Source organism: Falco biarmicus, chromosome 7 (genome assembly GCF_023638135.1).
Source record: "Falco biarmicus isolate bFalBia1 chromosome 7, bFalBia1.pri, whole genome shotgun sequence".
NCBI lineage: Eukaryota > Metazoa > Chordata > Aves > Falconiformes > Falconidae > Falco > Falco biarmicus.
In genome coordinates this window covers 50,516,925-50,640,135 of record NC_079294.1, presented here as the reverse complement: position 1 = coordinate 50,640,135, position 123,211 = coordinate 50,516,925, and the positions used below count along the sequence as shown (strand labels likewise).

Sequence of the window (123,211 nt, the reverse complement as noted above, 5' to 3'; positions counted from 1 at the left end):
CCACCCCGCGGGCAGGGCGCCCCCCGGCGGCGCTGCGAGCTGCCCCGCACCGCGCGGCCATGGGCAGCCGCGGAGGGCGCCCCCCCCCCCGCAGCACCCCCAGCTGTGCGGGGGCCCCCAGCCGACTCTGGTACCTGCCACCAGCCCTGGCTATCAAGGGTGGGAGGTGGCTAGCGGGGGTACCAGCCCCCCGGTGGCCCGGTGAACGCGAGCGTGCCTGCCCACGGCAAACACACAGCGGGCAGGTCACAGCGGCTCAGGGACGCGGGTCTGCGCCTCGGGCTCCAGCAGGCGCAGCTGGAGGGGACAAAAGAGTTGGCACAGCCTAAAGCAAAGGTGGCAGGTACCACCGGAGGGCTCACCCTGCATCTGAAAGTGCTACCGCCCTACCGCCGGGGGGAAATAATAAAAAGGAAAGCATGCAAGAGATGCAGACAGACAAAATGAATAAACTCAAACAAAATCACGTTATCTAACAACTGCAGAAGGATGAGCTCTCCTAAAACTGTAGGAAGAAGGCTGGGTGCGAAAGGATGGAAACAGGGAGGGAAGACCCGTTGTAAGCTACTCGGGACTGCTCACTTCCCATCTGTGCGCATAGGAGTGGGAGAGGGTCAAATTCCCACTTTCTCTGTGTACAGCTCTGCCAACGGTCACTGTTTCCTTAGCAAGTGAGTGTGTTTAATAAAAACACCCGGAGAATTATCATGTGCTTTTTCCTATGGAATCTAATGATCCTGACCTGGCAACAGCATGGGATAATAGGAGTTCCATTTACCTTGGCATATACCAACAAGTAACAAACATCTAACAATGATACTGGAAGCAAATACACTGTATACATAGTAAAAATATCCTATGAAGTGAGTTGGATATGTAGTAAAATCATACTATGAAGTGCCAAACTGCAGACTGTTCTGAGACAACTTATTTAGATCATAACATTTAGAAATGCAGATTTGATTAGCTGCAAACCAGCACTGTTCTGAGCTACAAACCCACCAGGCATTACCCTCTATGCAAAATAAATGGCCTGGGATGAGAATGTACTCCACAAGGCTTATTAGTGATAAGCAAACATCAGAGCTTTAACAGTGAAAGAAATGGCTCCTACCATTTGAACATACTGTAACCCAGTTTCAGAATAAGAAGGAAGAAGCTAAGTAGTGAGGAGAACACAGGCTCTGAGTGACCCACCAGCAGCCCAAGGGAGCAGCAAGCTCCTGTTCAGACCGCAGCCAGGTCAATCTGCTCGGTGCATGGCCAGTGTGACCTCTGGTTCCTACCACTAGTGTTCTAGGATTTTTTCTTTTCCCCAAGGTACAGTGGCATTGGGTTCTCATTATGTTCCAAAAGACTCTCCACAAGTAAGTCAGAATGTGAAGAAAAAAACCCCTCAAATCTGTAAAATACAATATTTCTATTTATTAAAAGTGCTCTTTTAACACTTTTTTTGAATTCTTTTTTTGAATCAGAAAACAACAACCCATAAGGGCCCCTTGAGATGGAGAATTTTCACAGTTCTGAAAGTTCTTACACATCCTCAACTCTGAATGAGCTTCATAGTTCGCTTTAGTGATCACGCACGTAGTTAAGCTCATTTCGTACCTCTGATCTGGTGCTACTGAGATGCAAGAGCTAGCAGCTGTTCCCAGTTGGGCCACACCAATGTTTAAATCAAGTGATTTGCATGAAAGAGTACTCCATTCACAGACACCTCCTAATTCAAACTGCCTGTCTATGCAAATCAGATTAAATATAAATGGCCAAATTATCTTTAATGACATTATACAGAAGTGAATTTGCACCAGAGGTGGATTGCCCTCCAAACTTTTAATCTTGTGATTCGGTATACCGAATGTTATTCTTACAGTGAAAAGACTGACATCTAATTTCTTCTTTTTTCACCTGCTTTTATATTCCTGGCTGCCTGGTCCTGCTGTATCCTAGATGTCACGCTTACCAGCTAGTATCTATCTTTAGAATCAGAATAACAGCAACCAAAAGCAGAAGGGCTGCACGGGAAGCACCAGCCAGGTAGGACTGAGGTGTGGTGACTGAGCAGGCCAGAGACTCCGAGGTTCACAGACATGGTCCCGTTTATTCCTCTGGGCCTGGCTTCCCACTCTGCCACCTCTGCTTCTCGCTTGTGTATTAGAAATCCAGCGGGTTTTTTCTAATGTAGAGAAATGATGCAGGAAAACTGGTATGGTTAAAAGAGTTGATTGCTTTAAAAGAATTACAAATTCTTGCTTTAAAAAGAAAGACTCAGCTTACCAAATGAACAGAATTCACCAAGCGTATGGACAGAAAACAAATTGTTTCTTCAATCCTTCTTTCCATGCTCTGAAGAGTATTTTTATTAGTAAATAAAATTGAAGTGCACAGATTTTTAAAAAGAGGATTCAAATACTGATTATTGGGGCTTTCACTATACTAGCTAGCTCTTCTCAAGCACACTGTAGTGGCAATTATACTTCGCTGCACAATTATCTTGCTATACTAACTGGGTAGAATTTAAAGGTGGTATAACGCATAAAGTCTTGTTCACTCCCATCTGTTTGTACGTATCAAAGATCAGATAATTCCCCAGTTTGCTCTTTTTCACTTCTTTTATCTGTTTGTATTTATCTTTATTTGCCGGTGGCTGTGAAGCAATACTTACTCCCAGCACGTTACTGCAGCAGATCGATGCTGTTCTGTGTGCACAGCAGGAGCTGACCCTCACGCTATCAGTACCAGCCTTCTGTCACACCTCACTGTGTTTCCATTTCTCTAAACTGTTTGCTAAAGCAAGTGATTTTAAGCTATTAGCAACACATAGCACACCCCTTGCAATCAGCTGCAGGTCAGGTTTACCAAGGAGAGCAGTATATATACTACGGGCTTGCCGTTACACTGTCCATTGTATCAGAGAACATGGTGAGGGAGCCACTGTTCACCCACTCTAAAAGTTCAATTCATGGAGCAGAAAATACACTATCAACCGCGTACACCAGAATTGATGTGTTATAGCCAGGTGGCTGTCAGCTGCGACTGCCTCACACCCACCTACGGTTGCACTCAGCCCTGGCCGCCGGGACCTGCTCAGGGAGCAGGACAGACCATGCGGCGCTCCGAGCGCCTTCAGTGCGACACCTCCTGCTCGCAGCTCTTGCTAGCCACAGCTACCACGCCAGGCGACTGCTCTGATTAGTAGAGGTGGAAGTTTAACAACCTCCAACAGGTCATACGACCTTAAATTGCCTCTGTGAGAAGTTGACAAGGTTTAGGTATGAAAGCACTTATCCTCATCAAGGGAAGATCAGGCTACTGCAAACAGAGATCACTTTACCTGTTAACGAGAGGATCCACTATACAGTTGTAACACTCACGTTGCATGTCTGCTGCCTTCACCACTCAAGTTGGTTTGCTACAGCTTTTAGTTGGGGAAAAAAGAACCTGCAAGGCTTTATGCCCATTACACCAAGTATTCCAACAATTTCTCCCCCATGTACATGTTTCCTTGCAGATTAGCTCTTCATAAAGATTCATTGTGTTAGCAACAAAAAACCAGTTTTGATCTAGCAGGGCTGCCTGTATATTTATTCTGGTGCTACTTTCTATAAGTCATTAGGGCCCCTGCCTACTGCAACTGTACGCCAAGAACAATGACTACTGGCAATGACCACAAGGGAGAAGTTCTATCCTCCACTGACGCTGTTGAAATTCCCCCAAAGTCTTTGGGGCTTGTTTTATTTACTCAAAAGCTATTCACAATTTTGTCTGCTCACAGGTAAATGACAAATAATGTTCACCTCTTCTGTGGCACTAAGATAATTAAAACACTTGTGAGTTCCTCAAATAAAGATGCTACAGAGCTACAAAAGTTACTGTTGTAATATGCTACACCAACTGTTCCAGCTTGCCTCTGATAGTTACTTATTACTGCAAACTATAAATAAAAAATTAACCATAACAAAACAGAAAACCTGAAATAAGGGAAAATGACAGTTTGATGCTACTGCTGTGGATAGAAAAGTTGCTTTTCTGCACACAGACAAGAGGAGGATGCTTAGGCCCCACTCAATGCATCTGGAAACGCTAGCCTGTAAAAGAGCACTTCATGGGACTGAACAAACAGAAATTAAGAAAGATGCAAAGCTCACAGCCTCAAACTGATGAAAGATGCTGACTATCTAAGTTGCATTTGTTACAATGAGCAGGGACTTTCTGTAGAGTTTTTAATGCTAAAGAAGACAAACAGAAAGGAAAACCTTGTGCCAAATTTGTTTTTTATGATCTTATCTATCTAGCTTAATAAAATACGCTATCTTGGAAGATGGAGATTTCTGACTACATTTCATTAAGCCTAATTTATCCACAATAAATCAAGTAAAAACCCTTTTTTTTAAAGATGCTTTACACAAGACAACACTTTGCCTCAGAGGCAAAATAACAAAAAAAAAATAATAATGATTTCCTAAGCAGATTAAATGTAATATAATGAATTTCATAATAGGGAGTCTCAATACAGTGACCACCAGTGGAAAGAAACTACTGCTCTCTCTCTATAGGCATCTTTTTTCTAGGCAAAATAATGTTGAAAATATATGGGGAAAAAAATCATTTCTCCCTCCACTCAACCTACAATCAAAGTGTAAACCCAGAAATTACATAAGATACAGTCAAAAAACATAAGAAAACAGCATGAATCAACATAGTATAGCACATAATCAACACTAAGTGTCCTTTGGTAAGCATCATGGCAAAAGAAACAAATATAAATAAACAGGTAGAATAGAAGTATACATCTCATGGGAAGCAGTACAGTAAAAACATTAAACATTCAGCCAGTGTGTGCTGGAAACATCATAGGTCAATGTGAGATGGGAGCAAGACTCAATTTACAAAAGGGGAGGGGGTGTGCGGGGGAAGGCAAAGAACAGGACATGTAAGGTATGGAAACTAAAGATGGCACAAAAGAAGAGCCAATATGTGCAAACTATGATCAAGCTTTGAACCTAAACAACTATTTTATATAAACATTTTAAATAGATATCTGCAGGGTCAATTTGGATTTTAAAGACTAAAATGAAAAACCAGCAAAAGTTACTAGAAGAAAATCAGAACCAAAAGGATTCTGCACAGTTGCCATTAAAGACAACATCTAAGCAACTATTCTCAATTCAAAGCATTATCAAAAATAGAACAAAACATACACACAGTAGGCTGTTTCAAGAGGAAAAATTGTGAGTACCTCTGATGCCCCATCATAAAAAAGAAAAAGAGCAAGCGACCACCAGAAAATAGGGTCTACTAATGCTATATATTGTTGAATGTCAATTCTGAGGACTTCTATTCACACTTTCAAGTCAAGAGCAAATTGAACACACAGTATTAGTCCTTAGTTTTCCAGCACATACAGGACAAAGGTAAGTAAATGGAAAGGCTGCAAGTAAGCTGAGAACCCTATCGCCAAAAACTGACACCAAATTATACCAAGACAGAACCCAAATTTTTATGTTGCTGAAGGGTGAAACTAAATGTAGGTTTGGTTTTCTTTTGACTTTTGATTTCAAAGTTTCAGGATATATGACCCGTATTTTATACCACTCTGCAACCACTGAGTTTAGAAATTCAGTCTTAATTTTGTATTGGCGCCTGGAAAGTTCTGAATAAATGACTCAATAGCCGAAGTGACTGTTAAGCAGGTATTTGTTTATTCAGCACTGGGTGCGTGGGGGATCGCTCCTCCTAACACACACGCTTTGTCTCTTCACTGATTTCCACTTTATATACTTATACATACTCATTACATGTCTTTACATATTCACAAACTATCTGAGAGTGGGTGGTGCTTTGTTCAAAATAAGGGAACACCTTGGCGCTTGCACCCTGTCTCCTGGTGGTCTTCCTTGAGGGTCTTAAAGATGAAGGATCAGTCTTCCTCTATGTTGGACTTTTTACCTTGTTCCTCGAAGCACGTGCAGTGCTTCAAGGCCGTCATTCAAACCAAAAAGCAGTTCTGGACAAAAACCCAGTATACTTCCTTACCTGAACTGCAGCACTAATTGCTATTGGCTATGTCTGGTCAAGCAAGGACAAGCGTATCAAGATACATAATTTCATGAATCTGCTGCTGATGTATTGTTTCCCTCTTAACTCGTTACTTGACTTTTTCAGTATCAGTATCAAAGCTGAGGTTCTAAGCTATTGTGCAATTGTTTGACGGGAGAACAGAACAGCTGAGATAAACCGAGCGAAGAACACGGCAGGCCACGGCAGCACCGGCACTGACCACTGACGAGGCAGAGCCTGCCACGCGGTGAGAGGGCCCCGCACCGCCGCCGGCTGAGCGGGCCCTAGGGAAGGTGGTGGAGCGTCACCACCACGGGTGGGAAAAGCTGATGAAGGTCAGGGGCAGCGGTTACGCCCAGGGGCCTGAGCTCGAAGCGCCCTGGTGCCAGCTCACCACTGCCTCGTCCTGCCGACAGCGCTGAGGCAAGTACCTCAGAAATTCAGGCAAACACGAATTTTAAAGTGCCCCTAATCCAACGCCTGTGGGGGTTGGTACGTGGGGCACTGTTTTTCCCTGCTGCAAACACCGCTCACGCTTCTCCAAGGCCAACCGGTTTCTTCCTGCAAAGGGCCCGATTCTCGGAGCCGAGGCTTCATCAAACCACCAAACGCCTCGGAACCGGAGGCCGCTCCCGCCACTCCCCACTGGCACCTCCCGGGGCCTGCTGCTGGGCTCGTCGGCCCCGGCCCGCGGCGCCCCCCGCCCGCGCTCCTCGGCGCCTCAGGCCCTGCTGGGGCGGCAGCGCCTCCGCCGCCTCGCCCGGGGCGGCCGGGCCGGGCCGGGTGCACGGCGGCGCCGCGGTACCTCAGCGAGGCGGGGGCCGAGCGCGGGAGGAGGGGGCGGCCCTGCTACGGGCGGCGAGCGGCGGGAGGGGCCCGGGCACGCGGCGGCCCCTCAGCGCTGCCGCAGCCGCTGCCGCAGCGCCGGGCCCCCGGGGCGGGGCGGGGGCGGGGCCGGGGCGGGGCGTGCCGCTCCCCGCGCGCCGGTTCCGGTCTCGAGGCGGGCGCGGGCGTTCCGGGCCTGAGGGAGCCGCGGTGCCCGCGCGCATCATGGCCGCAGCTGCGTGGATGCCGACGGTAACGGAGGGGGAGGGGCGGGGGGAGCCCCTTCCCGCAGCGCTCGGCGCGGGCGGTCGCCGGGGTGACCTTGGCCGTGGCGGCGGCTCGGAGCCGCCCGCAAGGTCGCGGTGCCGCCGGGCCCGGGCAGCGCTGCCGGGCGGGCGCAGGGCCGCAGGCGGGCGGCGGGGTCTCAACCCCCGGGGGCGCTGCAGCCCGCGGCGGGGCCCGGCGGCGGCCCGGGGGGCGGCGCGGCCCGGCAGTCACCGGGCCCGCTGGGGCGCGCAGCCGGGGCCCCGGGCCCGCCGCGGGTACGTGACGGCCCGCCGGGGGGGCGCCGCTGCCACGCGAGTGCGGCGGGAGCCGCGAAGGTTAATGGATCCCGGCAGGGTCCGAAGGGGCGGGTTCGGCCGGGCCCGGCCGCTGCGGGGTGCGGGGGTGCGGGCCGGGCCCTTCCCGGGACTGTCGCACGCGGAGCCGTTACGCGGCTGGCGGCGGCAGGCCTTGCTCGCCCGATGCGGTGACCTTGTGTGGCTCACGTTGGGTCAGAAGGAACCTCACCTCCTGGCGTAAGTGCCTTGTAAACGCCTAGTAAGCCCACCTCCTGCCCGAAGTGCCCTGGCCCCCGGCACGCCTCGCCACCCGTTCGTGGCTGCGGTGCCCGGGAGCCCGGCTGGCCCCGCTGCTGCGCGGGTGGGGGCGGGGCGGGGGGCGCGGGTGCCCCGCACGCGCCCGCGGTGCCGTTGCAGCGGGGCGGGGCTGCGGGCTGAAGCCACAGAGGGCTGAGACCCCCGAGGGAGGGGAGCCGGGGGGCGGCTGCGCTCCTGCTGCCCTTTCGTGTCCGTACTGACCTCGCGGGGGTCTGCCCGTGGCGGCACGAGCGCGGGGGGAGGGGTCCCGGCTTTGGGAGCCGCAGATAGCTGGGAATATCCTCTAAGTACGCTGTGGGGACCGGTCGCTGTGACGAATTTTGTCTTTAATGTGCATTCCGTTTGGGCGTTTAAAAAACCGTCGGGCATGCAGGAGGCAACGCTGCAAAAGCTACAGAGGTGGAAGAACAAAATGCACCAGAGTTGGAGTGGAAGAAGTGGCACCAATGCAAAGAAGTTTTGGAAACATTAGCTAAAAACATGTAAAGATGCTGTCCACCCAACCCTTGGTGAAAGTGTTCGATTTTTCCCTTTGCTTTCCACGAATCTTAATCCTTTGCATATAGTCTACTTAGGAGTTACTGCATCCTTACGTCCCGTGTGCGGTGTGTAAGGACTGGGGTCACTGTGCAGTGCCTTCCCCACACCCCCGGGCAAGGCGGGGAGCGTGTGGCACGCTGCAGGGCACAGGTGGCTGGCCTGGGCTGACCTCGTGCTAAGAATATCCACATGAGGTGTCAGTACCCAGAATGTTAGAGAGCAACTTGGCAAAGCGTTACTTACTCGTTTCATTACTAGTCTAAGATAGGAAGCTTAAAGTGATATGATTTTAAAATGCAGGTTTGCTTCAATATTACTAACTTTTTTAAATCCCACTTGCATAGTAAAATAGCATCTTTTTGTTTTATATTCTTGCAGGTTTCTCGATTGTTAGGTGCTTTCAAAAACCAAAAACAGGTGACCAGAAGTTTTGGTAGTGCTGTGAGTATAATAGTACCATCTTTTTCTTTTAAGAAGTTTCTCAAGAAAGGGGTTCCAAAATTGGCTTTTGTAAGGTTGCTGTTGTTTTTACATTCTCAAAAAATAAGGCCTAAATAAGTGAACATACATGCCTTTAATGCCATGCTGCTTTTATATTGGTTTAATTGCTGTCTTCGGCAATTGCATATTAAAGCGTAAGCGATAACACAAAGGGCTGTAGCAAAAGGTAGAAGTGGCATGAATGCTTTTCACAAAATACGGACATAAGCCAGTCTTCTGCAACTCAGCTGGAAATGGGCAAATATTGGGCAAAGTTGTTGAGAACCTTCTCATTTTCTTTATTTTGCAGGCTTGCTGCCAAGATTGCACTAGATTTATTTTACTGCTGCTTTTAGAATACCTTGCATCTAAAGTTCTGCCTTTTCAATGCCCTCTTTAAAGTATTTTAGACACTGATTGTGTATTTCCTTTGTGGATGTTTTACCTTCCTTAGGTGTGTGTGTTTGCAGCGCCCACGGGCCTTTTGTTTTCTTCACTGAAGGCGGCTTTAAAAACTGCTTGGGCAGAAGCAGGGCTCAGCACCGCTGCATGCACCCTTAAGCAGGACTTAATTTTAAAGTGGAACTGTGGCTTTTAATTATAAGGTTTGTAGAACAGCAGGTAGAACAGCTAGAAAAGAAACTGAAGAGTCACTCATACAGCATAAAAAGATTTAGGTGAGGTGCGTCGGGGTCTGTTTACACCACATTACTGTTCCAGATGAAACATTCTGTGTCTCAGGTGGGGTCCTGCCATGCTGTGAAGCAACAAGAGAGCACAGAACTAACCTTGAGGCATTCCACTGGTTCTGTGCTTGCTTAACAGCAGTGTTCTGTCATCTGAAGCTCTGCCTCTTTTGTTGTGCACAGTGAATTTGCTTGGCTCAAAGTAGTTAAAAAATCAGTCAATACATATTGAAATTCTGAATATTTTGTATGGGGAAGGATAGCAGCGTATCTTGTGAGTTGCTTCTAATTGAGGTTTTGCAAATAATGCTGTATCTGAGCTGCCTTTTGTGTAGGTAATAATGAGCGCTTGCAGAACTATTTGAAATCCTTAAGTAAAACAAAAAGAGCTGGGGCATGTACGATTAGAATAGTGATCATAATTATTTTTTTTTTAACCAAAGCAGCACACTTTCTTCCCTTGTTATTCAGTGAGCCTGGGCTATGCAATTTATTTCATCTGTTTGGTGATGATAAAAGAAAACAAGACTGAGAACATTATGGGAAGAAAAGAACTTGGTATTGTTAAAAATCAGCCTGAGATTTTTAGGAAGTCACCTGGGACGTTTAGATATGCATGAGATCTTTTTTTCTAAGGTGAATGTAGCTTTTCATAAGTTTAATCTTTTCTACCATGTGTCAGTATTACGCAGCATGTCGATACATATTGGAGACATATGGGTAACCAAGCCATAACTAGGTAATATTAGCTCCTCACCACATTTTAAGAAGAAAGCATACTGAGATCATTCATTTCAAAGAGCGCTGGGCAGGAACCTGCCTTTCAGGTTAAACCTCTGTGTTTTGAAATCTGAATGCAGGCAGATTTTTAAACAATTCTCTCAAAGTATTTGCACGCTCCCTTGGAAAGCAAGCTCGTCATTCTCACTTCTGTCCAGTACTGCTATTCTTTATAGTGAATATTTGGCAACTGAAACTTTCCGCTCTTTTCTAGTAGTTACTTGGTTCCTACAACACAAGAAAATGTTTTCTATGTAGAAAACAAACATTCATTTGTAGCAGTACTGGTATTTTTTTACCTAGGTACAAACAGTAACTTTAATCCCAGGAGATGGCATAGGACCTGAGATTTCTGCTGCTGTCATGAAGATCTTTGATGCTGCCAAAGTAAGTCATATTTGTCTTGCTGTAAGCGTTGTAAATTTAACTATAACAACAACAAGTATTAATAAATGTTTTCTCTTTAACTTCCAAAAGAGCAAGTCATGTTTAAGCTATTGAAACTTCTTAACAACAGACAGAGTCTGAAGCTTCAGCTAATAAAAGATCGGACTGTGATATCGAGGCAGGACTTGAAACTGTCAGCTGGCAGAGGAGCAGAGTTGAGAGCAAATGCCGTGTTTAATTTTTGGCAGTAGGAACTCAATATATCATGTGTAATCATCTTGTTGATGTAGCAACCCTGAGCAACTGGTAGAGGATGTTCTTTCATTCTTTATGACTTCCAGTGCAGATGAAAGTGTGTGTGAAAGGACTGGCTTATTCTTAGAAATCAAACTGCCGCACTGCCAAACACGTTCACTTAAGTGATACGAAAACTGAATATATCCAAGAACTGTTTTACTACCTGTCTGAGGAACTTCACCAGAATTTGTCAAGTTTCCTTGAAAGGAAATACAGCTCTTCAGGAAAGATGCGTGTTAAATTGTTCCATGTTAGTAACAGCACCGAGGCACGTTCCTTTTCTATGACAACTGTCTGACTTAGACGTTCTCTTTACCTATGTATGAAAATCTTACAGTAGTTTTGGTTGTTTCTGGGGAGTCAAGCAGGAGGTGTGGACGAATAAAACCTACGTTTGCGAGTGAGTGCATGTTTGCAATGCTTAATCAGATTGGTTTGTTTTAAAGGGGATTGTCTAGTATGTTATGCTTTGATTGGTTCTGTTTGCTTGTGAAAAGCCGTGTGTCTTTGCCTTTATCGTCCTTGCTGTGAGATGAGTGGGTGGCAGCCTGCCTCCACTTACAAGATGCCCATAGTGAATGCGAATTCAGAAGGCACTGTGGAACACTTGCAGGTTTTCAGTTAGATAACAGATATATTATCTGTGTTATGTACTGTCTCCCAGGCAGTACAGATGATGGGTTCTCGGCGAGTTCAGTTTTCAAATATCTTGTCTCTTGTGTACGAGGAACTCAACAGCTCTGAAGTGCTTGAAAGAAGTAGCATGTATATTGCAATTCTCACAAATTCTGTGTGTACGTTGCCTAGGGAGGCATTGTGGTATTCAAGTTTATGACGGTATGTTGCTCATAGTATTTCATTTTCACTTACCTAATCACATTTTTAAAAAATTGTTTATTTCTGAGTTCAAATATCTCATGCTTGCTTGCAGTCACCAGAGAAAAATTGTTTGGGAAAGCTTGGAAAAAAATTCCTTATGCATCTTTTTGTGAAAGGGAAGTTAAAACTTGAAGCAAAAGTCATGATGTTTAAGTTAACATAGAGTAAATGTGTTCAGGCTCCTATTCAGTGGGAAGAGAGGAATGTTACGGCTATCCAAGGACCAGGAGGGAAGTGGATGATACCTCCAGATGCCAAAGAATCCATGGATAAAAACAAAATGGGATTAAAAGGTACTTTAAGGGTTAATACAAAGATACTAAATACTGTTGGGTTTATTGTCAGTCTAATTTAAAGTCCTTCATCTGTAGCACAATAAAATGGCTAATTACAGGGGACAGCCTGTCAGGCAGTCTTCTGTGATCTTAAAACAGCCTTTCATTTCAAAGCCGTAACTCATAGATCTAGGAAATGCATTAAAGGCAGGTATTACGCCATACCGACCTTTGGGCTGTGCAGAATGCATTTCTAATACTGTCGCTACACAATAGTATGCGATAACTAGGTTCCTAATGAATAGTATCTCTGTAAGAGTTGTAGTTTGGCCTTTTAACAGCTGATCAGCATCACTTAATAGCACAGAGAATTCCCGTGGCGTTTCAGCATAAGGGTTGAATAGGAATTTGGAGAGTCGCTGTCAGGAGTACCACTTTACCTAGGGTTGCAACTCTAAAATTCATGGTGGGGGTTATCTTCTTACTCATTCTTAACAATTTTCTTTCTTTTTTTTTTTTTTTCTTCAGGGCCTCTAAAGACCCCAATTGCTGCAGGGCATCCATCAATGAATCTGCTTCTGCGTAAAACCTTTGACCTTTATGCAAACGTACGTCCCTGCGTTTCAATTGAAGGGTACAAAACCCCATATACAGACGTGAACATCGTCACAATCAGAGAGAACACAGAAGGCGAATACAGTGGAATTGAGCATGTGGTATGTTGCTGGAACTGTTGGGTTTCTGGCAGGTTTTCTGTGTTTCATGAATGGTAACTTTGCCCGTCTCAGTGGCGTAGTACTAAGAGGTTGGGTGGTGTTTTTTGTTTGCTACCCATAAAATAGTTATTTTATTGTGAAATGCATTGTTGAGACTGCCTCACTCAGAATTCTACTACTTTGTCCCAAACATTCGTACTACCGACTTGAAAAACAAGCTTAGGTTTTACTAATAATGCAACTACTGTCTTTCAGATTGTTGAAGGTGTTGTGCAAAGTATCAAGCTGATCACAGAAGCAGCTAGCAAGCGTATTGCAGAATTTGCTTTTGAGTACGCCAGAAATAATCAGAGAAGCCATGTTACTGCTGTGCACAAGGCAAATATTATGTACGTTGACGCTTTTGAGGAGAACAACAAATTTAATTATAAATAACTTTTTAAATATTCCTTAAGTGTATAACTTCTGTTGATGCTACTGGGAGTAAGTAAAATGGGAGATTAGTAAAGTAGACTCCTCCTAAGTAAAATGGACAATACTGACCCAGTATTGATAGGGATATAATAATTACATACTAATGTTTTTATTACTAAGTTTGTAGTAATCCTTTGACTTTCCTTGCAAAGCTCTTATTATAAACGTAGTCTTAAACTAGGAAAATGTATTTAAAAACTGAGGGTGAAAATGGCTAGTGTCTTTTCCAGCTTCCAAGCCACTTTATATTGAACTGAGTCATAACATGTGTGATATTACCTGACATCACCTGTAAGCCTTTAGTAAATGAATACGAGTCATTCTGAGAATTAATATATGTCTGTTAAACTACTGATACAAAAATATTTTAGGAGGAAATGTAAAAGGCATAACTTCTCTGATTGTAATATATTTTAAATATTGTTTGTATTTAACATAAGGGATGATGAGTCACAAATTAAGTTTCTGCACTCTTCATATTTTTATTTAATCTTGTGTTGCGTGCAGTTTTCTTTATCTTCAGTACTGCTTGCTTACAGTAACTGCAGTATTCTTTCGCTTATTTAATTGCAGGAGAATGTCTGATGGGCTTTTCTTGAGAAAATGCAGGGAGGCAGCAGAAAACTGTAAAGATATTAAATTTAATGAAATGTATCTGGATACTGTGTGCCTGAATGTGAGTATTTATATGTTTTAATTGTGGTTATTTTTTAGTTTAAATTCTTAACCTTAATGAGAATATACTTCTTTCTAGATGGTTCAAGATCCGTCACAATTTGATGTGCTTGTTATGCCGAACTTGTATGGTGACATCCTCAGGTATGGAGGTTTTAATTTAAACTAACCCAACATGTAAAATACTGTTAACATTCCAGACAGTTATTCAGGTTATACACAGCCAGATGGGTGATGATTTTCTGCATTCAGAATTTAAAACTTTATAAATTAGACTTTAAATGGGAAGAAAGGATGACATTGTTACCCTGCAATTATTAGTACATTGTTGGGAGGGGCTATATGATGAGAATGTGCTTCTTATTTTAAAAAAAAAAAAGTTTCTGCTTATGGAGGCTATGAATATTGTTCAGGTGGGGCAGAAGAGCTATTTCTCCAAATATGTGAAGAATTTAATGGCTTAAATTGTAATAAAGAATGCTTAGTTAGATATTGGAGAAAAAAAAATCTAATCTTAGCAGTGAAATGATTGTGCAAGATAACTGTAGGACCATGATGTTTACAGCAAGCTAGCCTTACAGTTAAATGGGTCTGCAGAGTCACTGAAGAATGACACAGGTGGCCTCTTAGTATCCTACCAGTGCTTGTTTTATGTATTGTATTTTTTCCCTCATCTTCAAATTAAATTTCATATTTGAGTAACATTAATACTAGAGGTTCTTGATGGCAAAATCCATCAGCACACATTTTCCATTCTGTAAAATGTTTAGGTAGAGTAAATTTAATTTTACACGCAGTATTTAGTTATCTTAATGCGAACCTGTAAGTGTGAAAAAAACACTGCTTCTCCTTGCACTTCTAAGGAGAGGTTGAGAAAACAGCCTGAATCAGAATATATTTCGAAGTTCAATGACTGTTTAAATCTTAGAATCCATCTCCTGGCTTTGTACAGATAATAAATGTAAAGGTAGCGCATGTGTAAGAAGAAATGCTTGTTGAGCTTCTCTTAAAATTGCACCGTCTATGGTGAGGCTCTTGGTCTCTAAGAAAAACTAGACTCCAGCTAATGCTTCTTGCTTTCAGAGTTGGTAGAGGAGTCTGTAGGGCCCTCGCAGCAGCTGTTAGGTTGTTAACTAAAAGAGATTTTTGAAGTGTGAACATAATGCCTACCAGGTCTCTTGGACTGAATAGGCACAGAAGGAAATCCCTTACCTTGAACCATTGAATACCTACAGCGACAAATGTAGACTGTATCCACTTTCCCCCCCCCAGACTCTATACAACCAAAGCTAATCAGTTTATTTTAGCTTAAACCTAAATACTGTTCTGCAAGGTCATCCAAACTTTTCTACTTGTTAGTCCTTGATTAGCTAAGTTGTAGCAACGAAACAGTACACTAAAATATCAGAGTTTTAAGAGCCTTGTTTATCGGTACGTTCAGCTTTGAGGGTACAGCGATGACGATAGGCACAGTTGGTTTGTCCTTCCCCGTGTTAATTTTGGGGGAAAACAAATGCAAATTGTTTATGTTTGATGATCTGCTAATGTCAGACTTGTGACTTGTGGGCTGTTCAGTAGAGAGGGGGAAAGCTAGTCTAGTGTCACTTGGAACATGTTCCTTAAGCTACATGCAATAAACATTACAACTACTAGTCATGTACCTGAGCAAAATCTTCCATGCTTTTTAGAAGGACTTCACATAAGAAAAGTAGTTCTGTGGCCTCTTTGGAGGAAATTAAGACTTGGGAATAGTTACAGGGAACTGTACATTACAGTTTTTGCTAGTTTTTGAGACTTTTGACAATACACATACTCTGTGCTTTGAGTACTTTTTGTCTTAATCTTAAAGACAACCTTTTGTCTTTGAGTGCCTGTGTCTTAATCAGCTTTATTGTAGTATTTGGAATTTCCTTTTGATTTTCCTTTATTAAATTGTCTTCTACTAGTAGTTCTACAAAGTTTCAATTGTTCTAGTGGAGTACAAGTGGCTAACAGCACCTGCTCTTTCCCAATATTATTCTCAGACTGTATGGGTATATAAAATAAGTTACTGTTGCCATAAAATGAGAAACAAAAATATTGTATACCTTGCAGAGAGGCAACTGTATATGGAAAAACTTGTGGGTTTTTCTGTTTGATGGTGTTCATTTTTTTTCCAGTGACTTGTGTGCTGGCCTAATTGGGGGTCTTGGAGTAACGCCAAGTGGAAATATTGGTGCTAACGGAGTTGCAATTTTTGAATCGGTATGTCGTCTTATGTGAGGTATAGTAGTAATAACTACTTTGCCTGAACCTGAGAATGTAAGACTTTCCCATGACATATGATGTGGCTGTCATTTAACGAAGTTCTCCGTAAAACTGTTGTGGTTTGTTTTTTTTTACTGTGAAGACACTGAAGCTTTACCCAGAGAGACTAGTTGAACATAGTTTTTCGCATGTCCTTTTACTGACGCTTTTATTCCCCTCATTTTCATAAGAGAAATACCCTCTGTGAAATAGAACTTGAGGTGCATAACGGAGATACTAGGTGACCTAGTTCCCACTTTCTGATGCCTTTGAACTGAACTGGTCTGGCATTTCCCGTCTCCTTTCCACTAACTGTATTACAGTAGTGCAGGAACTCCTATTTTAACATGCTTGTGCGTGAGGAGTACGTTTCAAGTTACTTACGTGCACTTGAATTGCCTAGGACATTTTAGTCAGCATATTGACATGGTAACAGGTAGATTCTCTTTCATTTCTAGGTTCATGGAACGGCACCAGACATTGCAGGAAAAGACTTGGCAAATCCAACTGCCCTTCTTCTGAGTGCTGTAATGATGTTGCGTCACATGGGACTACACAAACATGCCACAAAAATTGAGACCGCTTGCTTTGATACAATCAAAGATGGAAAGGTAATATGAGGGTGTGCAAATAAACGCAGTGAGTTAAAATCATGTCCTATCGCAGCAAAAATTAACTTAGAACATTAACACCAGAACAGTGGATGACCTGCTGTGCTGGCCTGACGCATGAGCAGTGCCACTGTCCTCTGATAGCAATTACATTATCTTTGGTGGTATTAGATCTGCCCAGCTCAGTACTAAGGACAGCCTGTGGCATTTGTTGTGTCTCAGTAATGCTCGTCTTACATTTCCACAGCTTTGTTAATTCTAAAAGCTAGAACCGGACGTCTTTTTCATGAAGGGGATTAGAGGATACAAAGCATATGTATTTACATCTGGATCCTGAAGTGAAGGACGCTTACTTGCCTTTCACAGGCTTAATCATCCACTTTGTTTATAGCATTTCAGTCCTAACTTTAATACTTCTGCTCCTGTTTTTTCAGGTTGGTTATTTTCTTTTTTTCCTCCTAACTACTTTCACTCCTTTTTGGACTACAAAAGAATTGGTTTTATCCAGCGTTTACTTTTTTCCTCTAAGATTTTATGTGATTTCTCCTTGGCAGTAAGCGGTTCCAGATTCAAGACCCAAATGGGATATTCTCGGGGGCTTACACTCTGAAGCCTGACTTGAATTTCTGCTCCTAATGTTACTGGTTCACTCAGCTCCTTTGACATCCACCTTTTCAAAACATAACTGGAAAGGTCCTGAAGATTGCATAGCAGTTAGCTGTACTGGTTCAGTTATCTTGAGCAGGAGCGTAAGAAGCTGCTTTGTAATTAAAAGTAACAAGCATGCTTAAACAAAAAGCTGTCATCATTTCATAAGTGGTCTGTTTGCAGCTATCTTACTGTGTGTAGGAGCCAGTTAAAAATAATCTAAACTTACAAGTGAATAAAGAGGTGCTCCTGTAAAGTTTTCCTGGAATTGAAATCCTCCATCTTCAGGTCAGTAATTTTATGAAGATAACATAGTGCAAGTTTTGTGACACGGCTACTTGTTTACTAGTTACTTACAGCGTTGTGATTGTATGCTGATAATGGAGAGAATATTTCTCAATTCAAAAAAGCATAATGCAGTTAAAATTACAAGATCCTAAAATAGTAACCTTGATTGCCTCTCCTGCTTGCTCTTTCTCCCTTTCCTCGCTTCCCCCACCCCTGCCATTTAATTAAGATCTCTCTATGTGTCATGAAAGGGAAAAACTAATGTTTTTTTTAAAATTACCTCCTAGACTGCTTTATTTTAGCTAGGCTGGACAAGCAGTGTTGCCCACTTACTTTTTTTATTTTACTGTCTTCATGCTGCCAAACAGGACTTGTATCTGATGAAAAAGTTTTAACTCTGCATTTTTCCATCTCTTAACTAAACTAAGCAAACTTAAAGAACTGTTAACATGCAGCATTAAGAGCTATGCGTGCTTTTCCTGTGTGGGTTTCCTTTTAAAAAAAACAAAACCAAACCCCCAAAACCTTACGGAATTACTCTCAATTAGTTGCCTCTGCGTGCATCATACATGGATTTTACTTCCAAAGCACAGACTTCTTATTGAAAACTTATACTTCACAGGTAGTTACACCATCAAGTGGCCAAGGGAATTTGCAGAGCTTTGGCCAAACATGCCTTCCTGTAGTTAAGATAAAATCATGTTGAAATCTGCTAACACAATACTTAATGTTCATACTCGGATTTTCTCTACCTGTTCAGTCTGCATAGACCTTACTGAGGAGGGCTCTATGGGAAGTGGAAAAACTCAAACCCGATGTATTCCTTCTCACCCCTATTTAGTTTCCATACACAACATGTAAGAAGAATATACAGAATTGTTCAGAAACGAGACTAGCCCTGTAAAGCATTTTAGTAATACTATTTTTTTTTTTCTTTTAGGTCTTGACCAAAGATTTGGGAGGTAGCGCCAAGTGTTCGGAATTCACAGAGGAGATCTGCCGCAGAGTACAGGACACAGACTAAACTTTTCTTGTGCTACTTGTAAGAACTCCGAAAGGATGGATCACACAAAGTACACTGTATGTAACCTGACATCCATATGCATATAGTTTGCTTGTCTCTTCAGAGAGCAAACTTTTTAGTTAGGGCCTCTCCATTAATAAATTTAGTCCAAATGGCTACAAATGATGCTTGTGCCTGCTCTCAGTGGACTTTTAAAGTGCTTATTTATTTTTTTTTTCTATCTGGTGAATATTTTTATGTAAGTGAATTCTTCTATTGCCACTGTAACTGTCTACCATTTTCCATTTCAACTAGAGGTTTTTACTTTCCACAAAGAAAAATTATGCAAATAAACCAGTAACAGAGTTGGTGAAATGTAAAAGCACCTTAATGGTTAAAACCTACTTTATTGATCTCACTGAAATTCAAAAGATAGGTTTTCAGCCTAACAATAGCACAAGATGACCTTCATAAACAGAAACGGGTATAAAATAACTTAAAATAGCAATTTCATGTTAAAAACTATGAAAAAACCACTTTCGATACTCTGGTGATTCATGAAATACATCCTTGCCCTCCAAGGGCATGAATAAAGAAATAAAAAATTCTAGATATTTATCTATTTGTGTATTTTTAAAAAGTCCACAAAGAATTAACCAGCAAGGGGGTGAGAGTTAATGTTGAAAGTAATTTTCCAAACCTGTATACCAAAATAATTCTTACAAGTTTTCCTTTCTGAAACACACTTTACAACAGAGTTCTAATGAGAGTAAATCACACAAAATTAATTCTGCCGTATATTGAGGGGAAAGTATTAACTTTGCAAATTTATACTAAATATTTCATGACTTCTGCTAGAATGCTTTTTGTGCTGTACTTTTATGCACAGTGTTCAGTGTGTCTTACTGTATCGACTAGTAATTTTATTCTAGAAACTCTGAATGTAAGGGACTAGTCCTGAACGGATTAAGACAGATTGAAGGTTTGGCTCTGGTGCCGACGTTCCAGAAATACATTTCATCCCTATTCAAGGGGATCTGAGACTAATTTTTCCCTGCTTGCTAAGCTCAATGGGTGTAAAAGCAGGTCTCTTTCCTTCCCTTCATCGCATACAGATCATGTGAGCCATTCTGATCTGTGTGTCTTAAGGTATGCTTCCATCAGCATACCCTACAAGAGAATGTGTATTTTAAAACTCATGACTGTAGCACAGGATTATGCCTCCTGCCAGAACCAGGCTTCTTAATGCTCCATTCTATTAATAGATACTACTCCTCTTCGTGACTTTCTATTAAGATTGTTGAGGCTGGTTGTTTCAGAAGTAAAATCAATTTTGAGTAACAGCTTCCAGTGCCACTCTAAAGTAAGCATCCCAGCTTTTTTATACGGTCTAACAACATGTTGGAGGAGGGACAGTGAGCTTTACTCCTCACGCACTCTGCTTTTGGTAAATAGGGCAACGTTTCTTTCCGTGTTTTACAAGCTGCTGCTTCCTTGTTTCTTAGATTAATATTGTTGAAGAACTTCTGAATTACCATTGCGCACAAAATGGGGAAAAATAAACTTTTCAAAGTCCTGTTGCTTGTTTTGTTTTTTTTTAATCCTAGGCTGCTGTCATCTTTTGTGTATTGAGCTGATTTTTGGTACTTGCAACAAATCTTAAGTCTGTAAAATGCGTTAAGACTGGTAATGGAAATTTTCATGGAAACAACATCCAGTCCTGCATGAGTTTTTTGATAGAGAACAGTGGCTGGAGCCTGCCTGGCTATTGTAACTCGCCAACCACAAACACTTTAGACCACTTTCTGTCACGTATGTCCTTCACATAATGATTAATTTTTCCATATGGGGAAGACCTGCAGCTCACGTCGGTCAGAACTGGTACAACCTGAATACTGAAACATGCAAACAAACGTTACTTCTAAACTCTTTTGCTTAAAAGTGCTGTAAACAATTTTAAAGATGTTTCTGTTCTGAGAGCGCTTTAATGTGAGAGCTACATTATGTCTTCCAGTCTTAATGAACTATTCCCCCACCTTTTTTGATTATTTGTTTTTAGGAGCAATCAACATGGATTTAAGAAATTATGAGCTGCTGTTTTCACAAAAGTCTGAATTCTAGCCACTGTAAAAACAGAAGAGGAGTGTCTTTAGATTGTGAAATTTGTTAGTGAACAAGAAGAAACTCTTCCCTGGGAGAGGAAGAAAACCAGCCCTTTTGTGTTAGTTTTTTTTTTTTAAATAATTATTATTGGAGTGGTGTCAGTTTCACTAAGCAGTACTGCTAACTACTGATCTACCAAAATATATCATGAGCTACAGGCACCGTCCTGTAGAAGAAACAACAACAAAAAAGATAGCTATACAAAAAAATTTTCTGTGTTTCAGTTTAGAAGAATTAATTTGTTATACCTGCTTTATGCAACACAAAAGAATGTTTTTAATCTTAATCATGAAGGTCATAAAGTAAAAACAGTATTAGAAAATGGACACGCTGCATAGATGCTTCTGTAAAAAGGACAAACCATCAGGTGAGTATCAGGAACAACTAAATTGACACAGCAGTTTTCTAGTGGTTCAGTTCAATAGACTACACAATCAAAACGAGCATAAATCTTCATTAATGCTTTGATTAGGAAATAGGTTTTTTAGCTCACAGGTCTTAATACTTGAACAAAAGACTTCTTACTCTTCATAGAAGGAGTCTACTTCACTTCTGTATTTCTCAAGCACAGTGAGCCGTTTTAGCTTCATTGTTGGACCTTAAAAGAGAGAGGGAGTCACAAAAACAGAAATAGGAACAAAAATTCCTACTCGGTTTGAGCTTTGATTCTTAAGATTTTCTATTGAAGAGCTTGTTTGGAAGAACTTCTCTCACTCAGTGTAGAAACCTGCTAAAAGTGAGAAGCAAGCATGGTATGTAAAGTTGCCTCCACATAAGCAAGAGGACTTCAAAGGGAGCTGCAGGTAAGAGGGTGATGACCTACTACTACTTGTATTTTCATTAAAAATAATTAAAAGGATGATGGTTTTGAAAGCTTTTAAACAATTCCCAGTTTATTCAAAGAGCCTGGTAATGTGCTTGGGGCTCTGTGGGCAGGCTTTCACTTTCACTCACTGTCTTGCAGCTTTTTTTTTTTTTAAAACAAGAAATTTTCAATATTGTAGTCAACCAGCTCAGTATTAGATCAAACTCGAAATTTAGACAAAGTATGTGTGTATATATATATATATATATATATAAATAACAGAAAAACAAGAAAGAATTTGAAAAATAGATGTCACAAATAGTTAACAAAACATGGCCTTGGGAAAGGAATGGATACCATAGATATGTCAGGGTGGGTCATTAGAAGATAAGTTCGGGAGAGACAAATGGTTTATGAGACCAAACAGAAAATTGCTTGAGCTATATGTGAACTACCCTAATCGGCACACTAAAAGATCCACCCTCAAGCAAAGAGAGCCTCCTACTTGTTCAAAGCCCCCTCCCCACAGAAAGGTGAGAAAAAAAAAAAAAAAAGTACATTGTGGTGAGAAAAAAAAAAGTACATTGTACCTTTAAATGGAGACCAGGCCGGTAAGAACCAGCGAGAACTAGCTGTGAGGGAACCTAATTGTGAGCAGTTTTACCAGGCTGAAGAGGCGTGCTGCCTGGGTGGGCTGCCACCTAGCACCCATCTCCGCGCCGCCATGCAATAAAGGCTGTCTTGGCTCTGTGCGTGAGACTGGCTCTCTGCACCTGGGGTAATGAGCCCCATTTGTAAGACAGCGTTATTACTGGAGATAACCAATACCATAATGCACAAGGAATTAACCAGAATTGATTATTTAATTGCCCAAACAATCTGAAATTTAACCAGAGCTGTACTTGTAAATGAACACAGACTGATACATACATACACAGCAAACCCTCTGATTTTTCTGTGCGTTAACATATACTGCCTAACGGGTTTTTTCCTTCCCCTCCAGCAGTGGTACCCAGCATTTGACATACAAAACTGTATTTGAATACTCTTAGATCAGCAGCCTCTTTACTCTCTGTATACCTCAATATAAATAGTAAATCTTACCTAGTTCTCCCCCAGAAATGGAAAAATCTCTCGGCAGGACTATCCATTTTTGAATACAATGCACCCTGTTGGTAGCGTTCATGTTGACTTTGTTGATTCCCTCCTGAATGGCCTGGTAGATCGCCTGGTCTCTTGTAGCTACAATCTCCGATACTTTGGTGGCTTTACTCCCAGTCTTCTGGCAGAAGTCTCTAGCTTGCTCAGTGAGAATGTCAGTAGGATCGGATGTATCTGGGTCCAGCACACTCTAAAATACCAGATGAAGTGAATCATCAATTGCTCGCTCTTACAAGGCAGGGAATGTTTTTCTGATCAGGTCGTCCCTGACTAGTAAGAATCAAGAAGGCTCAGCATCAACACCCAAACATTTTATAAGCCTTAAAAAGCAGAAGCACCTGCGGATGACAGTGCTTTTCTTCCCACTTGGCTACCAAATGCAAATGCTTTTGGCTTATATACAAATGACGTGAACAGACTTAAAATACGTCAATGAATTAGGCACTGAAGTCCATCTATAGACCCTGAATTTCTACCATAACTACTCCAATGTTACAGGGGAACATTTAGCTCATCATTACATTGAATCACTGTGGTGTAACTTAAACCAACTTGAGATAAAAACATTCTTTGAAGTTAAGAGTTCTTAAATTAGCGTTTCTATCATATCCCTAGATAGGGAGTATCAGTCACAGAGGGAAACAACTTGAGAAAAACAAAAGGGTTGTTCATTACGTATGTGCCCAGAACATAAATTACAAATGTTTTAGAAAAAAGTGATTTCTCAATTGTAGTGTATTCCACACCAAAGTATTCATTATTTTGTTCTACAGTCATCATTCTTGTGTCATACGAAGAGAACAAATTGTAGAGAAATGCTTCGGTTGGAAAGCCTGTTTCTGTTGGAAAGTTTCTGTTAGAAACTGGTTTTGCCCATAACAAAACCATTTGCTGACTTTGCTCATCTGTAAGAATAAAAGCTATTATTGTGCTCCTTTACAAAGACTTCTCAGTCTTTCAACATTTCTTAATTTAAAAATTGCATTTAAAAAATAATAGGTCTTATTATATGCATAGGAAAAACAGCAGTAAACATGTAGATGTTTAGCAGATCATCTAACCATAACAATTTTAGACCCATCAGGATTCAGTCTGTAGTTGCTACACATTTTTTGCCCACTAACATCCTCCTAGCTAATTTTGCGTCTTTTTAAAAACAGCTCAAAATTCTTGTGTTAGGTTTGGGCGTCTGATTTCACTGCAGTCGATATTAAAACTGGTTTACCTTTAGGGTCAGCAACATTGACAAAAACTTCTTTTTATCTCCAATCACCATAGCATTACTAACAATTGGGAGCTCTTTTTTAACGGCATCTTCAATTGGAATTGGAGGCACGTTTTCACCTCCAGCTGTAATAATCAAATCTAGGCACAAAAAACCAAAGGCTGTTAGTTGAATTCAAATAAATTCTGAAGATCAGGTTAATGTCTGGATCAACACGCTTTTTATTCTGACATAAAGAATGAGGGATTTTTTTTCAAAGATGTGTTCAAAGAGAACAAAACCCCTATACATTAATTCAAAAAAAGAAATGCTAATATTCTTCGAATACGTGCTCAGGCTCTCAGCTCTCCCTCGGTATAACACACTCGCTCCAGGTAATTTTTACATAATCCAGTAGCAGGTCAGTTGTTCTCAAGACACTGTTGCATTATCTGGAAATTCCCTGTGAGCATTCGTCTCTTCCAAACTAGCCTAGGATTCACTCTACTTCACTGGTACCTCGCCAAGAAGCAAGTTCATTGTTATCATGATTAAAATCGATTCTTAACGCCACCAAGAGGGGTCAGACAAAAGTAAGTTACTGCTGCAGGAAGGCACCGTAACAGCAACATGGAAAGAAAGGAGAGGCGAGTGCAGGAGAGCTCAGGAGAGGAGGTTTGCAGTGGAGCAGTGATTCCTGCCCTGTTTCCACACCAGGGGAACGACCAGCTGGAATCTTTGTTCTTTTTAACAAACTACAGAAGTGATACCTTATTCTGTTGAAAAAGGCAAGTGCATTTTTATTTGAATGTATTCGTTCTAAAGTACAATACATATATTCATTGGAATTATTACAAATTTGAGTGTTATCTAAGTAAATTCCAACTCTTTGCTTTCATTACAGTGGTGACTTCTCACTGTCCTTGCAGCATGTCAGAACATGCTTCAACAAATGATGCACACAATCACACCGTCCTTTGTGCACTAACAGCTAACGGCATGTGTTAAGGATCGGGTTGGTACCCAGTTCCCCGTCAGTGATAAACTTCAAGAATTTAGATGCAATCAAGGGAATACAGCGCCCTTTCGGTGTTCACAGGTTTGGGAAATATGATAAGATATAACTTCCAGTCTATATTCAACCTTCTGGTATGGAATAGGCATTGATCTCGTAACTATAGAAGTTATTTATCTCCCTAGTCAACGCACTGCACACATCTGAGGAAGAACAAGTGGTGTTTATAGAATGAAAGGCTTCTGTCAAACCCAAGATAAATACCAAAGTTAGTTGTATATCCAGACTTGCCTGGGTCTATTTTCTCTTTTCATTCCACCTTCCTTTTGCCTTAGTCCTGTCTTTGTCTTCGATCCTCTACCAATCTCTCTGGTACTTAGGTGGTCTTTTTTGTTGTTGTTGGTTTTGGTTTTTTGAGATGTCAGCTTTTTCCCAGCTGATCCAGACAACTAATAACGGTAACAACTTTTTCCACACCTCTATATACTCCCTTGTATGGACTTCTCTAGCTCCGTCTTTGTGCTTTGCAGCTAATCCACCCTAAAACTCCTAAGAGCACAAACCAACGGACGAAGTCCTGCTTCGGTCACTAAAAGCAAAGCTTCTTTACTATGTTCTGTTAGGTGTTACCTTATTTGGACTTGGAATTAAAACTTTAATGAAAGAGGATTTGCAGGTATTTTATCCCAGACGGTCTACCTATTCTGTAATTTAGAGTAATTGTTATTAGTTCAGCAGTCAAGGAAGATGTAAGTGAAGCACAAACGTTATGATGGAATGAGACGGAGTTGCTAACTGCTGTGCTAAAGGAAAATGAATCAGATAAGAGAGCAAGTTAAATATCAAGGTATCTGCGTTTGGTGCAGCCTATTAATAGTATCTGCTTAAGTCCTGATTCCTGACAGGACACTGTGCCATCCCCTGACAAATTCACCCATCCAGGTCATCTCCCTAGTGATTCATCATATAGTCGAAGATGATAGTTACTCAATTTTTAAATCTTCAGTTACATCTCAGCTGTGACCAATCCTGCTCTCTGAATATGTATCGTGACCAGTCTCACTCTTGCAAGGCTTCCAGCTATGTACCGTAATAATACTGAGGTTTATTGCTTTATCTCTAACTTTCCCTCCTGCTCTCAGGCTTCACCACTAGTCCCTGCAAGCATCACATCAGGCATCAGAGGAGCTTGGCACAGACCCATCTCAATAACTTCTGTATCATAGAGGGGCATCTCTCATTGATACAAGAGCTATTTTCTTTTTTTAAGAAAAAAGAGGGGGGGGGAAAGAAATATGTAAATATATTTTTATATAATATATATTTAAAAATAAAATAAATAAATAAAAAAGGAAAGAATTTGAAAAACAGAGGATATTTGCTAATCCTTACAATTACCAGAACATGGCCTTGGGAGAAGGAGCAGACACCATAAATACCTCCAGCTAAGAGGTAACAAGATAAGCTCAAGGAGAACCAGATGGTTAATGCACCAAACAGAAAATTGTTTGAACTATGTGTGACTTATCCTATTCACCACACTAAAAGATCCACCCTTGAGCAGAGAGCCCCTGCTAACAAAGCCCCCTCCCCACAGAACATGCAGGGTGAAGCTGTACCTTTAGATGGAGATGAGGTTCATAAGAACCAGTGAGAATTAGGTGTGATTAAACCTAATTGTAGTTCAAAGTGTACAAAATGTTTTACCATGTGTTAAGATTTGTGGATTTACGACCCAGCAGCCATCCCTGCGGAGACACACTCCGCAGTAACATCTTGGCTCCGTGTGTGCAGCGGCTCTTGCACACAGGGTGAAGAGCCCAGGTTTGGGATAACATCGTTACTGTCCACACATTCTAATGTACAATTGAGCCAATTTAGCAAGTTTTAAAAGGAGACTGGACAGTTTAATGAATCATTAGAATCAAAGAAGACACATGAAACCTGCATTATTATTTTATATTACTAACTGTAATTAATACTGAATAAAGGTCTGGGAGATAGACAGCCTCAGCGTAGCAACCGAGTCATCTCCACCAAGTACAGACTAGAGGGAAACCTCTCCTGAACAGGGCACACCACGCTTTCCTCAGAGGAAAGTTTATTTTACCGTCCTGTTAGGTCAGTGCTGCGGCATAGAGGAAATACACCAAATTAGATGGGCCAGTCCTGACAGGTGACTGAGCAGTGCCCAACAGTTACCGTAAACACGGAGCAAGATTTTGCTTATTACCTTTAATTCTTCCAGTGACATAGAGAAAGCCATCCTCGTCTAGTTTTCCTAAATCTCCAGAATGCAGCCACCCATCCTTATCAAAGGCTTCTTTTGTTTTATCTTCCATATTTAAATAGCCCATGAAAACAGTCCTCCCCCAGAAACAGATTTCCCCATTGCCTTCTTCATCTTCATCCACCAATTTCACCCTGCAGCCAGGGGCTGGTTTACCACAGCTACCACAGAAGAGCAAAAAAAAGCACAAGAAGCACAGAAATATTAACCATAATACTGATATGACATCTAACATGCCCAGTCCCCCAACCTATCGAAATACTAGTGACTGTAGATAACGCCCTGTTACCTGTTTGTAAGCTATGGAGTGTTAACTTGCTAGGGCAGATATGTTGAACTATCTAAGCATTTTTTGCACAAACTCACAACAGAGTGGCAACGCATTGAGAGAAAACAAAATAAGCTATTTTTGCTGAACTTAGTAAATACTCTTCTCATATATTAGTATTCTCATTATTTATATAGATTCCCATATATTAGTAAATATATCTTCTCATAGATGTAATGAAACACATCATATTTTAAATAAATAAATAAATAAATAAGGTCAAATTACCTGTGCTGCCTGTAAATGTAGGGCCCAGATAAGCAATGCGGGCCTGTGGTCTCACTCATCCCGTAAGCCTCGTACAAGGTGATGTTCAGACCCAAGAAGAAATACAGCGTTTCAGTATTGAGGGGGGCAGCGCCGGAGAAGTGCTTCTGACAGGCCGACAAACCCAGCGCGCTGCGAATCTTTGCCAGCACCAAGTAGTCTGCTAACCTTGCCCAGAACTGCTTTACATCGCTGCTGAGTACCGAACACACAAGGGAAGGAGACAGTAAGTCACAGCAACCAATGAAACTTCCAAAACAAAATCAGACACAGATTTTGTTTAGGGATGTATTTGGTTTCAGGTGTTGACAGAAGTTACATCGGTAAGAACAGGTCACACATTTGTCATTTTTTTCATTCATTCAGTGGCTTTCATTGCTAATGAACTCCAACTCTTGGGGTGTCTGAATACTGCAAATACATAAAGAATCTATAAAATTACATTGTAGAAAACAAAGCTCATGTATTCCTGATTCTTTATCAATTAAATGTGTCTATGAGAACCTATACTGCTAAAATCTGAACATTTCCAGCCCTATGTGAAAAGCTGAATTATCAGACCAGCAAAGCAGCATCACTGCACAACCTTTGGGAACACCATTTTCTGTAAGCAATTTCACACTCCATTGCATCACACTTTAAAGAACTTGGAAACAGGAAATAATTGTGAATAACTTAAATATCTGAATTTATACAACATTCTTTGTCAGGGCAATCTTACGGAGAAAAACACCAACATTATTCAGAACAGAAGTGATTTAATTAGAGCTCAGCGAGTTCTTCGGGGGTGCCCCTGATTTTCTGTGTGGCAGAGATGTTCCTACTCACACAGAGCACACCGCAGTGTCGTAAGCTGTTCTGTCTGCGCTGTCCCCCAAACTTGCCCCCTCACATACGCATCCTCCAGATCTCCTCGCAGCAGCACCCAGCTCGCAGCAGCACCCAGCTCACAGCGACACGCTGCGTCAGGGCGCTCCCCCTGCCGAACACCAACCTCTCCAGTTCACAGACGACAGCGCTGGGGGACGTGTCAGTGGGAGTATGATCTCAGGAAGGATGGAGGGACACAACTGTCACCTGTGTTTAAGATCAGCCTACTTATCTGGTAGCTACACCCCCCTTCTTGCACTGTATTCGCTGTGTTGCCAGGCCAGATTTTACCCACTCACACTTGGAGTCCCGCTGCCACACGCTTATTTATTTATTACAAGCAGACAGCCACTTTCAGGCTGATGGCAATCTTACCCTCTGCAATACATACCTGCTTGAGCACTTCAGGTTTCTCTCTAAGCTAAGTGCCATAGCCCATGACAGCATCTTCTTCTTCATAAATCCTGACTGAGCAGAAGCATCCTTTAATTTCTCCATGATTTTCTCCCACACTCGGGGAACCCCCATGTGAGACGTTGGCTGCACTTCTCTCAGTGTGTTGATCAAGCTGCCCTGTTAAAATCGTGAAATCGTTTCAACATGCTGCGAAAGGCCCGCAGCAGTGCTGAAGGGCCTTGCTGATGCAGTCTGCATGGTGTAATACTAACGTGTAGAACCTCACTGAACACCCAGGATATAAAGAAGGACTGCTGAACCTGCTTCAGTCAGACAGATGCGCCAACACGTGCCAGCTCTGGCACCTCAGGGGAGGCACGTGCACAAGAAGGAAAATACATGGGTGGTTTTGTTCCTTTTGCCTCCCTTTCCACCAAAAATTGCTTATACTGCTTTCACTTTAGATGAATACTCTTGCCTTTAAAGACCTTACCAATCTAGATTATATATTTTAGTTGCAGCCTATGGCACTGGATCCCAAGTCTAATGGATTTTATTCTTCCATAATTTTTACAATAATGGACTCTCAATCTTCATCCTCTGCAACTCTTCAAAAATCATATTCTTTCCTTGGGATGTTTTCTGAGAGGAAGAAGCACAAGCTTTATTAGGTGCAACACAAGGCAGGTACCTTCAGAGCATCTGGCTCAGCAAAGTACACTTGCTCGCCCCACTTGATTCCAGTCCACAGGTCGTATATCTGCGCGGCTATGTGGCTGAGCGGGAGATAACTGACTATAGATTCCTGCTGGACCTCTGCAGGTTGCATATCTCCTGCTCTGCTGCAATGTGCTGACGTCCAAGTTATCTGTTTAAATAAATAATAAAACACGTTAGGTATGATGGTTTGTTTGTTGGGTTTTTTGTGTTGGGGTTTTTTTTATTTTTTCCTTTTAACACTAACTAAGGATCCTCATGCTGTGCTAATGTAACTACGAAGAATCTGTGCTCACAGAATTTGCTGAAGACATTGCAATCTTTGACAACACACCAGACTGTTAGTTCCCTGGGGGACAGTCAGTCAAAAGCAAGATGAACGCGGCAGCAACACAGACTTGCAGACAATGTAAGTAAACGCAATCTTTCTCCTGCCTGCCTGGGCTCTGAATGCCACCAGCTCCCAGCCCTAGTGACACACCGAGCAGAGCAGCCACAGGCTGGATGGACAAGGAGTAAATCGATCTGCCCCTTCTTTTGCAGCACTCCTACTGTGCATACTTTCCTGTCAAGCTGGCACTTTTCACCACTGCTACGTCTATACGTTTAGCTGAAAAAGAACAATAAATACTCAGTGATCAGTGAGCTCCAAGGACATTTCAGTATCAGCAACAAGCTCATTGTCTTGGAGTAACCATCCCCTGGCCAAGCACTGAGGAAGACAGCAGCTGTATTCTGCTCCTCTGGGATCCTCTGGTGTATTCACCGTGGGGGTTCACAAATGACAGGCCCCCCCCCCTTGAGTGGGAGTCCATAGGTGAATATTTTTGAAGATGTGCTGCTTGACTTCTTAGTGAAACTGGATGATGCTTCCCTCCCTTCTTCCCAATTCCTAATTTATCTCAGAAGATGCAGTTCAGGGATGCTAAATATGCATGTCTTCATTATCAGAACATAGCATATGGAAGACCCACAAATACATGTGATGGTATATCTTTTCCCTCCCCCCTCAATTGCGCACAGCAAAAAACCCCACCAAAAATCCAGTAACACACAAAACCTCCAAACCCATCCACCCCTGACCCCCCCAAAAAACACCAAAACCCTGAAGAAGAACAGCTCTTTCCCAGAGGAGTCTAATCTAAAATGGGGAGGGCAGGACACAGCAGTGAGATTATTCAGGATGGCCAGGAAGAGATACAAATCACATGCAGTATTGCTGTCACACTACATTCCTGCCAGCTCCTTTTCTTTGTACGGTACAGGTGTGCATTTGGTCTAAGGAAACACAGATTCTGAGAGGTTTTCAAGGAGCAGCATGCTGTCAGGCCGGGCCACTCCAAGTTCAGACGGCAGCACTGGACAAGTGGCTATGGGGGACGAACAGAGCAGGCAGGATGGGATGTTTTTGAGATGTGGCTGTATCGATTGCTTACCCTTGTCCCCCAAGCCTCCCAGCCGCAGGCACACTCGCAGCAGAGCTGTGCGGGGGGCACACACGACTGATTCAGCACTGGTTTTGCACAGGGACAGTACCAAACATCTTTTGACTAAAGAAGGCAGCAGCACAGCCACAGGCAAGGCATGTTTTCCACTGTTCGTCAACATAAAAATAGCCTGATTGTGATCAGCAGCCAGGAATAGTTTGGCAGCTAACGTGGAAATGACACCAGACCCCTCCGAGATGGAAGAGCATAGGATGTGCAATGTCAGATCAGTCTTTTTGTCTACCACATCCACTGTGTTCTGCCTCCAGACACCACTGTACCGTTTCCCTACGTCTGGGTGAATTGCTCCTCACAGTGTGCACACCTGCAATAGTTTCTGCTTTATTTTGAGAGGAGAGGCCACAGCTTAGCCCAGCCTTTTCACAGATTGTCTGTGTGTTCAGAAAGGCTCCCTGCTTTCCACTCCTGCTCAGCCACCCTAAAAAACTAACAACATAAAACCCCAAAAAACCTGCACTACAGATCTTTGCTAGCAGACCTCTGCAGAAAGTCCTTTTTGCAAACGACTTTGCTCTTCTCTGTCACTGGGAAATTTTCTGTTCACAGCAATGCAGGTGGGGCTATTCCAGTACCAGCACTGTGCACTAGAGTTGTACTGTCCTCCAGTGAAAGATGTAGAAACGCAAGTCTAGTAATACAATATCGCCAACCAAAGCAAAAAACCCACACATTCACCCCCATTTTAATAAAATTTGCGAAAGCAGCCTATCAAGCTGTTCTGATAGATGATGTATATGATTTGCTTGTTTTAAGATGACTGTGACATCACCTGAGAGACTTTATGCCACTCCATGAATTCTCTTTATGAATATATGCATTATATCTCAAGAAAACCAGTGAATAAAAAAATTATAGTCGTAACAAACTGTTCAGCCTTGTGAAATGCTAGTTTGAATGGAGTTTCATTCTTTTACCTTGCTTATACTTCACTGGAAATTGCTGACTGCATTTTGAATATTGCTTTGTAGTACGCTACCCATGTTGCAAAAGCAAAAGCATTTCAAGGCTCTAGTACGTACATGTAATTTCAAAACACACGAATAAATCTCTGCATACTTTGCTATTTTTCTGGTAAAGGAAGAGCCTAAAGTACATACATTGTCATGACTCAGCATAGCTCCTTTTGGCTTCCCAGTTGTTCCGGATGTGTATATTAGTACACAGCATTGATTTGGCTTTTGGGAGTTAATAATATCATCCAAAGTAGAATCAGATACGTCATCTCCCAATTCCAGAAACTCTTCCATCTAGAATATGTAACAGAAAAGATAGGATAGAAAAAGCTCCTTACAAGTGGGGAAAATGCAGTACCTTACCAGTCTCAAAAATGGCAGGAACCTTCAGTGCCTGGCTCTGAACGTGTTTCCCAAGCAAGTTTCCCCCGCCCACGTTAGATATATGGCAAGGCCAGCTCAGAACGTTACGTGTGAACTGCACACAGGCTGTCCTAAACTGTGCTGCCATGAGGCTTTTCATTGTCTAAGGGAATAGTAATACTATTCCTCCGCCAAGATGGATACTATGGAAAAGTCACAGAGGCTAAAATTCTGTTACTATCTCACACTATCACAATGATTTTTAATCTCATTTAAAATAATCTGGATGTACCATTTTTTTAAGTCAGAGTACACTTGTGACATTGCATCTACAATGCCTTGTCCTCTATGTAAATACAAATATAAATCTAAGCAATTGGATGAAAAGTTTCTTTGCAAAAGCATCATTATCTAGATGTGTGAATGTCTGCCCAAATTATCTGCTATTTTATAGCAAACAGAGCATACGATGCTGGTCACAACTTCCATTCAAATTTGGCTCAATCTAGAATGAGCAAAACCTTTTATGATGCTGGACTTTTGTGCTGCACAAATTGGCCCAGCAGAATGCTGAACCTGATCTTCTATATTAGATTGGTTGCTCCCAGATACTTCTATTGCCTGCACCTGATACACTGCCGAGTGTACCATTGATTTCTATGCTAATCGAAAACCAGTGTATAACAACATTTTTTAAGAAAGCCAATAACCAAACAGTCAGTTTCCCATGGGAATCAGATGATTGACACTGTGCTACAGAACTGTGTTATTCAAACACAAAATGCAGCACCTCCACTCCTCAGTGATTCCTCGGAGATCTATCTAGGGCCACCCAGCAGTGAAGGGGTGATGCAAAGGGCAGCAGAGGTGAAAAAGGAGAGGATGTGCTTGAGTTCATCGTTTCCTTCAGACCTCTGCCACTGCCAGTGGGCTACTAAGGCTACAATGGTTAGCCTCTGTGGCACCTAGACTTCCCCTTCTTGGGTGGCAAGGCTACCCTAAGGATCCCTCATCAGTTTTATGCTTTCTTGCAACAAACCACATCTCTGAAAAGAGATGAAGCAGCTCTGTAGCAAACAGAGGCTTTGTCACAGCCTATCCCTTCCCACAGAATGTGGCTGCATCAATCTCACGAGCTCCTGGAAAGTCTGGAGGTGCCAAGGATGTAATTGTTTGTGTGTGACTTAGCAGTTGTTCCTGTTTTCCTGACCCTGCTGTCTTCTCAAACTAGAATGCATTAATCACTGCGCATCTGTTGTCTAGGCTTTGTTTACTGAACAGGACCCGCAACAGACAGTATGCCCATTCCACAGAGCATGAAAGGTACAAAAAGCCAGTCACACACGCTACTGACTTTGCATTTGCCTTCTGGAAACATGCACTCATCAGTGAACCAGGGCTCTGCCTTTACTGCAGCAACTGCTCATTACAGGTTAGCTGTCAACTTGCAACACAAATCCCTTTTATCACGTCATGTGGTTTGGGTGGTTTGTTTTACATCAAACCTAATAAACAAACATTTCTGCCTTCGGTGATTTGACCTCTGATTTTTCCTCTAGCAACATAAACTATGGCAACTGTCAGACACTCTCACAGCTGCCCTTCTCCATTGGGAAAACGTGTCCAACGTGACACCTGAACAGGGGGTTGTCAAGTGTATCAGTTCTCGGGTATTCAGGTTTCAGCAACTGAATGGTGTTCTGGATTTCATTGCTAGTACTCCCTCTTCTTACTAAGAAATATAAATAGTAAGGTCTTCTTTGTATTAATTTTTTTATTGTACTGAGATGCAAGGCACACTCTACACCAGTATGTATGGCAGTGTAACGGTACCTGTTTATTACTAGAGAGTTACATTACATTGCTATGCCACATAGCAAAAGAAGGTATGATTAAAACAAGTGCAGAAGACTTCTCTTGTGTACCCCTCAGATTATAAAACCCACAAATATTTAGAATACTTATATGCTGCTATCTTCATTAATATCTATTTTTTTCCCCAGTTGAAGTTTTTCAGCCTAAAATCTGACAATCTGTAGTCCACTTAAAATGCTAATTTTTGTATTCTTATTACTTAACCAGTTTCAATTATATTTTCAAAATATATTGGAATAACATGTTTCTAAAAATCTGTTCTGCTTCGAGTCCTCCTATTTCTTAAAAGCTGGACTTCTACCACTCAGTCCTTTGTCCCTTTTTCTGCTTTATTTTTATCATGTGATACAAAGCAAACTCTCCATGTGGTCCGTAGTTATTTCTCTTCGGTTGTTGCCTGTGACCAGAAGTATTCGGTGCAAACAAAATGTGATTATCATCTGTAAAAGCACAAGTGTTTTCATGTTCTTGGATCCGCTGTAACTAACCACAATTCAGTTTTCACTAGCACCAGTGGACAATGTTACTGTAGCTGTTCTGAGAGTGCACAGTCCCACCTGAAGCCTACAGGGGCTTCATTAACCCAGTCAAGTAAAAAGCCAAGAAGACCCAAGACAGACAGTTAAGCAATGTAGCTCTAATTTTAAGTTAAACAGAAAAAGCTGGTGAACCTTTTGAATGTGCTTGCTGGAACACAAGGTAAACATCCTACAGATTACACATAGTAGAAATTCATCAAATAAATAATATCCCATGAATTATAACTCTGTTTTAGCATTCACATACCGTATACAAATTTGGATGTCTCTCTGGAATGGAATCCTTATATAGCACAACGGCTTTCAAGTGTGGCAAGCGATTCCAGATCTGTTGGATTTTTTAAAACAAATTTATTATTTATTACTTATATCTTGTGAGGTTTTTTTCCCATTAAAATACTGCCAAAACTGTAATGGCTTGGCAGTCACAAGAAACCCCGTTTCCCTCTACCCTCAAATATTCTCCCCTAAACTTACAACTAGCTCAACAAGGAGTGGAGGGGGGGAAGGAGGGGAAAAAAAGATGCTATAGAGTCTGCTCTAGAAAACCTGTTTTCAGTCAAAAGATGGGGGAAAAAATAGTACAGTAGAAATGGCTCCTCGGCATCCTCTCTTGTGACACACCAAAGGGCACATCAAGGAACAGTCTAGGTCAGGCTAGAAGCTGATCTGAGCTGCTGTGGTTACTGATACAGATGGAGCACATCCCTCAGCAGCACCTTTTGTTAAACTGTTGAAGAAATTCCTACCTCCTTAAAGAAACAAAAGAGAAAGCCATATGCACTTTTTAAGAATAAATAAAAACATGAGACTGCAGGGCTTACAGGCCGACAGCAATGCTGCTGCTTTCGGCAGCTCGCCCTCCGCTTTGCGTGGCTGCAGACAGCATCTATCACACCCACCCCTGCGGGACCCGCGCCCCACACATGCCTTTGAATTAATCACATTGTGAACGGACTTGATCAGCCTGCTGCTGGCACAAAAGCGGTGCCTTGATGGTCACCATTACGTATATACTGTTCGGATCACAACTGAAATGTTATTATTTCGGTCTTAGGTTCTTCCTGAAAAAAACAAAAGCTTCTAAAATCTCTCAGCTGGATTAAGCAGTGCTGGCCAGAGCTGTCTTGTCTTTTTCTAGATAGAAATGTGTGTTAATCAAAGCCCTTGAGCTCAATTTACAGTCTCTCTGCACGTCCATGCCAGCACAGCACAGCTTTCAGTCCACGACACTGCAGGGCTTCCTGACTGTGCTTTTCCAGAATACTTACAAAAATCTCTCTTCCTCCAAATCACATGAAAAACAGAACAACAAAATGCAAAGTAATTAATATATAACCTACATGATGTGCATGTGAAAAAATCCCACAGACATTTTCTCTCTGGCAGGTGCAATGTTTTTGGCAGAAAACTCCACCATGGGCCCTCCACCCACCCCCCCTGCTTCAGCAACTGCAGCTGGTGCCAGTGCAACAACTCATCTCGAGCCACGGCCCCCTGCACCCACCAGGGTGACCCCTGCCCGGGAGCGGGGCTGTGCCCCCTCCCCCACTCACACAACAGGGACCTTCCGCCAAATGGTCCTTCCACCTGCATGGACCCGCTCAGAGCTGCCACGGCCTGTCAGAACTGTGACCATTCCTTAGAGACTCCTTGTCTCTCACAGGAACCTCTCCCACCAACCCCCAGCACCAGCGGAGACCTGGAGCTGGAAGGGACCCACAGGGATGGCGGGGCCCAGCTCCCTGTGCCAGGCAGGGCGGCCTAGCGCCAACCCACCACCGCACACTGCCCGCTGCCCGCTGGCTCCAGGGCTCCAGCCGCTGCCACCAGCTCCAGCCACTGCCACCAGCTCCAGCCACTGCCCACTGCCACCAGCTCCAGCCACTGCCCACTGCCGCTGGCTCAGGCGTTTCGGGCTGCAGCTGCCCGTTTGTACTGAGGCAGGACCAATGGGATCCAGTGTATACTGGGACAGGGCCCAGTCTGTACTGGGAGGGGCCTAGCAAAGAGCAGTAAACTGAACAGCCTTTATGGTTAATACTACAAGCAGGAAAAGATGACACTTTGGGAAGACGAAATTCTGGATGCTATAATCTTTAATATTTAAATGGCAGGCCTTTCCAAACTGGCATCACCATAACCTCTTCCACATACGTGATCTGCGCTTTCCCAAAGAGAATCAGGTGGTGACATTATAAAGGCAAGATCTTTATAAAGAATGGGGGGGTTCTCCAGGTGGGCTTGCAGTGCCCCAGCCTGTGAGCTCTGCTGGAGAGAACCAGAAGCGCCAAGGTGCCAGCCACCGGCACTGCAAGGAGCAGGGCTGCACGGCCCCCAACGGCCCAAACACCAGGCAGCAGAGTTCCCACCAGGAACACTCCCATGGAAGGGTTCACAACAGAGATGGTGAATATGGTATCCGGGACCTATACAGCATCAAGAAATGGGAAAATTTTGGCTTTTCAGTAACCATTTGGCTATGTTATACCTGCATTATCTTGTCCAATTGTTTCCAGTTTTCCACAACCATGATATTGGTTTTGCTGTCATGAGCAATGTAGTGGCAGGCCTCGGGAGAACTGGTTGTATATATTCCTGTGACAATTCCTCTGCAGAAATAGATACACATAGAACATATATTTATATACATACACACACATATACATGCACTTAGTATCAAAACGAATAATAATCAAGGATGAAATGAAAGCTGAAGGAGTACGACTATGTGCAAGTAAACAGCAGCACGGCTGCCATGTTTATTTCAAGTATTCAGATATACATTAATATCCATCAATATCTCTGATATACGCACACGGTAAAAATTAATCTCTGACCTCTGTGCAGCAGAAGATGCCACAGGCTAGGAGTCAGCATTTTGACGCACTGAAGGCTATGTGAGAATTAGCTCAGGAAGTGGTAAAACACCCACTTAATGTCCTCCTGCTGTTCAAGCTGCACAGAGGTACCAATTTGAATTTCACTGGCACAGCAACAGCTTAAGAGGTAAAATCCAAATTGTATAAACAGGTATCAGTCAGTATTTATCTGTCACTTCATCTACTTGAACGTATCTTGCTGTAGACAAACATAACGTATAAAACTGGGAGTCTCATCTGTTTCCCACATCTTCCAGTGATAAGATACTGTACAAAAGCTTCTGTGTGACTGTCACAGTTATGTCCATAGCAAACAGGCTCGATTTCTAAGTGTCTGGACTATCTCAGACATACTGAAAGCTATGAGACTCCAGCAAGTTGGTGAACATGCTGATCAGCTGCAGCACAACTTCCAAGACAAGACAAAAAATACTGATTTGCTACATTTCCAGACCTAGCAAAACAGAAATCCCAAATCCCTCGCAAAATCAAGTCAAAAAGTCTTACCCAGCAAAAACAGCTCCAACAGCTGAGATGAACCATTCTGGAGAATTAAATCCAAGGATTGATACGCTGTGAAATCGTTCTAGACCAAGCTTAAAAAATAATAAGCATAAGGTTGTATGATATAGGCACATTGGAGAAAACCATACAGCATTAAACATACACACAATATAAAGCATGGGAAGTTTTGATATACTTCTTATTTCAGTATTGCCAAGACATGTCCATGCACATCTCTGTGTTGGTATCCAGGCAAACCCAGTATTTATCAGCAATTCACGTGATGCAAACTTTCCACTACCTGCTGTAGTCAGGCTGAGCTCTGCTGCCCTGAAGGGCCCAAAACGTTTCAATATGAACAAAAGCGTGAGTACTAATCTTACCCTTTGTTTCGTCTGTTTCAAAATCTGTCCTTATCTTGCCAAATTCAGTGCAGCTTTCACCTGTTTTTCTTTTTTTTTTTAATCTTCAGGCCTTATCTTTGTACTCATGCCCCTTCGAGACAGTGCAACACAGCAGCTCCTCACTTGCAGTCAAGTTCACTTGACAGCAGTGTTATCTCTTGGACCAAAACCAATTTTCATTGTTGTCATTTCAATAAAGAATGTGACTACTGACCTTCAATTAATTGGGAAAAGCCTTTTATATTGGTTTTGGTGGGTGGTTTATTTATTTATTGTTTTGTTTTGGGATTTTTTAAGGAGACAAAGAAAAAAAAAGGAACTGATTTTGTTTCCTGTACCTACCTTCAAGAAGCTCTTGGCTGCTTTCCTGGAGAGGCAATAATACTCTGAAAAAGTTATCTTCTCCCATTTTCCGTCCTTTTTGCTGGCCAAAGCATTAAGAGATCCATATTTTTCTAGACTCGTCTTGAACATCTGATGAACTGTTATGGGAGTCTGTGGACACGAGTTATCTATTCGCAGCCTGACTCTGCCGTCAGCAAAGGAAGTCCACAGAGACTCTGGGAAGTAAAGCATTATCGTCAAGGAATTCTGTCGTTGGAAAAACACTGTGTGACTGTGTACCGAGACAAGGGGATTGATAAAGATGCAGGACCAAGCACAACTCTGGCACTTCCCACCCTTTGAGAGGAGGGCTTTACCATTTTATAACTACCACCAAATATGCCATGCAGAAAGGGAAATCTTTATTTCTTACGCTTCTTTGTGCATTTTGAATAAAATGCCATCATACAGAATGCTGCTGATCTGTGTGTTACAGGCACACCACCAATCCCAGCAGATTCTGTTAGTCCCACACTCAGCCCTGCACAACCCACTGCCCTTGAGCTAATGGAGGAGCTGGTGAATCAGAAGGCTACAGAGATCTGAAAGATCCAAAACTTCCACCCCTGTTCAGCGCTCAAGCTCCTTTTGTTTGCAGCTCTTTCCTCCCTCCTTCCCCTCCAGCTATTCTCCTTCATCCTGCCCCTGTTCCCCACTACTCCGCACAGGTTTTTTGCTTGGTCATCTGCCCTGTGTCTAGTACGTACATCCACTTCACTCCTGTCCTGCCCTATTTCCACATCATCTTTCACCTTCTTCTGCTCTTGCCTTCCTCACCCTCTGTTTCTGTCACCCACTTTTTTAGCCCTGTATTTTTCCTCCCCTTCCTTGACAGGACACAGGCACAGAGGAACCACTACCATCACCTGGCTCTCACGGCTGGTGCCAAAGGCTGGAGCAGTCCCTGGCATTCACAAGGAATGACGCTCAGAGACTCTACTTGGCTCTTGCAAACCCAGCAAGAAGCAGGCTGAGTATAAATACACTCCTTAGAGAATGTAGGCGTTAGTAAGTTGGCAAAATTTAGATGAATTCCCACAAGGAAGACAAAAAGACACCCATGACTTCCCAACCAACAAGTCAGTTCCCATACTTCTGAACCAAATAGTACAAGAACATTTTAAGGACATTTTTGCCTTAGATTTACTTTCATAAATTTAGAAGTATTTTTACCATAAACTTAAAAAAGATATATATATATTCTATAGAGAGCTGGTGGAAAAATTCACATCAAAGACCTTAGGTTTGTCAGAAATTTTGTCAGAAAATACAACTTTTTGAAGTTTCTGATACAAGTTAATAATCACGATTGTTTTTACTACACCTATGGAAAGCAAAACCTGTATAGAAAGCTCAGCTAGTATCTATACTGTTTCCTGGTACCTCAGTGGCTGAAAAGAACAGTTCTGGAGTGCTCAAAATACAACACGTTTCACATCCCTCTCAAATGCTATTCCTCTAGGTACTTCATAGTGGGCCCCCAAACTACCTCTGAGCATTTCTGGCAATGCAGGAACTCATCAGCCAGCGCTGGATCCACACACGCGCTTCAGAACACGCTTGCAGCCTCACTCAGCTCACGTTTACCATCTGCACAGAGAACCAGAGGCATGGCCAGCTATTGTAAGCTCACAAGTGTACATAAAGAAAAAAGCCAAACTCAACTTTCTCTTGTAGCAAAAAAAAAATCATTCCTTAGCAGTGCAGAATAGCTCATGCACAGTCAGCTGGTAAATGAAGAAACACCAAAACAAGCCTATTCTGCTGCCAGTACTCCATGAAACTACTTCTGAAGATTTCACTGCCCCATGCTATTTCCTAGCATGTGCAGAGTATTTGGGGGGTGGGGGGGTGGAAATTCACCTTTTTATCCCCTCCCAGGTAAGGAGATAAAACCCCTGGTACAGAAAGTGAACTGAGCAGCCAGGCTGTGATGTGTTTCCATCCAGGATTAATGGCCCTGGCTCACATTATGTTCCATTCACCATCCTGACTCACAGTCTTGCATTTGTTCTCTTGACAAACAAAGTAATAATGACAGCAATAAATACAAATAAAGCTGCTTTATCTCCTTGTGCCTTCATCTTCTCGTATGTAAATTGCATATAATGATTTTCAAAACACAGGTGTGGAGCTTTGCTTCGGTCACCGGAGGAAGGGCATCAAATCCAGACAGTTTAGAAAATAAGTATCTATAACAGATTCTAGGTAATAAACAGCCTTTATCGAAGTGTAAACAAATCTGTTATGAGTAGGTGTTTCTGCACTTAACCCCAACCCTGGTGTGGAAAGGACGAGCGAGCAATAAGGGCTCTGAGAGAAGCTGGCATTAATCGAAATGCTTATTTTCTGCAGTGACACACCAAAGCCCAGATGAAAAACTCTGTGTCATGTTCTGGCTTCTAAACCAATGAGGCTGGCAGGGATTGCAGGTGTGACTGGGCACAGGTGGGTGACTGCTCTGTTCAAAACAAATTCATACCATAAAGAGCTAAAATACATTCTATTCCATTTATTATTAAAAACGCTCTTGAACAAATAGTATCTGTCTTCACAGGAACTGAAAATATTAGCAACATTTCTACAACATTACAGAAGTTGCATAATTACTACCTTTTCACTGCAGATGTACAATAGATAACAGAATAGCTTCTACAGAGTGAAAATCAATCAAATCATTGCATTATCTATACACAGAAACCAAAAATGTACTTTGAAACTTTTGCTTTTCCTTATACAGTTCTTTCTGGTGTCAAAAAGGCATCTTTGACAAAGACTAAGAACAGAATCAGTTTCACGGAGACTCAGTAAATCACTTTAATAATACACAATATATACTGCAAAGGACTATCAACTTGAATGACCATTCAATGTCTATTCTTGCATTTATTTGCAGGTAGAACTTAAATCTAAAACCAGTTTCCAAATCTGAATAAACCAAATAACCCTGAAGATCTAATTATTCTGTCCTATAGAATTCGTAAAAATGGCACAACATGAACATACTCCGCTGTCAGTTTGTGGAGGGATTTTGAGCAGAGCTCATCCTTCTCCGGCAGAGCCTGGGGAGGAATGGCTTGCGAAATACTGAATGAATAGATTATAAACTTTGGGAAAAGCAAAACAGCGAGCTGTGCCTCACTAGCATCTGAAAGTCAAACTGCAATGTCCAGGCTGGAAATTAACTCTAGCACCTGAAACCAAAGTGGAAATCGCAATAGAGATCCTTTAAATACACGATTAGCATTGGTACATTATACACCTGTAAGTTTACAGAGAGCATAAGAAAAAAACTAAAACAGCATTCCAGCTCAAAGTACTCAATGCCACTGCAAACAAACAGGAATATTTGTTGCTTCCCTCTTTCTTCCAGTAACTCCTATCACCTGCATTATTCTTTGTACCCAAAATGCTTTTTTCATTCACTACTATGTGATCTTGGCTCGTGTCCTTCATATGATGAAGGTCAGAGATGGTGAGAAAAGATTTGCTCCTGAATAAGACTATTTTGTCAGATAGAACAAGAAACGGCAGAGATTTCATTGAGATAGGTAGTCTTGACTGTCACTGTTTGAGCCTCTTCAAGTGTTCCCCCTCCATGTCATTCTCTCCAAGGCCAAATTCCATGATCAGATTAAATTTTCCATGATTCACTGTTTTTGCTGCTGAAGGACGAGATGGCGCAGAGTAGTCTCATAACATACAGTACGTAACAGGGTGACGGTACTGCAGTTTGTCTTAGGAACTGCTCTAAGCACAGCTGTTCTAAATATTTTGGATTTTAGGTGTCCAGTTTTTCCACTAAAGTCTAGTTTTTCAACAAGAAACTTTACAGGAGAAGAGAAAAATAGTTAAAAGCTTTGTTTACCACTTAAACACCTGGAGAGTTTTCAGTTATCTTTTACAATATAATCCTAGACTTGTGAACCATTTACACGTGAATACTGATTTATAAAAGCACACTTCTTATTATTTTCTACCAAGTCTGAAATAACATACAACATAAACACATTACAATTTTTGTATTTTTATTAGCCAATTGTTATTCCTTTCCGCTATGTATGACTGAACAGTTGTGGCATAGTACAGGCTGGCTGTCCCAGCCCAGATATCAAAAATTACTTTAAACAGACAAAGTAAGTGCGAGTCCTTCTGGTTTTTTTCTCTCCATGAATAATCCAGCTGGCTGAAATTGCTGGACCTCTGGGATGCATGAAGGAGACTGTGTACTAGTCTAAAAAAAAATAAAAGGAGGAAAAAACACTAATCCTACAGTTTAAAGCTAATATATGAATGAAACCTCCTCTCTCTTCACTATCTGACCTGCAAATATCCTGGTGACTGCAAGAATGGAATTTGGGAATGTAAATGAATCCTGATGTTTATGGAAGAACAACTCCCGGAGCCGGATAAAATGCAAAAGAACCACGGTCACCTTTCAGACAGGTAAGCAGGTGGGCTGTGGAATGGCCCTGCCACACGACCTGAGCAACTCTAAGTGGTATTCCACAGATGTGATGCCAAAACGGCACAGAGTAACTGCTCAGAGATGAATTTTGTCTTTAAGCAGCAAAGGTATTTATTTCGTGCAACGTTAGGGAGCTAGCCGGTTTGCACCGGACAAACTAACTCCAAAGATTTCAGTGAAAAGTTAGGTATTTTACACAGTTTTCATGAGAGGTTACAACATCTTTACATGCATACTCATTTGATTTTGACACCTAATCATTCCGTTCACAATAGGTGGGATCTAGGTGGAGCAGACCTTTCAATTTTCTTTGCTCAACGATTTCCTGACTTGATGGTCTCCTTATCTCCTTCAGGTGCCCACCTTTTCTTTTCTAATTATTCAGAGTACATTCCTTTCTAAACACAAACAGAGCATCACCCAGAGCATCCTCATCCTGACTAACCCACCCAAACTCATCCTGACTAATCTTTTTATTTTAAGACCTTGTTCTGTTTCAGATGTGCCCTGGGAAGCAGGAGCAAAAGCAGTAATTTAACTTCTGCTGGAAAGTGATTCAGATTTAACTCGCAAAACAGAATCTTGATTATATGCCAGTTCCTGCAAAACATCACTCTGCTCTAATGATGAGAGAAGGTATTCTGGCCTTTGCTGGAGGTGTTTCTGCCTGACAGTCATCATCCCAGATTCCACTGCCATGATGCCATCACATTCTGCTGACAACACAAAGACATCATTCCTCCTCTCACCTACTATTTTTTAGTTTTCTTCAAGATGGCTGTGGCCCCAAAAGCTTAACTTCTTTTTAGTAAAAGGTAGAGTTGAGTACACACAGGTTGGAGTCTGAGAGCTTGGCATCTGTGTCAAGCTTCCCCTTGTGCCAATGAACAGATTAAAGAGAAGCAGAGAACCGGATTTCAAGTGAACCTGAAGTATCAGCCAGAAGACATACATAGCGATTCTTAAAAAAAAAAAAAAATAGAAACCAGCTTGCTGTTGCTTGCCTTACCACAGCTAGGGAAGAGAAGGGTTTTCTGCTCTATTACCACTTTTCCACCACAAACATGTAACTTTAAACTCTCAGACAGAAAAGACTGAATGAGTAGTGGAAATATTTTTAAATGAGCCAAAACACACACAAATATTTCAGTTAATGGAAACTTGTTGGAGGAAAAAGGAACATTTATGAATTGCAATAAAATATACTGCTCTTCACATCAATAAACTACTACCACTGCGGGTCAGAGATATCCTCCAAAGAATGCCTCTAGAAGCTGACGCAGAGGGAGTGGTACATCAGGATGAGTACAAAATAAGCTTCATAACAATACTGACGCTTCTGAAACTGATTACGAGGCACCCAAATAGAAGCATGTGGAGGGTGCGATCAGGAGGAAACATCACTACAGAAACGTTGCCCAGGCATGCAGAAATGGAAAGTCAACACTCAGTTGGAACTGAAATTGGTGAGTGATATGAATAGCCACAAGAAGGGCTTCTACAGGTACGCTGGCAGCCAAAAGGAGAGCCAGGGATCCTCATGGGCAACTTACTGATGTAAGACATGGAAGGGTTGACGTACTCAATGCCTTCTTCACCTCAGTCTTTACTGACAAGATCAGCTTCCTGGGTTTCTGTGCTTAGTGGCAGGTGAGAAGTTTGACCTACAACATTAGAGGAAGATTGAGGTAGGGACCGCTTAGGCAAACTGGACACATACAAAAATGTCGATGGGCCCAGATGGGACACTTCAGTATACCCTGAGGGACCAGGCCAGAGTCATTGCTGCTCTCCATAGTCTTTGAAAAAGCATGGCAATATGGCAAGTCCCCATGATAGGAAAAATGCAAATGTCACACCTGTCTTCAAAAAGGGGAAGAAAAGAGGATTCAAATAACAAAAGGCCAGGCTCACCACAGTCTATGGAAAGGCAAACTCTCCAACAAACAGAACAAACTCTCCTAGAAATCATGTTGAGCTATATAATGGTGACTGAGACCAGCCAGAATGGCCAGACTTGATTCAGCCTTGGTAAATCCAACCCAACTGCCTTCCGTGATGAAATGACTGGCTCCGAGATGGGGAGAGCAGTGGTATGTTGTTTACTTCACCTTTAAGAAGCTCTTTAACAAGGTCTCCCCTGGCATTTTTGCAAGGTTTAGACCGGATGGAGTTGGAGTTACAGGTGGATAAAAAATTGGCAGGACAATTAGTCTTCAAGAACAGTGGTCAACATTTCTAAGTCCAGCTTGCAGTCAATTACAAGTGACATTCCTCAGGGATTAGTCCTGAGAACGACACTGTTTAATGACAGCATTATTGTCTTGGACAACAGAATGCACCCTCACCAGCTTCAAAGAGGACACCAAACTTGGGGAATCAGCCAACACACCAAAAGGCAGGGCTGCTGTTCAGATGGACATTGGCAAACTGGAAGAATGGGCTGACATACACCTCCAAGCTCGACAAGGGTGAATGTAAGTCTTGCACTTGGCATAGGACTAACCCCCTGCAACAGCACAGACTGGATGCCAGCTGGCTCAGCAGAAACTCCCCTGTGGTTCCCGGTGGACAAGATGAATGCAAGTCAGTGGAGATAAAGGTTAACTACAACCCGGGCTGCATTAGCGAGATTATAGCCGGCAGATCAAGGAAAGTGATTGTTTCTGCATACTGAGTACTCATGAGGGTACACCTGCAGCAGTGTGCAGCTTTGGAAGCCCCAGTACAAGACAGATCCTGACAAATCAAAGCAAGCCCAGACAAGGAACTCCCAGATGGTCAGGGGCCTGGAGTGTACCATGTATGAGAAGTCCCTAAAGGAGCCAGGTTTCTTCAATGTGGAGAAAATAAAGACTGAATCTAACTGCAGTCTGCCACAGGCTGAGCGGGGTGCTATAATGAAACCAGATTCTTCTCAGAGGCACACAGCAGAAGAACAAGAAACAAAGGACATGAGCTGCAGCCATGAAAACTCTTGCTGGATAAAGAAAAATAATTTCACAATGCAGGTGACAGCCTAAGAAGAGGGACTGAGAGGCTGTGGAATCTCCATCCTTGGAAGTTTTCAAAACTCAGGTGAGCCCTCCTATGAGCAGAAAGCTGGACTAATTGGCCTCCAGTGGTCTTCTCCAACATAAATTATTTTGCGATTCCATCAGTATAAAACCAGCATGAATTAGTTCTCTTTAACCTTACCCCTGTTTTAAGCCAATATAATGTTTGCTGCCAACAGTAAGGTTACTCTGGATTTGAATATACATTAGAAGAACCAAATTGTGGCCTGCTTCCAGAGGAATGAGCCTCTATACATCTGTAGGAAAGAATGGGGAAAAAATTCCAGAACAATCTGTGGTCCTCATTAGACAAATTTACTCCTGAGGTTGCAGAACATATCAATTATAAAGAGAGAAAGACAGTTCTGCACAACTAGAAAACATCAGAATCTCCTCCTCCTCTCTTGATATACAAAGCAGACCCACCACAACTAGACACTGAGCTTCCTTCTCCCAAAAGATTTTTTGGGAGAAGTTTTTGACACAGTCCTCACTTTAGCAGTCAGCATCTGCATAGCTGTGTGATATTTCCAAGTCAAACACTGCTTCTCATTTAAATGGATAACAAGTAATGCCACAGATTCTTGAAGCCAAATAAAAGACAAAGGCTAACTTAAATTGTAGGCTTCTGATTCATCAACTTAGAAACATATCTAAATACAAACAAAGGAACTGCTTAATTAAAATGGATGGGGGGTGAGTTGTGTTTGTACAAAAATTATGATGGAACAGCTGGAATGGCTTCTGCCCTCAGCTGTTCACCTCACCTTTCTTCCAGAGGCTGTGGGCACTGCAGGAGTGGCTGTAGGCATGTGGGGTCCCTCCTGAGCACTGTGGCTCGCAGCCGCTCTGAACTGTGGCCAGCAGCAACCTCTGGGAGAAAAGCCGAGCAGACAGCTGACAGCAGGAACCAGCGTCCCAGATAAATTCTTAGAAAAATAGGTCAGAGCCTTCACCAGCACACAAGCAGAACCACAGTCTCAGCAATAATCTACGTATACAATGTATGTCTCAATAGTTCAATAAAATACCCTGAAAATTGGAAAACAGAAGTTAATAATCTTATCCATCCAAATGTATTTTCTGCTTATTGAAAAACAAAAAGCAACGGCTAGCAGTTCAGTTCTTGGAAAGAAACCCATTCTGTACCAAATAACTGCCTTTTTAAAAAGAAATATATATGCATACAGGTATACATTTAGACATATGTATGAAGTCTGCATGTGAGATTCCTACATAGATCTGCTTTTTTCTTAAAAAACACTTGCAGTTATTGCTCTAATTGTCTCATAGAACAAATATTCCCTGTTTAAATGAGCAAATTTAGACACCAGTGGCAGCCTCACCAAGGCAACAGGGAGCTCCTTCAGGGCTGCAAACCTCCCAAAGAACCTCAGAAAGTTCTGCTAGTAAGCCTCCTTTAAGCCACACAGTAGCACAACTAGGTTAACTTACCCCCGCAATCGGTTTAAAATGACAGTAGCATGCATTGCTACAATACAACCAAGAACTGACCACAGTACAGATATTCCTTTACAGCCCCAGTCATTACACAGTACGCCAAAACCTCAATAGCTGACAGCCGGTAAGTAGGCTGCGATGCCAAAGGTAACACAAGAATGGATATGATTTTCCATGGGATCAGGCTGTTTTTTACTTCTATCTACTAATTGTCTACAAAACCCAAGAGAAACGATTAAATTTATGCAAGTTTACAGAAAGCTCCTGAAAACTTTTCAGTTGCCCTTATTTACTTCAGTTCGACTTCATTTTTTGCTGCCTCTCCTTATACCAGCCCTGAAAAATTGTCAGTCATAGTTTGATAGAACAGACACAAAAATTACATTAAAAAAATTCTGAAGAGAGCTTAAATTTCCAAGGATCATTTTTTACATACTTACCTGTTGGCTCTATGCCTTCATCTTGGGTCACCTCCAAATGAGGAAGCCAGTCTCTGCAGACAGTCTGTGCATCTGGAAAGGTTCTAAAACAAAATATACCTATTAAAAAGTTATCCAGGAGTGCCAGTAGGGTCCACTACAACCAACATACAATGTATCCAAGGGAAAAGGAAAACACAACTTGCAAGCACTTAGAAATACAAAGAAGAAAAAACAGAAAGCTCAGAGCAACAAAACCCATTTTGCCTCTTTGTTGCAAACTCCTCCACAATCAGGTTAAACATGGATATGTCTGCACTCTAAGGATGGCATTCCTCTTTCATACAGTGGACTTTTGGTTTCAACATCGCGGAATATACCAGATGGAGACACTAATTTTGAATCTCAACAGAGAGGCCATGAACCATGCAAGGATGAAGAATGAATTATCCATCTTAGCCTTGATCGTACTGCCACTAATATCACAATGCCTTGTCACTGTTGATACTGTTGAAGTTCTGAGGTTAGGATTTTTTTTTGTTTTGTTTGTGCTTTTTATTTTTTTAAGGCTAGGAACAGAAAGAGATTTAGTTCCTAATAATAGAGTGTCTCAAAACATCACCAAAGCACCAAATTATCATTATCACATGGATAAAATTAACCTTTCTTGGCTTTAAATTAACCAATGTTTAAAGCACAGATTAACAGCAATTCCAGACCAGAAAATCTGTAAAGTAACAGACTGCAACAGATTATATGAGCAAAACTTCTAAACAATAAGTAAGCATTTAGAAATGACTAAATGCATAAAGCAATGCACTGCAGATTATTAATGAATAGCAGCATGCAGATTTTCTAGTTTAGCTGACTTCAGGAGAGCAAGGGGTGGGAACCAGCAGCCTTCAGGGGCCATGAACAAGTTCGGATTGCCTTCATTCCTTCTTAACAGGTACAGCAGAAGAGTCCTGAGTGCAGCTCAGGAAGTCCTTACCCTCCACAGTGGAATAAATTAACTCAAAATGTAAGTCCAAGCAATGCCCTTCCCACCTTTCAAATAAATAATAAAGAACTTCAAAAGCAGGGTTTTTAGACAGCGGTGTCGGGGAGCACACAGTAGGACCAAACAATACATCAGATATTATTTCCTATCTCATATTCACAACTAGATTTTGTAGAATACCTGTATGTGGGACACTCCTAGAATTTTACTGTTATTCACAACGAAATCATACTCCAAGAAAGCCTTAACCAAGCTGGCTCCCTTTCACAAGAGTTGAGCAGATCTGGTAGCTATTCACCCATCGGCAGTGACAACCACAGTCCATCTGCCCCCTTGCCACTACCACGCAGCAGATCTCCGTGTCCCCGAGCAGAGGAGCCGGTCACAAAAGCAACTGCAGGAGAACGAGGAGCCATCGCCCACCTTGCCTGCAAGGACCTTCCTCTCTCGTTAACGGCGTCACAGGACACAACATGGCAGCGCCTGCCCGGTAAGCAGTAGTCAGGCACTGGAAACAGTCACGGGCTTGGAGAAGGTGGATGTTGTTGAGGAACTGAGTAATTTAAATATAGAAGGGATTATATTGCATGTTGAAATATAAACCTGTGTTTGATGTATGGGAAAATGGTGACTTCATGAAGTGGGATTGCAAGGACAGACTGACAGACCAGGAAGACTTATTTGGGAATAAAAATAGACCATATAAATAACTGAAAAACATGTGTTTGGCTTACATCTCAAAACACTTGACAGTTCTTGAATTTTTTTCCTATTTTAAAGAAAAACTACATTTGATATTTAAAAATCCAGTGCAATCTTTTCCTTTAAGTATCTTTTGAATACTAAAGCTTTTCAAATTTTTATTCTTTTACAAAGCAAATAAAACCAAGTCTTAGCCAAAAGATAACCAAACATTACTCTTGGCAAAAACGAATAGCAAAAAAGCCCTCAGAAGAAAACAATCTCATTAGCAATATATCAGAAAAGCCTCCTTTGAGGCTGCTCCAAAAACTTTTAATGATCATCATTAATGACTTTTCCCGGATAAAAATCTCTTTAGCTTGCTTTATTCTCATCCCACTGTTATAGGATACTCGTTCAGTTTAAATTATGTTCCCTTAATAGAAAAATAATCAGCCTACAAGTCTGAACTTCTGGACTTGCTCTGGTAATGCTTCAACATGCAACCATTGTATGAGGAGCTCTACGCACCTAATATCTCAGGAGTGTTGATGCCACACGCAAAGCAGTTGATACCTGCCTCTATGGATCAAGTAGCCAATTTGAAAGTTGGATTTTTTTGCCCTGAAAATACAATTAAGAAATTTCCTCTTCCACCAACAATTTATATGCACATTCAGAACCAACCTTTCCGAATGAAAAATCATGTTTTTAATGTTGTTACTTTTAGCTTCTGTTAGGAGTCATTCCTCTAAAAAAGAAGTAAAGATCCAAGAACGGTTACATTATCTAGAATTGTTCAAGTAAGACTGAATCAAGAAGAATTCAGTGGGACTGCCTGATCAGGAGCTTACCAAGCATACTGCAGCAAGGAGAAAACACTGCAGAACTACAATTTGGTGGTGAGATGCCCCAGCAAAACCAAAATGCTTTGGAAATCTGAACTTTGGCTGTTAAATTTGTTGATAAGGCTGCAATTCTGCATAAATTATTTAACGTTATTGGTGCAAGGACAGCATGTTCCAAAATCCAACTACCAGTTTAAAACTGGGTTTTCTACATCCAATTTCTGAGTTAAGTGAAAAAAGTTTATGATTCCAAAAGGTAATCCATAATATGTAAAAACCTCTACAAAGCACACACAGAGGATTTAACAGTAGAGGTCACTTTAGCAAGCCAATTAAAACAACCTGAGTGCACGTAGCACAACGTTGACCAGCTACAACTAAACAAAGCATACTTCTGTATAACTCCATTAGCAGGAGTGGGTTTGGAATGACAGTATTTCCTGATACAATTTGGGATTTAATTTCAAGCTACTATTCTATCCTTGGATCGATGGCCTCACCTGCTGCCTGCATTCAATGCACACAGACCCCCACCCCACCCCACCCCACCAGAGGGACAGCATGCTTAGGCCAACTGCCTTATCCAGAGGTTTGAGGCAAACCCTAATGGAGCACAACATGAGTCCAGCGACCCCCACTCCTCTGTGCCAGTCAGATGTTACAGCATGCTGAGGCTGCTCTCACCCATCAGGCCAACAACCTGAAACAAAAGAATTTGAATATTCTCTATATTGGATTAACAAAGGGAAGGTTTCCTTTCCTTCCTTGTTTCCAAGATTGTAGTGAGCTCTAGTGAGATTAATCTTTGCAAACCAGTGGCAGTAACGCATGTGCAACTGGTATTATAATAGTAAAATAGTGACTGATGTAACTGACAGTCCTTGCTCCTGGTGATGAACCACCAGAAGCAAAGCATCCAATCTGAACTTGCTAGCACAGCAATTTCTTTATTTTCTTTCTTTAACTAAGTGTATTGAAATTGAAAATATTTTTTTTAACTAAGTGTATTGGGTGGAAACCAATGAATACAGTACAACTTCTTATCGTAACTACAGAAACAAAATGTAACAGCTAAATCTCTCCACTTTTATCACTATGAAATGGTAGTGCTTTTTTGCTGAAGTTAAACATTACAAAAGCTGTTTTTTCTGTTACCATCATGATACGAGTGTCTGACTAACAGCACTACTTGCTGTGATACTAATGTCCGTAATTTTTTAGTTTTAAGGGACTTTGGAATTGGCCTTTTCCTTCCATAGGCTCTATGCTTCCTTCTCCGGTAACGCATATTCTAGGCCAAATATAGTCAGATATCTGCTGTCCCCTAAATTCTCTCCTCTTAGTAAAATCTTGTGAAAATACAAAGAATAAAACTGACAAGAATCTATGAAGCCAGTGTTTAATATGATAATGTACCGATGATTTCTACGGAGAATATGTTTTACAGAAAAACTCACAGAATACAGATTGTCCTGTATAATTAGGTTAGAATATTTTCTCTCAAATTTAAAAACTATGAACTTTATGTCGTAGGGTTCATTATATTTTGGCCTCAGTTCTGCAGAGTGATTTCTAAGATCACAAGTTGCACCAATAGAATATGAACACTGTTCATGAGATTTAAGGGGAAGCTATTCATTAAACAGATCATGTATAGCAGCAAATAAAAAAAGATAAATGTTCTTTTTTTTGTATTACTGTTTCTTATCACTAGCACTCAACTCATGTAGCTTTGTCAATGTTAGTTTTCACCAGTTGCCTCTCTACAGGGTTTATTAGAATTTTAGAAAATAAACTAGTTTTATGTATGGGAAATGTTCACTGTTGAAGATACTGTATTCATAATATGTATTATCAGATAAATTGAGATTAATATGATGCCTAATTTTAGAAGAACAATACATTCAAGGTGCAAAACCATAGGGCTATACTCAACCATGTTACTGCAGTTTGTGTCTGCTTAACTTCCAGAGCTTTATTATAAACTATTGCATGATTTTTGTTCTTTCATTACTTAAAAATAAATTATCCTGCAGATTTTCTACAACAAAGAACGTAGCCGTTAATGAGGAAATGCTCAGTTACAGTGTCTGCTGAGTACATACAATTTCTGTCACTTACAGGCTTTTTCCAAAAAGCACTCCATTCATCCTCTCCCAGGAATCTCTCATAGCACTGCTTCCCAGCTCATGGCTCGCAGGAAGGCTCACTTGTGTTTGTCCATACTGTGATGATCCAAAGCAGGGCAGCTCCTTCATCTGCTTCACTATTCCTCTGAGCATATCACTTACAAGCTCCCTCAACAGGCTACTTTCAAGTGGCAGTAAGCACGTTACTACCTATTTCTTACAACACAGTCTCCACCTTATAATTAAACTCCTTTCTCTGCCTGCCTTGCCCAAAGAAATGCTTTGTAGCGGGCAGGTGTTTATCTTAGGGAGCAAGGTGTACAAATCCCCATTTGCACAAGTGCTTTTTTCTCAAACACTTCTGTTGAATTGGCTTTCCCAACTATTAAATATTAATCCTATTTAATACACAAAAAATAGGCCAAACTGGAAAATATAGATTTTTTCCAAGGCAGGACTTTTTCATAAACTTTGTTTTAATCTCTCACTGCTGGCTTCTCCTGAGAATGACTTGGTGAATTTCATCTCTAAACTCCCTACAGCTTGGCTGTTTCATTATTTAAGTAATTCATAATAAAGCAGACCAAAAAAGACTCCTTCCTCCAATGAGTGTGCATCTTTTGCTGCTTCATTCTTTGTGACAAGCGTCCTAAATATATATCTCTGTCCTAACAATGGGAAATTATGGGGTTTTCCTAAGTTTTTGTTACATGATCTCCAGTACAACTCACCTATATACATTCCACCAGCCTTAATCTACTTTAGAGCTGCTTTTGGTAGTATGTTTTGGGGTTACATCTGCACATTCCAAAGTACTTTTCATTGGGTGTTAGGCATTTTCAACAGCTCACTGGGGCATTTGAATTAAAGATGGAATCATTAAGTAATCATCTGACAATTCTTCTGGCAGCAAAAAGCAATGGCTTAAATTACTTATGGGTACCTCTGAAAACTGTAATGATTCTGGCACTTTGCCTAGAAACTTCAGAAACTCAGCATCTTCATCTGGATCCCATTCAATCATGAGTAATCCTTTCCCGATTCCCCAGGCATCCTGCAAGTGCTGAATGCAATATTTTGAAACAGCTCTGGGGAGAGGTTGTAGGAGGGAGCGCAAGACAATTTAGTATCACAGATCTGTCCTAAAGCTCTAGACAAAGACAGTAAAATCACTCTGACTTAAATCAACATAGCAACATAGTACCACAGCTTTGATAGCTCAGCAGCTAAATAGACACCTGCCACCAGCACATAAAAACCAAGTATCAAATACTGCACCTCCGGACTCTGAGAAGCTGTGACATGTTACTCCAGACATTTTGATGATGTTTTCTTCTTTTCTACAGCATAAGGAAAAAACCCCATAGTAATGACACACAACACTAGGTTCTTTAAACCCTAATTTGGTATTACAGGTAAAATTCTTCCTATATTAAGGAGCAAAGCAAAGAGTCACAAGAAGTCCTTACGGTCCCTTATAGGGACATTGCTGTCTATTATGACTGGTTGTCTTATTTACTAATTACTCCTCTATTCAAATTAGGGCAATATTATAACACACTCCTTATTAGTTCTATTTCAAAATTCCCTTTGTCCTCGAAGAACAGGTTAGATGTAGGTTTTAATTGGTTTTCATGCCCTCGTGAGACTTAAAAAGGGGGCCACATACCAGCCCAGATATGTTCCTACTCTTGCAAAAAGGGCCAGCTGATTTGACAAGCAGTTTGCTTTTCAGCGCACAAGAAACTAGTCTTTCTCAAATTTCATATAACATCTTCCCACACAAAGTTATATTTAAAAGCAAGACAAATGCTTAATAAAGAACAAAGTACTAAGGATAAATGTAACAGCTGAGACCTATTTAGCCATATAACATAGTTGGCACACACTTTCCAGTAAAACCTCTCTCTTTACTTGCAAAAAATAAAGTTGTTGGTTTTTTTCTTTTGTTAGGTTTAAATAGCCTCAAAAATCAGGCCATGTATTTTGGTGAGCAGACCAGTTTTACAGATAGCTGAGAACTATGTGGGTGAATGGGGAGGAATGAACTATGTGCTGGGTTAACGATTGGACTTGGTGACCTTAAAGGTCTTTTCCAACCTAAATGATTCTATGAAGCTCTGTATTCAGCCTTGCCTCCCACAAAGGCTCTATTGAGCACTTGAGACTGTGCTACAACCCTTCACTGACCTTGGTGTAGATTTTCTGTGTTCTTCCCTGCACAGCAAAGAGCCAGACCTGAAGCTGAAATCTTCGAGTAGCTGCCTCTCTATGGCTGTGTGCAGGGAGTGCAGCAAAGTCAGGTCACACTGCACTCATTATTTCATCTCTTCCTCATTTTTTAGGCCACACTGATTGAATTTCAGCCCTATAAAAAGTCTTTTCTTCCTCTTTCTATTTTGCTAGGATTATATTTTCTTTGTCTAGTCCTTTCTACTTGGAATCCTACTTGCAGCACACAAAAAACGCACATAGTTTGTTACCTAACTTCAAACCACACCAGGTAAACACTATTTAACAGGACAACATGCACTGACTTCTTCAAAAAAACTAACAAAGAAGCATTTATGTCAAGAACTTTGAATGCATCAAAAGTATTTGGAGTTCTAGAGCCTGTGATATTCTTTCACTAGAAATTCAGAAACAAACCAAATACTAAACATGTTTCTAATACAGGAAGCTTAATTCTCCTTTTGCAGTGGGTGCAAACCACTATATGTATTTTTTAATATCTCTTTTAGCTTTTTTTTTAAATAAAGAAAACATGGAAACTTTTTTTTCTTTCTTTTTTTTTTTTCCTTAAGCATGTCACAAATAGAAGTATGCATGGACTAAAACAGAGGCATTATTACTAATGTAGCAAAAACCTAACTTTCATGAGTCAGTGTGTACATATACCTATACCCATCAATAGTCAAATACTGCTTCATGATCTGTGGACAGATTTAAAAAAAAATACAATTCTAGTATTAACTGCATTAGGACTCCACGAACAATAACAAAACATTCAAGATTTCTTAAACTTTTTTCTTTTCTAAAAATTTTAAGTCTACAGTTTGCTCCTAATGACGCTTATCCAGGATTACAAAGCCCAGAACAGAAGAAACCATTATGATAAAAATGATCCCAACCTACCATTTACCTGAAAGTGTTGAGCAAATCTTCAAGTCACATAACATCTAAGCTGTTATCTAAACAAATGTGAAGTTATATTTAACTTAAGAGAAACGTTAACCTGATACAGTAGCTCCGCCTCTGGGAATGGGCAATTATTACTCAGCAATACTGACAAACTTAGATTAATTAGAAGTGAAAATATTTCCTATGAGATGTGGTGTTCTATTCTTAAAACAGGTACTTCCAAAAACTCTAGAGATGGGGACCTTTCTTTAACAGAAGATGCCATTCCAACGACAGAGTAACAGGGAAAAGCTAATATTTTTCCCTTTCATGCTGCCTAGGACAGCAAGAAAACAGCAGCCAGGAGGGTTATCTTACCTGTAAAAAAGGTAATATAAACCCTAAACCAAACTCTTCTAAAATTCAGTTCCCCACTCCCCTCTCTAAGATATGGATTACCTGGTTAAGTTCTGTTACCTTTGATGGGAAGAAGATGCTCAATCACAAAGGCCAATTATTATCTAAGGATTATTCCCCCAAATTCAGAAGGGAAGAGAGACCTACTTCCACAGCTGCAGCTAGGGCATTCTGGAAGGTCCATTCAAAGTCGATTCTGTGTTGTAGGACATACAGAGTTACCGCTACTGAACTTCTAGAGTCTTAGTGCAGCTCTTACCATCAGAGACACAGGCAGCGATGGCACAGGAACATCAACTGGCTTAGTGTTTTCTTGACTGTCTGAACTTTGCTATTTTCTAGTATTTGAGAACGCCTGTAATCTCACTGCATGGTTGAAAATCCATTAATCATTTAACAGACCGAAGCATAAGAGCCTAGTAGCTTACCAGTATTTTCAGCTAGCCTTCCATATTTTTGCTAAGCTATGAGTTGCTGACTCACAGATGCTAAACATACCTCTTGTCAGAACTGCTACACATGAACCGCTGAGCCCAATTCTTGGCTAAGAGCCTCTGTGCTACCAAACGAATACTATACAACTAGATCTATGCAAACAGGATACAAGCAACATCGTCCATACGGAACTACTGTTAGGTCTAATGACAACCTAGAAGTTAGCATAGGAGAATAAATCCATTTAGAACCTTCAGTACAATTTTCTCTCATTCTAGCCTGAAAAGATACACCTTAGTCTGCACTGGATAGCAGAGACATCATTAGGTAGACAAGGTTCTTGTGGATCTGTGTGGTAGTAGAAGACAAACTTCTGTTGTGAAAAATATCAATTTGTTAAAATAAATACTCAAGCTACTTTACCCATTTTCAGAGCTTTCTGAAATATTCATTGCATTTTCATCTTGTGATTTTTTCATAAGAGTCTCTCCACTGCTAGGCATGCTGACAAACCCGCTAAAGCTGGTCACAAAAATGCTGAAGGACTGTGTGGGTCAGGCAAAAATAAGCTACTTGGACAACTGAAGAAACCAACAGTAACCGGTTATTTGTTAAAAAAACCCAACACGTAACACAAGAGGAGGAGACTACAGCTACAAAAGCTATTTCTTTCCGATTTTAACATGCTTGAAATGTCGCAGTGCCTGTGAGCTGCTTACTGTTAAACTTTCCTTTTAATTCAGTTTTCTTTAATTATCCATGAGAAGAATTTTAATGAGTCTACAATGCTTTAAGATGCAAATCTTCTCTTTTGCCAAGATTTTGAACGAATTTGTTCACAGAAGTTCAAGCAATTCTAATTTCATTAACTTTAGTTTCAAAAAAGCGCATTCAATGAAGTTATTTCCTTAAACAAAACACAGATTAATTGCATTAGGAAATGCCTTCAAGCCGGTTATACCTATGAAACCCAGCGCTGCAACAGCCAGGCAGTTCCTGCAGCATCGCAACTACACCAGCACTTCATCAGCTTCACCCAACCAAGCCTGTCATATCCTGTAGAAGTTCCTACACCTGACTAAACAAATAACTTTCCAGGACATAAGAAAGCCTAGTTTAGCTACCTTGGCTACCTACTAAACAAAAAAGATCCAGAGAATGGCTCAAGCCACGCACTGTGAGCACCTTCCCTGGGAGGGTTTTGCTCCGTGCTAACTGGCATTTCCCTAAGCCAGGGGCTAACCCGGGCCAGGGGCTGTTCCTGGGAGACGATGTTGATGACCACCCTGTCTGGAGGAGGGAGAGAGGGATGTAAGCTGTGCCACGCCGCTGGCATTCGGAGCCAGAGAACACAATCTAGAATGTTTTATTTAGTGGTACAAAGACAGCCACAGCCATTAGGAAAATGTGAGACAAGTCAACATCTACCTTTACAGAAAGATGTGGATTTTATTCCAGAGCATCTTGCACCATATCGAAACACCTAATTGTAGATAACACAATTTGAAATGAAAAGAGAGCAAGCTTCACAGTGGGATTCTGAGGAGTCTATTCTCACACCAGAAACTTGCTTTGAAAATACCTGAACACAGAACAGGGGATATTTCAATAGTAAACAAGTGGAAATAGTAAACATATTTGTCAGGATTGATTTAGTTCCTTCATTTTGGGATAATCCTCTAAATTCCAACTTTGTTCCAATGATTCTTTGCAGAAAGCCACTAGATATCTTCCCTAGGCTTGCAACTAGTTTTCCAGAAATATCATAAAGATGAAAAGAATTAAACTCTGCTGCAAGAAATCTTACTAGTGCTTTTTTTTTTCTGGTCATCTAAAATCTTTTACATGCTATGTTATATGAAAGAATACAATCAGGCGACCACTAATTACCTTGTTGAGCTGCATCTTGGGTGTTGAGTGGCTAGGTAACAGGCTGGTCTCATGGATGGAAAACAGCTTGTTAATTCTCTAAAACCTGTACTTTCAGCAAATAAATAGAAAACCTCAAACATACATCTCTTCTATAAATACAGTTTAGAAAGGATTTTTTTATATATCAACTTCCTTAAATTGACAGTTAGAAAATTATTTTGACGCAATTGAGGATCCTCGCCTCAATCACTCGCCTAGTAACAAAAGTGGCTGCAGGGCAGCCAGGCTGTGAAGCAAGGGGGATGTATCTGGGGGGACTGGTAGAGAAGAGTTGCTTTTGGACTGTGTATTGTTTGACTATAATAGGAAACTCACATAACTGAGATAATTGCAGGAATCTTACCATGTGTCAGCTACAAATATTCCTGTCATTTTAACAATAGGCTTACGAATATCATGCTGTAAGAAACAGCTCTACATGGAATTTGCCTTTGTAGTTGTGGTCCAACATTTCTAGGGACTCTTCAAATTTCAAGTAATAAATCTTAACAAATGAGGCTGGAAATTTACGTAGGGTTCAGTAAGGAATGACCTTCACCTTCAAATGATTTTTACATGCTGCAGATCACATGATGCTGTATTGTCCTTTTCCTTATGCCTGTATTTACCTGCATGCAACTTGAACAAGACTGCACAAGATTCAGCCTGAATCTTTGCAGCGGGATGAGCTGCTTTTTCCAGCTACAGGTTAAGATTTCTGGACATTGACAGGCTCACAAAGCTATTAAGGAAAGTAAGAGGCAACTAAAGCGCACATGCTGCTCATGTCCTTTGCTCTACAGTTATGATTGGTATCCTTCAGGATTTAGTGACTGATACTGAAGAGCTGAAGACACTGTCACTACAAACTCGCGCTGTCACAAGATCCAACACAGAAATATTACAGAGGCCAAAACAAAGCCACGTTGTTACTAAGGTCAGTAACCAACTGAACTGTGATGCATAGCCAGCCTCGGCGTGGCTGTGGTGCATGGCACCCTTCGTGCCGGGGACAGAACCTTTCAGGTTCAATTCAGAACGCCACTATGGCAATACACCACTGCCTGTAGCTGTGTACTCCCCCATCTCTTTACTTGCAAGGGAAGAATGTTTGTATTTCACAAAAAAACTTGTATTTATTTAAAACAAATGGAGGAGTATACTAATTCTGGATGCTCCTTTCTGTTCATCCCAATTAGTTTAGAGCAGGTTGTTGATTCATGTAATAAAATAACATGTGATTGGCCACCTTTTTTTGTTGTTTTGTTTTAAATCACATAACTGGTTACAAACATCTTGGTGTAAAACAATGCTTTTTGGTACAAGCATAACATTGAACTGGTAGTCCTATTATTATTCCAGACCTCCAGCACCAAGTCTAAAACAAAAAAACAACTCACCCCACAACTACCACCAGCAAAGCATCTAATAAATTTTACAGTTTCTATTTCAAAGGCTCTGTTACATGGCACCCATGTACTTTAAATTAATTACTTTAAAATAAATTACTTTAAAGTGCAATAAATTGGAACAAATGTTACATGGCATGTAATCTTTTCTTCATTATTTCAAATCAGTCTTCTTAAAGCCTGGTAGTTTTTTGGCTTGCTACTAATTGCAGCCCTCCGTCAGCTGTGCTTCTGAATGGCTGCTAACTGCATTCGCTGTGACTATATATACACACACAATACATTCATATTCCTCCCCCCCTCCCCGTTTCTCATAATTAAAGATTTAATTTTGGCCTGTAAACCATTTTAGCTAAAATAAAAACATGATCGATTCCACAGTGACTCTTAAACAAGAGTAGGTTTCAGGGTTTAAGCGAAATTCTAAATCCAAACATTACTATTGCTAAGCTGCCATTAAGCCTTGGCAACAAATAAGTCTCAAAGCATACCTTAAAGGTCAGGAAATTTACACTAGCTTGGGCCAAGGAGCAGATTCCATAATGAAAAGCCCCAGGCGAGCAACAGCTCACATACACTTTTAATACTAATTCATTTCTAATGAAGGAATTCAGATTAGAAAAAGGGTAACTTTTACACCCTAACTGTGGCTCCCCATACTTGCAGAACTGAAGAGAATTTATCCATACTCAAATCAGCATCTCCATCAGGTGAAGCAGTTATCCCACACAATGCTTTGCTATCCACAAGCATAAACAGCTGCATGATTTCATGAAATTTCCAGTAGTGATCTCTCTGTAAAAACGTTTTCTCTCATTGACCATGCCACAGCAAGATGAAATTTCATGCTGCTTTCTGCTTTCTAGGGAAATGTTTCACAGTAACATAGTGGAAAAACACAGACTGGTTTGTGCAAAGTTTCTGGAATCTGAGTGGCAATAACAAAAGCACCTTAGATTTGACTCTAACCACCAGTTCGGACGGATTAAGAAAGACAATCATAAGCAAGTGGGAAAAAAACCAGAGCAGCTGCAAATACACATCTGGAGAAAGAAGCAGCAGTTTCTGAGCAAGTGGAGAACGGCAGAACATCCTGTCAGGTCAAGACAACAGTTTGTCTGAGGACAGGCACATCTAGAAACAGTTTTGCTGCTTCTTTCTGAGGAAAAGATCAGTTTAGACTCAAAGGAAGTAGCTTGCATTTTCATGCTTACCTGTAGGTGTTCATTTATCCCATCATATTTGCAGTCACATTTTCTGCAGGTCCCAAACACAGAGATGCCCAGCTATTAACCAACCAAAACTACCATGAACACAGGTCTCTCTTACTCCTTCTCTATTACTAGCAATAAAAATTAATTACTACAGATAGTTGCATTTTAATTAAGACTTGCCTCAGAAAACTATTCTAAAGGTCCTAGTCACTGACTGTACGTTGCCCTAAACCAGCTCGAAACAACGCCATCATTTAACTTCTCTTGCACATACACATCTTTTACTTTCTATCACAGGCAAAAAGGTTTTCCTAAGAGCTTGTTTCTGTACCAAACATTCCTTTTCAGACATGAACTATAAGGAAAAAGCTCCAGTACCATTAAAGGCCTGCTACATGAAACTGTCATACTTTAAATAGCCTTGTTTAAAGTATATTTTAAATAAGACAAAAAAAATCATAGGTTAAAAATATTATTTAAATTTCCTAACAGCTTTCTAGAAATCATGGCACCTGCTCAGGTTTGCATACTGAAGGAATCCAGCTCAACACCATGGGAAGCCTGTTGTGATTCTGATTTCACCTTCCAGAGGGGTTCCTGAAGCTCTTTATGCAAATTTAGTGTGACTGAAAACAGGCACAAGTTTCAACCCCTCGGATTCCCAATTTTTTTTAGGGTGTTTGTAATGAAAGTTATTCTTGGAACTTCACTTCTTTAAAAAAAATAATAAATTGAGAGTGCTGCAAGAAATGGCAGCTGCAATTTAGCAGATTGTACTCGTACCTGTGTAGCGGGATGCTGCTTCCAGTTGTTCAGAAGTCATGATTAATGAGAAATGGTAATATGGCCAGATAAAAGACAGAAGTGCAAACAAGGAGCTTCTATGAGTATCTGTAATGGGTTTGTTTGACAAGGGGTTGCTAGCAGGGGGCTACAGGCATGTAGAAGCTGTTAGATGTTTCCCCCACACCCAATGGAGCCAATGCCAGCTGGCTCCAAGACGAACCCACTGCTGGCCAAGGCCGAGCCCAGGAGCGAAGGTGGTAGCGCTGCTAGGATAATGTATTTAAGAAGGGGGGAGGAAAAAAATATCTGTGCAATAATCGCAGTGGAAGAGAGGGGTGAGACAGGGTGAGAGCAGCAGCCCTGCAGCCCGCGGGCCAGCGCAGCAGGGGCAGGCGGTGCTCCAGGCACAGAGCGGGGATGCCCCGGCAGCCCGCGGTGAAGGCCATGGTGAGGCAGGCTGTGCCCCCAGCCCGGGGGGTAACGGGGGAAGCAGATCCCCCCCAGCCCGGGGAGCGCCCCACGCCGGAGCAGGGGGTGCCCCAAGGGGGCTGGGACCTGAGGGAAGCCCATGGTGAAGCAGGTTTGCTGGCAGGACTTGTGACCCTGTGGGAACCCACGCTGGAGCAGCATGTAAAGAACTGCAGCCCGTGGGAAGGACTTACATTGGAGAAGTTCATGGAGGACTGTCTCCCACAGGAGGGACCCCAGATTGGAGCAGCAGGAGAACATGAGGAGGAAAGAGCAGCAGAAACATGTGATGAACTGACTGTAACCCCCATTTCGTGTTCCCCTGCACCGCTCAGGGCGAGAAGCAGAGAAATTGGGAATCAAGTGGAGCCCAGGAAGAAGGGAGGGGTTGGGGGAAGGTGGTTTTAAGTAGTTCTCATTATCCTACTCTGATTTGAATGGTAATAAATTAAACTAATTTCCCCAAGTCGAGTCAGTTTTGCCCATGACAGTACTTCGTGAACGATCTCTCCCTGTCCCTATCTCGATCCACAAGCCTTTCATTATATTTTCTCTCCCCTGTCCAGTCAAGGAGGGGAGTGACAGTGGCATGGTGGGCACCTGATGTCCAGCCAGGGTCAAGCCACTATTGCATTTCATACAGCAGAGATTAAAAGATAAATGCATAATTCCTGCAGCATATGAACATGAAACATGCTGTATGCTCTCAGGACCAGGAGGGAGGCAGCCTTTTGACTCCTGTTTTGTGCTAACAGTGGGAATACCTATATCAGACTCAAAGGCAGACTCCTCCAGTGGTTAAATAAAATAGGCAGTAGGATCTAATTATTTCCCACTCCCAGTCCTGCCTACTTGCTGAGAAGGGAAATTCTCTGCTTGTTTTCCTGTGTACACCCACAGAGACATTTGATCCTGTGCAAGCAAAAAGTGACAAGGTGATTCACAGTATGTGCAGCAGAAGGAAAAGGAAGAGAAGAAAATAGTAAAAGAGATCACCTGTTCATGTGAGAAATGGGTAAGCAACTGCTGGTCAGGAACAACTACAGACTTAAGGAGGCAAGGTGTGTAGCGAAAGAAACAGAATTTAGCATGTACACACTTGATGACCAGGTTGGTTGAGTAAAGACACCACCACTGCCATTGCTAAGAAACATGCATATACATATGTCTAAAGGCTGTATTACTTTTATTACTATGTCAAATTAGATGAGTATAAATCAGCTGCTGAGGATTCCTACTCTGTTCCACAAATACAGGATGGATAAATCAGAAATGTTTTGCTTCGTACAGCTGGAGAAGAACAGTATTCCCATCGGCTATCATGATGACTGCAGTTCTCGGACTAGACCAATGCAGGAGATACAGATGATGTGAATAACGCCGATGGACTGGTATCTCTCCTACTTTTCTAATCCAAAGCACCAGCCCTTACTACTTTTCCCACTAATTCTTTGAATAAATAAGGAATTTGTTTGTATGAAATGGAAGAAAAGATGGAGAAAACAAATACTGAGTATTAGAGATAAAGTAAATATAACCCGATAGCTCCCTCTAACAAAATGAAAGAAAAGCAAACAAAGCAGGAGGCTCAACCCTCTTAAGCAAAGATCCATGCCAGTGAAGTTTTTGGCTGTTACTACTAGTAACAGTTGTTACTAGTAAGAAACCACCCACCAGCCTGAGCTCAAATATCTACATACCTACACGAGGGTTTCTACTCACAGAAATTATATGCTGTCTCCTTACAACATACTATAAATTGATATTTAAAAATAAATTCTCAGCAAAATTCCTTATGTTGCTCTGAAAGCCTCTCATCTGCTGAAGCATTCAGCTACTGCAAAGCTGTTACCAGATTTATAATTTCTTCTTAAATAGGAGTACCATCTTCAGGACTGTAAGATCATATCTAATTTATCTTTTAAGGTGAAGACTATTACTAGAATAAATGGCTTCTTTCTTTTTTTAAAAAAAGAGGCATATAGTTCTCAGCCTAGAAGGAAAAAAAAAAAAAGAACTTTACAGAGTAAGTTACTATAGTTATTTTAGAAAGTAATTTCTGTATTTACTTGTGAATGTAATTTCACAATTGCAAAACAAATATACATGTTCAGCTGCTGATAATTATGCTTAGAAAAAATAGTAGTTACTAACACCGATTTCTTTCTTGTGGCTTTGAACTGTTCCCTTCACTGATGTTTTGTGCTATTTTTCTGTAATCAGCTCCCCCTCCTTTAGTAAGTCGACATGCTTGATGTAAGCAGAAGTACACAAAGAACAGATAGCATTATTTCAATCTTCTAATATTATTTACGTTAAATAAGTGGGAAGTTCATTATAATGACACTTGAACTTTAAATCACAACAGTATTTCATTCAAAACCCACACAGCTTTCCTGTTTGTCCCTTTTCTCCTGTTGGGCAATGCAGCCCAGCTCTTTTCTTCAGTCATCCTAACTTTTTGCTAGTACAGTGGCTGATGGAACACTGCAGCCTTGGGGTTATCACAACCACAGGAGACACTGCTTTGTAGAAGTGTTTCCAATAATAAAAAAAAAAAGTTTCCTGAACTAAAAAAAAAGCTCATAAGCATTTCTGCTCGAGTTTGAACAAAATCCGTTCTTAGGTCATACAGATTTTCTGTATTTCCACTTGTGATTTTCAGTATTAACCGGCCATCTTCTATAACAATATGCTTTCAGCCAGCTCCCACGCCAGCACCAGGGTTCTTTTTTCACCTGAGCAGTAAATAATTTATGGAGACCTTTGGTTGCCTGGAGAAAAGACGCAAGCCACCCAGCCTTCCCGCCGCGGCAGTGAGGGAAGGGGACACGGCAGGCAGCGGGCGCTGGGGCACCGCTGGTTGAATCGCTGCAAATCGCCCAGACACCGGGGGACGAGGCGCCAGAGGCCGCACCCCCAGCTGAGGGGCCGCCGGCTGCCGCCGCACTACGGCCCGCGGCTCCCGGCGGTGCCCCGCGGGGAGCGGCGGTGCCCGGCGGCCCCTGGCCAGGCCTCTCCCCCGCAGGGAGGCGGGAGCCGCCTCAGACGGGGCCCCGCCCCCCCCATCCCTCAGCGGCTCTCGCGGCGGCTGGCGGGAGCGCCCCGGCTCCTCCCCTGTACGTACCGGCGGTGACGTCACGCGCGGCAATTCTAGACCGTTCCAGGGCCGTGACGTAGGGCGGCGTCATTCCAGAAGATTCGGCCGGTGCCCATATAAAACCCGCGGAAGAGGCGGGGCGAGAGCGATCGGCGAGCGAGGTGGTGGGAGCGGCGTAGCTGTGGCGGTGAGCGCGGCCCGCCGGGCCTGGGGGCGGCCTGCGGCGGGGCTGGGCGGCCCGGGCGGCGGGGCTGGGCACGAACGCGCGGTAACGCGGCCGCCTCTCCTGCAGGCACCATGGTGAAGGAGACGGAGTACTACGACATCCTGCAGGTGAAGCCCAATGCTTCCTCCGAGGAGATCAAGCGCGCCTACCGCAAGCTGGCGCTGAAGTACCACCCCGACAAGAACCCCAGCGAGGGCGAGCGGGTACGCGGGGGCCGGGACCGGGCCGGTGGGCCGCCCGCCGTGAGGCGGCAGCGCTGCCTTGCGCGGGGCCGGGACCGGGGCCTGCTCGCACCGGCCGGGCGGCTGCCGGGGTGCGGGGCGCCGCGGGCCTGGCGGGCGGGGAGCGCGCCCTCCGCCCGGCCTTAAAGCGCGGCCTCGCCTGAGGGGGGCGCGTAATGGCTGACCTGCAGCGGGGCGCGGGCGCGCCGAGGCCCCCTCCTCCAGCCGCCGTAGGAGACACCTGAAGCTGGCAGCAGGCCCGGCCGCGGCGGGAGGGCGCGCCTCAGCCCCTCTTTGGGCCGCGGTTCCTCCCGGTCTCCCCGGAGCTGCCAAAGGGAGCTCGCTCTTAGAGAGATGCTGGTTAAAGGAGGTAAATCTGACAGGATTTCCAGTGCCCTAATGGCCGTCGGGCTGTCAGATATGGCGGGTCCAGCTGCCAGCACTACTGTGCGCGCTGGGTGCTACTGGATGGATCTGTGTTTCCGAACAGGATGGGTTTCCTTCAGAGAAAACGGTAATGCAGGTACACGAGGTAACTGTCCAGAGGAAGCCATTGGGCTGCACATGGGTAGACTGTTTACAACAGAACCGTTTCACGTGTTCTAGCAGAGGCCCACTCAATTCGTTTGCCTAGGAGGCTAAGTCAGCACTGCAACTGGAGAAACACTGAATACTTAAGTGATACTTAAAAGTTGTTCTGATAATACCTTAAATAAATATGGAACTTCTATTCCCATGTTATCTAGTACACTAATTCGCAAAACTCAGGCTACTTAAATAGTAGTATAGTCAAAGGTTAACCTTTTCTGCTTTTATTTTTGGCCTGCTTTTTTTATGTACAGCACTGGTAATAAGTGTACATATACGCTTCATGTACACACACCTGGTCATAAGTGAATAATGTTTAAAATGAAGTAGTCGTTTCAGCAACAGCAAACTGTTTAAAAATTGACTTAGTCATCTTAGTAATAGGAAATTCTTGATGGCTATTTAAAAAAATAATCCCTTAATTTTCATGATGTGGATATTTTGATGTGTATTTAAGTCCTTGTATTCATGATCAGTAAGCAACACTAGTCTGGTCACTTACATGTCTGTTCAGTTCTAGCTGGATGTAGCAGCTCAGCAGGCATGAAGGATCCCTGTGTAGCTCTAGAATGACTAGCACTGCTGTGGCCATTGAGTATCTGGGGACCCACAAGGCTTTGGTGATAGTATCCTATCCCTTTCTAAATGGATTTGTTAGAGGTATATGAAGTTTGCAACCACAATCATCAAAGCACAGCTTTCATATGCTTGTAAGTTCAATGTGATTCTGAATTAAGCCCACTTGTAACATGGGAGGAGGGAGGAGAGGGAGAAAAGGGGTGGTTTTCCTGGACGAAAGTGTACTATTATAGTCTATGACACATTTGTTTAGGAAGGTTCCTCCTGGAAAAAGAACAGTGCCACAAGAGTGCTACAGTGGTGCAATATGAAGATGGAGTTGCATATAAGAGGGTTACTTTTCCTCTTGGTCGTAGTTGTTCAGAGCTTCTTTTTTCTTTTTAGTTTAAACTCATATCCCAGGCATATGAAGTTCTGTCGGACCCAAAGAAAAGGGACCTCTATGACCAGGGTGGGGAGCAGGCTATTAAAGAAGGAGGCCTGAGTGGCGGCAGCTTTTCTTCACCCATGGACATCTTTGACATGTTCTTTGGTGGTGGAGGCCGAATGAATAGAGAGAGAAGAGGTACACAGTTCTAAACAAGTTCTAGAAACTCTAACCATGCACTTAAGCATAAAACAACTGTGCTATGGTACTGCTGTTCTGCTAAGTGCACATAGTGTGGATATTACTCATTGCAACCATAGATCAAGTAAACTGGGTTGACTGGGTTGTTGTTCGTTTAGTTACTCTAGCATTAAGATTCTAATAAAGTAGATAACATGATGCAGCCATAGCAATCTTTCTGATGAGTTCTGTTTAATTTTCATTAAAGTGGGTGTGGGTAATCTGTAGGGGAGGGGGAAACTTCGGCAGGTTGGAGCAGTTGAATTAGACCTGTTTTAAGTACCTTTTTTCCAGATCTGTGCCTCACTTGCTCGTATGCTTTGGGCAAATTGCTTCAAAGGACACCATCAACTTAAAACTTAAGCAGTGTTTAATCTCATGAAAATATTTGGGAGAAATTATGTCAAACTGAGAATGGAGTGCTGCCAAAAGCACAGTATGCTTTTTGTCTTGTCCCATGCCCCTCTTCAATGCTTGAAGGAGCAAGCAGTAACTTGCTGTAAAATCTTTGAAGTCATGCTATGAAGTGGCATGGAAATTTATAGGTAGGCATAATAGCAACTTCGAAAGCTGGTAGTGTCCTTGCATCTTGCTGTTTCAGTTAAGCTTACACAATTAGAGGTAGGAGCAGGGATAGGGTGGCTTTGATGCTTTGCTTAATTGCAGCTAAACCTTGTTCTGACATACGTACTTGAGTGCAGCTCAGTGGAAGTTGATGGAACTGCACATGTTTTTAAGGGAGCTGAACTGTGCTCAGTTTGGAATTAACTTTACATTTCTTCAGTGAGACTGCATGTATGAACATGAGTAGAAGCCTTTAAATAAACACTTTTCCTTACAACAGCTGAACCGGAATTAATCCTATCTTTTTTTTTTTTTAAAAGGCAAAAACGTTGTACACCAGTTAGGTGTATCACTTGAAGATTTATATAATGGTATTACAAGGAAACTGGCACTGCAAAAGAATGTTATTTGTGGCAAGTGTGAAGGTAAAAAAATACCCTAATGGTTCCAAACCCCTCTTACTCCATGGTTTTTATTTTTTTAATATTGAGGGAGGGACTGGGAATTAAGTGTATGTTTTCTTATTCGTATGTTTTTCTCCTTCCTGCGCCTGAAAGTCTGCCAGGGTATTTAGTTCTTACTTAAAGTTATCCAGGAATAAGGCTTTCTTAAACACAGTGTAATAATTGTTCTAGTGGCAGACTTAAACTCACTGCAAATCATAGTTAAGAACACCTAAACTAAAAGTGTCTTGATCCAGAACTTTTTAAAGTTCAATGAAACAGCCTTTTACTAAAATTGCTCTGGGTAGAAGTCTAACTTGTATTAAGCAACTCATTTTACTGCTATTAAGTATCCATAATGACTGGTCCTCTTTGAGATAAATCCTAATGAGGTCTTGTATCTTGATACTCAATTAAATATTCAGCAAGTGGATTCTTTCCAAAGTGTTAATGGAATGTCTAGGTCTTGAAGTCAGTATTCTGATAGATTCTTGAAAACCAAGATGTATTGGGAGGTGGGGCAGAGGCTGATAAAGTGGTATATAGAAAGCTCGCCTTTCTTCTGCTTGTAGAAATTTCTAACTTACGGAGCATGCTTCATGAAGGAAACTAAACTCCAGTTAACATTGGAAATAAATCACTAAACTACTCTTAAGTTGTCCTAAAGGTACTCTTGAAGCCACTGAGTTCCAGCCTGACTGGAGTTAACTTTTCCCTTTTTGAGACTGAGATCAGATTTAACTTTTTTTCCAAAGGTTATGGCGGAAAGAGAGGGGCAATAGAAAAGTGCCCTGTGTGTAAAGGAAGAGGAATGCAAGTTATAGTTCAGCAAATTGGACCTGGTATGGTACAGCAAATCCAAACTGTGTGTCCAGAATGCAAAGGCCAAGGTGAAAGAATAAATCCGAAGGACAGGTGTGACAACTGCAATGGCTGTAAGGTTGTAAGAGAGAAAAAGATCATAGAAGTTCATGTTGATAAGGGTAAGAACCCTGTATTTCTTTTATGTCCCTGATCATTGCCTACAATTCTGCAGAGAATAAATGGGTTTCTTCTCTCCAGGTATGAAAGACGGTCAGAAGATAGTATTTCATGGAGAAGGTGACCAGGAGCCTGATCTGGAGCCTGGTGATGTTATAATTGTGCTTGATCAAAAGGATCACAGTGTCTTTCAGAGACGAGGGCATGACTTAATCACAAAAATGAGAATTCAACTCTCAGAGGCTTTATGTGGTTTCAGAAAGACCATTGAAACTCTGGATAACAGAGTTCTTGTTATAACATCTAGGCCAGGTAGGTCTTAAGAATTGTGATGCTACGTAAACTGCTCGCATGTTCCAGCGTGCCTGGACTGGGTTTTTTGGGGGGTTGGGTGTGTGTTTTTTGGGTTTTTAACAAGTTGATGCAGTAGATGGAAACAGTTGTTTAATTTAGTTGGCTCTTGGTTCTTGCCACTGCTTCTAAAGCATTACTTCTAAAGCAGAATTACAGCTAAAGCTGTCAAATGCCTCTTAATGAACTTCACCCTCGGTTGGTGATAGCCAGGAAAATACTCAAGAGGCCAGAAACTTAAACTCTGTTAGATTCTGTTAATTCAGCCTGAAAGCTGGGCTAAGAGCAGCTGAATCTTACAGTAGAGCAAATGGTCTAAATGGCCTTACTTCTGTGTAGCTTGGTTGCAGTGCTTCCCAGTCCGCAGCCTTTTCTAGGGGTTGCATAGTAGTGTCCCTCAGATGCTGTGGGAACGCTGCTGGTGTACAGCCCAGCTTTTCATGGTTGTGCAACATCTGTTCACACAAGCTTACTTCCTGCTCTTACCTCCATGTAGGTGAAGTGATAAAACATGGTGACCTAAAGTGTATCTACAACGAAGGAATGCCTGTCTACAAATCTCCAATGGACAAAGGCAGCTTAATTATACAATTTTTGGTAAGTTGACTGCTTTTCTCTGTAGCAAAGATACGTGTTGGCAGGAATAACTGTTCATTAAAAAAATACATTAAATTGTAGGTCCAGTTCCCAGAGCACTACTGGCTCCCAAGGGAGAAACTGTGTCTGCTGGAGGCTCTGCTCCCTCCACGAGAAGATGTCATGATCACAGATGAGATGGATCAGGTAGACCTTGAAGACTTTGATCCAAGTGAGCAAACCTACCGCAACAGTGGGGGAGAAGCATATGAAGAAGATGAGGAGGGTCCAAGAACAGGAGTACAATGTCAGACATCTTAAAGCAAGGTGGAATGGATGTCATCTCAAATGTAAATTTTCACAATGAAAACTGCATGGCTGTAATAGCCACTGCTTGTGGGTTTTGTGTTCAGCAAATTGAGTTGCTGCGCTGTCAGTATCACCTTTTTGTAACTAATTTATATTGTGTTCTTGTAGTCTTTATATATAAAGCAAATGTCACACAGCTGAGAACCAACTGAGTTGGTATACATTTTCCTTTGCTGTGAAGGTTCTTGGATTTATTTCACCAATGCTATTTATATAAGACTTTGGCAATATTGATAGAGGCTAAGTGGAGTGTCTTATGTAAATACTTTCATACTGGAAAATTAATTTCATAGAATAAACCATAGTAGAAATAACTTCTAATAAATAGAACTCTTCACATTATGTCATGTTTTGCTTGTACTTCCTAAGCTACTCTACAACCCCTTTCAAGTAAATTTCTTTAAGCTCAGGCTCCTATCACCTGGATCACTCTTGGTACTGAACATCATTAGCTGTAATGCTTGTGCTTGTCTCATTTTGTGTTGTTCAAGCAATTTGCGCACCCTGCTCCCTGTGTAATGGCAGCCTTTCCTGGGTTAGTCTGTTGGTATTAAGAGTGCGTTCCTCAGCTCTGTACCATAGTGTTTATGAGGTATCCTTCTACTGTGCATAGTGTACCACACAAATGTACAGACAGGCAAATATTTGATCTTTCAGCATCTCCGGCTCTGCATTTCAGCCTTCCCTAGTATGTGGTACACTAGAGCCTTAATCAAGATGAATAAATCAAACCTGCATGCCCTGGGTATGCTGCTGCTGTCCTGTAATGTGACAAGGTACCATAGCAGAATGAGCACATTGAAGCCTTTTTTTCTTCCCCCCTTTTATCTGTTTTCTAGTAGTGTGTACAAAGTCAGGGTTGGAAAGAACTAGCACCCTTTTGTGAAATGAAACCCATGATGAATTAAGCTACATGCCACCATACAATTGCTGGAACAGGTGTTGAACTTAAGTGACCCTATTAAGCTCACTGGGGCAGCACGAAGATGAGTGCAGGCTGTCATTTCCCACACATACACCATTGCCTCAGTTGCTTTTCCTTTTGCTAAAATAAGCTGCTGTGGGACTTTGTCAACACTTCCCAGCTCCAGTCTATTTATGTATAAAGTCAGGGGAGATTAACTGAGCAGTTACTTCACCCATGACTACGTATTTCCAAAAATACCTTTTTCCAAGGATTAGACACATTACTTGCATCTGTAGCTTTTATTTTTGAAAAAGTAAAACTTGCTTTCATGCAAAATAAAATATATCTGATTTTGCAGCTCTGCATTTTGCAGTACTAAAACACGACATGGAAGGACAGTACTACAAACTTGCCACAAGAGTTAACCAAAGGGCCTGAATCAAGATATTTAAATTGGACAGTCATAAATATGGATTTCTTGGTCATCTCCAACAGATACAATTTTGGACCCACTTCCATTGTATTTCACTCCCCAAACCTGCAAAAAGCACATGGGCAAGGTTATCAATAGGGCATGGAAGAAAAAAAAAAATCTTGACAGCATGCTGTCACAGTTGTTGACTACAACAAGCAGAAGAGGGAGGATTATTTAAGATCACCTTACTGGAGCTGGCCCACTTATGGCTTCTGCTTTAATAGCAGATGAGGTTGATGAACCAGAGGACACTGTCACATAGCCTGACACGATCTTACAGTCCACTTCTGACAATGGATTACAGATACTTGAAAAAGGCTGAAAAATCCTTGTCCCAGTTTACAAAAATAAAACCTAACATTTTCACTCTTGCACATCTCTGAAAAGAGTATGTTACAGTGCTGTCTGCAAAGAGGACAAGTGTTTTTCATGTAGACTGAGACATAATGACAGACCGAAGGATGATCCAGTTTATCCTTGGGCTAATTAAGACAGCCGCCACTTACCAGTGCAAAAGAGAAAAATTCAGGTCAGTCCTCTGGCTTAGGACAGTTACACAAGCAGTTAAGTGACCCCCCACCTCCATCGTGAGGATGGTACCAGCAAGAGTGAAGGCCACCCACGTTAACACACGGGACTGCAGAGTGGGTGGGTGCTGACAGCAGAGTGGGGGACTTGTACACCATTTGGCATTAATGCCTAAAAGCCAGCCTTCCCATGAGCTGGTACATCTGCCTTCCACAAACTTGGAAGATTACGGACAACAGTTAAAACACCACTGGAAATCCAATTCCACTTTGTTAAACCCGCCACGGCTGAAACGAAGGTTACAGTAAAAAAAGTACTATGGAAAAAAGAGCCCAAATAAAATCTGAAATAATTTGCTTTGTTACATCTTCCTCTATGGTTTGTTAAAAAATCGCATTGTTCTACTTAACACATAACATTTGGAAAGTAGATGCCTAACTTCCCTCATGGGTAACTATCACTGAGGAAAACAAAAATTAGGGTGTTACATTTGAGGAGGGAAAAGTCCGAAGTTTCAAGTGTGCTTTCAAGCATCTTTTTAGGTAATTCCATTCCTTTAAATAAGCATTCTACCCTACAGGCACATGCCATGTAAGTGACAGAAGTAAGACCGTAGACAAAAGATAAAAAATAAAGTCTGAAGAATGCTTTTGGCTACTCAGGATTGCCCTTATTTGGACTGGAAAAATTTAATTACATGGAAGAGATCAACCTACACAATTGGAGTATCAGTTCAGTTCAATATTAAGTGCCAAATAATCATGAACAACTTTTAAGATTTTCTTATAGCAGCCTGAAATTTAGCCCTGAAGCTATAGCACCAAGTTGAGGCACAAATGTGCACAATGACACAACAAGTTCGCCTGTGAGCAGTGACCCAGATAATTCAATAGCAGACATACCTGATCCTGGTGGTCGAAGAAAGTATGAACGCAGGTTCTCGTTCCAGCATCCCAAACTTTTACACTTTTATCAGATGAACTGGATGAAAAACAGTATTGGATCAATGTTTGAATTAGTAAGAATAACTCTAGTGCAAAGCTTAAAAGCTCTCATACGGTAGATATAAGAAACCTTCTTCCCCCATCAAATACAGGGATGAAGTAGCAAAGAAGTGCATCTTCTGCCAGGTCCCAGTTACCTTTAAAATACATTTACTGTTTCAGTATCTGCAACATGAAAATGAGACTCCCATTTTAGCCAGAACTCTTAGCAGCAAGTTCTTTGCATAACGTGTTACATAGACTCGGTGCACCAACTGCCTGAGCTGTTCTAAGAGTTAACACTGAAGTTCAGCTAGATTAATGTTCTACCACATTAGGTTGTACTGTTTAATGCTATGGCAATTTTTCAGCTGTTTAGAATCAAATTGCCCTTCTCTTAGATGTTCTTCACTTGTAGGGAAGTATGCTGCAATGGGATGACTTACACTATGAAATCCTATTCACTACAACTGGTATCACATCACAGATTGGCTCGAGTCTTTAATTGTAACGTATGCTATCCCATTATAGATTCCATGGTAATGTGTACACGTACTTTTTTATGATCCATCTTCCTTTATAAATATAAAGTTTGTTTGCTTGGGGTTTTTTTTCCCCCCAGTAAGCATAAACAAGTTAAATTGAATACCTGGAAACAAAATGGGTATCATCAGGACAAAAGGCTACGTTTAATACCCAGGATCCGTGACCACTTAATGTGCCTGCCAAGTTCGCATGTTGCCTGTGGAAAGAACAAATTTTCAATATTTGGTTTGCAAATTCCAGGGAAAGAGCAACAGGAATATAGCTAGTGCAGTCAGGAATGGCTCAATGCAAGGTCATGGAAGGTGACTTCTGGAGATTTGTTCATCCAAGCTGAACTGGTGTTACAACAGATTTTCCATTTCAAATGGTTAACATAAAAAGAAGTCACCAAGAGTATATATACATCGGTGGTCAAAACAGTTTCCCCACGAAGAAGGCAAAGTAACACAGGTTTAGGGGAGTGAAGATCACTGAACAGTGCCTTTTCCTCCACAGGGTCTTCCAAGTTTTTGCACAGTGCAAGAGAAGTAGGTCATAAATGATTTCTTGGGTACAGAACAGATGTTTAAGATGGGTAAACATAAACATGCAGGACTGATATACAAAAAAATTAGCCTGCTGCCTACAGGGCAAATATAGGGAAAGTAATTTGAAGGCTGTCATCCACCTATGCACTTTTTATTTAAAAACTATCTCAGGGCATAGTATAAAGAAGTCACCAGAAGCTGAAGGGAATTACAGAAGCAGAGGGTTTGATATATTTTTTGCAGTATCAGCCTCTCTGAACAGTTATTTTCCTTTTAGCATGTCTTGCAAAACAACTTACACATCGTAGATTTTGATGTAGCCATCATCTGAAGCAGTTACAAGTAACTGTGAATCTGGAGAAAATGTCAGTGAACGAATAGGCATCGCGTGACCTGAAATTCAAAGTTTTATATGGCTTAGAATGTAACTATTCCTCTTACTAATGGCAGTGCTTAAGAAGCCACACACAACACTGTTCCCTGTTAAAGCAACCTCTGAAAAGTCTTTCTCTCCATGCCTCTTGTGGGCTTCCTTGCACAACATAAAATGCAAACTGACAGTAATTCTGAACTTTGAATGTTAAGCCATGTCCACTGCAACAAAATCCACTGATCTGGATCTATTAGCTAGGATGTCATATTTTCTAATACGATTTCATATTGTTTAAGTGGTTGGGTTTTTTTATTATACAACTGCACAGACACTGCATGAACATTAAAAGCCCATTTAGCTGTTAGAAAAATGCACGTCTTCTACAACACAAAATGTTTGGCTGTTTTTTAAAACGGGAATAAAACTGATACCATAGTAAAAATCATACATGTGGCAGCACGCAATTGCCTTAGCTTCACTCCCTTGTACCGCACTACAATACAAGAAGGAACTGCAGTTCAAGAATTTAGGTAAGCATTACTGACTGTATTTTTTGAGATAGGCATTTTATGATGAAAGCCTGAGTTCAGGGTTTGCCTCTAATATTTCAAGTGATTTAAGTTACAGCACACTAAGTAACTGAATACTATCTAATGGACAGAAACATCAATTCATTTATGCCATGGCTGTTGTATCATACTCAGATTTGGCGTTATATCCTTTAATTTTGTTGAGGAAGGAAGCCAGAACTTCAGTACTGCAAATACACAAACCATTACCTTCTAGCGTATGCAGAAGTTTTCCAGTGGCAATATCAAAAATATTGATAATGCCATCTATCGCTCCACTGGCTAAGTATTTTCCATCTGGACTCTGTAATAAAACACAAAAAAGTATGCATTTAACAACAGTATGCATTTATGCTGTGCACCTCCCTGTCATTCTCTTGGCAACCTTTAACAATTATGATCTATGCAAGATACCTGGGCTCCAAAAATCCTAAAGACTTCAGTGGACTTACTCACAATATGTATATAAGCAAGAACAAGGTCTATTTTCCATATATGCAGTGGGGGAATATCATGCAGTTTATATCTGGAACTATCAAAGTATGGCTGTCATTTAGTATTACGTAGAGATAAACTGACAGGTGAAAACAAAAAATGTCTGATTTACAATGTATTACAGCAATAGCAATCTCATATAAGACATTATCAGTTGTTCTTCTTACATATGCAATGCTAAGGATGAACTTCCCTCTGGTGTCCAGTGAATATTCCTTCTTTCCAGTTTCAACACCAAAAATATTTACTTTTCCCACATGACTTCCTGTTGCAAGGTACTGGGAATCGGGTGAAAAAGCCAGGGACCAAGCATCAACTGTATTAAAAAGAAAACATCAGTTAGCTGAATACTGTTTCTATTTAGACATTCACACACACCACACACACACCCCATTTACTCTAAATACTCTAAACTCTACTATGTACTCTTAAGAAAGTGTACAAGCTCATGAAAGCTTACTTCCTTCAATGTCATTAATGGAGCATAGCTTGGGCCGTTTATTTCTAAGATTTTGGGCTGATATTTCTAAGATTTCTAAGATCTAAGAAAGATTACATTTTCTAACAAGACCCTGAGCTTATTAGACTCTCCTGTAACAATAAATTCAGAATTTAAGACGGCAATGAGTGAAGTGTAAATACTTTTCTCCTGGTACCAAACCAGTAAAAGAAAGCAAAACTAGTATGTAGCGAAGTACAGAAGATGCAGGAGAAACAGATATATGACTGTAACATAGATCAACAGGCCTTGCAACGGAATTCAAAAAGCCCTACCTTATTACAGCAGTACAACATATTTATCTGGCACAATGTAATTCACAGGGTTTTCTTTCCTATAAGCTTAATATTAACTACCTAAAACCTGCAAGATTGTTCTTAAATAAGGGACTGCCAGTGGACCAATGAAATATTTAGAGTAAGATCTTAGGCCCAGATTTCCAACTTGGAGGACATAACATTGATCCAGAGTTCAGCTTTACTGTGTTTTGACATGCTTACTCAGGACTGGATGTACTACATAAATAAGCATCACATATATGGCTCAAATTCAGTGCAGTGCAGTGCTTACGATGAAAGTTCAGGCTTTGTAAATCAATTTGAATAAGCATTTTAATTATTTTTTAAGACATCCTTTAATCAATACATCTGTAAAAACAAGCTGGCTTCCACTCTGCTTTATGCATCTAGCAAAAAGCATATCTAAATGTATCTGAAAAAGTGTAAGTAGTGTGAAAAAATACATGTAAAATTGCCTGATACTACTTTATGCTGAGTTTATAAAAATCACAAAGATTTTTGCAGACAAATAAAGATTTTATAAAAAAGGAAAAAACCAAACAATTTAGGGACCTCATATAGCCTAATTATACACTGTACAGTATATACTATCCAGAGTAAGTACACTTCATATGCAGAAAAAGCTAAACACTGATATCTTACCAGGACCAGCATCTATTGACTTGATTTGTTTGCCAGTTTCTAAATCCCAAAGGCGAATATGGGCATCTAGGGAGCTGGATGCTGCAATGGAGCCTGTGTGGCTGATATCCACAGATACCACGCCCAGCTGGTGACCCTCCAAAGTCCACTGTAGATCCAATTTTTCATCATTCCTTTTGTTCAAGGGAAAGAAAAGCTTAGTTATGAATAGCTGGGGGTAATTAACCCATCTACAACCTCAGACGAAACAAACAAGACAACCCACATTTCTCCATTTTCTTCAACAAATGGGGAATCCAACTTCACCCACAAAATGTGAAAATAGCTATATGAAAATAAATATGCAAATTGCTCTCTGTACTTAAGGGAAAGAACTGATACATCACTTGTTTGCCACATTTCTGCAAAGCATCATCTTAAGTTTGTAAGCAGTCCCACTGAAACATGACCATTACGCATCAATGCACCGGTACTTACACAGCAGACTGTCAATCTAGTAGCAAAGCACAAAATGCAACGACCAACATTTTCATAATTGCCACAACCAAGCTACTCATGTTACTGAAGTGAAGCACATACTTAATACTGCTTTGGCTAAGAGAACAATTTCTTCGCAAAAGCATACTTCAGTGTCACTTGTATAAGGGTTATGAGGATTTTTTTCAAACAGTAAGATGTCACTTCTTCTTTTACTCTGTTCTCATTATTCCTTTCACAGTACACATGCTCCCAATGCATTGTTTCATAAAAAGCTGCACATTCTAATTCTTTGGTTTAGAAATACAAGTTGTACTACTCTCTGGCAGACAATGTGTAAAATTTGGCTTGCATTTTCAGAAAGGCTTGCACTCTTTTAATAAAATTAAATAAATGTAATTGAATTAAAGCACATCAGAATGCTACCACTCCAAGAGAAAGCATGCACCAAATGAAGATAAGCTTACTCAAGAGATGTGCCAGGCTACCCCTTCCCTGATACAACTTCTAATTTCCCTGCAGATTGTGGAAATTCAAGACTGCTGTATCTCCATAGTGACTACTTCCAAGGCTTAGAACTGGTTAATACAGTGCACTTACCACTTCCAGACCTTCACTAGATCATCCAAAGAACCAGAGATCACTGTTTCAGAGCCATCTTTTTTATTTTTTCCCCAGGCAACTGACCAAATGGCATCATCGTGAGCTACAAGAGAATATAAACATAGAAATTAAAAACAAAGTGGTTTCTTTTGATGGAAGACAACTACCAGTTTTGGTCATGCTAAAATTCCTGCTTGTGATGTTGGCAATAGACCCCTGACTCTTCAGGTCTATCAGTGCTCCAAGAGTCTCCTCACCGCTGTCATTGTGATGTATTTTGTTCACCAAGGTCACTGCTGAAAAAACTGCATAGCTATTTCGGAGTTACTCTCATTTATACTTCATATAAGCACAATCCAAGTCATCTCACAAGTATATCCGCCATTACCGACTTTACATCATCCAAGAAGGCCAGTATTATTTAATACATGTCAGTGTTTTCTCACCTTGCTCTTGCTTGAAGAGAATACCGTACTAGAAAGAAAAAATAATTAATATTACATACGAGCAACCTAAAAAATAATTATCAAGCTAGCGATTAGTTTAATTAACGCTGTTTTTATTTACCTGTGTGGTCATGTCTTTACGGGAGCGGTCTTAGCAGGAACGCTCTGGAAAGAGAAAACCCATTAGGCTCAGCAGTAAGGCCCTGCCTCACGGACGGGCTCCGCAGCGGGGCCTGAGGGAAGGGAAGCGCCGCGCCCAGAGGCGCCAGCCGCGCAGGGGCCCGGCGCCGCCGCCTCCCCGCGGGGGCTCTCGCCCCGTCTTCGCCCTCCCGAGCCTCACCGGGCCTCCCCGCGCCGTACCGGGCCGTCCCGCACACTCAGCCCCGGGCCCACGGCCTCCGCGTCACCGCCGCACCGCGATGACGTGTCCTACCACCGAGAGCGCGGCAGGAGCGCCTCTCCCCACAGCCCTTCGCCGCCGCGGCGGGGGGCGCCTGCCTGGAGCTCTCTGCTGCCGCCGTGTGGCCGAGAGGGCGCCCTGCGGCCTCGTGGGCCCGCCGCCCTCCGTCGCCCGTGCCCCGGGGCGGCGGCCCAGCGGCCTCCGGCGCTCGCCGGCAGCAGCAGGGCCCCGGGCAGCGCCCGGCCGGGCTGTCCCTCGCCCCTTCCCGCGCCCGGGCGGCGTCAGCCTGGGGGTGCCAGCCCCGCGCCGGAGCGTGAGGGGATGGTGGCGGGATGGCGCCCGCCGTGCCCTGTCGGCCCTGCGCCGCGCCGCCCCCCTGAGGGACAGAGCCCCGGGCGGGGGCCGGGCCCCGGCTGTGCAGCAGGGACTGCCCGCGCCTGCGACAGAACCGGCAGCAGCGGCGCGGACTGTGGCGGGCGGGAAGGGCCGCGGGGAGGGGCAGCAGCGCCAGCCCCCGGGGGGCGGTGGGCTCGGGCCGGGCGGCCACGCCGTGCTGGGCCATGCCGTGCCGTGCGGGGTCATGCCGTGCCGGGCCACGCCGTGCTGGGCCACGCCGTGCCGGGCCATGCCGTGCCGTGCCGGGTCATGCCAGGCCGTGCCGTGCCGGGTCATGCCATGCCGTGCCGTGCCGTGCCAGCAGCTGCTCCCGGCACAGGCCGTGCCGTGCCCACTGCGGCTGTGGCGCCCCAGCCGTGCCCGGTGTGGCGGCAGCGCGGCGGTGGCTCTCCGAGTCATCTGCCCCTGAAAAACCAACCCAGGTGCGACTGCTGGGGAAACTGGAGGTGTTTTCATGTTGCTGCCTCTGCTTGAGTTAGGGGCGGGGGGGGGGGGGGGGGGGAAATGCCAGAATTAAAGTTCAGGAGAGTGAGTGAGATTCCCTGTGGCTTAAAATTACCGGCAAAGGATCCGCGGCCTTCCGCGGCCGGAATCGGTCCGATGTGGGCACAGAGCTCTTGGCGATCAGCGGCGCTTGCAGCTTGCCTGAGTAAGCACGGTAACCGCCAAACCAGGAATTCCCAGTGTCTTAACACAGTTCTGCAATTAAGAATGAAAATCTGGGTAAAACTCTTACACAGAATTACAGAATCCTTAGTTCTCTGATTATTTAGATTGAGCTTTCAGAGGATTTTAAGGCATACTGCTTTAATATATTGAATTTCAGAAATCTCATTTTCTTGTTACTAATCATGCCACAGTAAGCACTTTCCAAAAGTCAGAGAAATTACTCTGTTCCGATTTCTTAGCCGGATTCTCCTAATAATTCTTCCACGTAAATTTGTTCTCAAAACATAGTATTTTACCTTACATTTAAACGATCAGGATTTGGTTTCGCAATCCTGTATCGAGCGCCGCAGTACTGTAATATAATCTTTGACAGGCAAAGTGTTTCTAATCCCTCTGGGGTTTTCACGTCATGCAAAGTTCTTCTACACACCAGTATTGACTTTGTACATGGAACACCTCAGACCCGTGGCGTAAAGGTTGGTATTTTTCTCCTGCGGCGCAGAGTGAGATTGTGGGTTATTTCCTACATCCCTTATGACACAAATCTGTATTTGTTAAGGCTGAAAGCTGATTAGATGCTGCTTTGGTGCATCAGGAGGATAATCTGAAGCAAAGTGTGCCACATGTTTAATTTGTAGATAAACTGCCTCCTTGGAATGGTAACTGAGAGCGTGATTCTATGTTTGTCCTTGTTCTGGAGGACTAGCACGCTTTGTATCTATATAGATATTTCAGCCCTAATCGGAGTAATACTTTATGAGTGCATATGTATTTAAATGTCAGGTTTTTAAACAATGTTACAAGGAAAAAGCCTGATGTATGTAAAAACATTATGATCGCCCTGATATTGTGCTAACACAGAGAAGCGAATTAGGTCAAGTCTTTGAGATGCTATATAAATATTGCAGATGGCGTTTCCTGTCCCAAAGCTCAGTTGCAGAGAAATAACAGAGCAAAACACTTCGTTTCAAAAATAATAGACTGAGTGCCATTGTGGCCAGCTACGGCAATCACAATTCCGATCAGCATTCACAGTTCAGCACCTGCTCAGCCTTACACAGAAGACAAATGCCAAGTAAGCCGTGATTTATTACGGTCTTGAAGACACATGAACCTCCATAGAACAGTAAAGCTAGATAATTATCTGGGAGCTTCAGCTCTGCAGGTACACAAACACTACAGCATTCAAACGTTGTCAGACGTGTCAACTCCTCTCCCTCTCCACACTAAATAATTCACTTAATAGTCGGTTTGAGGAAAACGATCACGGTATTTAAAGTTCTGTGTGGTGTGTGCCAAGTGTGGGTAATACGTGAATATGTATTCTTGTGGTTATTAAGATGGAACGACCTTGTCAGTTCCAGACCTATGTGTAATGTAACTGTACCTGCAGAGGTTTGGATTCAATTATAGGTCCCTTTCAGGGCTGATCCGTCAATTTTGCGTTTGATTTTCCGTCTTAGGCTTCAGTGTCGGATCAGTCACAGAAGCCCGCAGGCGCTGCATAAACAAAGGGTGACTTCTCACAGAGCTTGGAGCCTGTGTGCAGATTTTTACCATCTGCCCGTTGTGGGGCAGCAGCATCAAGACAATCTCCACCTCTTCCCAGTAGCAACGAGTTGGCATTCACAATGAAACATTAATCATTCACGTCCTTCTGTGTCTGGGGACTCTGAACTGTTGTGGCAGGAGCAAAGAATCCTCTGCTTATGTTGCCTGATGTGCCTGTAGGAAACCATTAAGGGACTGCTCCTGGGAGTGAATCGGAATGGCATTCACACTGTTAGCTCATTCATTTCAGATATCTGTCCCCTCCATCAAGTTCCAGGAAGACAGTTACACACAGTACATATACCTTTGTCTTCAAAGAGTGCAAAAGCATGTATAATGCTCCCATCAGCACTGTAGTGCATTAGCGTCAGGGTAGTTGAGGCAAAAGCAAGAGCCACAGAAAATCAGATCCTAATACAGTCTGCAGTTCCACTTTTGAAGTTAGTTCAGTTGCTTGCATGCAGATTTGATAATATTTCTGCTTTGGGGTTTTTTCCCTCTGCTCACTTATTTCTTGGTTATATCTTTTTCAGCTGCAGTCCCCTTTCTTCTGTTTTCTTGGAACTTCATCTGCTTTTTCACTGATAGGTTGGTTTGTCTTTGATGGTCTCAAGCAGCTAAACTGGGATGTGGAGTCAAGTATAAAGTTTCCTGAAGCTCAGAGTTTCACATCAAGGCTTTGCTTTAAAACAATCTCTCCTCTTATTTTTCACACATCCATTGTAAAGGCAGTGCATGTTCCAGGTGACGGCACCACACCCAGCCACCGGGCTTTATAGGATACAGAGTTGGAACTGCACACACATCACTAGTCCAAGTGCTGGCCCAAGCAGGGAAATGATATAATGGAGAAGCTCTTCTTCAAGATTCTGAAACCAAGTCCAAATATTAATGACATTCTTGCCCTGTGAGTTAACGAAGGATCATTATCCCATTTCACAGATGGGTGAAATCTGAAGCAAGGTGACGAATTTAGTCAGTGGTAGCTCAAGGAGTGGAACCCTTTTCTCAACCTATTGGTATGTGCTCTAACTCAGTCTGTACCTACACATTGACATTGCTTTAAGCTTACACTTAAATATTAAATTGCTTCTCTAGCAAGAAAGCAAGCCTTTCAATGTCTTCAGTCAACAAGGAGTGAAATGTTCTTGGGACAGACAAAAACAGAAAAGAAAACCAAAACTGCCAGAGACAGAGCCAAACAGGAATGAAAATGATCGCGCTTGCAGGGAGGAATTTGTCTGTCTGGCACTGTGCATTTCCACCCCAAGCTGTCCTTGCCGGGCACTGGTCAGGGGAAAGCTCAGCCCGGAGAGACTTCCCTTCAGAATGGATGAGGTTTCTTCAGACTGCATGCAGTGGGCAGTGAGATCGGAGTGAATGAACAGCTGCTGCGAGGAAGGAAAGAAGAAAATACAACAGTTAATTAAACAAATAAATCCTAAAAGCTAGACTCCTTTTTCCATGGAAGCAACCTCATCTCCACCGTCACCTGCAGAGAAGACAGAAGTTAGATGTAATTACAGGCCTTTTAATCTCCTGCTTATGGCATTTATAGGTCAAAGGGAACCTTTCAGAGCACAGTTGTTTTGAAAGGAGTAATAAAATAAACCAAAAATAAGCAAAAAGCATTGTGCTTCATGAGAGATTTTCTAACAGTTGGTCTGTGCTTGATGATAACTGAACCCAGACATTATTCTCACCCTATCTTCTCTTTGTTCTTGTGAAAAAACTTCAGTTCTTCCTTTATTTATTTGCTGTATTTAATCAGAATTATTTTATTCTTGATTTTGTTCTCTCTTGCAGCCTCTCATTTTTTATGGGGCAAGAAGTGGGTCAGAGGGTTTCTAAGACCTCAACATGAGCCTGAAATGTTGAATGTCTATATAAAATGCAAGTACAATAAAAGAAACATCTGGTGCTCATCTGTCAGGATTGGAATAACGCCCTTTAAAACATCATGCATGTAGTAGGGACTTGCTTTTAGAAAGCACAAAGTTGCAATCCATCCATCAAATGTAGCAATAAGACTTTTCTGTCCAGCATGATGAATGTCACATGTTTTACCAAAATTAATGTCCCTTGCTATTGTGGCTTCAGATACACATGACAGCTAGTGACCTGATGTACCGAAACTGAAGGACTTAAGCTCTATGGAAATATTTTTGGCTGTCAGTTAATAATTGTCTGTTTAGTTGTGAGCAACTAAATAAAAAACACATAATCTAAGCCACTATTTGAAATCTGATTGTGTACTTTCTACTCTGGGATCCATGCCTGATGCTGTAGAAGAAGATGCAGTAAGAAACACATGCATATTGGTAGGCTTTTCTGTGCCAAATGTCGCCCAAGTGATGTTCAATTCTCAAATGTGAATGAATGTCTGCAGTTATTACCTGTAAAAAGCAAGATACTATTCTCATAAAGCAAGAGTATGAAAGCATCAGGGATCCCATGCACTAGAATGCTAGTTTTTCTACTTGCATCTGGGTCATGTGAATGTATGGAGGGTGGTGGCAAAGACAACAAGAGAAAGCAACTTTTTTTTCTGGTCTATGTAGATGAATGTTTGAATAGGTTGCTGGACTGGGACACAGGGAGGAAGAAAGGAGTTTCCTCCACCTGCTGCGGGACATTCTCTGCCTGACCAAGCTGCTCACAATTCACTATTGCTGGAATGAAGGCATCATGGTCTCTGGGTACATCGTGTGCTCCACTGTAAAATGTTACTAATTTTATGCTTCTTAGGGATACTATTTTTTGAAAAACAACCAATCCATTTAGCAGGTAAAATTGAGTGGGGAGCTGGAAACTGACCTGGCAATGTGGCACCTTTGGAACTTCAAGGGTCTTTTTGGTATGAAAAAGTTTTATAGGATCAAATATAGAAGACACGACACTGGCTTTTGAGAATAATTAGTAAGAAAACTCAGGAATAAAACCTTTCATTCATTGTTAGTAGATGCAAAAGTTTGTCATAATTAGCTCAGATACCCTCAGAAACCTGTAGTTATATTTAGTAAGTGTTTGTTCCTATGTATTTTTGTGTCACGGTCTGGAATATATTTACATAAATAGGCACTTAGATCTTCAGTGCCCGGTATCCATTTGCGTGGGTTGCTGGCAGGCAGCTACATGGATACACTTGGCTCAACCAGCCAATTACTTTGCCACTTATCTTCATGTCACTGCCCTGCTTTGTTATTGCAGCCTTCAATGCCACTTCTGTCTTCATCAACACTGTCTCATTCATGCTGTTTGCTTTGATGACTTTGCTGGGCAACCTCTTTCGTGTTCTTGTCTCCTTGTGAGAGAGGCTTATTCTTCTTCAGTTTGCCTGCTTGGCTCACAAACCCTTGTGAATCAAATTGACGGTATTAACCTTACACAGAGGAGCTATGCTGGAGGATAAACGCCACTGCTCTGCATGCTCTGGCTCCCATGGCAGTCAGCGGGAGGAGGACTAAGCATGGCACATCATGCAACAGTACGTCTAGCTACTTCTGGATGAGGTGCTTGAATCAGACAATGTATGTTTGTTAAATCTGTGTCAGTTGCTGGCTGTGAAAGCCCATTTTACAGTGGTGATTCAACATACCATTTCTGCACGGCAAGGGCATGTGTTCATGTCTCACGGATTTTACTAGGTCCTGAGCACATGTTCAAGTGTGTGCTGAATTGTTTCCATAAATACCTCAGATAATATGCTGTACGCTTTCCCCTGCTATTGTGAGTTCCCATCATAGGTACTTCATTCACATTTGATGTCGCACCAGTGATGGGTGTTTCATATAATGAATAAAATTCCTGACTTCTAATGAGATGATTATTTAACTAGTTTGGTCCCCCTGTGTTTAGCAATGTGTTAGTGACGTGAGCAGAAGCATGGCATGAGGAAATAACAGATTTTGTATGTGAGGTAGTCATCCTCGAGGTCTCAAGCTTTCTAAGTCAGACACAGAACCAACCAACCAAAAAACAAAAACAACAACAACAAAAAACCCACACACACACCCCCCCAAAAAAAAGAAAAAAAGAAAAAAAAGAAAAATGCTGCCTGATTTCACTGTGACTGGCGGATTTTTGCCAACAGCACAGAACACTGTATTGGAATTTGGACACTGTGATCCCAAGGAAATCTTCAGTTCTGTGTGTTTTCCCTGACAAGAAAACTTATCCTTTGAGAACTGTAACATTTGTGTTAATTTATGAGGTGACAACTCGCACCCTGTGCTCTTGACAAGAGATTCATGAATTTTGCTGGCTTGGAAATACCATCTAAAACGCAATGTCCTTTCCAAACTGGACTTGCAAGTTCCCAAAACCATGGTAGGAAACTTCTGAGGAAAGGTTTTCTTCAGCGATGGATGCATGGAAAATACTGAGAGTGCAATGTTCCCTGTGGTGTCTTGGCCCTCAGGAGCAGACTTAGAGGTATCAAGGGTGAGGAACCCTGACGTGCTCATCATATGATGTTTGGCAGGGGTTAGTGAGTGGCTTTTGCACTGTGCAGGAGTCAGTGCCCTCTGTGTCCCTCCGAAAGAGGCCAGCTGGCTTGTGCGGCTGTGCTGCGCGGTCCTTCCATCGGTGACCCAGTTAGCTGCAGCTCTTGGTGCTCCTTGTGGCGTGGAGTTGTGTGCAACGCGTCGGTGTGCGTCTGGTCTGGGCCAGAGCTGATCCTGCATGAAAACAATTACCTGCTGACCCCCAAACTCTGACGTCAGGAATGAAGAGAGTGAGCTTTCAGGCCCTTGCCATGCGCCGTCAGGTTCCGTGCAGTGCAGTCTGTAGCTCTCATTTACTCGTCGTAGTTCATATCTTGGTTACTGGCAGGCACGTAGAGGTTTATTGTTTGAGGTACTGCAGTCACCATGAAAATGACTGGGATGCTTCAAATTTTATATGTATTATTAATATTATTAACAGTAAATATAATAATAATTAAAATAAATAAATAAAAATTAATTGCCTAAATTAATAAATAAATAATATAAATTTTTAAGATTGATATTGATAAATTAATACCATTGCTGGGTATTACTGTGATATATGGTGTCTCACAGTAATAGCATACGGGACCGGTACAAGTCCATGACTGGCAGTTTCACACACAGAAATTTTACTGCTGAGCAAGGTAGTAGCAAAAATACGTGAGTGTTGGCCAGCACAGCAATCACCGGCCTAGTGCAAACAGACAGACAGAGGTCTGGTTCTTGCCCACACGGACGCGATCTTAGAAAGCAGAGAACTGTAGTTTTGGCCCAGTAACTCAGTACTGAATAAGAGAAAGGAGAGCAGTGCTCCTGTCTGGGTTGCCATTACGAATGGGGGTCTGTGAGAGTGGATCTTTTGCGCTTCTGAACTAAGCACATACAAGTGTGCTCAGGTCCTGACCCAGCAGCATATTTAAGCATACACTAAGTGTTTTAACGCTGAAGTGAAAGTATTTTGAAGCATGATGCTTAAGTATTTTGCTGGTTCTGAGCTTTACTAACAGGAGATGAAGGTAATAAACGCTCTCTCCCAACTCCTCAGTGAAGATTGTTGCCCAAATCCTGAAGAACCAATTTTAAGGAGATGTTTTAGGCTGATGTTTTGCCAAGGTCAGTATCTCCAGTTCCTAGTTGGAGATGCTCCTAGGAGAGTCTCCAGGCATTTTGATAAAATGTGTGCAGGTTTTGGGGCCCTCTGTGAGAAAAGTCACTTTTCAATATTAAAGGTGCTCTATCAAACATCAGAAGAGAGAACGGGAAATGCAGCTTCATAGCTGGGTGGTCTATATATTGGCACATGATCCTCTGCAGCAGTTTTAGATTGTGAAAAGCAGCTTTTCCAGCACGTGTTTAGAATTGGAATAATTTACAATGTGAAGAAAAAACAAATTACAGATTTGCAGTGTAAGTATCAAGGACCAATCGTCTCCTGTTTCCAAATACTGATTCCAGGTTTCGGCTTCTGAGGAGCTGAGCAGTGCCCAGAAGGCAGCCTTTGCTGGGAGAGTAATGCACAAAAGCTAAGGGAGACTTAGTAATATGAGGTGGAATCTGATACACTTTGGAGCCTTAAGTCCTGGATAGCTAGAATCCAGTCATCCTCCTCCTGACCCTGTAAGTGGAAGAGTAGTAAACCTGGCTGGCTGTTTATCCTCAGCACAATGAACAGCTTCTTTTCCAGAGATGGGAAGTTCCTGGGTTTATTATGTGTGGTAATAGAAATATGTTGCAGCAATTGCTGATGAGGTGCTGATTTAAAGACTGTAAGTCATGGGTTTCAGTGGACAGTTTTACCTTAGAAAGACTGAATAATAGCAGAAAGATCACTGTGATGTCTTCAGTGATCAACATCTTGAATTTGAGAGCTAGGATTCCTCCAAAAGCAAGTGGACAAAATTCAGTTGTTAACAGAGTAAGTCTGTCTGTGCGGATTTTACATTGCCTAGCTCCTTAAAGAAAATACCAGCTTGCTGAGTAAACACAATCCCCTTTGCTTTGCCATCTTTGCATTGCACAAATTCTTTTTGTTGTTGCTGGTCTGGTTTGTTGGGGGTTTTTTGTACGAATTGGGTCACTTTCCAGTCTCCTTGCATTAGAGCATGGTAACAAAATCCAATGTGACAGTTCCCCAAACATTCCAATGTTTTCAAGAGGGAGGTGTAAGGCAGCAAAGAAAGGCTCTGCCCTTGAAGGAATTTAATCTCTTGGAAAACACAATCTCAGTTCCTTCCAAGCGCTTCATTGACCGACTTTTCAGCAAACTGCTGAAAACCTAATTGGACTATGTTTTGATTGGTAAAGCAGATCTGGGAGGCAGTCCATAAGGGAAGGGGAAGATGAGCAGGGAGATCTGAGATACACCCCCAGTTAGGGTGGACTGACCATCCTCTCAGGCTGATCTAACTTTCTCAGACTGCTACACTGTGCAAGGAGAAAGGAGACGGCCCCAGGCTACTGCTTCTTTCTTTACCTGCTTTTCTGTGGTGAGGTCTAGCTACTGCAAGTCGAGTAGACCTCAGCTGAGGCAAGAGGAGCCGAGCTGGGCAGTGTGGGCAGTACTGGGCTCCAGGGAACCAGAGCTCCAGCACGTTTAATGGGGGAGAGGAGGCTGGAGGGAGGGGGGAGGGTGTGCTCTCTGCTGCCCTTGGCACTGCTGCAGCTTGCTGTCCCGTGAGTGGATGCTGCTGCACACGAAGTGGCTGGGGGTCACGACTACCCCTCTTTCCAGAGTTTCTTTCATCCCTTCCTCCTCTTTTAGGTAACTGCCCAAAAAAAGAACACAAGAAATCCTAGGGTTTGCTAGATGGTCCTGCCCTAAGGCGATCCTGTCAAGACAACACATTTTTTTGACATCATGCCAAACTCCTTGCAAGAACAGCTATAACCTTTCCTCTTTGGAGTTTTTGTTTTTACCTCTGATGAACCCAAAGTCCATGACCCATGTTCTGCAACACAGACCATATACTGAATTCTGATCAGAGACATGTTTATCTCGGGATTAAGGTTTTCAGAACGTTAGTATCATTACAGTGCATTCCACTGCAAACACACATGCTCAGATAAATTAATGCTGTAGGCAGAATATTTGTGGTTTAGGTGCGTTTTTTCTTGCAGAGTTGTTATAATTAAAAGCACTGATATCAGAGGTCCAGGAATGTAAAACTGGCATCTCTTGCCATCCTATATGAGGCCTATGTGAGATAAAGGATTCATGTGGAGTGTAAATAAAGTTTGCACCAGAAGACAGTGAGCACTGCAGAAAATCAGGATGTAAACATACAGCTGAAACAGAGAAGGAAGAACAAACCTGAGGATTCGGAGTGAATCCAGAGACCCCATTCTAGTAGGTGAGTGCAGATTTCTTCTGGAGATCCCCTTCTCTGTGTAGGGGCGAATGTTTCCTTGATGCTTCTGGCTCCCCACTGTTTCAAAGGAAATGCATTCTGTGTGTAGCTGTAGTTGTTCAGTTGTACTTGGAGGTAGAACTGACCTTGTAAAATGAGTGTAAAATTAGTAACAGCATACAATTATTAAAGCATATTTGTTGAATAAATCTCTTTCTTGCCCATCTTACATTACCTCTGAGTAACGTCATTTCCTACTACAGTTACAACTGGAATCGCTGTACTTGTATCTCCCAGGTCTGTCTTTTTTCATTAAGGCCTCACAACCAGCTGAAGTTCAATCTAGCCAAAAAGAGCTCCTTATCTTCCCTATACCCTGACTCCCTCCTTCCTTTCTGCCTTAAGTCCATTTCTCTGTGTTTCCCAGTCGCTGAGGAAACCATAATCATTCACTGTATTTCTCAGGTCTGTTTCTCAGACTTGGGCTTCACATTGGACTTGCCTCTTTTCTATGTTATTATAAGTCCGTCTCTAAGGCTTGTAGAGTCTTTCTCCGTAATAGCTCTGTGGTTATAACAGCCACAGGGCTAAGCCTTCATCCTGGGACTTGAGTCTCTGCTGCTGTAATATTCCTTTCTCTGTCTTGATGCTTTGGATTGCTTTATCCAGAATGATTTTGCTATAACCATTCTGATTCATCTGTGCAGACTCACTTGTTCTTGTATCTTTATCACACTAAGCATAAGCTACTTGTCTTTGCTCTCAAGACCATTTGTAGCTACGAACCGTGGCCCTTTTATCGTCTGTCACTCGGTGTAACAGGTTCTGCAACGATCATGGTAACAACAGTCATGGGATGGAGTCTGCTTCTCTTTTTCACATGCAACAGTATATTACTCCTGGAGTAGCCTCTTTGGTTTCAATCGGCGTACTTGAGAGATTGCATACAACCCATTCTGAGCAAGGTTAGGAAAATCTGCTCTGAATTATTATTATGTAATAAACAACGTCCAGATGAAATAATTGGATTGATTTCAAAATCGGTATCCTTTGAAATAGTAAAGTAACAAGAACAGATGTATCGTCATGTTAACATGCATTACAAATGGAGTAAATAGATGCCTGAGCCGGAATGCCCTGACTGTTGTAACATCCATCAGCTCATGTTTTATAATAACAGGGGTAAGGAAACCATGAATAATTAGCATAATAAAATAAAATTATATACAATGAGAACTATAATACTGCACCATTAGCTAGTTTAGAAAGCTTTCAGAGACAGATATAGATAGACTTAAAATTGCACTGGTGAACAATAAGCTGATATATTAATCTTTGATATCCCTGTGCCCAGGGCTACCCTCTTTGCAGTCAACCTCTTTGCAGTCAATAGTAGCCAGTCTTGGTAATGATGAAACTGTTTAAAAATGAGCATTAATGGAGACTTAGTTAAGCATCATCAAGTAAACTAGAAGTAGCTCTTGTGGCCACAGGGAATCACGCAATCATTGAGAGATGATTGGATTTAACAGTTTTGCTGAACAAAACAGCTCCTTTCAAATCCAAGATGCAGACTTTCCTAGAACAGCAGTTGGAATTCTTTGCTGTTTGGTTTGTTTATTTGTATAGTGGGTAAAGATCTGTTTCTGTGTATATTATGCTTTATCAGAAAGGTAACACTACCTACTTTGGAGTAGATAATAACTAAAAACTTGGTGACTACTAACGTTTATTTTTTAAATGGTGTAGGGTGAAAAGCAATGGTTTATGCAGACTCCATGATGTAAAAAATACATCTTAAACTCTGAAAGTGGCACAAATAAGTCATTAGCTGCTTTCTTTATAATTTCCGTTTGAATATATTCCCCCATTTTCAATTGCATTAAGAGTTCAGTTACGAGTACCTTTCTAAGCTGGTGGGAAAATGCTCTTTGTATGTGAATGTGACATGCATTTAATGAAAGGGATAGCAAATTGCTCAATTTTTATAATGTTCCAGATAAAATACTGCCTTCTTATAAAAGCTTGCTTAACAGTGAAATCAGTCTCATAGGTAAAGTATTATCATTCTAGCTGCAGGATTGCACCATTCGGTGTAGGGAAAAATGGTGAGGAGGTGCTGTATACAAAAGTGTACGTATGTGAAAGACATTAATTTGGGTTTTGGCAGGTGAAGTTCATAGAGATCAGTACAGTGACATCCATTCTGGTAGGAGTTAATCTTCGCAGGACAGATCCAAGTGGAGGAAAACTAATGGTTTCCTAAAGCAGCAGACCATATTAGCATTTGCAGCGGCAGTCTGTGCGCCTGCCACATTGCCCCGCAGTGCTTTATACCACAGGGGTTCCTCTAGAAGCGTGCAAGTACAGCACTCTCGTCTTTGTTTTCTATTCGTGCCTGACCCAGAGGCGTATTCTGTCAATGTGCTTTCCTGTGAGGACAGGGATAGAACAAGGATTTTTAAAACGTGATTTCCACATTTTTTTTCCTTACTGAATTCCAATTCTGGCATCTCACTTAAAAGTGTGACTTTGCTTTCATGCTGTCACTGTAAATATGTGCTATGAGAGTGAGATACAGCAGGCAGAAAATCTAATCAATTTAAAGCAATGCGTTTAGAACAGAAATAGGTGCTGCATGGAGTCTTACTGTAGGTCTGTGGCTTTGCTACCACTTCTAATTTTTTAAATGCTTTACTCTATACTGTTTATTTGGTAAAGATATGAACAACTAAATGCTGTGACCCTGCTACCGCATGCCCATGGATTGCCACAGTGACCATGCACAGTCCTGGTTAAGATTCACTAGATTTCCCTCTCATCTCCAAATTGAAACTAACCCCATAGGGCAGAGCTGGATCCAGAGGGAACTGGAAGAAAACATCAGGATTTACTGGGCCTTACATTTCACAGGGTAAAGAATCTGAAAATAATATCAGAAGAAATTTTTTCTCCAATTCTTTACATTTACAGGAATTTGTAGGACAATTACAGACAGATATGATTTGTTTCCTTAATTTGTGGCACCTTAAATTACATCAGTTTTATGTAAAAATAATATTAAGATACATGGTATTATCTACAGTACTATTCTTTCAAATTGCAGGCTAAGGGAAGTGATTTTTCTTTGTATTCTTCTGATAAACTTCCAAATATACATTCTTTCTTTTTGTACACGTACAAATGAAACAGCCTGGGGGAGATGCCAAGAACTTAAAAACTGTTCCAGTGTGTTGGCTTGTACGCTTGATGGCTTTGTAAAGTAAATGTTTCTGATACTCCTGTTGTCTTTCTGCACATGCATACAGTGCTACCCTAATATTCTCATCTGCTACAACATTACATGGTGTCTAGAGATCACAAAGAGTCACTCGAGCAGAGCTACTGCAAAACAAGCAGAGATATCATGAATAAATGACCTTCTCTTTTCTACTGCTGTCAGTGCCCAAGGCCAGGAAATGAAAGGTTTTAATCTGTTCTGAAAGCGGAGTGTTGATGTGCTGCTGTTGGGCTGTGACAAGCAGCAGTAAACAGTCTAGTCACAATAGTCAGGACTGTCATGCACTTCATCAGTGCTGTACGAGCTCTAGCTGGCCTTACAGACTATTTACATTCCACTTTTGATACACATTTAGAATTGGGAGACCATGGTGCAGATCTTTTTTTTCCAGCTCATTAATGGGTTTATTGGGAAGAGCTAAGGTCTGTGCTAGGAAAATCAAGTTACAAATCCTGCAAGGTACTAAGGGCTTTTAATTCTTGCTTCAGGAAGCATACGGCAGTACTGCTTCAGCTGGAGTCCCACACAGGTAGTCAGCTGTCTGTTTGTCTTTCCAGTCTGTCACTTATCCTTTCTGCTCCTGTCTCACTTTTCATTGCCGTTGTGAGTCTGTTTCGTATTTAGCACGGTGGCCCACCTACTCTTCTTGTCGGATGTAATTAATGTCACAGCATCCACAGGAAGGAATGACATTTGAGAGCTGGCTGCACAGACTGGTTCCCTCAGCAGGATCATACAGTATGACTAGTCAAATACTTCACCTTTTTTTTTTGCCTAGCCTTTTCCAAAGTTGGGAGCTCTGTCTGAAACGTGTGCCAGCTGAACTGGCCACGCAAATCATGTCAGATGCATGAGATAATGGCTTAAGCCAGCAGTACGTTACATGTATTTATGGGCTTTCTTCCTGCCCAAAGTGAGTAGTGGTGTGACATGCTCTGTACAGTCAGTGTCACACCACTTGCTGCATGTGAGCATGGTACAACTAAGCCTTTAGAACCGTCAGATAAAAGAGAGTTGGAAACCTTTAGCCAGCAGCAAACTGTGCTGTCACAGGCATTAGACTAAAGAACCCGGGAAGAGCATTAGAGATTGCTGTGGAAGTGTGTCCTGCCTAATCACAGCCACAGGCAGCGTCTTTCTGAAGCAGGAAATAAATCATCGGAATGAAGGTCTGATTTAGCAGCAGAAAGTCAGGAGGCATTTATATGCTGTTTACCCTAAAAGGGATGGTGAACCTCGCTTTTTGCGTCTATAATTGTTCTAACGAGTTAATGTAAATGTTTCATTATTAAGTCCATGGTGCTTAGCCCATTTTGCAAAGGCAAATATTGTTTCTGGAACTGGGATATCTCAAAATCATAAGCAGTAAAGTGGTGTTCTTTTGCAGAGAGGTTTCCTGGTGTCACTTGAGAAGACCAGCAAACCTCTCACACAAATAAGAGCGGAAAAAGACAATTGTAGCTGGTGTCACAATCCGTCCTTGTGTGCCTTGTCAGGAGAGCACCGTTCCCTTGTGACCGAACCAGTGCTGAATCCTGCCCACCAGCTCTTAGTTCCCTCCCTTGTCAGCGCTCGTGCCCCTTGGGTTTCACCCACCCGTATGGCTCCTGCATCTGGGCCTGCAGGCGAAGGTGTTTGGTGGCCCATAGGCTGATTGCCTAAGCATCGCGCCAGCTGTGCCACAGCTGCTACACCTGTGCCACAGCCTACTGAAATCCACAGCATATCAAGTCCTGAACAGACACTGAGTTTGAATTACTAGAGCACAACAAGCTCCCGAATACAGTTGAGTTGCCTTGATCTTTACCGATCTTTCCCTCCTGTTTTGGACCACAGACAGCCCAGTCATCTTTCTGCTGATAGTGGAACGTCTCTTTGTTCAGAAAAGCAGCCTCCATTACTAAACTCTCTTCCCCTCTAAGTTGGTTAGTCTGAGTCTTTTCGTTACTACTACTCTAGTAGCTGATCACGGAAGTTCAGAAACAAACCACCAACAACAAAATTAGAGAGTCCATTCCAGGTCAGTGGTATTCTGGGCAGAACTCCTCCTGTTCCAGAAAGGAAGATGCATTCAGCTGAGTGGCTTTCTGTCATAGCTCATTAAGCAAAATCAAAATTAATCTGTATGCTACAATTTCTTTATTTCCAGATGTCAAAATCTTGAGTTATGTCTCTGACATATGGGCTCCATTTCTCTGTAGCAATTCTGTTTAGCCTTGTAGACTTCTTTTTAGCAGAGGTTCAGCAGCCTGGGTCCTAGATATATACATTGATCTGTTTGTGCCAAGAAAATATCATTCACGATTATTTATGAATGAAAAGATGTAGACAGAATTACATCTGTAGCATCTGGTATAATGGGGACTTTAATCTTGGCAGGGCCTTTTTAATGTAATATTAAAAAACAGTGCGTAGTTGAAAAAGATTAGCGTTGTCCGTGTTCATAGGCCTTTTTATGATTTAGGTCTGGCTGTTTACATGGAACTATTGAGTTTTTCTTCTGGGTGTAGACTTAGTATTGCTTTTAAAATGTGCTCATAATGACATTTCTGCTTTTGTAGACTGTCTGCCCAGACACAAACACTCTAAATGATAGAACAAACAATGCCGTTCTTTTTTCCTTTTTTTTTTTTTTTTTATTTCTCCCCGCTTTTAAAGGGAGAATCTCTTGTATGGGTTGCAAAGCCATAGCCATCTGACGCTCTGGTGGCAAAAATTGAGTTCAAATGAGGAAAGTGCTCTTTATTCAGTGACCCAAGGCAATTAATAGTAAAAAGGAATTGTTTAGCTTTTTACTTTAAAATCTGCAGTTTGGGATTGCTGTTTAGATTTCTCAAATGGAAAGATGATAATGCTCTTTGCAAAATAAACTGATATGACATTGAAATAAAAATTTAATTACCCCTGCAGCTTCACTGTGGCCCCTTTTTCTGCCACCTCTGATCTGAAAAGTAGAGAGATTACATCAGCACAATCAAGTTTAAAGTTCAGCAGTTGCCCTCTGATAGGGGAATACAGATCTATTGTTTGTGGGTCAGCTTTTATGAAGATGCCCTCCTGAAATGCAGTTGTAGTGTTTCACCTAGTCTTACTTGGAGAGTTGATGTCTTGAAATAACTTGACATAATATCCTGTCCTTCTCCCATGTTTTTCCTGTTAACATTATTGATGGAAGATGCTCATAGGAAACTGCTCAAGGCCGAACGCATCTGGGATGCAGATGGAAGAGCTACGTGGGGGTGCAGCGACACGAAGCTTGTTCTGCACTAGGTGGTGCTGATGGGAGAACTACAGCCTCTACTCCTCCAGCAGATTTACTGCCATCATCTTTAAAATAAGAGTTCAAAGACATTCTGAGATGTACAGAACGGATTTCTTAGATTCTTAGATTTTGAATGGGCTCTTTTGAGGAAGGGGCTCTTGAGAAAAATGAGACAAACTCCGTAGGGAGTTACTTATTTGTACTAATGGATTGTGTGAATGTAAAAATGTCTGCTGTTCCTAATGGACTGAAGCCCCTAGTAGTATGCCCCCGTATCTCTGATATCTCTGAAAAGCCAGAATTTCTGCTTTTCCAGGTCGTATTATACGAAGATCCATCAACCTGTACATCCATTCAGAACATCAAACTTTTTATGTCTTACCTAGAGAAAAGGGAAAGAATTTTCAAAAATAGGTACTTCACTCATAAGCACTTTTGGAAATCATGTGGATCCTAACCTATACATGTAGAAGCCTAAATACAGCATCTTCTTTTGAGAATTTTGTTCATACTTTCCAAATTTGATTGCTTTCAGCTATTCATCTAAGCATATAGTGAGGCACGTAAAAATATTGCTGTTCATGAAAGAGCTGACTACCCTCTCCTTTTACTGGCATCAGCGGGTGTTCAAATTATTATTAGTTCTGAAGGCAGAGGTTCTTTCATTTAGACACCTTATTGTATAGTTTGCTACAAATTTCAGCATCCAAGTTTGAAAATTGTGGCCATAATCACTTAGGTCCCTAGAGATGACCCCTCTAATCTTAACTGACGAGGAAGTGGCTTGAGTTATCTTGATGCTTTCCAGATAATGTTTAGACAAAGAATGTCTGCATTATTCCTTTTCAGTCTGAAATCTGCAGATCTAGTACTAGGGAGGAAGCCTGGAAAACAATGACCTCCTTGTCAAAGACTCTGGTTTCAGTTGGGAACGGTCACTTGGCCTGTTTAGTTAATAAGCCCCAGAAACCTTCTGAATTAGAAAGAGCAAAGGATGTTAGTTTAGAAGGTCAGAGGGTTAACAATGGAAGGAGCAGTTGTACTCAAGGTCATTTTCTGAGCAAAGTTTAGCAGGACAAAACAAAGATGGGAGAAGGATTGGTAGGAGTTAGGACACCTATGGCTTACATATTTCTAGACCTCATCTTCTGGTTGTATAAATTGTCATTTCTTCACTGGAACTAGTGAAATTATAGTTGTTTATATCGGTAAGGGCTAACTCCAGACCCTCAGACTTATTACTGCTTTGAAATGGGCTGATAAAAAACCTTTCAAAAACACTTGGAATTTTAAATTGAATTAACGGATGAGATCCCTATTTCCTGGTTCTAATTTATGTGGAATGCTAAGTGCTCTGTTTTGTTAGGAAAGGGAAAATGAATTTTCTTCATCTTCTTTTTGTCTGACAGATGTAGTGGAAAGCTTTTGAAGTTAGCATATACATAAAGGTCAGGGCACCAGAGTAAAACCTAGGATTGTGCAAATGGCGTGGCCCCTATAGCTTCAGGACATGGCCCTGTTGGGAGTTCAGCCCAGTCCTAAATGAGAATATATTCCTTTGAATTCACTCATTCTTCTTCTGGACATTTGGAAAAAATAGCATGGCCCTCAATCCCTGGAGACCAAGGTCCTTTAAGAGTCTCCAATGACCATGCATCAGCTTGGTCCATCTGCCCAAATAAGCAAATCTTAATAGACCTGCGTTGTCTTCAGAGAAGAGCTGACACGGTTTGATTACTTTTATATTGACAGCTACAGCTTTATTAATGCCTTTTGTTGAAGTGAATGAGAATTGCAGAGTTCTTGAAAGCTTCTGTGAAAATCACTGATTTCTGATGTCGTGATTCCTGCGGTAGTGATTATGGGGAGTGATTATGGGTAATGCTTCCAATTTAACAACCAAACTTCAGCAGCGTCACGACCTGAAGTATCAAAGCAAGGCTGTGCGACGCGCTGAGCACTGCTCTTGCTTTCCTAGCACTGTTCAGTTATTTGTTGTGACCACACAGGGAAACTACCAGACATAGCTCAAAGGAAAAGCTGGGGTTAAAAGCTGCTTTATCAACATCTCTACCCCTTGCCTGACTCAAGTGCACATTTGGAGACATCTAATAAATACACCATAGGAGGTATTTATTTAAAAGCCTCTGATAGGGGAACGGTAACTTTGTTCCTGACTTGGACATACCTATGAAGGCTTTTTTGCCTTGGAGATAGCTTGGTTTTATTCCCTAGAGATCTATATAGACTAGTGTGTCCCAACCGTGGGAGCTCAGGAAGCTCCTTCCTCAGATCCTCAGCTCTCCTAGCACAGGCCTTGCCTTATGTTGCCCTTGAGCAAGTGCAAGTGACTTTGCTGCTTGGAGAGCTGTTCATCATCTTGTCTGAGGCAAAGGTATTGGGCCAAAGGGAAGCATCCCCAAAATTGCTTGAATCAGTCTGAATAGACTATTTCATTTAGCTTCCTTCAGTAAAGGATAAGCTGGGGAAAGAGAAAAGGAGGCTAGAGCCTGATTGACTAGTTCGTAAAAAATCTGTTTGGGTTCTCCAGGATCTTCTTCATTCAGAGAGCCCTCCTTGATTCACAGATCCACAAAAAATCCATTAAAACATGCATAGAGCTCTTCACAGAGCATGACTTTCACCCCCAGGACATTCTCAACCATTATGGATTCTGAAATTCAGTAAATTCTTTTTTTTTCTTTCTGAAGCACAGTATTTTACCCAATAAAATGTAAGTTAGTATATATAAAATAAAAAATTAGCCTGGAGAGGAGGAGACTCTGGGGGGACCTTATCACTCTCTACAACTGCCTGAGAAGGGGTTGCAGGCGGTGGGGGTTGGTCTCTTCTCCCAGATAAGAAGCGACAGAACAAGGGGAAATGGCCTCACGCTACGCCAGGGGAGGGATAGGTTGGATATTAGGAAAAATTTCTTCACTGAAAGGGCGGCCAAGCATCGGAACAGGCTGCCCAGGGAGGTGGTGGGATCACCATCCTTGGGGGTGTTTTAAAAATGGGTAGATGCGGCGCTTAGGGACAAGGTTTAGATGGACTTGGCAGTCCTGGGTTAATGGTTGGACTTGATAACCTCAGAGGTGTTTTCCAACCTAAATGGTTCTATGATTCTCTGATTCTATTCTATAAAGCTCCGTTTAATCATCTGAATAGATTTTTTTCATACAAGGCTGTATTTAAAACTTGGCAGATGGTTCATGTTGCTTCAAAACTGTTATTTTCTGCCATTTTGCTTTATCTGAACTGAAGGGGCTTGGGGGTTGGTAACTCCCTTCCAGCTGCCAAGCCACAGGAGGAACCCAAGTTTTGGGAGGCAGGAATTGTTCAAGGCAGCTGGTGGTAGCTGGATGGTTTGGACAGAAGGTGATGTCACTTATGTTCCTAACACTCTCAGTCAATGCTCAAAGTCTGTGCACGTACATGAAAAGGTCCAACTACTAAAAATCTGTATCGGATGTTGGTTATTCAATATGACCCTTCTGCATAACGATTTAGCAGTTTGTAAGTGGTTTTCCAAAGCAGTGATCTAAACTAATTTATATTACAGATAGAATATTAGTCTGAGACTCAGTGGTCTTGATTTTCCTCTCCACTGATATTTGTGGGTTTATTCTGGTACTGGCCCAGGAAAACACACCCATGAGCACCTCTAAAACACAGTTCATAGTTATTGTGTTACTAACATTGCTCATAGGCACTGCCGGATCAGGATCAAATTGCTCAGCAGTCTGCAGAATTAATGCCCAAGTGAAAAGCCAATCAAACTCCCTTTGTTTTCAGAGTAAGAGCAGCAAATTTTACTTTGGTTAAGAAGACAATTCTCAACTTTATTGTATTCTTGTAGCAGTTCAGAAAAGAAGATAGAAAGAGCAGGTGGCCAGCCTAAAGCCTGACAGCGGAAGCGAACACAGATCAATTAGTTCCCCTTGAAAGGTTATGCTGTAGGGAAGGAATTAAGATGATAATATTTATTTTTCTTCAGGAACATAAAACTGGCAAACACTTTCCTATCTCCCTCTAACAATCCAAGAATTCATTTACTTTCCTATTAGTTAGGTCTCAAAACCCAAAAGGATAACTTGGGACTGGAAATCCCTCTAGCGTTTTAGCTTGGGAATAGTGGGCATTCTTTCAGCTTAATGAGAGTGCAGTAGAAGATACGGGGCAACACTGCAGAAATGCTGGTTACTCTGCGTATATTCGTATTACGTTTCACCTATTGTCATGCTAGAGGCCCATTGTAAATTAATTTGGCAGATAAATTTACAATGGCAATTTGCCTTTCAGTTGTATAATTTATTCATGTCAGAAATAATTTATTATATCCTCCCTTAAACCAATCTTTTTTTTTTTTTCCTAGGGTACCACCTTAGTAAATAAAATTTATTGTTTACACTGAGCCTTGTGTGACTTAGCAGTGGTCAGTCAATAACCCCAAGGGGATAGTTTTGGTCACATTACTGGTCACTTATTTGGATGGATGATGGAGTGCCCCGGTCCCATCTGCACATATATTACTCTCTTTTGTCTTAGGAGCACTGTTGGAGAGATTAATTAGGTCCATCTGCAAGGAAGGACCAGCCTTAGGGGATTCAGGTAAATAAAATAAATGCCAAGGGGAAAAAATGCTGAGGGGGATGTTTTGAAAATCAAACTGTTTTCCATAACATTAATGGGGAAATTACATACAGAAGGAGACTAAAAGAAAAGTAAAACTGCCTTTTGGTCTGGGTTATTTCAGTGTGACCTGATAAACATCTATTGCTGCTGTGCTAGGATAAGGATCTATGAAGAGGGTTAAAGTCCCTGGGCAATACTCTCAGCTAATATAAATCAGTATAGCTTTCTGATCTCAGTGGAGCTACCTTCACCTTATAACAGTGGAGATTTGAGCCATATCTGCCACAGCGATATTATTTCTGTCCTTCGAGTGATCCAAGACATGCATCCTAATTCACATTCTGTCTCCTCTTAATTTTTTTTATTATAACAGTGCTATATTCTTTGTGGACCTTACATCCCACCTCTGTTCTCCTTCCCTTTAAGCCTCTTTCCATGTTTTCTTCCTTATCTTTTTCTTTTCTTTCCTTTAAACTTTAAAAAGTTCAGCATGCAAATGAATCTAATAGTATTGAGCTAATTGCTATGATCACAGCTTGTAAAATAGAAACGTAGCTCTCACTGACTTTTATATCTTATTATTATATGCATAATTAATTGGTGTAACTAGTACAAAAGCCATGTGAAATTTGTTGCCCTTTAAGTTACATCTCACTCTGTTGCCTTATCTGCAATGGGATTACAATCCACAATATTTTCATAAAACACAAAATGGAAAAACAAAAAGACCGTTTTTCTCCCTGAGCTTTCACTGTTTTAAGGGACTGGAATATGAGTTGTTTTGCTTTTAAACTTGTGATGGAGTGGTTCCTTATGAGTTTGGAGTTTAGCTCCTGCTGACTTTTAAATTAATTAGTAAAGTCAGAGAAACATGAGTGCATATTTTTGAGATAGAGAGGAGAAACATGAATGATTTAAAAGGAAAGGGAAGAAGCTTACAGAAAGGATGCAAAGAAAAATGTAACTCAATGGGCAAGGGAGGAAGAGCTGTTGGTGATCAGCTCAGCTGCTGTGTCTGCATGAAGAACCCCTGGTGACAGGGAAGGTCCTGGCTCTGGAAACGCACGTGCCTGTCTCCAGCCGGTGCTGGCAGCAGGGGCCACACAGGCTCGGAGAGACAATTCCTTCTGTGGTTGAACTTCGGGGTCTGATCGTAACCGGTTGGTGAGGCCACAGTATGCCATGGATGAAGGGAATGCCTCAGCGTGTGAGTAAGGTGTGGATGAGTACACACCGCCAGGGCCAGGCAGACACCCCTGAGCGTATCTGGGGGTTCACAAACTGTACAGTAGAGGTGGATCGGTACCTCATGGTCATTAGACAAGATTATCATGTAAATAAAAATGTAACTGATGTCTATGGAATCAGGATGAATAGCTCAACATACTGCCCCTGCAGAAGAGACCCTTTATTGCCCAAAGGCCCTTGCTCCTTCTAGCTTGATGCACTTTCTAGATGAAGGGTGTTCTGAGGGCTCTCTCCTGGTCTTGATAAAATTGGTCAATGGCCATAGTCCAGCACCCAGAAAACAAGTCCTGCATCTTAGCAACACTCTCACAGCCAACATGTGCTGGAATAGTTCTTGTTCGTATTGGTGGTGCAGCAAAGGAAAGAAGAGTTGTGGAACTTAAATGGTCCTTTAAAGAATAAATTGTTCCCCCTTAAAATCTTCTGGGCCAATTTATTTTCTCAGGCAGAGATCGGTGGTTCCTATCTCTTTTATGCTGCACAAACTTATTCTCAGAGGTAGCTAAAGACTTTGTCCTGCAAAGTGTGCGCCGTATCACTTCCACGAGGCTCGCTGTACATGTTCTGCAAGATTCTGGAAGCAGGCCTGGGTCATGTAGTATGTCATCAGCTGCGCAAATAGGAAGTTGAAACTGAGGGACTGAGCAGCGTTTTTCTTCAGTTTCATAGCAATACACAGACCTGGTAGGGGTTTCTTGGGCCTGCAGCCTTCTCTTTGTAAGGCTTGACCCTACCTGCAATAGGGAAGCGATTTGTGTCTCTGCGTTTTTTTTCCCCAAGTGTTTTTTTTGTTTGTTTGTTTGTTTGTTTTAGAGTTTTTTTGAGGCTATTGGAAATCTTTAAACAAAGTATTTCAGATGGGGACCAATTATTTTGTCATTTAGTAAAAACTGGAAAATGCTTTGTGCTCTGGTTCCTTGGTTTGGGTTTTTTTTAGAGAAACCCTGTTATTAAAAACAGATATCCCTCACTGAAATTTTCATTTCCTGGGAAAAAAACCCACATTTTCCATCAAAATATTTCAGTTAAAGAGCTATGCCAGGTCTCCAGGGTGTCCTTCTGAAAAGACAGGGGAAAAAGAATCAGTAGAAACAGAGTGACTACTAACAGCCAAATATTTGGTTCTGTTCTGTGGTTCTTACTCAGGTAAAACACTTCCTGGGATAAGAAATGAGAGCAAATTTCAGCATGTAGGAACTGGAGAATCCTGCCTAACACATGGCTAAATTAACTCCCAGAGCTATACATTTTCCAGGAGTGAACGCATTTTATACATACCTGAAGTAACTGACTTGCTGGTTTTACAGAGTGAGCCTAAGAAGTGAAGAACGGTTGTGAATGTACCATGAAGCTGGCTCAGCAAAGGTTTTCCTACAATTAAAATACATCTGGCTCTGTTCTGAGTGGGAAGTCACAGACCCCTGAATGTTTTGAGTATTTCCTTATGCACAACAGCAGAAAAACACCACATGCCGTAACGCATCAGATTCTGTTCCCCATAATTGTGTGGATAAATCAGCAGCAATAAGGAATCTTAATTTAGAATCTTTGACCTGACACAGGGATTCAATGCAAAGATGATGGAAACGGTCGTGGGAAGCGCGGGAGGCACAGCGCGGCACTCTGATCTTTAGCACACTGGTGTTAATTTTGAGAAGCGTGAGACAGCTCGATGTGTTGCTCCAGAAAGGCTGGTGACCGCGGCGGGCACTGCTCCTCTCGGTGCCACCGGAGTACGGGCCGGTCCTGCAGCCCTGCCCGCCGGCTGCCGGGGGGGGCACAGCGCGGTCAGACCGCGGGGGTGCCATGGCTTCGGCCCTCGCCCCTCGCCAGGGGCAGGCGTGGGGGCTGCACCCCGCCACCCCGGGCAGGGCCCGCGCCCCGGCACCGCCGCGGCCGGCGGTCCCCCGATGGCAGCGCTGGGCCCTGCTCGGGGCGGGGGTGCCCGGTGCTCCCGTGCGGGGTCCAGCCCGGCGCCCGGGCGGGCTGCGCCCACTGGGATGGCCCGTGGGATCGCCGTCCCTTCCCTGCCCGCTTCTGCGGCCTTTCATCGAGCCCTCGGGGCGCACCGCGGCTGCGGGACAAGCGACAGCCGGGCCCCCGTGCGGGGCAGCCCGCAGGCAGCTGGCAGGCGGCACGGCGGGAGGGCAGGGCGTGATGGATGGGGCCGGGGGCGGCCGGCGGGGCGGCGGCGGGGAGGGGGCGGCCGGCTGGCGGCGCCGGCCCCGGGGGAAGGGGTGGGGGGCGGGGGGTGTGACCCGCGCTGCAGCCGCCGCCGCGGCCCGCCCCGCTCACACGGTGCCCGAGCCGCCGAGCGAGCAGCAGCGCCGCGTCCCCGCCGCCGCCCCGCCATGCCCAACTTCGCCGGCACCTGGAAGATGAGGAGCAGCGAGAATTTCGACGAGCTCCTCAAGGCGCTGGGTGAGGCAGGGGGAGCCCGGCAGCGGGGCGGACGGCGGGCTGCGGCCGGGGCCGCGCTCCGGTGCCCGGTGCCGGCGGGGAGCCGGGGGCGCGGCGGGGCCAGACCGAGCCTCATCTGCCCGGTTCGGGGGCTGCGCCGGGCCGGCGGCTCCTGCCGCGCTGTGCGGGGGCGCCTCCGGGACCCGCGGGGCCGCGCTGCCGTCCGGGGCGGGCGGGCTGCGGGGCCGGGCTGCGCGCCGAGCCCTGGGGCCGCGCTGTCGCTGCGGGCGGCGCCGGGGCTGGGCCGGGCACGGCTCCTGCAGCTCCGCTTCCCCCGGCTCCCCCAGGTGTCAACGCCATGCTGAGGAAGGTGGCGGTGGCGGCCGCCTCCAAGCCGCACGTGGAGATCCGCCAGGACGGGGACCAGTTCTACATCAAGACCTCCACCACCGTCCGCACCACCGAGATCAACTTCAAGATCGGGGAGAGCTTCGAGGAGGAGACGGTGGACGGGCGAAAGTGCAGGGTAGGAGGAGAGCGGGACGGGGGGATGTTGGGCGGGCGGGTGTTTTTCAGGTGGGACAAACGCACCTGCTGGCAGCGTCCCCAGGGCGCGGCACCGCAGCCCCCCACCCCCTTCCCCCAGCAGCGCTCGGGGGGCTCTGGGTGCTCCCCGCGCCTCGTCCCTCGGCTGGCAGCGCCGTTCTCCCCCGTGCGCGGCAGAGCCGCGGGCGCGGAGCGGGCCGGTGCCCGGGTCCCCGTTGCGGGGCAGAGCCGCGGGCGCGGAGCGGAGCGGGCCGGTACCCGGAGAGCGGCGGTCCCTGCTCGGCAGCTCCGGGCCGGCGGGATGAGCGGCGCGTTCTGCTCCCCGCTCCCCCGCAGCCCTCCGTGCGGCCCGAGCTCTGCCCAGCCGGTCCCTGACGGGTACGCGGGGAACGGTGGAGCAAGAGAGACCTCAAGAGTCAGAATCTGGTGCACAGACCTGACATAACTTTTGTCCTGAACTGAACCAGCCGAGTTCGCAAGCGGGACCGCGGACCGGCGGTACCGGGGCTGCAGTCCTCACCCGTTCCCGCACAGGTGCGTGCCTCCGGTTTGCTGTCAGGTGAGTGTTTAGCAGCGAGAGGCAGCCCTGCAGCCGGTGTTGCAGCAGCCATGATGACACACACCCCCACCCCCCACCCACCCCCGCAGCAGCAGTGCCCCGGCGGCGCTCCCCGAGCGTGGGGGCTTGAGCCCAGCGCGCCCCTGCGTCCCCCCGGCGTGACCGCTCGGGGGCTGCGGGTGGGCCCCGCTGTGGGGTCCGGCCGTCGGAGGGCTGGGCGGTGACCGTGGCTGTCCTTCGCAAAAAAGGTATCGAAGGCGTGGGTGGGTTAGTTATCCTGTCCTCGGGCACTCTCACATTGTCAGGGAAATATAGGAAACACTTCTAAAAGTATGAATAAAGACTTTCAGAATGTAGTCCCAAATAAGAATACAGTTTTAGAAGTACCCTGTGATTGGTGAAACATTCGACTTTCCCAAATACGATCTCTGCTAGATCGTGGGCTGGCTCCTGAAACCCTTTGCGCCACTTAAAATTCCGAACTTACTGTCTCCAGCGCAACTGCTGTAAATTTAAATTTATGCAAAAGGGAGGCAGATTCTGGGCATCAGGGACCATGTAGGACATCCACTTGATCTCTAGGACGAGTTACCATATATTTAACAGTTTGTTCAGGAAATGTTGCCGGCTTTGCTAATTTATCTTGTTCGGCAAAAGTAGTGTTTTAGTGTCTTCATGCATAATGCATATACAATAAATGTGACCTGCTTTCTAGAGCAGGATTTATCACTGCAGATGGAAAAACAATAATTATGGCTGTAAGCTATGAAAGTTGGAAAAATCTGAAAGAAATGTGTTTTGTGAAGTAGTAAATTTTTTCCATGTGTTGTGAAATTATTTATAGTCCACTCTCAGGAGTAAGTCGTACTGCTGTGTGTATATAACCAAAATGTGGCCACAGAGCAGAAACTGACAGATAATAAAATAATACTTCAGGATGTAATTCACAATATCTGGCAAAATTGCTGACTGGTGATAGATTTTGATACACTTTACGGCGTGGAGGGTTTTGTTCTGCCAACTAACTTGATCCATTGTTCATACAGACAAAGAGGGAGTCCTATGTAGTCATACTGCAAGGCATAGCTTCTATAACTGCTGTTTGTGAAGGGTTGTTGGCTTAAAAACCCTATTGTTTTGAAAAAAATACTTAAACAGCTAATTTTAAATCAAAGTAAAGGCTTTTTTCCTTCAAAAGTCTGGGAATTGTTAACTTGAACTTATGCATACATATGCACACACATGTATGTGTATATGTATATGTTCACAAACTAACATTACTTGCACATTCATTACAGGGCATCCTTCTGCACAGCTGTTCCATTGCACTGTAGAATAATAGTTCAGTGCTAGAATGAAAAGCAGCAGAGTCAGGGCTTGCTTGTTTGTGAAAGCTAAACAAAATCCTATGTTTTTCTTCTTTTTCTTTTTCAGTGGTTTCATAGTCATTATTGAAATGCTTTGAAAAATGCCTAAGGGTATTTCAATCTCCAGGCTCACAACCGTAAAAAAAGTAATACTGCAAACACTAGGATTGTAACAAAGTTTCTTTAATTTAGTTGTGATTTATTCTAGTTTGTTAGCACAGTAAGTGTTTAACATACAGTTAACATGGCACAGTGCCATATAGCATGAAAGGTTATAAGTGACAAGTACTGTGTTATTTATGATGACGACACGATACTTAAGGTTCTTTATGCTTTTACACTAAGGGGATTCTGTAGTGATAAATAACATGTCAGATCAAACCACATGTGTGCAAAGATGCTTGGGAATGTAGACACTGCATTATCACGTGGTTCTAAATTACACTTTTCAGCATCAAGCGTTTTATGAAAACTGGGTGGCTTTTTAATTTGGCAACAGATGTGGATTTACACTGAAAAGACACATTTACAATTACTTTTTGATTAATATATGCCTGTTTCCAAAATGGCCCCTCAACACCTTAATTTTGATTTCACCACTTTCCACTGATACCTTTTTCTTTTTGCCTTTATCTGTGTGTTGCTCCTTTGCTGCAGCAATTATTCTCACTGCTGCTCATTGTTGTCTCTGCTTCATGCTGCTGGGGAATATAATTAATGTTATTCCTAATGGTTTTCTTGCCTGCAGAGTTTGGCCACTTGGGAGAATGAAAACAAGATCTATTGCAAACAAACTCTTATTGAGGGAGATGGCCCCAAAACATACTGGACTCGAGAGCTAGCTAATGATGAGCTGATTTTGGTAAGAAACTTGAACCCACCCAATACATGCACCATATTAACAGTTTTACCATGTAGCATGACTTACTATTTTTCCTTACTGAAATCCATCTGGAAAACTACCATTTTCATAATCCTCTGCAGTACAATTCATACATCACTTTTTTTCCTTTCTTTTAAAATGTTTGTTGTTGTGGGGTTGTTTTTTTAAGAACAAATGAAGATCTATGCCAGCTGTCACATTTTATTGCTATAACTTTTGTTGTACTCCTGCTGGTAGAATAATCACAAGTGGGCCACTTCTGCTCTGTAAATTCATACCACCACCGAAGAATTCGTGTGATTTATTGCAGATCTTCTCTGGTGAAAGTGAGATCAAGGCATTTTGACCTTATTTCTGGAGAACCTTCTCTTTTAGTCATGTGCATAATAAGTTGCTTCTTATCCACAATCACACGCTGTATAGCAGGAAAGATGTGGCATGTTGTTAGCATACTCTAATCTCATTCTGTTCATGAACATGTAATTCCTTCCCCATCTCTGCCACCTTCCCCAATTCCTCGATCAGATCTGAACCAGTTCAGAATTGCCTTGAGTTTCTCCGCAATACGCCGGTTTTCACATGTGCAGTCAGCCAACACCCCCAGTCCGGCGTGACCCTCCTATGGCAGCAGGGTCGCAGCAGGCGCGCTGGGCAGCACCTCTGCAACTGCCTTGCCATGTGTGCTGCGAATCGTGGGGGGTTGGCGAGTTATATTGAACTCAGTCTGTTACAGCTGAGTTCTCTTCACTGAATCTTTCCTCAGTAGTCACTCTACATTAATGAAACGATATTCAAAACTGGATAGAGACACACTTTCTCCGGGTTACAAGTCGCACAGTTCAGCTTGAGTTCAGAATCATTTTATTGTACATGTTCTTACTGGCGAATTCCGGATAAATAGTTGATTTGACTGTTACACCTCATCAGTTTGGACATGGAAGACAGGCTGCTGGAGCGACGGGTAAGAAAACATCAAAGCAGGGAGATTTTATTTCAGACTCTCACATGAACTAAACCTCTGCACTTTAAAAAACAAACACCCTCCCCGGTGTTTCTGTAAAGCAGTTGAAACTCTGTTTTTAAGATTGCATCTGAAACAAAAACAGGACCCAAACCTAACCAAGTGTAAACAAAAGGCTTTTAAAGTGTTAATATTATTCCAGACATCTTGGAACAGTTCACCCACCCCTTATGAGGAGGTGTATGCTGTTAGTGAAATCACACTGACTTCTATTGAATGAATACTCCAATTCTGGATAATTTCTTTTGACTCAACCACTGGAATTCCTTATATTATCAAAAAACTCTGGGAGGCAAAGTACTTTGATCTCTGCTTCACATCTTTATGTATAATGCAGTGGACAAAATACATTCACAATGATAATTGTTCCAGCTTTCTAACAATCCATTTCTGTAGCTTATTATTTAAGCAACAAACTAATGAGGCAGCTGTTAAATGAAGAGAACTGCTCCAGGGAAAGCAGGAAAGCCAGTCATAATACAATTGCCTCCTGCAATCAACAATGTGAACTTGCCCTGCTGGGGAAGGAGAATGAAGTTGGTTAAGAAACCAGAGTGGTTCAAAGATTATAAAGCTATCTAACCTTTTTTCTTGTATAATGCAGTCTGTTGAGATTATCTGAATTAATTATTTTTCAAACTAGGGTATAAATTAGAAAAACTTCCTTCTTATTAAAATATTTCCATTTGTAGGAACTCAATCACAACTTTTGATAAGTTGTTTTGCTGGTTGATTTCCTTTCCATTAAAAGTACACGTTATTTCTAATCTGTACATGTCTGGATTCAACTTCCATGATTACATATTGCGTATAAAAGAACCTAAATAATATGCCTGAAGTTACTGCAAATACTTGTCTTAACAGCACTGATCAAGCTGCCTCTTGGAAGGAAGAACCTTCTCGTTGTTAAGCTAAACCACTGGGAGACCTTGAGCCCTTCAGTATAAAGCAAGCTTTCCTGGAATTGTTCTTCCAGTGCTTCCATAAGCTCCAATTTATCAGTATCCTTTGTAAACTATGAACATCGGAACCACACGTAACTGTGTTGCTAGCAACCGCACTAGCAGCTGACGTAGTGGTGACTTCATCTCCCTACTCTTACCTGAAATTATTCTGCTTTATATCCAAAGACTCTGGGAACTCATGCTCAGCTGATCACGATCCCAAGTAATCTTCCTGGTTTCGGATTCCCCCGACTGATCCCCTTCCCCTCTCCTCCAAGCTGGGACTGTGTTCGTCGGTAAACTAAAATGTACCATTTTACCGTGGCCACGATGAAAACAGTAGTGTTTGCTTCTACATGGTCCAGAGCATTGTCTCTGCCCGTCACTATTTAATACGATGTGCAGTTCCGTTCTCCTGCCTCCTTCTGGAGTGTAGTGGCCTCTTTTGCTTTATTAAACGGTAGGACATGACTTGGTCCTCAGGACAAAGATTTTCAAGCCCCTCGTGACACTTGAAGGGACTGAATGTACTAAATCTTTTAAATACATGGGTCAAGGTGTTCAGAATCTTCTGACACCCTGATGCTCAGCAATGAGGCGTTTCTAGGAGTAACAGTGGTGAGTGTGAGGGGTCTGGTCCTTCAGAGAAATTGAGATGGCCAAAGCTAACTCTTCTGGGAGGCAGCAAAGGGTTCTGCTGTTTGGAGGAAGGCAGAAGAGGGTAAGGGAAGTGACATTTTCTTGTCTGTGGCCCCTAATTTTAGAATGCTAGAATATTCCGTCCAGACTATTATTTGGGTTTAGAAGCTAAACTACCTGGAGGGACTGGCTGAGGTGTGCTCCTCAGCTGTAACGGGGAGCACAGTAAGGATAGCAGCTCTTTGTAAGGAGACCCTGTGATCCCATTTGATCCCATCATCGATTGCGTGTGGGGTTTCCATCCCACCAGTGAAGAAAGATTCAACTTAAGATAAAGTAATCTATTAATAAATACAATATTCATCTTAGATTATTGTAAAATATTTTATCTTATGCTTGGAAATTTTCCTTGGATCTGAGTCTGCAAACCCCTGCTTACATCTTACTTCTTCAAACCTAGGATCACAGTAAGAAGGGATCTTTCTTTGTCTTCTTTCTTTCTTCTTCCATTCCCCCAGCTTTTTTAGGGTTCTCTAGGGCCTGAGATTCATTCTCATTCAGTCTTGCTGCCCATACCACTTCAAACATTCAGCAGTTCCCATCTTCACACTTCTCAAACCTCCCTCCCTACCTGAGAAATACTTTGTGTTCCTTTGCTCTTTCTGATGTGCTCCGGTAAGCCCTCCTCATTTCCATTCTGGCAGAGCACCTTAAATAAGGAGAAGGAAACCACATTCTTGTGAAGTCCTAGATGTCTGCAGCTGGGAAGCTGTCTTTATGGGGCAGAGCCTGCGACGTAGCAGTTTAGGAACTCTGTAAGGCTGGTACTTAATTCTCACAGTCTCTGCGCCTGTTTCTCTATCCAAAGAAATCTTCCAAGATGCCTTGAGTCTCCTGCTCAGCTATTACATGCATTTGCAGAAGAAATCAGGAAAACTCATACCCTGTTCAGAAAAACTTGCAAGAAGGAATCTAAACTGTGTTAGACTGAGGCATGAATAGAAAAAAGGCTTGGGGCAACAGGCAGGGGGTAAGGAATGAGTTTTACTCTCCTAATACTGGCTGCATAAATGTTGGAGCTTTGCCACATCATTTTAATCTAATATGCTACGTCGCTTAAGGGGTCCATTTGATTATGACATTTTCCTAGTGGAAGGATGTATTTTTCTCCCCAACACAGCACATTAAATAAATGCATTTATTATCACATATAATAATAATAATTTTAAAAATCAGTGTTGAATTGTCATGACTACCACAGAGCTAAAATAGAAACCATATTACTGTGTAATTATCAATCTTTCTTGCATCCTGGCAGAAGTATTCCTTATGTTCTTCAAAGATATTCCCTTGGAGCAATATGTGGTCTTCCATGTCACATCACATCCTCTGGTACACAGATGCTGGGAGTAAACTAGTTAGCAACGGTTTCCTTTACGTTCAGGTACCAGTTAAGTTTGCCTTTAATTCTCCTTGGCTCCTTGCAGCATGGAGAATGAGATTACCCTTATCAGTAGCATGAGTAATATTTGGCTCATACAATGGCAGAGGTAGGTTTAAAGTCTTGTTAGAAAAAGTCCTTTCAGCTGCGTAAAGGAAGAAGGATCAAGCTCTGCTTTATAAAAAAAGGTGCTGTGAACGCGTTAGAACATTGCAACTACTTCCATCCGTGCTGTTTATATTAATCCCATCAGAAGCACTTGCTGGGATTTCAGTGCTGCATTTTAGAAGTGCTGAACAATACAGATAAAAAATTTTACAGGGAATATGCGAGCAAGGGAGGGTGAAAATGACAGTTCCCCATCAAAGTCCACATTTGTTTGTCTTGGTTGTATCTTTAGATTGTATTACATTGTACTTTAAGACTGTAACCACAGAGAATCAGAGTATCTGTATTTACAACTCCACATTCATAAATTATACTTGGATTAGCACTTGAGCAATTAAGATCAGAATATAACATAAAAATATTTATTTCCTTGTCTAAAAATTAAGATCTGGGATAAAGTCTATTCTAACACTCTTTCTCTTTTCTTTTATACTCTATCTTTTTGCTGTGGCTGTGTGTTTTTGTCAGGGACATTAATGAGCTATCAATCACTTGTGTAAGTCAGAAGAACAAAAGGTTGGCTCTTTACAAAGTTAAAGGATGCTTCTTCCAAATGTTAGCTATTCAAATGAGAAACATTTATATTCAGACTTTATCTGCATTACTGCTTTCATGGCTGCTCATGCCTCTATATATTTTAGTTTAATCTGTAACACAGAAACATTTTGAAGTGGGTGATTACTGAAGAGGGGCTTTAAAAACAGCCTCAAACCGCATTTTACACAGTTCACGTATCACACAGGGGTTCTCAGAATCAATTATAGCAAGGGTCAAAGATCAGAACATTAGGGGGGTTTCAAGCATGGTTTCTATTCTACATTCCCTCCCCAGAAAAATTATGCCATAGTTGATTAAAACTGGTGAGCTGTGGAGCCTAGATGAGCGAGTGAACATTTTTTAAATAATATTGCTGGCTTCTAAAATTAAACATAGTAGGTAAGACGGGTCAGTGCAGATTTGACAGGATACTTTGCAGCCGAATGCTGAGATTTGTGATGTGCCTAAGCCTGGTATCAAGCAAGGTTAGGCTACCTAAGTGTTTAACTTTTCTATAGCTTTTGGAGAGTGATCTTAAGTAAAATCAGTTATCAAAAGGAGGGTCTACTCTTACTGAGGTCAGTGGGTTTTTTTGCTGCTGACCTCATTAAAGCAGTCTTGATAAAAGTTCAGAAGCTTATAATAATAACACATACGTATGTGTTGCATGGACCTAATGCTTTAATTTACTATTTGCCATGAGCAGAGTTACAAGGGGGCTTAGGTATCTGCAGTCTCTGCTCACTAGTACAGCCTAGTCTGGGTCACATCCCAAACATACAAGCAGAGAAAGATTCATAGAATCATTTAGGTTGGGAAAGACCTTTACGATCATCAAGTCCAACCATTAACCCAAGACTCCCAAGCCTTTCACTGACCCATGTCCCTAAGCGTTTTTAAACACCCCCAAGGATGGTGATCCCACCACCTCACTGGGCAGCCTGTTCCGATGCTTGGCCGCCCTTTCAGTGAAGAAATTTTTCCTAATATCCAACCTATCCCTCCCCTGGTGTAGCGTGAGGCCATTTCCTCTTGTCCTGTCACTTCTTATCTGGGAGAAGAGACCAACCCCCACCGCCTGCAACCCCTTCTCAGGCAGTTGTAGAGAGTGATAAGGTCCCCCCAGAGTCTCCTCCTCTCCAGGCTAAAAACCCCCGGTTTCCTCAGCTGCTCTTCTTAAGACTAGTGCTCCAAGAAGCCAAAGCCATTTGCATCTTTATATATATATATTTTTATATTTATGTATATAGCCTTTTACAGTATCAGTTGTAGCTCAGATGTTTGCTGTGTACTGACTTTCAAGACTACCTTTGTCTCACGTTCTTACCTCTGTCATTCACGCATTGCATGGCTCGGAGGAAACTCTGTAATATAGCAGTATGCAAACACAAGTGCCAATGTTTAACTACCTTGGTAAATGACCTGATTTTGCATGGTCCTGTGATTCACATCCTGCAGAAAGGGAGGTTGTATTTTGGGTGATTTGCTATTAACGTCCAAGTGTGAAGGTCAGGGCTGCACCTTCTCTGACCGTAATGATCAACCTCTTTCATGGAACATCACAGGAGTCAGGAGTAGAACAGAAATACGCAGTATGCCTTTACTGGAAAGATTTATATCTTTATTCTGGATAACATGGAAGTATGCATGTGGACAAAGCCTTCCCTGAGGATTCATTTAAGTAATCTCCTCTCTTCTCCATTTGTTTGCCGATGTGTTCTGTCTTCCCTTTGTAAGTTGCCTCTGCAGGCTGGTCAGTCACAAGCAGGTTAACGGGATTTTTGCATACACTGGCAAAAGTGGTCTTTCCCAGGTGATTGTTTCAATGACAGTCTTCCTAATTATACCGTGTGCTCCATTTATCACAAAGGCTTCTTGGCAAATGTTTATAAAGAAGGCCTTCAAAAAGCAGATTTACTCATACAGTAATATATTACTGCCCTGTAATTCTCTTTCAATCTCTAATGATGCCAGTGGCCATCAGATTCAGAGTGAACATGTTAGAGGTCAATTGTTGGATTACCCACTGTGCGGGGCTTTGTTTGCAATGTGCTTTTGGACTCAACTATAGATTATGACAAGCTAAGTGAAGAAAACAATTCTGTCATTTGCAGCCATTGCACATTTAAAATCCTGGTTTAGATTTAGACAGAAGCCTTGCATTGCAGCATTTTGTAAGAGAAGTGGGACCTTTGCAAGCTAATGAAAATCCTGCATCTTCCCATCAGATTTGAATTGCAGTTTGGTAGCGTTGCAGTTTTTTTTAGTTGCTTTGGTGAAACTTCACCACCAAATAGCCAGGATTGCTTGCTCTCTTTCTTTTTATTAGGAAGTTCTTCTCCTTTGGGTCACGGAAATCTTTAAAGTCCGTTTGTTCTGATAGGAACTGTCACTAGAATTGGAACCACAGACCAAACTGCTTTATCCTACCCCTGAATACAAGGATTTGAGTGTGAAGGGCAGAGGAGTAACCACCTTTTGATGTGGATCTTCCCCTGAGCTTGGGCCCAGCTGTACATAGTAGATGTTTCTGTGAGAAACCACGAGGAAAGGAAGACAGCAAGTCTGAACATGTTCCTTTTTGCTTTGTTTAGCAACATTTAATGGAATTTTATCAACAGTAGTAAGTTACAATAAGATAAAGAAACGCCTTTTACCTTAGTCTACCCTTAAACCACATGCATAACCATGACAATCAAAGCCATTTATTTATGTGCTTCAGTATGGAATTAGGTTGCTAATCATCTGAATGGGTGTAAGGTATAAAATCTAAGTGCTAAAAAATGCAGCTTATTCTTGAAACAGGTCAGAAGCCACAGAACCTAAGCTGGGCCTTCAAGGAAAGGATGCCTGGCTCTTTGAGAAGTGCCCAGCGGCTGCATGGTACTCCAGAGTAATTGCAATTGGGCTTTGCATTCCTTTTATCTTGTTATGATCTAGATTGAAAGATTGTGTTACATTATAGTGGTTTTTCAGACTGTGAGACTGGCGTGTTGCAGAGGATGACAATCCTTGTGTATAGCAAGGTTTGGGGGAAGGAGTTTGTCTCTTACTTTCCCCGAAAGAAGACGCTTAAACATTCTAGGAGCTTACGAGAGCTTTAGCAAAGGGCTGCTGCAGCCTTTCTGGTTGAGCTGGTGATGTGGTACCCGCTCACGTCCTGGGATGCAGCTCCAGATGTCAGACCGGGGCCCTGTCAGCTCCTGAAGAAACTGTACAAAGATGGGTTCATTACTATTGGTGATTTGTGTTGAAATATCAGTGGGGGACCCAAACTTCGCCATGCTTAGCAGTGCCTGAACATGCCACAGGAAGCCAGTCACTGTCGCAGTGACCTTCCAGTCCCCACAGACAACCTCAAGCCCTGGATGGCCTTGACTCTGACTTGCTTTCTCTGGCGAGGCTCCTGCCAAAATAATTTCACCTTTGTGTATAATTTTGGAAATGCCAAAGGAAGCCGTAGTAAGGGTACTTACAGCTGGTGCTGTGAGCAAGAAACTATCTGCATCCTTTAACATTACATTTTCATGTATAGCTAAAAATTTATATAAAGATCAATATGATAAGCTTTTTATATGCATAAACCCAAAGTCTGTACCTCCAGAATACTAACAAATTTTTCTCCTTGGTAAAGTGAACAAATTATAAGCCAGAGTCAGTTTTAAAGCCAAGTCCTTTCAAAGAGGTGTTGGCCAAAACAGGTGTAGAAATCATTAAAACAAATAAAGTCCAGCTGAATTTTCCTGACACACTGGGGTAGGTCTTGATTATATTTTTCAGTGAGACCTTGGCAGTTCTTACAGCCCAGCATCCCACCTTGCAGCTCAGTGGTGGTGAGCTCAGAACTGTCTGTCAGTGTAGCTGAACGTGAGGTTTTTCGCAGTCAGTATTTCCTCGCTCTTGCAGCCATTATTTCCTTCATGTTTAATTGCTTGCTTAGATTTTAGCCTGCCAGACCTGCCACTACAGACACGTGCTTGGGGGTTAGGTCACTTTCTCAGGTCGCTGCCACAATTCTGTCCCGCATGCGTGTCCTGATGCTCTGTACTGCCGTACTGCTCTGGTGGAGTTACCTTTAAGTGCAGAACGACAGTGATTTAAAAAACACGGGCTGTCAGATGCAGATCTGAAACTGTTTCAGTCGGTGGTGTAACATCATGTAACACCAGCTCTGAAGTCTCTGGAAAATGAAGGTGCACTGAGGTACGGAACCTGGTATAGGAAATGAGGTTTAAGTGATGTGGAAGGAGTGATCTCCACCACATTTTTCGGCGTTATGTGCCCTCATTTCCAACCCTTATCAAAGTTAATGAATTCACTGCTTAAGGTCACAGTATCCTCAAAGAAGGTTGCGATTGACACTGCCCACCGTACAGCCCGGGAGGTTTCGGTATCCCAGCAAGGTGTGTCAGCATCTTGCAGCAGTGTTATGTTTACAGGCTGGGTGTACCTTCTCCAGATCTTCAGCATTGCTCCTTTGGCTTCGTTTGAACTCCTGTGATTTATACCTGCGGATACCAAAGAATACCTTTTGAACATGCCATCTGAATTCCACCCTCAGCATTTCCAGTTCAAAGTGCTGCAACTGTTTCTAAATATAACAGTACATTCCAAATTCTCTTTCTTTTCTCATGTTTATTTTAAATGCATGCCAAGAAACTACAGAGAAAGGGAATTTCTGTGTCATTTATCATTCTAACAAAATTCATCTTGCCTTGGAAAAAAGGTCACTTACATTGCACTCCTCTTCCAAAATGACTCCTTTCTTTACTCTTGGCTGTCAAAAGGCATAAGAAAATGTATTTCTGCTGTAGAACTAGCTGCTATAGCAAAAATAACAAAAAAATATCTTAAATATTTGCTGATTCCATCTCTTCTGATTGATTTCTGTTTCTTTTCCAGACCTTTGGTGCTGATGATGTTGTGTGCACAAGAATTTATGTAAGAGAGTAAAACCATCAATTTACTTGTCATCTGGGATGAAGTGGAGAACTGTGAAAAATCCCCAGTATAATGAGTATCTGTGTGTGCTGTTACTAATGCCAATGCCGTGTTGTATGTGACCGTGTGTGTTGTATCTGAACCCATATCCTCCCTTGTGTATTTTGATTTCACTTTTCATCGCAGACACTGTTCCTTCCTACTTTTATGCCATCATTTTCCATGTCTGCTTTGTATTTTGTAGTTGTCCCTTGCTATGGTTTCGTCAATTATTAAACTTATTGGGCATAACTCACAGCCGTTTTGGGGTGTTTTTAACAGAAAACCCAGCAGTGCTTTGGTTAGATTGAAACAGTTTGTATGCTGTGGACGTCAGAGCGGTGTCGTGCTGCTGTTAGCTGGTGTGGTGCTGCCGAGGGACCCTCCTGTGGGAGGGCAAGTGACTGGCAAGGGTTGGCACAGGGCGCTCTCAGAGCCAGGACTCTGCTTCTCTCCTTCTTGCTGTCCTGTCTCCTTGGCAGAGTTGTTGAGGAGTAATTCCTGTGTCCTGTGGTTACTGGGACTGTGATTCAGTAGAACCAGGCGAGATCTTTACCCTCTTCCCTGCTGCATCCCTGAAGAATGCCCAGACTGTCCCTGCTGGGGCACTCATTATCCAAGCAGAAAACCCAGCTGTATCTACAGGACAAATAACACTGCGATCATGACTAATACTTACTGTCATCACACCCAAGCACCTCAGGTCAGCAGAGTCAGCAGAATCTGACAGATTTCACTTGTCTTGGGCCGTGAAAGGTAACGCTGCGGAAAGCTGCCGTTCGCCTACCTCCTCACCCGCGACAGAGACCTACCGATGGCTGCACTCCCCCTCAGCGTTACAGCTCTCGGGTTTGGTGCCTCAATATTTCATTCTTTGAACAACCAAGTATTTCACAAACCAGGGCCATAGTTCAAGAATGAAAGAAACACCCAATTTAATGTATTTGTTCTGGCTCAAGAGTTCTGGCCACAGCACTATCAAGTATTAGATTCAAGCTGAACAGACATTACTCTAATGAACCAGAAACTCTTCTGTTGTTCAGCCCTGGAAATACCTGGAGACTGAGACTAGGAGCACTACTTATTTCAGTGCCATAGCCAAGCTTATCTGTTCAGCTTTGCAAGAATAATTTATCTGCTTCATGTCACCTAGTCATAGAGGATTTTTAAGAGGTTCAGAATAAGCAGAGCATGTGCCCTGTTCGCTGGACTGTGCTCAGTATTCAGAATGGGAACACGGGTCCGAATCTTGATCGTCTTGGGATATCCGTGGGAAACAAATTGCTTTGTCTCTTTGTCACTCACATAGCTATGCAGAGGAATCCCCTTTGGTAGGATTGTCAGATTGCCATGGAGAACTCAGCCTCCTGTTCTATATATTGCAGAGTGAGCTATAGCAGTGCAACAGGAGAGAACATAGGATGTTTTCTGTTTCTGCTCTGACAGGTCACACTTTCTTTTTCTGCCATCAGCACTCAAGATACAATATTGCAACTGAAAAGGGGGATCTTTTCTTCCACACTCTATCCTTAAGCCAAACCCTGCTTCCAAGACTTTGGTTCAGTTGGTACCAATTAAATACAGTGCACGTTAGCTCACATGAAGCGTGGACTGAAATCAGTTAATTGTGGTTTGGATGCAGCTGAAGCTACCTCTCGGTAAGAATTAAACCATGAGGGGGAATGACAGTCATCTATCTTTATTTTCCGTCTTCTTTTAAGATTGAAATTAAAATAGTTGGGTGGTTTTCTCCAAACAAATTCAATTTCAGGAGTATCTGGACCTGCTTGTGCAATCAGCTGTGCCAAAGGGACTCCATAACAAGTGCCAGGCTTGAGCTAGCTCAAAGCTTCTCTGTGGTGCCGACAAAACTGTCTTGCCACATCAAGGCTGAGGAGTGAATCGCACTGCGCTGCAGGACGTGCTGGCACATGCTGCGTCCTGCAGCAACAGGAGCCCACCAGCACTGCGAGTGCTTTGCCTCCCAGAAAGTGGGTGGTGGGTGTGGGGGGCTGGGACAGGCTGATGAGGCAGGCAGTATGGCCAAGGCCAGTAGGTAGTAGGGCTGTTTTGCCATTCCAGAAAAATGCTACTCTTAGCAATGACCTTTTCTGCCTGTGTCTAAAGCAGCCCTGATGCACGGTTTGCGAGCTCGGCGAGGTGTGGGTACGAATGAACCTTGCGTTGCCTGAAGCGAGTGCATTTAATGGGAGCAGTGATCGCTGTGTTCCGTTTCTGGGAAAGCTCATGCTAAGCTGTTGTGCTGCTCCAGCAAATATCCTTCAGAAAGCTTTCCCCTTAACTCAAAAATACCAAGTCAGGTTTCCATCCAGTTGGCAACTACTATCCAAGTAGTAAAGTGTGAGCTGTGTGACTGGGTTGTAGAGGTTGTGATTAAAAACAGGCTCTTGAGATATGAACTACCCTGCATAACTGGGAACGTTCTTCTTCCAGGACTGAAACTGTTCCCCTAAGCTTCATTTGCAGTCTGGCACAGCAAAAGTTCCTTTCTGTAGTAATTTCAGCATGGAAGCTTCACCACTTGATTGACTTCCATGGACTTACATTAGAGTTACTGGTGCATGGGTAAATTCTTACGGAGACTAGAATCGGTCCAGGGTGTTAGTTTTATGGCTCATTGTTGAAACAGTGCAAAGGCCAAATTGCATTTTGTGAGTCCTCCTGGATTTAAAAGCTCTAGGCACACAAGGATTTAGAGTGATTTTACTGGCTAAAAGCCTTGCATTTCTCTTCTGCCTTTCTTTTCTTTGCTGAGATTAAGCTCCTGAGGGAACACAGAAGTTGAGCAATGCCAGGGTGGCCATCAGAGACAGTTTTGTCCACTTTCTGTGTGAGAAACCATGAATTCACTCTCCCTAGATGACGTGATGGAAGCAAGGTTACTGTAGCTGGCATCCACAAAAACTTGGTCTCACTGTGTCCAAGTGTTAAACAGTTGCTTGGTGGAACAGGATCCCGAGAGCTTCAGGCAGCCACTCTGCACGTAGCAGGGAGGGGTGTTTGCAGGCAAAAGTGCCAGGACAGCGGAGAGCCTAAGGGCTACCCAAATGGTTTGTGGGTTCCTTGATAGCTTGTGGATGTTTGAAAAGGGCCCTGAGGATTTTATGGGTCGTGCCTTCCAGATTCAAAGGAAAGACAGACTCCCTGCATCACTGGGTCTTGTAATCTGGCCTGTGGTGGGATGTGGGCTGGGGGCTGGGACAGCCCAGCTGGCAGCTCTGTGTATCGGGGAGCAAGCCGGAGCTCCCTTCCCCTCACGCCGCTCTGTTCTAGGCAGCACTTGCCACTTGACCTGGTAGCACTCAGTGGTGACGAGCATAGGATGGTGACAAACAGCTCACCTGCGTCTGGATGGCAGCCGGTGGACCCCTGTGCACGTAACAACCCGCTGGTGTCTGCTGGCTTGCCAGTCTCCCTGCCCAAGAAGCCGGATTTCTGGGGTCTGCCAGTGCTCAGTGGTGATGGCCAAATGACTTTCAGGCTTTGTTGCTAAGATCTTTCTGACCATATGAGTGAATGTGTCAGGGAACCCTTCCCAGTGAGTTTATCACATACCACTGTTTATGTTTGAGAGCATTTCTCCACACAAGGCCAGCAGAATACAGATAGCTAAGAAGGTGAGAACTCTTCCTCCCTGAAATCCAAAGGCTTTGCCTTGCAGCTGCCTGAACGGTCCTGCTGGTTGAATGGATAGAGTACAAGTGAGTATTCAGTTGCCTCAGCATTAGGTATCTACAACTATTTTAGTGTCCTGTGTATGCCAGCACAAAGCTGGCATATAACACAGGCTCTGCATGAGATCTGTGCCTTTTTTTTGGAAAGGCAGCAGCAGACCTGAGTCAAAGCCTGAGGGCATCGCCCACAGATAGCTGTGGTTAGGGACTGACTCCCCACAATGCCTGCAGTGCTGTGTGCTGCATTGACCATGCTGATAACTAACAGCCACAGCAAGGCAAAGAAAGGGCTCTACAGATATCTGCAGCAGCTTGGCACGTGTGTAACATTTCACAAAAAAACCCACTTCCCCACATGAGTGGAACACTAGGACACAGCAGCCATATTCTCTGCCCTAAGGCAAGAAGAGTCCATTTTAGGATTTTCTTTTGATTTTCCATACTTCTGCTTTTATAAAACATTACTTGTTTTTCTCTTCTCCAGGAAAAATAAACATCTTAACTAGTAAACAGATCAGGCAGTGAAGCTGAATTC

The 123,211-nt window shown here is 42.5% G+C and overlaps 5 protein-coding genes across 14 annotated transcripts; 3 read left to right on the top strand and 2 right to left on the bottom strand.

The window, feature by feature from the left end:
- Nucleotides 1-7,000: 7,000 nt before the first annotated feature.
- IDH3A (isocitrate dehydrogenase (NAD(+)) 3 catalytic subunit alpha) lies at nucleotides 7,001-20,367 on the top strand. Its single transcript, XM_056346442.1, has 11 exons — nucleotides 7,001-7,137; nucleotides 8,685-8,747; nucleotides 10,556-10,639; nucleotides 11,994-12,108; nucleotides 12,619-12,806; nucleotides 13,062-13,195; nucleotides 13,854-13,956; nucleotides 14,035-14,099; nucleotides 16,115-16,199; nucleotides 16,700-16,852; nucleotides 18,729-20,367. The coding sequence occupies exons 1-11, from the start codon at nucleotides 7,111-7,113 to the stop codon at nucleotides 18,810-18,812; spliced, it is 1,101 nt and encodes a 366-aa protein (XP_056202417.1). The 5' UTR covers nucleotides 7,001-7,110; the 3' UTR covers nucleotides 18,813-20,367.
- A 126-nt stretch (nucleotides 20,368-20,493) lies between these two features.
- ACSBG1 (acyl-CoA synthetase bubblegum family member 1) lies at nucleotides 20,494-58,001 on the bottom strand. Of its 6 annotated transcripts, none has more exons than XM_056346436.1 (14): nucleotides 57,877-58,001; nucleotides 48,845-48,927; nucleotides 39,378-39,595; nucleotides 38,635-38,723; nucleotides 37,737-37,857; nucleotides 35,493-35,573; nucleotides 32,613-32,762; nucleotides 29,982-30,158; nucleotides 29,286-29,467; nucleotides 27,986-28,219; nucleotides 27,373-27,590; nucleotides 24,146-24,285; nucleotides 22,864-23,110; nucleotides 20,494-21,552 (listed from the first exon to the last, which is right to left on the bottom strand). In XM_056346436.1, exons 1-14 carry the CDS (start codon nucleotides 57,954-57,956, stop codon nucleotides 21,476-21,478), a joined length of 2,097 nt encoding a protein of 698 aa, XP_056202411.1. In that variant the 5' UTR covers nucleotides 57,957-58,001; the 3' UTR covers nucleotides 20,494-21,475. The 6 variants fall into 6 exon arrangements, with proteins under 6 accessions (XP_056202411.1, XP_056202412.1, XP_056202415.1 ...); XM_056346437.1 differs by having other exon boundaries at nucleotides 27,986-28,216; XM_056346440.1 differs by lacking the exon at nucleotides 57,877-58,001 and adding an exon at nucleotides 57,278-57,326.
- An 8,376-nt stretch (nucleotides 58,002-66,377) lies between these two features.
- Nucleotides 66,378-72,187, top strand: DNAJA4 (DnaJ heat shock protein family (Hsp40) member A4). Of its 4 annotated transcripts, XM_056346412.1 has the most exons (8): nucleotides 66,378-66,528; nucleotides 66,634-66,770; nucleotides 68,340-68,520; nucleotides 69,447-69,551; nucleotides 70,325-70,552; nucleotides 70,632-70,862; nucleotides 71,398-71,498; nucleotides 71,580-72,187. In XM_056346412.1, the coding sequence occupies exons 2-8, from the start codon at nucleotides 66,639-66,641 to the stop codon at nucleotides 71,796-71,798; spliced, it is 1,197 nt and encodes a 398-aa protein (XP_056202387.1). In that variant the 5' UTR covers nucleotides 66,378-66,528; nucleotides 66,634-66,638; the 3' UTR covers nucleotides 71,799-72,187. The 4 variants fall into 4 exon arrangements, with proteins under 4 accessions (XP_056202387.1, XP_056202389.1, XP_056202388.1 ...); XM_056346413.1 differs by lacking the exons at nucleotides 66,378-66,528; nucleotides 66,634-66,770 and adding an exon at nucleotides 66,818-68,086; XM_056346414.1 differs by lacking the exons at nucleotides 66,378-66,528; nucleotides 68,340-68,520 and having other exon boundaries at nucleotides 66,640-66,770.
- Nucleotides 72,188-73,043: 856 nt separating this feature from the next.
- SKIC8 (SKI8 subunit of superkiller complex) lies at nucleotides 73,044-80,975 on the bottom strand. 2 transcript variants are annotated; one of them, XM_056346417.1, is made up of 11 exons: nucleotides 80,576-80,975; nucleotides 80,337-80,380; nucleotides 80,216-80,243; nucleotides 79,767-79,872; nucleotides 78,690-78,862; nucleotides 77,417-77,565; nucleotides 76,965-77,058; nucleotides 76,112-76,205; nucleotides 75,389-75,481; nucleotides 74,659-74,737; nucleotides 73,044-73,291 (listed from the first exon to the last, which is right to left on the bottom strand). In XM_056346417.1, exons 2-11 carry the CDS (start codon nucleotides 80,346-80,348, stop codon nucleotides 73,202-73,204), a joined length of 918 nt encoding a protein of 305 aa, XP_056202392.1. In that variant the 5' UTR covers nucleotides 80,349-80,380; nucleotides 80,576-80,975; the 3' UTR covers nucleotides 73,044-73,201. The 2 variants fall into 2 exon arrangements, with proteins under 2 accessions (XP_056202392.1, XP_056202391.1); XM_056346416.1 differs by having other exon boundaries at nucleotides 80,556-80,974.
- A 24,729-nt stretch (nucleotides 80,976-105,704) lies between these two features.
- Nucleotides 105,705-119,239, top strand: CRABP1 (cellular retinoic acid binding protein 1). The gene is made up of 4 exons (XM_056347451.1): nucleotides 105,705-105,917; nucleotides 106,244-106,422; nucleotides 109,117-109,230; nucleotides 118,904-119,239. Exons 1-4 carry the CDS (start codon nucleotides 105,848-105,850, stop codon nucleotides 118,952-118,954), a joined length of 414 nt encoding a protein of 137 aa, XP_056203426.1. The 5' UTR covers nucleotides 105,705-105,847; the 3' UTR covers nucleotides 118,955-119,239.
- Nucleotides 119,240-123,211: the final 3,972 nt, after the last annotated feature.

Bases quoted from the DNA above. Each gene is read 5' to 3' on its own strand.
- ACSBG1 (XM_056346436.1), bottom strand. From the start codon at position 57,956: ATGCCTAGCAGTGGAGAGACTCTTATGAAAAAATCACAAGATGAAAAT. The intron at 39,596-48,844 runs GTAAGTATGTAA...TTTACTTCCCAG, and splicing joins TGAAGGCATAGAGCCAACAG to AGTCTCTGTGGACTTCCTTT. The intron at 24,286-27,372 runs GTAATAAGCAAA...TTTTGTGCCTAG, and splicing joins TGTCACTGGAAGAATTAAAG to ATTTGATTATTACAGCTGGA.
- DNAJA4 (XM_056346412.1), top strand. From the start codon at position 66,639: ATGGTGAAGGAGACGGAGTACTACGACATCCTGCAGGTGAAGCCCAAT. The intron at 66,771-68,339 runs GTACGCGGGGGC...TTTTCTTTTTAG, and splicing joins ACCCCAGCGAGGGCGAGCGG to TTTAAACTCATATCCCAGGC. The intron at 70,863-71,397 runs GTAGGTCTTAAG...ACCTCCATGTAG, and splicing joins TGTTATAACATCTAGGCCAG to GTGAAGTGATAAAACATGGT.
- CRABP1 (XM_056347451.1), top strand. From the start codon at position 105,848: ATGCCCAACTTCGCCGGCACCTGGAAGATGAGGAGCAGCGAGAATTTC. The intron at 105,918-106,243 runs GTGAGGCAGGGG...CGGCTCCCCCAG, and splicing joins CGAGCTCCTCAAGGCGCTGG to GTGTCAACGCCATGCTGAGG. The intron at 106,423-109,116 runs GTAGGAGGAGAG...TCTTGCCTGCAG, and splicing joins TGGACGGGCGAAAGTGCAGG to AGTTTGGCCACTTGGGAGAA.
- SKIC8 (XM_056346417.1), bottom strand. The intron at 79,873-80,215 runs GTGAGAAAACAC...ATTCTCTTGTAG, and splicing joins TCTCTTCAAGCAAGAGCAAG to CTCACGATGATGCCATTTGG. The intron at 77,566-78,689 runs GTAAGATATCAG...TTTTTAATACAG, and splicing joins GTCAATAGATGCTGGTCCTG to TTGATGCTTGGTCCCTGGCT.
- IDH3A (XM_056346442.1), top strand. From the start codon at position 7,111: ATGGCCGCAGCTGCGTGGATGCCGACG. The intron at 12,109-12,618 runs GTACTTTAAGGG...TTTTTTCTTCAG, and splicing joins AAACAAAATGGGATTAAAAG to GGCCTCTAAAGACCCCAATT. The intron at 14,100-16,114 runs GTATGGAGGTTT...TTTTTTTTCCAG, and splicing joins TTGTATGGTGACATCCTCAG to TGACTTGTGTGCTGGCCTAA.